The 137609-nt window shown below is 39.5% G+C and overlaps 1 protein-coding gene across 1 annotated transcript; it reads left to right on the top strand.

Moving 5' to 3' along the window:
• The first annotated feature begins 48933 nt into the window (after positions 1–48933).
• Positions 48934–76747, top strand: LOC120865393 (zinc finger protein 248-like). The gene is made up of 5 exons (XM_040242666.1): positions 48934–49523; positions 51373–51414; positions 64308–64434; positions 64714–64809; positions 70108–76747. Exons 2-5 carry the CDS (start codon positions 51400–51402, stop codon positions 71595–71597), a joined length of 1728 nt encoding a protein of 575 aa, XP_040098600.1. The 5' UTR covers positions 48934–49523; positions 51373–51399; the 3' UTR covers positions 71598–76747.
• The last annotated feature ends 60862 nt before the right edge of the window (positions 76748–137609 follow it).

The raw sequence follows: 137609 nt of genomic DNA, 5'->3' as shown, positions 1-137609 counted from the left end.
TCCCCTTCCTAATAAAATGGACTTTTATGATGCTCAGCTTCCATGTTGATTCATCTGATGCTTAATATTAATGAACACCTAGTATATTTAGTGATTGCTTACATCTTATGTATACTTCGTGCTTATATAACTTCTGAATACTCAATGGTAAACTACTGTTACTTGTATTCCATTCAGCTCTTACATGAGCATACCATCTTGATATATGTTTAAGAGGAAACAATCTCTTTAGTGTTCTTTATTTCAATGTGAAAACAAATACATTGTATAACTTCCTTGGGCCTCTCAATCAAAAATTAAATAAAAATTAGTACTTTCTGGGGACAGTCCAATAACTGACGCAAATGTGCTTTCAGAATAAAGCCTATACTAATAAAAATACTTTTAAAAACTAATACTCTGGTAAGAGTAAAATGTCGCTAGTCTCCAAGTTGAAGAAAACCTGAGACACTGTTTGTTGGCCATAAGCCCCAAGACATGAACTAGTAACCACCAAAATTGATAATCAGAGACAAGCGATCAGACACTAATAGCAATTAACTGGAGAATTTTCTCACTAGTGCACATGCTTATGAAAATCAGCTAGTTGTGACAACTCATTTCTGAAAGCCAAGCAACAGCTTTCACCCCGACACACTCTGGAAATTCAGCAAGTCAGCTGTGGCCTACTCCAGTGACTACTACACTTTTTGAAAGAGCCAGTCAGTCCCTTAACATACCTGCTTTGGAAAGTCTACAAATCCCTGAATCCCCCATTTCCCCAAACCTTGTATCATTTCTTTCTCAGACTGATTTACAAATATAGGCCTCTTTTGGTTAGTTTGATGGTCAAAGATGGACAGTATCAATTCCTTCCCTCATGCTAGTCTATGCATAAGAGACAGATTCATTTCCCCATCTTCTTGAATCTGGATTTGTCTTATGACTTGTTTTGGCTTATTAGCATATTACAGAAGTGTCAGGCCTCCCCTTTAGGAAGTGTGGCAGCTTCCACTTTACTTCTTAAAGCTAATAACATGGAAAAAGTACAACTAGTCTGAGATTGCCAATTTGTGAAGAAACTCAAGCTACTGGGGGTGAAACCCCACAGTGCTGGACATACAAGTGAAAAGTTTTTCAGACCTTCCATCCTAGCCCCATCACTGGCTAAATGCTAGCTGAATGAGAGGCTGCAGATATTAACTAGTGGAGAAGAAAAATCACCCACTCTTATCTATAGAGAAATAATAAGTTGTTATTTTAAGCCTTTTAGGTGTTTTTGTTACACAGGAATAGATGGCTGAAACAGAAAAGCAGTAAGTCAAGCTTTTGGTTTCAAATGTTGGTTAGACTCGTCTTTCACAGTAATACTTATGCAGTATAATTATCCCTTAGAAGTTTACCACCATTAATACTATGACAGTTATTTAGTTTCTAAAAAGGACTTACCTCCCAAACACCACCCTGTTTCCATGAAAGAGAAGCAATCTTGGCTAAATTAGACTATTTGATACTGCATAGTGTCATCCCAACTATATCCAGACCTTGAAACTTATATAGCAAAGAATAAACCCCAATGGAAGGGGGGAATTATCCATACTTTTTTTTTTTTTTTAACAATACTCTACTCAAGAAATTCAACAGGTGATAAGATCTTGCCTTATCTGTAAAGTTCAGATGCAGAACACTGACACTCCTTGGACACTCCTTCATAGAGTATTATAGCCATGGGCTATAACATTGTGTGTAGTTGACTGGTACATGGTCTCATGATAATTTAGGGCAGAGAAAATACTGGGTTGGTGTGAGAGATTGGTTATTTTGTATAGGAAAGATATGCTCCAGGCCTGGCTCTATCCCTTTGCTATCTCTAAGAAATGGCTAGCCCTAGGAGGCAAAGTCTCTCCCTGGTCAGAAAGCTGCGTAAGATGTCAAAACATCATAAGATACATAAAATTTAAAAATATGCTTAATACACTATGCTTTGAAAAAGCTTAATATTTCTCAGAGCTAAAGTTCTACAGCTTTTATGATAAAGACAATGTGATTATATCTTAAAATCTCTATAAATTCTCATGAAATTGTTATTGAATGATCTGAAACTTGGATTGAATTTTCTCCCCACAGATTCCAAATTGAGATTATCGAATATCTAATAACACATACACAGTCATATGCCCAACAGGTGAAAACTGCATTTCCAAAAGTGGTCACCAGAAACATTTATGCTTATATAATGAATAGATTAAATATGTGAAAAGAGACACCAACCAATGTAAGCCTTAAAATCACACTGAAAAGGACCATTTTCTGTATTTACATTCTTAATCACAAATAAATGCTACAAGAATAAAACCATGACTATTACCAGAATGTGTGATCCATTATTTATGTCTGACTTAGGGACAAATAATAAAGCAGCTTAAACTGTACAGGTCTTACAGACTAAAAATTCACTTGCTAGAGAATGAATGCTAAGAATACTAAGAAATAAAATTGATGTTGATTATTACACAGAAAGTGATGTGTCTGATTTAAGTTGGCTTAAAACTCAACATTCAGAAAACTAAGATCATGGCATCCAATCCCATCACTTCATGGCAAATAGATGGGGAAACAATGGAAACAGTGACAGACTTTATTTTGGGGGGCTCCAAAATCACTTCAGGTGGTGACTACAGCCATGAAATTAAAAGACACTTGCTCCTTGGAAGAAAATATATGACCAACCTAGATAGTATATTCAAAAGCAGAGACATTACTTTGCCAACAAAGGTCCATCTAGTCAGAGCTGTGGTTTTTCCAGTAGTCATGTATGGATGTGAAAGTTGGACTATAAAGAAAGCTGAGAATTGAAGAATTGATGCTTTTGAATTGTGGTGTTAGAGAAAACTCTTGAGAGTCCCTTAAACTGCAAGAAGATCCAAACAGTCAATCCTAAAAAAAATCAGTCCTGAATATTCATTGGAAGGACTAATGCTGAAGCTGAAACTCCAATACTTTGGCCACCTGATGTGAAGAACTGACTCACTGGAAAAGACCCTGATGCTAGGAAAGATTGAAGGTAAGAGGAGAAGGGAGCGACAGAGGATGAGATGGTTGGATGGCATCACCAATGTGATGGACATAAGTTTGAGTAGGCTCTGGGAGTTGGTGATGGACAGGGAAGCCTGGTGTGCTGCAGTCCATGGGGGTCGCAAAGAGTCAGACACGACTGAGTGACTGATCTGAACTGACTGATCTGCAACTAAGATAAGTTTTCAGTTTGAGTCTAACCAAGTTAAATTGCCTACTAAAACAAAGTCATCCAGAGGAATTTAACAGAATCTAGAGTCTCCACAAATAACATTTTAAATGTTCAGGATACACTATAAAATTACTCAATATATGAAGAACCAAAAAAAATGTAACTCATTCTGAAGGAAAAATATGACCAACATAGACCAGTATCAAGATTACTCAGTGTTGGAACTGTCTGATAAAAACTTTAAAGTATCCATTATAACTAAGTCAATGACATAAAGGACAATATACTCATGGTGAGTGAAAATAAGAAATTCTAGCATGTAAATAGAAATGATGAAAAAGTACAAATTGGAAAATTTAGAACCAAAAAACACAAAATCAGAAATAAAAAATTCATTGGATGGATTTAATAGCAGGAACAAAATGGAAAAGCAAAGCATCAGTGATTTTGGAGAGGAAAAAAATAAAAGAAAATGAAGTATTTAAAGAAGAGGTAGGAAAAAAAACACTGAAAAAAATAAATAGAATACTAGACCTATGTGACATCCAAAAGTCTAACATGCAAAATTTGAATCTAAAAATAGAGAAATGTACAAAACCAATATTTAATTCCATATGGGATAAATATGAAGAAAATCAAGTCTAGATATTTGAGAGTCAAACTTCCAAAAACATGAATAAAAAGAAAATATTTAAAATATCCAAGACATATTACACTCAGGGGAGCAATAATCTGAATAACCAAAGAACTCTCACCAGAAACCACAGGCAGAAAACAGGGAAGCAACATCTTTTAAGGAAAAAAAAGTCAATCCAGCAGAAGTATCCTTAAACAATGAAAACTAAAAGCAGACATTTTCAGATAATGGAAAACAAAGAGAACTCCTATATACCAGGCTTAAAGTGTAAGAAATGCTAAATGAAGTTCATACAGATGAAAGAAAATGATACCTTAAAAAAAAAAAAAAACACTCAGATTTTTTAAAAACAAATGAAGAGCACCAGAAATGTAAATAATTGGATAAGTATTAGAGAACAGTTTTTCTCTTAATTTCTTGAAGATACAAATAACTGTTTAAAGCAAAAAACATGACACTGTACTGGGTTTATCCTATAAATTTTGATAGGTCATATTTTCATTTAGTTAAAAATATTTAAAAATTTCTTATGAGATTTATTCCATGTATTACTCACAAGTGTATTTAATCACAAACTACTTTAGAATTTTATAGCTATCTTTGTGTTATTGATATCATTTTATTCCATATTCTGAGAGCATACTTTGATATCTATTCCTTTAAATTTGTTAAGGTACATTTTAACGGCCCAGAATGTGATCTATACAAGCTTGAGAAGAATGTGTATTCTGCTGCTGTTAGATGAAGTATTCTACAAATGTCAATTAGGTAGTTACATTAACTATAGCCTTACTGATTTTCTGACTATTGGAACTATTAACTACTAATAGAGGAGTGTTGATGTCTACAACAATTAATATAGCTACTTTAGCTTTCTTATGATTAGTGTTAGCATGGTATATCTTTCTCCACTGCTTAAAAGTGGGCTTTCTGTAGAAAACACTTAGTTGGGTCTTGCTTTCATTATCCATTCTGATAATTCTTTTTCATTGGTGTATTTAGGTCACCCACATTTAAATTTATTGTTGATATAGTTGAAGTAATAGTCACCACATTTTTGACTGTTTTCCATTTTTTACCCTATTCTTTCTCTTGTCTTCCACTCTTTTATGTTTTCTCTGGTTTTTAGTGTTTTATATTATTCCATAGTCTCTCCTCTCTTTGCATATCAGTTACACCTATATTTTTATTGATTTCATAACTTTTTTTATAATTTATAGACTTTTTAAGAGCACATTTAGGTAAACAGCACAATTGAATATGAAGATTTCCAATATACTACCTGCCTCTATGTATATACCGCCTCCCTCACCATCAACATTCCCAGCTTCCATCTGCACAGAGTGGTGTAATTGTTACAGTTCATACAGACATCATTATTAACCAAAGTCCAGTTTATATTAGAGTTCACTACTGGTGGTGTACCTTCTGTGGGTTTTGACAAATGTATAATGAAATGTATCCACCATTACATTATATAGAATAGTTTAACTTCCCTAAACATCCTCTGTACTCCACGTATTCAGCCCTCTGCTTCAATCTGTGGCAACCACTCATTCTTCTATGGTTTCCACAGTTTTGCATTTTCCAGAATTTTATATAATTGGAATCACACAATATTTAGTCTATTGGGTTCTTTCACTTAGTAGTATGCATTTAGGGTCCCTCCATGTCTTTTTATGACTTGGCACCCTCCCCCCCGCCCCCCCTTTTTAAGCAGTGAACGAAATCCATTGTCTGGATATACCAGAGTTTGGATATTCAGTTTTTCTTGTTGAAGGACATTTTGGTTGCTTCCAAGTTTTGGAAATTATGAATAAAAACATCTGTGTTCTAGTTTTTGAGTAAGCATATGTTTTTCAGCACCATTGGGGAAATACTAAGCACCACAATGGCTGGATTATATAGTAAAAGAAGTATATTTAGCTTTGTAATAAACTACCAAAGTATCTTCCAAAGTTGTACCACGTTGGATTCCCACTAGTAAGGAGAGGGTTAACTTAGGCACTTTATAAGGTATCCAAGCCTAAGGCCCCTTTTAGGAGGAGGTGAACATCTTTCTTTCTCACATTCTTTTGCCTTAGACACATAGGCCTTGTAGGCAGCAGTAAGTCTTGTTCAAGGACATACCTTTTTTGAGCTCAGAATGTGTGTTATGGGAGAAGGTCTGGGTCCACAGCCTTGAGCTCTGGGTTAACACTTCCTTCTGGCTAGTCGTGCTGATGTCATCCCAGGATGTATGTTATGGGAAATGGTCTGGGCAAAATTTTAAAAGCCTTGAGATATTCTTTTCTATTCTCAGCAGCTGGCAGAAAAGTATATAATTTCCTGCTTAAAACTAGCAAGGCAGATCATCTTTCTACCCCCATCTGATGTCTATGTAAGAAGCTTTTTTCTGCCATTATCACTTTAACAACATTTATAATACACAAAGCTCTGAGTGACTGAGACTGTCTTTGGTCCCAGAGTTAAATCTTCTCCTTCGGAGGCAACAAATGTGGTGGAACACTGTAAGTTTTTATCTATCGTCTTGGAGCTCACTCGGGATCCCAAGACAAGGTGTAAGCTATCATCATGGGGGCTAAGCATAAAGCTTCCATCCTGGGGGCTCATCCGGGATCCCAAGATAAGCTAAAGCTTTCAGTAATGAAGAAGAGTTCTTGTTGCTTGACATCCTTGCCAGAGTTTGTTGTCAATGTTTTGAATTATGGCCATTCTAATAGATGTCCAGTGTAGTTTGAGAATAGTTTGAATTTACAATTCCCTTATGATACATTTGTTGAGTGTCTTTCCATATGGCTATCTGCCATCTTTATGTCTCCTTTAGTGAGGTATCTATACAGGTCTTTTGCCCATTTTTAAATAGGGTTTCTTGATTTCTTATTCTTGAGTTTTAAGAGTTCTTTGTATATTTTGGATAACAGTCCTTTATCAGACATGCCTTTTGCAAATATATTCTCCCACTTTGTGACTTGTGTTCTCTATCTCTTGAGATACTTCTTGAAAATTTTTATACTCCTTGTCCTGGAATTTGAAATATACATGTACAACTAATTCAAGTCCACTTTCAGACAACACTATATCACTTCACAGGTCGTGCAGGTACCTTATAACAGAGTATTCCCAATTCATCTCTCCAACCCTTTATAATGTTGCAGCCATTCACTTCATTTACACAAATCTATAATTACTGAGACTACTGGTACTAGTATTAAGTTGAACAAATTGTTATTTGTTAGATTAATTAAGAATAAGAAACATGGAAGACATTATTTTGCCTTTAATAATTCCTGTTTATATCTTCCTTTCCTTACACAGGTAGAGCTTTCTAATATCATTTTCCTTCTCTCTTAAGAATCCTAATAACATGTTTTACAAGGTTTACTGGTGGAAAATGCCTTCAATTTTGTTTACTTGAGAAAGTTTTTATTTCTTATTTACTTTTGAAGGACAGTTTCACTGGATATAGAAATCTAGATTTTTTTAATATTTAAATCTTTAAATATTTTGCTCCACTCTCACATGCATAGTTTTTGAAGAGAAGAACAATGTAATTTTTATCCCTACTCCTCTATAGCTATGATATATTTTTCTCTAGCTTTGTTCAAGATTTCTTCTTTACTTTTTATTTTTCTGTAGTTTGAATATAAGATACCTATGTGTAGATTCCGCCCCCCGCCCCCCGCCCCATATTTATCCTGCTTGGTGTTCCCTGAGCTTCCTGGATCTGTGGTTTTATATTTCTTCTGCTTCTTTCTCTCATTCTTCTCCTTCTGATATTCCCATTAAAATGTGTTAACCTTTGTAAGTGTTCCACAGTTCTTCAAAATTGTGTTCCTTTATTCTTTTTATTATCCTTTTTCTAATTTTCAGCGTGGCAAGTTTCTATTGACATCACTGAGATCACAGATTCTTTCCCTGTTATGCTCAGCATACTGCCTTCATTCTTACTGAGTGATTCTGATTTCTAGCATTTCCCTTTATTCTTTATTATCATTTCCATTCCTTTGCTTACATTAACCTTCTGTTATTACATGCTGTCCACTTTTTCCAGCAGAGCTCTTAATATATTAATCATAATTATTTTAAATTTCTGTCCAAAATCTTTTCCATATCTGAACCACGTTCTGAAACATGCTTTGCCTTTTGAGCCTTTTTTCTTTCCTTTTAGCATACTTTGTAATTTTTTGCTTAAAAGCAAGAAATTATGTATTCAATTAAAGGAACTGATGTAATAAGCTTTTAATGTGAGGTTTGATTTTATGTGGTTACAAGGTAGGCTCTGTTTACTGTTTGTTATGGCTGTGCATCAGAGGCTAAAATTCCCTCTAATGTCTTTTTGTCTCTCTCTTCTGTTGTCCTTATGTTTCCTTAGAGACTCCTTCTTAAATAAGATCTTAGGCTTGCAGTTCTTTCAGCTGTTGGTATTTTAGCTTCTTTTAGCTTTTAGTTCTTTCAGTTTCTTGGTATTCTATAGGAAGTTAATTGATATGTTGATAAGGTATGAGAGGAAGGAGGTGTTTATAATCACTTAATCACTTCTGTGATTAAGTCTCAGTCTTTTAGTGAGCATGTGTGCCTATGATGTCACCTTAATAAGTGTTGCTCAATTTTGTTCTCCCCTGCCACACTTAGACGAGACAGTAAGTTTAGAGGAGTCTGGGATGAGTCTCTTCTCTCAGGTTAGGCTCTGGTTTAACAGTTTATCTTGAGGTCAGGCCTTGTTAAGGAGAAAATGGTTTGCCCTAATTAAAGGCATATTTTAAGCGGTTACTTTTCCCTTCTCCCTGCCAGAAGCACAGAGGGATTTTTCCATGATTTTCACAGTGAGAATTTGGTCATGTTCTTGGAGGACAAACTGACCAAAGACTGCCTCTCCTCGGAATTTTTAACTCTCAACTTAGCCTACAATTCATTAATTACAGGAATGCTGCTGTAAAGTACTGGCTCCAGTTGTGGGCTTCTCCTCCTGGGCTTCTGTCACGTGGCTTCAATGTTCTAACTGACCTAAAAAAAACTGTTGATTTTTCGATGCTTGTTCAGTTTTTTTGCTTGTTGTGAACAATGCTGCTGCTTCTAAGTCACTTCAGTCGTGTCTGACTCTGTGCGACCCCATAGATGGCAGCCCACCAAGCTCCTCTGCCCTTGGAATTCTCCAGGCAAGACCACTGGAGTGGGTTGTCATTTCCTTCTCCAATGCATGCATGCGTGCTAAGTCGCTTCAGTCGTGTCCGACTCTGTGTGACGCTATGGACAGCAGCCCACCAGGCTCTTCTGTCCACAGGATTCTCTAGGCATGAATACTGGAGTGGGCTGCCATTTCCTTCTCCAGTTGTGAACATGAGAAAGGTACCATATATGGGGTATTATATACTAGGAATAATGTAGTGAGTTGTATCATATCCTGGGGAGCTTATAAGCAGCAGAAACTTATTTCTCAAAGCTCCAGAGACTGGAAGGTTGAGATTAGGGTGCCAGCATAGTAGAGTTATGAAGAGAGCCTACTTCTGGGATAAAAACTACACACTTTTCATTATATCCTCATGTAGCAGAGACCAGAGAAGAGAGCAAGCTCTCTGGTGACTCTTAAAAGGTACTAATCCCATTGTACCTAGGAGGTACTATAGGAGGCTCCATCCTCATGAACTCATCTAATGCTGATTAATTCCCAAAGGTCCCACTTGCTAACACCATCACACTTGGGGTAGGGTTTCAACAAATGAATTTGGGAGTGGGGACAAACATTCAGTCCATAACAACCAGAACTAAAAGAAACTCACCTCTCATTTTGAGCTTATAATGTAGGTATGACAACAATAACAAAACAAACAGTGCCAGGTAGCTGGAAATGGACTTTTATATTTGCAAGGTTTCTATATTTTATGAGAAATGGTACATTATTAACTCTAAATAGATGGTGAAAAGTTGATGTATATTGTAACTGATAGAGAAATTACTATATACATAATGCAAAAGAGATACATGGAACAACAGACTGGTTCCAAATAGGAAAAGGAGTACATCAAGGCTGTATATTGTCACCCTGCTTATTTAACTTATATGCAGAGTACATCATGAGAAACACTGGGATGGAGGAAGCACAAGCTGGAATCAAGATTGCCAGGAGAAATCAATAACCTCAGATATGCAGATGACACCACCCTTATGGCAGAAAGTGAAGAAGAACTAAAGAGCCTCTTGATGAAAGTGAAAGAGGAGAGTGAAAAAGTTGGCTTAAAGCTCAACAGTCAGAAAATGAAGATCATGGCATCCAGTCCCATCATTTCATGGCAAATAGATGGGAAAACAGTGGAAACAGTGGCTGACTTTATATTTCTGGGCTCAAAAATCACTGCAGATGGTGATTGTGGCCATGAAATTAAAAGACGCTTACTCCTTGGAAGGAAAGTTATGACTAACCTAGACAGCATATTAAAAAGCAGAGACATCACTTTGCTGACAAAGGTCTGTATACTCAAAGCTATGGCTTTTCCAGTAGTCATGTATGAATGTGAGAGACCATAAATAAGGCTGAGCACCAAAGAATTGATGTTTTTGAACTGTGGTGTTGGAGAAGACTCTTGAGAGTCCCTTGGACTGCAGGGATATCCAACCAGTCCATCCTAAAGGAGATCAGTCCTGGGTGTTCATTGGAAGGACTGATGTTGAAGCTGAAAACTCCAATATTTTCGTCACCTGACGCGAAGAGCTGACTCATTTGAAAAGACCCTGATGCTGGGAAAGATTGAGGGCATGAGAAGGGGACGACAGAGGATAAGATGGTTGGATGGCATCACTGACTCAATGGACATGGATCTGGGTGGACTCTGGGAGTTGGTGATGGACTGGGAGGCCTGGCATGCTGCGGTTCATGGGGTCACAAAGAGTCAGACATGACTGAGCGACTGAACTGAACTGAACTGAAAAGAGATATACATAAACAGTCAATAGATAAAGTGGAATTTTAAAATATTCAAATTTAACAGGGAAAGAAAACATGAGCAAAATGAAAAGACAACCTAAAGAATGGGAAAAAAATATTTGCAAATGATGTGACCAACAAGGGCTTAATTTCTAAAATATATTAATACAAACATCTCATAAAACTTAACGACAACAACAACAAAAACAAACCCAACTGAAAAATGGGCAGAAAATCCAAAGAGACATTTGTCCAAAGAAGACATACAGATGGCCGATAGCCATATGAGAAGATGTTCAACATCATTAATTATTCAGTTCAGTTCAGTTCAGTTCAGTCGCTCAGTCATGTCCGACTCTGCGACCCCATGAATTGCAGCATGCCAGGCTTCCCTGTCCATCACCAACTCCCAGATTTCACTCAGACTCACGTCCATCGAGTTGGTGATGCCATCCAGCCATCTCATCCTCTGTCATCACCTTCTCCTCCTGCCCCCAATCCCTCCCAGCATCAGAGTCTTTTCCAATGAGTTAACTCTTCTCATGAGGTGGCCAAAGTATTGCAGTTTCAGCTTTAGCATCATTCCTTCCAAAGAACACCCAGGACTGATCTCCTTTAGAATGAACTGGTTGGATCTCCTTGCAGTCCAAGGGACTCTCAAGAGTCTTCTCCAACACCACAGTTCAAAAGCATCAATTCTTCAGTGCTCAGCTTTCTTAACAGTCCAACTCTCACATCCATACATGACCACTGGAAAAACCAGAGCCTTGACTAGACAGACATTTGTTGGCAAAGTAATGTCTCTGCTTTTTAATATGCTATCTAGGTTGGTCATGACTTTCCTTCCAAGGAGTAAGTGTCTTTTAATTTCATGGCTGCAGTCACCATCTGCAGTGATTTTGGAGACCCCCAAAATAAAGTCTGACACTGTTTCCCCATCTATTTCCTGGAGATATGCAAGTAAAAACTAGAATGAGGTATCAGCAGTCAGAATGGTCATCATTAAGAAATCTACAAATAACAAATACTGGAGAGGGTGTAGAGAAAAGGGAACCTTACTAAACTGTTGGTGGGAATGTAAGCTGGTGTAGCCACTGTGGAGAATGGCATGGAGGTTCCTCAGAAAAGTAAAAATAGAATTACCATATGATACAGCAATCCCACTCCTGGGCATATGTCTAGAAAAAATTCAAACAGAAAAATGCACCCCTATATTCACCCTATGTTCATAGCAGCACTATTCACAATAGCCAAGACATGGAAATGACCTAAGTGTCCATCGACAAGTGAGTGGATAAAGAAAATGTGGTACATATCAGTTCAGTTTACTTCAGTTAAGTCACTCAGTCGTGTCCAACTCTTTGCAACCCCATGGACTGCAGCATGCCAGGCCTCCCTGTCCATCACCAATTCCAAGAGCTTGCTCAAGCTCATGTCCATTGCATCGGTGATGCCATCCAACCATCTCATCTTCTGTCATCCCTTTCTCCTCCCACCTTCAATCTTTCCCAGCATCAGGGTCTTTTCCAATGAATCAGTTCTTCACATCAGGTGGCCAAAGTATTGGAGTTTCAGTTTCAGCATCAGTCCTTCCAATGAATATTCAGGACTGATTTGCTTTAGGATGGACTGGTTTCATCTCCTTGCAGTCCAAGAGACTCTCAAGGGTTTTTTCCAACACCACAGTTCAAAAGCAGCAATTCTTCGATGCTCAGCTTTCTTTATAGTCCAACTCTCACATCCATACATGACTAATGGAAAGACCACATCATTGACTAGATGGATGTTTGTTGGCAAAGATGCTGTCTAGGTTGGTCATAACTTTTCTTCCAAGGAGCAAGCATCTTTTAATATCATGCCTGCAGTCACCACCTGCAGTGATTTTGGAGCCCAAGAAAATAAAGTCTGTCACTGTTTCCATTGTTTCTCTATCTATTTGTCAAGAAGCGATGGGACCATTGCCATGATCTTAGATTTCTGAATGTTAAACCAACTTTTTCACTCTCCTCTTTCATTTTCATCAAGAGGCTCTTTAGTTCTTCACTTTCTGCCATAAGGGTGATGTCATCTACGTATCTGAGGTTATTGATATTTCTCCCAGCAACCTTGATTCCACCTCTGCTTCATCCAGGCCAGCATTTCGCATGATGTACTCTGCATAGAAGTTAAATAAGCAGTGGTACATAGAGACAATACATAGAAGTTTGTGCTTCATCCAGCCCAGCATTTCGGATGATGTACTCTGCATAGAAGTTAAATAAGCAGTGGTACATAGAGACAATACATAGAAGTTTGTGCTTCATCCAGCCTAGCATTTCGGATGATGTACTCTGCACAGAAGTTAAATTAGCAGTGGTATATATAGACAAGGAATACGACTCAGCCATAAAAAAGAATGAAATAATGCCATTTTCAGCAATATGGATGCAAATAGAGATTATCATACTAAGTAAAGTAAGTGAGAAAGAGAAATAGAAGTACCACGTGATATCACTTAATTGGGAAAGCAGTACATCCAAGCATATATTGTCACCCTGCTTATTTAACTTATACGCAGAGTACACCATGTAAAATGCTGGCCTGGATGAAGCACAAGCTGGAAACAAGATTGCTGGGGGAAATATCAATAATCTCAGATATGCAGATGACACCACCCTAATGGCAGAAAGTGAAGAGGAACTAAAGAGCCTCTTGATGAAGGTGAAAGAGGAGAGTGAAAAAGTTGGCTTAAAACTCAACATTCAGAAAACTAAGATCATGGCATCCAGTCCCATCACTTCATGGCAAATAAATGGGGGGGAAAGGAAACAGTGAGAGACTTTATTTTGGGGGACTCCAAAATCACTCAGATGGTGACTGCAGCCATGAAATTAAAAGATGCTTGTTCCTTGGAAAAAAAGCTATGAAGAACTTAGTATATTAAAAAGCAGAGACATCACTTTGCTGACAAAGGTCTGTATACTCAAAGCTATGGTTTTTCCAGTGGTCATGTTTGGATGTGAGATTTGGACCATAAATAAGGCTGAGTGCCGAACAATTGATGCTTTTGAACTGTGGTGTTGGAGGAGACTTTTGAGAGTCCCTTGGACTGCAAGGAGATCAAACCAGTCAGTCCTAAAGGAAATCAACCCTGAATATTCAATAGAAGAACTTATGCTAAAGCTGAAGCACCAATACTTTGGCCACCTGATGTGAAGAACCGACTCATTGGAAAAGACCCTGATGCTGGGAAAGACTGAAGGCAAAAAGAGAAGAGGCCAGCAGAGGATGAGATGGTTAGATAGCATCATGGACTCAATGGACATGAGTTTGAGCAAACTCAGGGGAATAGTGAAGGACTAGTAATCCTGGCATGCTGCAGTCCATGGGGTCAGAGTCAGACACATTGAGTGACTGAACAAAAAAAAAGTTAGGATCTGAATTATGACACAATTGAACCTATCTATGAAACACAAACAGAACCAGGGACATAGAGAACAGACTGTGGGTACCAACAGGGAGAGGCATGGGGAAGGGATGGAGTGGGAGGTTGAGGTTAGCAGATGTAAGCTTTTATATATAGAATGGATAAACAAGGTCCTACAGTATATCACAGAAAACTATTTAATATCCTATGATAAACCATAATGGGAAAGAATATTAAAAAAAGAATATGTGTGTGTGTGTATATGTGTGTGTAACTGAATCACTTTGAAATTAACACAACTCTGTGATTCAGCTATAGTTGTTTTTTTTTTTTTTAATTTGTAGCAAATTCAACAGGAAAAAGAAGGCAAGAGGTCAGAGAACAACAACAACAACAAAAATACAGACAGGTCAAACAGAAACAAATAAAATTATGGACCAAATTCATCATATCAATAATTACATTAAACATTAATAGAGGCAATAAGTAGAGTAGATTTTGAGAAGGCCAAGAATCATCTTGAAAGGGATTTGTGTCATGTTCAGTATCTGCAGAGTCTCTAAGGAAATAGTACAGTGTTCCTCCCTTTCAAAGAGAAATCACTTCTGCCAGCCTAAAGAGTTTAAAGAAACCTATGGGTTCGAGTCTCAAGTGTATTGCTACAAATTTCCCCATTCTAGGTCTCAATTTTCCACTCCTTTATGAGACTTCTGAATTTTCTACAAGAAATCTACCAGACCTACACCACTGTAACTATCTTTGCAATACTGCTATCCTGCAGAATATCAATTATACACCAGGCATGATTTACAGGACTTGGCTTGTATCTCAGGATAAATGGATATTTTGAATGCTTTTACAGAGGTCTATTATCCTTCACTGTGTGTCTTGTATAGATAATTAGCTAACTTGAACCTGTCTTCAAGGCTTCTAAGGCAGAAAAGTCAGCACCTCCATAACTCATAAATTTACCATTGCCCCATCTTGTTTAAGAGATAGAGCTACTGCAGAAAACATCTACCCTTACTCATCCTAATCTACCACATGTAAGAATAAATGTGGTATGAGATATTAAATGTGATATTATAATATCAATGTGATATTATAGAATAACAAGGATCATCCTCATACCACCTACCATTAGCAATGTGACCTTGAATGTTATTTTATTAATAAGTGACGTACTGTATGGATGTGAGAGTTGGACCATAAAGAAGGCTGAGCACCAAAGAACTGATACCTTCAAATTGTGGTGCTGAAGAAGACTCTTAAGAGTCCCTTGGACTGCAAGGAGATCAAAGCAGTCAATCCTAAAGGAAATCAATCCTGAATATCCATTGGAAGGACTGATGCTAAAGCTGAAGGTCCAATATTTTGGCCATCTGACGTGAAGAGCTGACTCATTGGAAAAGGCCCTAATGCTGGGAAACATTGAAAGCAAAAAGAGAAGAGGCCAGCAGAGGATGAGATGATTAGATAGCATCACCAACTCAATGGACATGAATCTTAGCAAACTTTGGGAGACAGTGAAGGAGAGGAAAGTCTGGTGTCCTGAAGTTTATGGGTTGTGAAGAGTTGAACATGACTGAGTTGACTGAACAACAAGTTCTAGATTCGAAAAGTGAAGATCTCATTTCTAGAGTCACTTTTGGAATCAATGGTACTGCTCTGTGCTGTGCTTAGTTGCTCAATTGTGTCCAACTCTTTGCAACCCCAGGGACTGTAGCCCACCAGGCCCTTCTGTCCAAGGGGAACTCCAGGCAAGAATACGGGAATGGGTTGCCATTCCCTCCTCCAGGGGATCTTCCCAACCCAGGGATCAAACCCAGGTCTCCCACATTGCTGGATTCCCCATAAACCACAGGTTGAGGCCAGCAGTTAGGTGTAGTTTATTTTGGAGGTCATCTTGGGGAAATCGAGGGGATGAAGAGAATGTGACAGGAAAGGAGGGAAAGTTAATAGTGTCACTGGGGACAACAGTGTTTAAAACCTCTGAGAACTCTCAGAATAATTATACACTTGACCTTAGCCAAAAGGCCGAGAAGCGATTCAGAATAATTCTAAAGGATGCACCTCAGAATAGATCGTGTTGAAAAGTGACCTATGGCAAAAACAAAAAACAAAAAAAACACAGTGTCTATTTTTTGTACCATTTTCTTAGTGTTTGCTCATAATTTATTGGTAATGGTTTCAATCAAGTATAGAAAATTACAGTTGGCCCACCATATCCCTGGGTTTCAATCCAGGGATTCAGCCAACACTCAGGGCTTCAGTTCAGTTCAGTTCAGTCGTGCGACCCCATGAATCACAGCACGCCAGGCCTCCCGTTCCATTATCAACTCCCAGAGTTCACTTAGACTCACGTCCATCAAGTCAGTGATGCCATCTAGCCATCTCATCCTCTGTTGTCCCCTTCTTCTCCTGCCCCCAATCCCTCCCAGCATCAAAGTCTTTTCCAATGAGTCAACTCTTCGCATGAGGTGGCCAAAGTACTGGAGTTTCAGCTTTAGCATCATTCCTTCCAAAGGAATCCCAAGGTTGATCTCATTCAGAATGGACTGGTTGGATCTCCTTGCAGTCCAAGGGACTCTCAAGAGTCTTCTCCAACACCACAGCTCAAAAGCATCAATTCTTCGCTGCTCTGCCTTCTTCACAGTCCAAATCTTACATCCATACATGACTACTGGAAAAACCATAGCCTTGACTAGACGGACCTTAGTCGGCAAAGTAATGTCTCTGCTTTTGAATATACTATCTAGGTTGGTCATAACTTTTCTTCCAAGGAGTAAGCGTCTTTTAATTTCATGGCTGCAGTCACCATCTGCAGTGATTTTGGAGCCCCCAAAAATAAAGTCTGACACTGTTTCCACTGTTTCCCCATCTATTTCCCTTGAAGTGATGGGACCGGATGCCATGATCTTCGTTTTCTGAATGTTGAGCTTTAAGCCAACTTTTTCGCTCTCCTCTTTTACTTTCATCAAGAGGCTCTTTAGTTCCTCTTCACTTTCTGCCATAAGGGTGGTGTCATCTGCATATCTGAGGTTACTGATTTTTCTCCCGGCAATCTTGATTCCAGCTTGTGTTTCTTCCCGTCCAGCGTTTCTCATGATGTATTCTGCAGAGAAGTTAAATAAGCAGGGTGACAATATACAACCTTGACGTACTCCTTTTCCTATTTGGAACCAGTCTGTTGTTCCACGTCCAGTTCTAACTGTTGCTTCCTGACCTGCATACAGATTTCTCAAGAGGCAAGTCAGGTGGTCTGGTATTCCCATCTCTTCCAGAATTTTCCACAGTTTATTGTGATCCACACAGTCAAAGGCTTTGGCATAGTCAATAAAACAGAAATAGATGTTTTTCTGGAACTCTCTTGCTTTTTCCATGATCCAGTGGATGTTGTCAATTTGATCTCTGATTCCTCTGCCTTTTCTAAAACCAGCTTGAACATCAGGAAGTTCATGGTTCACATATTGCTGAAGTCTGGCTTGGAGAATTTTGAGCATTACTTTACTAGCGTGTGAGATGAGTGCAATTGTGTGGTAGTTTGAGCATTCTAAGGCATTGCCTTTCTTTGGGATTGGAATGAAAACTGACCTTTTCCAGTCCTGTGGCCACTGCTGAGTTTTCCAAATTTGCTGGCATGTTGAGTGCAGCACTTTCACAGCATCATCTTTCAGGATTTGAAACAGCTCCACTGGAATTCCATCACCTCCACTAGCTTTGTTTGTAGTGATGCTTTCTAAGGCCCACTTGACTTCACATTCCAAGATGTCTGGCTCTAGATTAGTGATCACACCATCATGATTATCTGGGTCATGAAGATCTTTTTTGTACAGTTCTGTGTATTCTTGCCACCTCTTCTTAATATCTTCTGCTTCTGTTAGGTCCATACCATTTCTGTCCTTTATCGAGCCCATGTTTGCATGAAATGTTCGCTTTGTATCTCTAATTTTCTTGAAGAGATCTCTAGTCTTTCCCATTCTGTTCTTTTCCTCTATTTCTTTGCATTGATTGCTGAAGAAGGCTTTCTTATTGCTTCTTGCTATTCTTTGGAACTCTGCATTCAGATGCTTATATCTTTCCTTTTCTCCTTTGCTTTTCACCTCTCTTCTTGTCACAGCTATTTGTAAGGCCTCCCCAGTCAGCCATTTTGCTTTTTTGCATTTCTTTTCCATGGGGATGGTCTTGATCCCTGTCTCCTGTACAATGTCATGAACCTCCACCCATAGTTCATCAGGCACTCTATCTATCAGATCTAGGCCCTTAAATCTATTTCTCACTTTGATTTAGGCCATACCTGAATGGTCTAGCGGTTTTCCCTACTTTCTTCAATTTGAGTCTGAATTTGGTAATAACGAGTTCATGATCTGAGCCACAGTCAGCTCCTGGTCTTGTTTTTGTTGACTGTATAGAGCTTCTCCATCTTTGGCTGCAGAGAATATAATCAGTCTGATTTTGGTGTTGGCTATCTGGTGATGTCCATGTGTAGAGTCGTCTCTTGTGTTGTTGGAAGAGGGTGTTTGCTATGACCAGAGCATTTTCTTGGCAAAACTCTATTAGTCTTTGCCCTGCTTCATTCCACGTTCCAACACTCAGGGCTACAAGGAATCAAAGCCCCAAGGACACCAAAGGACACCAAGGGTTAGGGTTAGGGATAGGGTTAGTTATTTAGTCTTACATGTAACATTAGATTTTAGCATTTTAACCATATTTAATCATACAATTCAGTGATTTTCAGTACAGAGTGTTGTGCAACCATCACAAATATCAACTTTCAGAACTTTTCACCATCAAAATATTAACTCTGTACCCATTAAACAATAACTCCAATTCCCTTATGCCCCCAACTCCTAAGAACATTTATTCTATTCTCTCTATGAATTTTCTTACTTTAGGTATTTCATATAGATAGAATCATACAATTTTGGTCATTTTGTGCCTGGTTTATCTCACTTAGCAAAATGTTTTCAAGATTTATCAATGTTGTGGCATGTGTCAGATTTTCATCCTTTGAAAGTCTGAATAACATTCCACTGTATGTATATACCCTATTTTGTTTATTCATTTATCTGTCAATGGGTTGCAACCATTTGGTTGCTGTCAATAACATGGTTATGAACAGTGATGTGCAAGTGTCTGAGTCCCTGCTTTTAGTTCTTTTGGGTATATACCTAGAAGTGTAACAGATGCATAATATGGTAGCAGTCATTTCATTTTTTGAGGAAATAGCATATTGATTTCCAAAACACCTGTACCATTTTACAATTCTATCAGCAATGCACCAGCATTCCAATTCTCTTCTTCCCCCAACTTACTACTTTCACAGTTCGTATTTTTCAAATAGTCATTTTCTCCTCTGAAACATTGGTAGAATTCAACAGTGAAGACATCTAATCTTGGGTTTTCTTTATTGGAAGGCTTTTGATTATTGACTTAATTTGTTTTAGTAGCTACAGATCCGTTCAGACTTTCTATTTATTCTTTAGTCAGTTTTGGTTTTGCATGTATCCATCAGTTTGCCCATCAGTTTTTTAAAAAATCATTTTATTTCTCCAATCTTTATTTTAAAAAGTCCTTCAATTTGGAATTTTATCTAACTTGCCGTTAAACCATGCACTGATTTGTGAAAGATTTTTAAGCATAACCTATCCTGTATCCAGATCTGTAACAACCCTGACTGTGGGCAAAAGACAGGCTTTTATTGGGGGGAGGAGGAGATCATGATGATACTCAAGAGATAATGTCCTTCAGAGGTAATAGCACTTCTTTTCTTGAACAAGACCAAGATAGGATAATCATGACATAAAGGAAGATAGACACACTAGGAAAGGGGAGGCCAAGTCCAGGGTAGAAAATGTATGTCACTGGAGCATGGGGAAAACAACTCTTAACTAATCTTATCATGAACTGAGAGTACAAATAGAAAAACCATATTCAAATGCAGGAACATTATGATGATACAATCCTACTAGTAGGTATACAAACTATATAAATAACTTGAAAAGTGCATACCACCTACTCATGAGCTGTGAAGTCAACTTAGTCAGTTAGGTTTCTGTGATGATTAATTTGAAGTGTTAACTTGACTGGGCCATGAGATGCCAAGATATTTGGTCAAACATTTTCTTGGTGTATCTATTTTGGATGAGACCAACATTTAAATCAAAAGACTGAGTAAAGCAAATTGCTCTCCATAATGTGGAAAGCCCTCTTCCAATCCGTTGAAGGCATGACTAGGACAAAAAGGCTGACTTTTGTGTAAGAGGGAATTCCTTATGCCTAGCCACATTCAAACTAAGACTATTGGCTTTTCCTGCCTTCAGACTTGACCTAAAAAATTAGCTCTCTCTGGGCCTTGAGCCTGCTGACTTTGAGAGCAGAATATACACCATCATCTCCCCTGGATCATCAGCTTCCTCATTCACCTTGCAGATCCCAAGACTGGTCAGTATCCAAAGTTGTGAGCCTTCTATTTAAAAATAAATCTCCACCCTAGCAATTAGCTATACTTATTTTCTCTGCTTGACAACATTTATCACCATCTAACTCACCATATAGTTTAATTATCTTCTTATTGTCAGTTGCCTCTATGGTACATCCACACCCCCACCACCCTGAATCAAAGCACCATGAGGGCAGAACTTCTGTTTTGTTCACAGCTATATTCTTTGATCTTAGAATTCTACCAAGCAGAAAGAAGGTACTTAATAAAATGTACTTAATAAATATATACAACAAATTGTCTGTAATTTATATTGTTGAGAAGTAAAATGTATTCCTATAGTGTATTAAGGATAAACAAGTCTGAAAACCTTGGCTTGCTCTACAGAATTACACATCTACATGAGGCACACATAAAAATGTCTAAAAAAAGGATTTCCGCTTCTAATTATGATGAAGTTAAAGATTTGAAACTCACCACACTGTGGTAAGCAAACAGACAAGAAAATATATGAAACAACTGATTTCAGACACTGACCAGAGGAGAAGGAAAAAACTGAGGCAATCCCTGATCACTCCGGCTTTCTGCCTGGAGCCATATTACAGAACATGATGAGGTAAGGAGACCTGAAACTGAACACAAGAACACAGAGATCTTGTTTAGTTGAAGAGGCAGAGGACCACAAATACCAAGTCAAAGCAGAGATTCATGAGGCAGAGCTCTAGAGAAGTGGGACCTACAAAGAACAGACGCTCTAAGTAATTTATGATTTAAAAAAAAACAACTCTCCAGAAAGTGGGCATAGAGGGAACATGCATGCATGTAGGCTTAGTCACTCAGTCGTGTCCGACTCTTTGCAACCCTCCAGACTGTAGTCCACCATGATACTCTGTCCCTGGGATTTTTCAGGCAAGAATAATGGAGTGGGCTGCCATTTCCTCTTCTAGGAGATCTTCCTGACCCAGGGATTGAACATATGTCTTCTGCAGCTCCTGCATTGCAGGTGAATTCTTTACCTGCTGAGCCATCAGGGCTTCCCAAAGGGAACATACGTCAACATAATAAAGGCCATATATGACAAACCTACTGCTAGCATCATACTCAATGGTGAAAAACTGAAAGCATCTCCTCTGAGATCAGGAACAAGACAAGGATGTCCACTCTTGCCACTTTTATTCAACATAGTTTTTGAAATTCTAGCTAGTAGCAATCAGACAAGAAAATGAACTAAAGGGAATCCAAATTGGAAAAAGAAGAAGTTAAACTGTCACTGTTTGCAGATGACATGATACTATACATAGAAGATCCTAAAGATGCTCCCAGAAAACTACTAGAACTCATACACAGAAATCTGTTGCATTTCTATACACTAACAATGATAGAACAGAATGGGAAAGACTAGAGATCTCTTTAAGAAAATTAGAGATACCAAGGGAATATTTCATGCAAAGATGGGCTCGATAAAGGACAGAAATGGTATGGACCTAACAGAAGCAGAAGATATTAAGAAGAGGTGGCAAGAATACATGGAAGAACTGTACAAAAAAGATCTTCACGACCCAGATAATCATGATGATATGATCACTAATCTAGAGCCAGACATCTTGGAATGTGAAGTCAAGTGGGCCTTAGAAAGCATCACTATGAATAAAGCTAGTGGAGGTGATGGAATTCCAGTGGAGCTGTTTCAAATCCTGAAAGATGATGCTGTGGAAGTGCTGCACTCAATATGCCAGCAAATTTGGAAAACTCAGCAGTGTCCACAGGGCTGGAAAAGGTCAGTTTTCATTCCAATCCCAAAGAAAGGCAATGCCAAAGAATGCTCAAACTACCAAACAATTGCACTCATCTCACATGCTAGTAAACTAATGCTCAAAATTCTCCAAGTCAGGCTTCAGCAATACGTGAACTGTGAACTCCCTGATGTTCAAGCTGGTTTTAGAAAAGGCAGAGAAACCAGAGATCAAACTGCCAACATCCGTTGGATCATGGAAAAAGCAAGAGAGTTCCAGAAAAACATCTATTTCTGCTTTATTGACTATGCTAAAGCCTTTGACTGTGTGGATCACAATAAACTGTGGAAAATTCTGGAAGAGATGGGAATATCAGACCACCTAACCTGCCTCTTGAGAAATCGGTATGCAGGTCAGGAAGCAACAGTTAGAACTGGACATGGAACAACAGACTGGTTCCAAATAGGAAAAGGAGTACGTCAAGGCTGCATATTGTCACCCTGCTTATTTAACTTCTCTGCAGAATACATCATGAGAAACGCTGGATGGGAAGAAACACAAGCTGGAATCAAGATTGCCGGGAGAAATATCAATAACCTCAGATATGCAGATGACACCACCCTTATGGCAGAAAGTGAAGAGGAACTAAAGAGCCTCTTGATGAAAGTAAAAGAGGAGAGCGAAAAAGTTGGCTTAAAGCTCAACATTCAGAAAACGAAGATCATGGCATCTGGTCCCATCACTCCATGGGAAATAGATGGGGAAACAGTAGAAACAGTGTCAGACTTTATTTTGGGGGGCTCCAAAATCACTGCAGATGGTGACTACAGCCATGAAATTAAAAGACGCTTACTCCTTGGAAGAAAAGTTATGACCAACCTAGACAGTATATTCAAAAGCAGAGACATTATTTTGCCAACTATGGTCCGTCTAGTCAAGGCTATGGTTTTTTCTGTGGTCATGTATGGATGTGAGACTGGACTGTGAAGAAGGCTGAGCACCGAAGAATTCATGCTTTTGAGTGTGGTGTTGGAGAACACTCTTGAGAGTCCCTTGGACTGCAAGGAGATCCAACCAGTCCATTCTGATGGAGATCAAGCCTGGGATTTCATTGGAAGGAATGATGCTAAAGCTGAAGCTCCAGTACTTTGGCCACCTCATGCGAAGAGTTGACTCATTGGAAAAGACTTTGATACTGGGAGGGATTGGGGGCAGGAGGAGAAGGGGACGACAGAGGATGAGATGGCTGGATGGCATCACGGACTCGATGGACGTGAGTCTGAGTGAACTCCGGGAGTTGGTGATTGACAGGGAGGCCTGGCGTGCTGCGATACATGGGGTCGCAAAGAGTCGGACACGAATGAGCGACTGAACTGAACTGATGATAGTGGAAAAGAGAATGTCCTTGAAAACTTTGTCAAATCATCCACAACAACTTGGATGCCCCCGTTTTCACTCCCAAAGTAGAATCCTCATATGGGGCTTTCCCAGGGTTGACAGGACTCTGAGGAATCCTCCAGTAAACTGTTAGCAATTATTTCCTTAAACTGCCAAGAGAAACTGAGACGGGAAAGAATGGGGGGACATGGCACAAATATTAGAAGGATGAGGAGGAGGACACAACCTTTAAGAAAAACAGGACATGACAAAAAACTTATTAGAACCAACTAGGTCTGAGATCCCATGGACAGAGAAGCCTGGCAGAGTCAGGCCTGAAATGGCAGAAGATTGAATGGGAAGGACTAGAGATCTCTTCAAGAAAATTAGAGATACCAAGGGAACACTTCATGCAAAGATGGGCTCGATAAAGGACAGAAATGGTATGGATCTAACAGAAGCAGAAGATATTAAGAAGAGGTGGCAAGAATACATGGAAGAACTGTACAAAAAAGATCTTCATGACCCAGATAATCATGATGATGTGATCACTAATCTAGAGCCAGACATCTTGGAATGTGAAGTCAAGTGAGCCTTAGGAAGCATCACTACGAACAAAGCTAGTGGAGGTGATGGAATTCCAGTTGAGCTGTTTCAAATATTGAAAGATGATGCTGTGAAAGTACTGCACTCAGTACGCCAGCAAATTTGGAAAACTCAGCAGTGGCCACAGGGCTGGAAAAGGTCAGTTTTCATTCCAATTCCAAAGAAAGGCAATGCCAAAGTATGCTCAAACTACCACACAATTGCACTCATCTCACATGCTAGGAAAGTACTGCTCAAAATTCTCCAAGCCAGGCTTCAGCAATATGTGAACCGTGAACTCCCTGATGTTCAAGCTGGTTTTAGAAAAGGCAGAGAAATCAGAGATCAGATTGCCAACATTGGCTGGATAGTGGAAAAAGCAAGAGAGTTCCAGAAAAACATCTATTTCTGTTTCACTGACTATGCCAAAGCCTTTGACTGTGTGGATCACAATAAACTGTGGAAAATTCTGAAAGAGATGGGAATATCAGACCACTTAACCTGCCTCTTGAGAAATCTGTATGCAGGTCAGGAAGCAACAGTTAGAACTGGACATGGAACAACAGACTGGTTCCAAATAGGAAAAGGAGTACGTCAAGGTTGTATATTGTCACCCTGCTTATTTAACTTCTCTGCAGAGTACATCATGAGAAACGCTGGACGGGAAGAAACACAAGCTGGAATCAAGATTGCCGGGAGAAATATCAATAACCTCAGATATGCAGATGACACCACCCTTATGGCAGAAAGTGAAGAGGATCTCAAAAGCCTCTTGATGAAAGTGAAAGAGGAGAGTGAAAAAGTTGGCTTAAAGCTCAACATTCAGAAAACGAAGATCATGGTATCTGGTCCCATCACTTCAAGGGAAATAGATGGGGAAACAGTAGAAACAGTGTCAGACTTTATTTTGGGGGGCTCCAAAATCACTGCAGATGGTGATTGCAGCCATGAAATTAAAAGACGCTTACTCCTTGGAAGAAAAGTTATGACCAACCTAGACAGTATATTCAAAAGCAGAGACATTACTTTGCCGACTAAGGTCCGTCTAGTCAAGGCTATGGTTTTTCCAGTGGTCATGTATGGACGTGAGAGTTGGACTGTGAAGAAGACTGAGCACCGAAGAATTGATGCTTTTGAACTGTGGTGTTGGAGAAGACTCTTGAGAGTCCCTTGGACTGCAAGGAGATCCAACCAGTCCATTCTGAATGAGATCAACCCTGGGATTCCTTTGGAAGGAATGATGCTAAAGCTGAAGCTCCAGTACTTTGGCCACCTCATGCGAAGAGTTGACTCATTGGAAAAGACTCTGATGCTGGGAGGGATTGGGGGCAGGAGGAGAAGGGGACGACAGAGGATGAGATGGCTGGATGGCATCACGGACTCGATGGACATGAGTTTGAGTGAACTCCGGGAGATGGTGACGGACAGGGAGGCTTGGCATGCTGCGATTCATGGGGTCACAAAGAGTGGGACACGACTGAGCGACTGAACTGAACTGAACTGATACCTTAAGCTTCATTTTATGCTCACTGTAAAACATAGGCATATGCTAAACGACACAGCCACAGGCACCACAACAGCTCCAAGGCTCTTCATAAAAGGCCAAAAAGCAGGCATTGTCCCAATTCCTGGAAACTCCCACCCTTCCCCAAAATAGTTAGAACATTCCTCCCACTCATTAGCATTTTAAATTACCCATCCCATAAAAACCAACAACCCTATATCCAAGAGCCAGTCTCTGAGCTAGTCCACATTCTGCTTGTGGAATATGTATCTCTCTAAATAAACGTGCTTTCCCTTTATTTTGTCTCACTCTTGAACTCTTTCCTGCTTGAACCCAAGAACCTTCACTTGATGGTGTGTTCCAAGGACTCACCCATGTGTCCCAGGATGTGACATTTCTCTCTCTTGTAACAAAACTAAAATTAGTGGAAAACTCTGTCAAACAATGGTAGATTTGGGGGCAACACTTTTCATTTTAAACCCCACTCGCTCCAGAACCTAGAGACGGGACCTAGGAAAACTGGCAGAAGCCAGCAAAGAATTGCTACCAGAGTCAACTGTCCTGGATCTATACAGTGCCTGTTTAAGGGAGGAAGGTAAAATTTCACACTGTCCCTTTCTTTCCAAATTCAGATTTTCGTGGATTTAGTTTTGAGATACCTACTGGACTGCAAGCGGATCAACCAGTCCATCCTAAAGGAAATCAATCCTGAATATTCATTGGAAGGACTGATGTTGAAGCTGAAGCTCCAATACTATGGCCACCTGATGCAAAGAACTGACTCACTTGAAAAGATGCTGGTGATGGGAAAGATTGAAGGTAGGAGGAGAAGGAGACAACAGAGGATGAGATGGTTGACATCACCAACTCAGTGGAAATGAGTTTGAGTAAACTCCAGGAGTTGGTGATGGACAGGGAGGCCTGGCATGCTGCAGTCCATGGGGTCACAAAGAGCTGGACACACTGAGTGACTGATTGACTGGTTGTCATCCTTTCTCTCCCAAGGACAACTATTGCCTTCTTGTTTGTCTTGTTTTGTGTCCTCAGAACCTAGCTTGGTTTTCTGCCTGCCTGCTGAGTCAATTCCTAGTCAGGCTGACAAGAAGTCCGGGGTCCCCAAGGAGGAGAGAGGGGTCTGGAATTCTCAAGGAGGAGGAAAGGTCAGTTTTTCTACATTCCTTAGTCTTAGTAAGGATTATGTAACAACAATGTATCCTGCTTGAGGACAGCTTCTCCTTCCTGAAAACCTTCTGACTATCTTATCAGATAACCTTCTGTTATCTTAAAATGTATATTATGGGAATGGGTCTGGTAAAATCTTTCTGTTGTTAGTTCTAATCCTGTCATCTTAAAATATAAATTGTGGGAGTGGGCCTAGTAAGATCTTTACAACCTTGAGACATTCTTTTGATTTATTGTAATAACCAATTTTAAAAGTATATAATTCCCTTCCTAAGACTAGTAAGCAGGGCACTCTCCATCCCCCTTCTGGTGTCTATGTCAGGAGCTTTCTCTGTCCCTGTTTCACTCTAATAAAACTCTGCTACACAAAAGCCTTGAGTGATCAAGCCTGGTCCCTGGTCTGGAAGCTAAATCTTCTTCGGAGATTATGAATCCAACATCTTTCACCATAAGCTATCATTTTATGGGCTTGTCCAGGATCTTCAGGACAAGGTAAGAACACTCAGAGCTCTAGCCTCTCTGCTTTCTCAGTATACACGTTTTCTGCTTTACTTTACTAACTCTACCATGTGCCTGTCTGTGTCAATATAGAATGAGAGAGACGTACCAAAATAAGTACAAAATGAGTGATGAGCCCTGCTCTGCAGTGCCTCATAATGACTGAAGGCAGCCCCCAAAACAGGAGCCTTGCTAGGGGTTTATACTCACCTGCCAATGCCAAGAGATACTCAACGTTCCTATGAGGGGAACAGCCAGAAATAAGCAAAGTGTGTGGACTGAACTTTCCTTTCTCACTCAACTTTTCCTGTTCTCTTTGACCATTTCATAATTGCTTGGGGAATTAGAACTACTAACCTAATCTGCCGGATCATACACTTTCAAGGGGCTTGTGATCCGTGCCATTACTGTGTACTTTTACTTAGATTCCAAGCTTGGCAGTCATGGGAACCCAGACTTGCTAGGAGCACGTTTAAGAACTAAGTGGAACTTGTGAGTCCTTGTCATAGTTGTGCTTCCAAACTATATGGATGAAAGCACTGCTGGTGACCATGAAGTTTTGAGGATGTAGATCAGGAACTGCAGGATCTGTTCAGATTGGACGTGCAATGGGCTTCTTCCTTTGGTAGTATTAGCTCTTAGCAGACCACAGGAGGCACTCTGATGGCTTCTGCCTCAACTCCCTAGATATTCTTTCTGTGGAATCTATGGAAATGAACTTGAAGGACTGGCCTTAGTAGCTTGAGGACAAAAATCACTTTTTCCTCACTGGCCGACCCTTTCACTATCACATATGCTGATGTGGCAATGACTCACTGCTTCTACTGTGGTCAAGACTGTACTCAGGAATGTGCAAAGGCACACGAAAGATGAATGCTTCCCCTAATAGTCCTAGCTTGGGAAACATTCCAGGAAAGCTATTCTGTTACATTCTGGGTGGCACCAGAGAAAAGGACAAATCAAACAAAGTCTTGGTGATAAGGAACTAAAAATCAACCTGGGATGCCATCAGGTCTACCCCTGGTGCATCTCCACCCCACCTTGGTGGTAGAACCGGGAGGGATGACTAAGGTGCCTGCATCTGTAAGGGACAGAGTAGTCTGACCAGGGAAGGAAAGCTTCAGTGGAAAGTCTGTCTACACCCCCATCTAGAGCAGGGAGGGACGCCTCCAGTGGAAAGAAGCTACCACTGTGGATACTGCTTTTTTCTCTCTTACAGATGGGAGCTAGCAGTTCCAGAACCACTCCTTTACAATGTATTTTTTAAAAACTGGGACAAGTTTGATTCCCAGAGTTTAAAAAGACATGCCTGATCTTCCTCTGTGTTACTGAATGGCCACGGTATCCTTTGGAAGACAGGGAACACTGGCCAGTTGAAGGATCTTACTTACAATACTGTTTTACAACTAGATCAGTTCTGTAGAAAACAAGAGAAATGGGTAGAAGTGACATATGTATTGCTCTTCATCTCTCTATAAGACATGCTAGAACTTATGTCCTAAGGGTGCAGATTTGGGTGTGAAGGCTTCAGCTGCCTCCTGTCCTCTTTCTTTGCCCCTATATCTGGGACTCCCAACTGAACAGGCTGAGAATACGGGCGCCCTTCCAGGAGGGGTTGCCTCAGTCTAGATAGAAATTCAAACAGTCCCAATTGTGTTAAAGACTATTTAGAAGATCCCAAAAGTACATAGAAGACTTTACAGGACTAACTTTACTTTGTGACCTTACTTGGAGAGATATACGTCTTGGGACAGACACTGACTCCTGACTTGAGAGCTCAAGTTTAGGGGAAGCTACTACTTTGGAGATGAATAGCTTGAACATGAGATAAGGGGAAAGAGGGAACATGAAATAGCCCTCCTCCCTACTGGAAGCCAAGCAGTTCCCCTATCAGAACCACTTTGTTAGAAGTAATCTTGAAGGACTCAAGCGAGTGCACGCTGTGACGTTAGACTATGCTAAGTTGGCTGACATAGAACAGGGAGAGAAGAAAACTCCTGGTAAATTCCTAGATAGACTATGGGAGGCTCTCTGCAAGTTTACTGACATTGATCCTGAAAGTGCAGAGGAGGAATGACCTTAAAGGATAGATTTCTCACTCATTCAGCTCCAGATATCTGCTGCAAGTCACGAAAACTAGCGTTTGGACCAAACCAGTCTTTAGAAAAACTGTTGCAGCTAGCTCAGATGGTGTATTATGGTAAAGAATATGAGGAGGAAAAAAGGAGGCAAAACAGAACCAGACAAAAGACTAAAGCCCCAACAATGGCTGTTAGATCCACTCTGAAACAGCCTGAGGAAAAATGCACAGAATTACTGTGGAAAGGAGTGGCATCTCAAGTGGGATTGCCCTCAGGCTTCTAAGCTACCTGAGGCCGCATATCCAGTCTGCAAAGGACCATACTGGAAAAGAGACTGCTCTCTGAGGTTTAAGCCCCAGGGGTTGGACTCTCAAGACAATTGGGACCGAAGGTGCCCAGGGGTCCCCATCCTAATTACACCTGAGGAACCCTGCGTATTAATAACTGTGAGGGGCCAATCAGTCAATTTTCTTTTGGACACTGGGGCAACTTTGCGCTCATTGAAGCCCCTGGTCCGCTTTCATCCTGATCCACTACTGCAATGGGACTATCAGGACAAGCCAAACGCTATTATTTCAGTCATCCTTTAAGCTGCAACTGGGACTCTGTGCTGTTTTCTCACGAGTTTCTAATCATGCCAGAGTCTCCCTTACCCCATCTGGGGAGGGATATACTGAGCAAGGTCCAGGCTTCTGTCTTCGTGAATATGGAACCCACTCTTCTTAATTGAACAAAATGTAAATCCTAAAGTGTGGGCTGATGGAAAAACAGTAGGTTCAGCACAAAATGCTATCCCTGTTCTTATCAAGCTCAATGACCCTCACCTATTTCCACATCAAAAGCAGTACCCACTAAAGCCTGAGGTTAAGGAAGAGTTAAAACCCATAATTGAAAATTTAAAGGAACACGGGCTATTAATTCTCTGTAATAGTCCATGCAACACTCCTATTTTGTGTGTAAAAAAGTCAAACAATAAATGGAGACTTGTTCAAGATATATGAATAATAAGTACCTAATCCTTATACTTTATTATCTGAAATTCCTAAAGCAGCCAAATATTTTTCAGTCACTGATTTGAAGGATACTTTCTAGACTTAAACCTATACTAAATCATCCTGAACCTATGACTTTAACACAATTGAGAGTATTATTGGGCATTACTGGCTACTGCCACATGTGGATTCCAGGTTATAGGGAACTTGCCCAGCCTTTATATAAACTTATAACTGAGACTCAGCAGACACAAACCAACAAGCTGATTTGGTCCCCAGAGACTCAAAAGGCTTTTGAAGCTCTTCAAACTGCTCTCCTGTAGGCTCCAACTTTGAGCTTGCCCAAAGGATCAGAGTTTAGTTTGTTACTGAAAAAAGACTATGGCCATGTCCCTTGAGGGTAATTGCTACCATGGTTTTGCTAATGCCCAAAAACTCAGCAGTGGCCACAGGACTGGAAAAGGTCAGTTTTCATTCCAATCCCAAAGAAAGGCAATGCCAAAGAATGCTCAAACTACCGCACAATTGCACTCATCTCACATGCTAGGAAAGTACTGCTCAAAATTCTCCAAGCCAGGCTTCAGCAGTACGTGAACTGTGAACTTCCTGATGTTCAAGCTGGTTTTAAAAAGGCAGAGGAACCAGAGATCAAATTGACAATATCCGCTGGATCATGGAAAAAGCAAGAGAGTTCTAGAAAAACATCTATTTCTGCTTTATTGACTATGCCAAAGCCTTTGACTGTGTGGATCACAATAAACTGTGGAAAATTCTGAAAGATGGGAATACCAGACCACCTAACCTGCCTCTTGAGAAATCTGTATGCAGGTCAGGAAGCAACAGTTACAACTGGACATGGAACAACAGACTGGTTCCAAATAGGAAAAGGAGTATGTCAAGGCTGTATATTGTCACCCTGCTTATTTAACTTCTCTGCAGAGTACATCATGAGAAACGCTGGACGGGAAGAAACACAAGCTGGAATCAAGATTGCCGGGAGAAATATCAATAACCTCAGATATGCAGATGACACCACCCTTATGGCAGAAAGTGAAGAGGAACTAAAGAGCCTCTTGATGAAAGTGAAAGAGGAGAGTGAAAAAGTTGGCCTAAAGCTCAACATTCAGAAAACGAAGATCATGGTATCTGGTCCCATCACTCCATGGGAAATAGATGGGGAAACAGTGGAAACAGTGTCAGACTTTATTTTGGGGGGCTCCAAAATCACTGCAGATGGTGATTGCAGCCATGAAATTAAAAGACACTCCTTGGAAGAAAAGTTATGACCAACTTAGATAGTATATTCAAAAGCAGAGACATTACTTTGCCGACTAAGGTCCGTCTAGTCAAGGCTATGGTTTTTCCTGTGGTCATGTATGGATGTGAGAGTTGGACCATAAATACAGCTGAGAGCCGAAGAATTGATGCTTTTGAACTGTGGTGTTGGAGAAGACTCTTGAGAGTCCATTGGACTGCAAGGAGATCCAATCAGTCCATTCTGAAGGAGATCAGCCCTGGGTGTTCTTTGGAAGGAATGATGCTAAAGCTGAAACTCCAGTACTTTGGCCACCTCATGCAAAGAGTTGACTCATTGGAAAAGACTCTGATGCTGGGAGGGATTGGGGGCAGGAGGAGAAGGGGACGACAGAGGATGAGATGGCTGGATGGCATCACTGACTCAATGGACGTGAGTCTGAGTGAACTCCGGGAGTTGGTGATGGACAGGGAGGCCTGGCGTGCTGCGATTCATGGGGTCGCAAAGAGTTGGACACGACTGAGCGACTGAACTGAACTGAACTGAAAGCTCATAAGTTTACTAACGGGCAAAATCTTACTGTACTGATTTTTCATGATTTAAGAGGGATCTTAAACTCTAAAGTTCAGAGCAACAATGCTCCATCTTTAAATCTACTGTAACTCCAGGGGTGTCAAAAGTTCTGGAATAGAATATCATTTACACTGTTCCTAGAGATCCCAATCTTCAGGAAGTATTGAAAAGGCTAATGATGTTATTAAAAGATACCCATGTAAACTAACTCAGGAAACACAAGACAGTTGGTTTAAAGTTTTACCCATAGCTTTAATGAAAGCTTGAACTGTAAAGGGACTGTCTCTATGGCAGACTGTTTTTCTGCACAGATAATACTTTGGCCACCTGATGTGAAGAACTGACTCATTGGAAAAGACCCTGATGCTGGGAAAGATTGAAGGTGGGAGGAGAAGGGGACGACAGAGGATGAGATGGTTGGATGGCATCACTCACTCAATGGACATGAGTTTGAGTAAGCTCTGGGAGTTGGTGATGGACAGGGAGGCCTGGCATATTGCAGTCCATGTGGTCGCAAAGAGTCAGACATGACTGAGTGACTGAACTGACTGACTGATTGTCATAGATCCTGAAGCCTTAAAATTAACTATGTGACTCAGCTTTCAGCTTTTCAACCTCCTCATCAATTGAAGGCTTTCCATGGTGTGTTTCTCTGCTTCAAGGAAAGGACTTTCTTCAGTTCTGCAAATACCTTCACCAACAATAATCATGTGTGATGCCTCTTCTTGATCTGATGACATCTAGCAATCCTAAGATGGTTTGGTATAACAGACTGTACCTTAACTATGGACATAACGTGACTTAATTTTGATTATGTTTTAAGTTGGTTTAATGACTATTTTGCCTTACATCTGTAACTGTACAACTGGGTTTGTTTGTAACCATCTGAAAGCTTTTAAGTTACAAATGGTTGTCCAGGCTCCTATGAGTGCCACAGTCTCTTCCAACTATTACTTGGGGCCCCTGGATCAGAGACCCTCAATATGAGAGTTAGGAAAATATGTTGCCTCTACAAGTTAGGGACAGTGCCCCATCACAGCAGGAAGTAGTTACAGAATGAGAGAGATGCCCTCTTTCCCTTGGTAGCCATATTCTCCTGAAAGAAAAGGGGGGAATGAGAGTCAATTCCTAGGCAGGTTGATGAGAAGTCCAGGGTCACCAAGGAGGAGAAAGGGGTTTGGAGTTCTCAAGGAGGAAATGACAAATGATTTTTTTTTCTTCTCTACATTCCTTAGTCTTAGTCACATAAAACGTTTTTTTCTTTAAGCCTGGAACTGATGATTACACAACAAACAACTCAGTTCAAACTCTGTACTAAGGATTATATAACAACAATGTATCCTGCTTGAGGGCAGTTTCTCCTTCCTGAAAACTTTCTGACTAATCTTCTTATCTTATAATGTATATTATAGGAGCGGGTCTAGTAAAATCTCACATGCTAGTAAAGTAATGCTCAAAATTCTCCAAGCCAGGCTTCAGCAGTACATGAACCGTGAACTTCCACATGTTCAAGCTGGTTTTAGAAAAGGCAGAGGAACCAGAGATCAAACTGACAACAACTGCTGGATCATCGAAAAAGCAAGAGAGTTCCAGAAAAACATCTATTTCTGCTTTATTGACTATGCCAAAGCTTTTGACTGTGTGGATCACAATAAACTGTGGAAAATTCTGAAAGAGATGGGAATACCAGACCACCTGACCTGCCTCTTGAGAAACCTGTATGCAGGTCAGGAAGCAGCAGTTAGAAATGGACATGGAACAACAGACTGGTTCCAAATAGGAAAAGGAGTATGTCAAGGCTGTATATTGTCCCCCTGCTTATTTAACTTCTCTGCAGAGTACATCATGAGAAACGCTGCACTGGAAGAAACACAAGCTGGAATCAAGATTGCCAGGAGAAATATCAATACCCTCAGATATGCAGATGACACCACCCTTATGGCAGAAAGTGAAGAGGAACTAAAGAGCCTCTTGATGAAAGTGAAAGAGGAGAGTGAAAAAGTTGGCCTAAAGCTCAACATTCAGAAAACGAAGATCATGGCATCTGGTCCCATCACTCCATGGGAAATAGATGGGGAAACAGTAGAAACAGTGTCAGAATTTATTTTGGGGGGCTCCAAAATCACTGCAGATGGTGATTGCAGCCATGAAATTAAAAGACGCTTACTCCTTGGAAGAAAAGTTATGACCAACCTAGATAGCATGTTGAAAAGCAGAGACATTACTTTGCCGACTAAGGTCCATCTAGTCAAGGCTATGGTTTTTCCTGTGGTCATGTATGGATGTGAGAGTTAGACCATAAATACAGCTGAGAGCCAAAGAATTGATGCTTTTGAACTGTGGTGTTGGAGAAGACTCTTGAGTGTCCCTTGGACTGCAAGGAGATCCAACCAGTCCATTCTGAAGATCAGCCCTGGGTGTTCTTTGGAAGGAATGATGCTAAAGCTGAAACTCCAGTACTTTGGCCACCTCATGCAAAGAATTGACTCATTGGAAAAGACTCTGATGCTGGGAGGGATTGGGGGCAGGAGGAGAAGGGGACGACAGAGGATGAGATGGCTGGATGGCATCACGGACTCAATGGACATGAGTCTGAGTGAACTCCGGGAGTTGGTGATGGACAGGGAGGCCTGGCGTGCTGCGATTCATGGGGTCGCAAAGAGTCAGACACGACTGAGTGACTGAACTGAACTGAGGAAAATCTTTCGTTAGTTCTAATCCTGTCATCTTAAAATGTAAATTTTGGAAGTGGGTCTAGTAATATATTTACAACCTTGAGACATTCTTTTGATTTATTGTAATAACCAATTTTAAAAGTATATAATTCCTTTCCTAAGACTAGTAAGCAGGGCACTCTCCATCCCCCTTCTGATGTCTATGTCAGGAGCTTTCTCTGTCCCTTTTTCTCTTTAATAAAACTCTGCTACAGAAAAGCTCTTGAGTGATCAAGACTAGTCCCTGGTCTGGAAGCTAAATCTTCTTTGGAGATCACGAATCCGACATCGTTTACCATAAGTTATCACTGGGACATGCAAACTATAGATTCTTACATATGTAGGCAGCTCAATTGTCAGTCTAGGGCCAAAAAACATGGCCGGACAGAAAAGGTGGGTTGCACCTCATCTGTGGCTAGGGTCCTATCAACCACTGCTAGCTTTCAGGAACTGTCTTAACTTTCTTGGCATGTTTGGAGTGGTTCTGGATCTTGAGAGTGTAGTATCTTTTGCACACTCTTTGACAAGGCCTCTTATGACCAAGAGGTTGTTCAATACTGCCAGAAATAGTTGCTGTTTGTCTCTGCTGAAACCTGGCAAGCTATTTGAAAAATAACTTTTTTTTTGTTTTAAGTAGCTCTATTGTCAGCAGTTGGCCAAACTGGAAGGTGATATTCAGAGCCTCACAGGAACTTTTTTAAGGCCTTCTCCCCTAAGCTAAAATGAAACTGTGTAACCAGAAGGAAAGTAAAGCATTATATCCAAAGTGAAATAGCTGTAAATCTAGACCAATGGAATTTTCTGATGTCCATCTTGGTTGAGGATCTTCTCTCTAATATAAAGATAATGTAGTCTGATGGATGAGTTTGCTTCTTGATGTGATTCAAGTTGCAAACCAATTTCTTGAGGAATTAAAAAAAATAACTGGTATTGTTTTATAAATTTAGTCTTCAAAGAACAAAAATGCAGCTGCAAAAGCAATTCAAATCTCACTTATCCTTTTTACCAATCTCAAAATCTTCCCTATTCATCTCAAAAGCCTTATAGAGACTGTAAAAGATCTGGACTTAGGAAACAAAAGTTCTGCTTGGTGGAACTTATATTCTTTCTCTGTACCTTTAGAGAGTCATCTCTAGGAACCCAGGTCATTCTTATCAGAATTCAACAGGAAAAGGGTAGTCTTTTCAACAAATGGGTGTGAACAACTAGAAATCCACATCCAAAAAAAAAAAAAAAAAAGAACAAACACAGACCTACATGTTTAATAAAAATTAATGCAAAATAGATCATAGTGCTTTCAGCAAAAATGGTGGAATAAGGAATTCAAAATTATGCAACTCCATAAAAACAACAAAAATATGGGTAAAAACTGTCAGAGTCAACTTTATGAAATCTAATTAAATTAAAACCCTGTAACCAAGTCAGAGAGTGCTAATTCAAGGAACATGGCTGATTTTGGGTAAGAACAGTGAAACTTTGGTTCATTCTAAACTGCCCCCAATACAGTCTCCACTCTCCAGCTCAGGAATAAAGTGTCAAAATGACATCCCACATTTCCAGTATTAGAATAATCACAGCAGACCCCACTCACAAATACTTATAATTTATTTATCTGACCTGTCTGATAGCACAGCTCAAAAGCTTTGAGTTTATTTCAGCTAATTCAAAACTGGTCCAGTATTAAAGCTGCTTCCTAGGGAGAATCTGTCAAAAATATTTACAGACTGATGCTGCCTGAAGAGATGAGTGGTATATGAGGTGAAGCTACAATTAGGAAATCCCAATAAATTCACACAAAGGGGATTAAAACAAACAAACAAAAAAAAAGTTCAGCAAGTGGCATTATATAAGATAACCCACAAAAATCAATTATTTCTATACACAATGAAAATCTAAAAAGGAAATGAATTTTATCCCAATTTCACCAAAGATAATAAATACCAAGAATTAATTTACTCAAGGAGGTACAAAACTTTTAACACTGAAACTACAAAATATCACAGGAAGAATTAAAAAACCTAAATAAGTGAAATGACATCTCATGTTTCTGAATTGGAAGTCCTTAATACTGTTCATATCACAATACCCAAGACAATCTACAGATTTATAATCCCTATCAAAATACAAAGCTTTTTTTTTTTTACAGAAATGAAAAAGGTGATTCTCAAATTTATAAGTAACTTGCAAGGGATCCCGAACAGACAAAACAATAAAGAAAAAGAACAAAGTTGCATGATTCACACAATCTGGTTTTAAACTGATTACAAAGCTACAGTTATCAAAATGGTGTGGTGCTAACAGAAGGACAGACATATAGACCAATAAAACAGAACTGAGAGTCAAGAAATAAACCCATACATCTGTGCTTAATTAATTTTCAACAGGAGTAAGGGGTAATACCAAATCATTCAACAGGAAAATGGTAGTCTCTAGCAAATGATTCTGGAACAACTGGTTCTTCACATGCAAAAGAATGAAGTTAGATATTTACCTGAGAATACATATAAAAATTAACTCAAAATAGACAAAGCCCTAAGTGTGAAAGCTAAAAAATATGAAACTATCAGAAGGAAACAGGCAAAAATAATCATGTTCTTGAATTAGACAATTTCTTATATATATATGAATCCAAACACACAAAAAACAGAAATTGGAGTTCACTGAAACTGAAAACACTTCTGCATCAAAGAACTGACATTATCAAGAGTAAAACAACAACATACAGTATGAGAGAAAATATTTACATATTATATATCCAATAAAGGTATACAATCCAGAATATATACAGAACTTTTATACCTCAAGACAAAAACAAAAAACAGTTAAAAATGAGAAAATACTCTATTGAATAGACATTTCACCAAAGAAGATATGCTAGTGGCCAAGAAGTTCATGAAAAGAGGCTCAATACTATAAGTTATTAAGGAAATGGAAATCAAAACCACAGTAAGATACCAAGACCCAAGAGGATGAGTAAATGTTTTATATACACAGTATCAAGTGCAGTGAAGTATTAGAAAAATTGGAGCCCTCATACATTCTGGTGGGAATGTAAAATGGTGAAGCCACTGTAGAAAAGTGTGGCAGTTCCTAGCAATTCCACTTCTAATTATAAACAAGTATTCACCCAAAATACGTAATATCATAGCAGCATTATTTATAGTAGGCAAAAAGTAGAAACAATCCAAATGTCTACCAACTGAGGGATGGATAAACAAAATACAGTAACTACACAATGGAATATTATTCAGTCATAAAGAGGAATGAAGTATTCTTATATGTTATTAAAAAGATGGCCCTTGAAAGCCTCATGCTAAGTCAAAAAAAAACAGAGAAAAAAAGGCCAAATAGCATATGACTCCATTTACATATAAAAAGTTCAGAATAGGCAACTCCATAGAGACAGGATATTTAGTAGCTTGTTAGGGATGAGGATGAGGGAATAAGTGGGATTCTGGAAAAGAAAAAGGATATTAGGGAAAACTTAAGGAAATCTAAATATTAAAGTATGAGCTTTAGTTAACAATAACGTCTCAATATTGGTTCACTAATTGTAACAAATGTTCTGTCAGTCAGTCAGTCAGTTCAGTTGCTCAGTCATGGTCGACTCTTTGCGACTCCATGAATTGCAGCACACCAGGCCTCTCTGTCTATCACTAACTCCCAGAGTTCACCCAAACTCATGTCCATCGAGTCCGTGATGCCATCCAGCCATCTCATCCTCTGTCGTTCCCTGCTCCTCCTGCCCCCAATCCCTCCCAGCATCAGAGTCTTTTCCAATGAGTCAACTCTTTGCAGGAGGTGGCCAAAGTACTGGAGCTTCAGCTTTAGCATCAGTCCTTCCAAAGAAATCCCAGGGCTGATCTCCTTCAGAGTGGACTGGTTGGATCTCCTTGCAGTCCAAGGGACTCTCAAGGGTCTTCTCCAACACCACAGTTCAAAAGCATCAATTCTTCGGCGCTCAGCCTTCTTCACAGTCCAACTCTCACATCCATACATGACCACAGGAAAAACCATAGCCTTGACTAGATGGACCTTAGTCGGCAAAGTAATGTCTCTGCTTTTGAATATACTATCTAGGTTGCTCATAACTTTTCTTCCAAGGAGTAAACATCTTTTAATTTCATGGCTGCAATCACCATCTGCAGTGATATTGGAGCCTAAAAAAAAAAGTCTGACACCGTTTCCACTATTTCCCCAACTATTTCCCATGAAGTGATGGGACTGGATGCCATGAACTTCGTTTTCTGAATGTTGAGCTTTAAGCCAACTTTTTCACTCTCCTCTTTTACTTTCATCAAGAGGTTTTTTAGTTTCTCTTCACTTCCTGCCATAAGGGTGGTGTCATCTGCATATCTGAGGTTATTGATATTTCTCCCGGCAATCTTGATTCCAGCTTGTGTTTCTTCCCGTCCAGTGTTTCTCATGATGTACTCTGCAGAGAAGTTAAATAAGCAGGGGGACAATATACAGCCTTGACATACTCCTTTTCCTATTTGGAACCAGTCTGTTGTTCCATGTCCATTTCTAACTGTTGCTTCCTGACCTGCATACAGATTTCTCAAGAGGCAGGTCAGGTGGTCTGGTATTCCCATCTCTTTCAGAATTTTCCACAGTTTATTGTGACCCACACAGTCAAAGGCTTTGGCATAGTCAATAAAGCAGAAATAGATGTTTTTCTGGAACTCTCTTGCTCGACTCTTTAAGATGATCCAAAAGCTAACCTATGATAGCTCTCAATGCCCGAACATAGAACACTTTGAACAACATAATAATATAGCAGTACTGAATGAAGTGAAAAGAGTGGGAGCAAAGGATCTGACCTAAAAAAGTGGGGAGCGACAACATAAATGAATCTTACATGAATTTTGCTAAGCCAAACCCAGGAAATACACATAATTCCATGTGACATTCTGAAAAGGGTAAAATTACAGAAAGAAAACATATCAGAGGGTGTACCGGAGCAGGCTGAGCACAGCCCTTAGTAGGCAGCCACTGCTGTGCCTCATTACTCTGCACTCTGTTACCAGGCCATAGGTCTTGCTCAGCCATTGTTTGATGCCTCGGGGGGGGCCCTCCCACAAGCAACCATCAGTAAGTCACCGTTAGTTGTCCTGCTCAGCTAGTGTTCAATGCTGCAATGGGCCCTGCCTACAAGTAACTGTTAATAAGGGACTGTTAAGGAAGTGATTCAGCGAAGGCTCAGTGGTGTGGTGGTCATCAGGTGGTGAGTGAGGTAAGAGTCAGACTCAGGTCTTCTCCTTGAGGCCCTCCAGCTCATCCAGCCTTGGGCTGAAAGGCCCAGGGAACAGAGTGGGAACTATGTTCTGTAGGGCCCCAGAGCCCTTGCTAAGGCCCTTCACTAGATATTGGCCCAGGTACTGAGGTAGCAGTGAACCTCTCCCCAATCCCTGTCTCTGAGACCTAATAGCAGTGGCCATCTGTTTTGGTCACAGTCTCTGAGACATGATTTTCCCATTTAGGCACCCTGAATAGACTGAGGGCCAGTTGGGCTGGGTGCCTCACTCCCTCAGGGATGACAACTGGGTAGGGTGTGGGAATCTGGCCTGAAGGAAATACCAACTGAGATCTGCCTCCTCTTAGCCAGGACTGGGACCTTGGAGGGTGAAAGCTACGCCTCGGGATTTTACCCTTTATTTCAGGACAGAGAATAACATTCATTTGGTAGAGATTTACAGGAACATCTGCCATGACCTGACCTCAAGAAGATCCTACAGCAAGAAATTTGCAACAACCACACCCATCCCTCACCTTTTGCTTTTAAAGGGGCTTGCCAAAAGCTTTCAGTAACTTTGGGATTCTGAGGGCATCAGTCACCCATCTCCTTGTATGAATCTGTAATAAGCCTTTCTCTTTACTAAACTCTGTTTTAGTATTGATGGGCCTCACTGTGTGTCAGGCAGAGACTTGTGATTCATTAACAGGTTGAATAGCCATGGTTGTGTTAGGCAGTTAGAATAGGAAAAAGGAGTCCAAAATGGTGGTGGCTAAAAGACAAAGAAAGGAAAAAGCCCATGAAGATGGAACAAAAGAAAATCTGCAGATGGAGTGAGAATCTCAGGTGAAACAAACAGCCCTCCTGGCTAGCCCAGTTTACATAGGGAAGGCTCAGGGGGAGGAGGAAAAACATCTAAAAAGAGGAGCCAAGATTGAGCCTCTCTCCTTTTTGGGTCAGCCCACCCTCACGCCTCGAGGATGTACTATTTTTTGCTTGCCAAATAAAACTGAGCTGTAACACAGGTCTGCCATTTCAAATCTTTGCTGTGGCGAAACAGAACCAAGGAAATTACACACTCCCCCCAACATATCTGGTGCCTTAAATCCGACATGTCTCAGATTTAACCTGGCTGAAACAACCCCAGCTCAGCCCCAGCAAGCAGAGACCAAGCATAGCAGAAGCCCAACTTGGTGAAAACTCACATGGTGGAAGCTGAATGTAAAGGAAACCCAGTGCAGTGGAAGTGACAAGAAGCCTAGCGTGCTGGCAACTGGGACAAGAACAAAGAGCAGAAAGCTCATGTGGCTCAGTGTCAGATTCCAGAAGACCTCCAGTTAAGGTAGGAGGTTCTCGCCCCTATGTCTGGAAGGACATATGGCTAACAAAATCTTAATTCCTTTACAATCTCTCATTTCTTGTTTCCTCAAACCCCCTGCGAACAGACAAGCAGCAGTGAGTGCAATTGAGGGACTCTGGCAGGGGATTCTCCCCAGTGTGTCCCAAAGGCTCTGCTCTCTGGTGCACCCTAGTAGCTGTTGCCCAAGCGGGTGAGGGTTCTTCTGTCCTTAACCTCCTTTGTGCCAAGGATCAGGCCAATGAAAATTGTGTGCACAGGTCAAGTATATAGCAGATTTTCCAGCGAGTTTTGAAAGGGATTCTTTGGCACGTTTTTCCCACTGCTTTTTCCTCCCATCCTTCAGTTTCTCTCTCCATCTATGCCACTGTTTACAAAGTACAGAGTAGGTCATCATCTTTCCATTTCTGAAAGTTGTGTTTGAAACTGTTTACCTAAAACTGGGACTCAAACCCATGTGGCAGGTACTATGTGCTATGCTCAGTCACTCAGTTGGGTTCTACCAGGACTTGAGCAAGGCCAAAGCCCACGGTGCCTGGTTTCAGGACCTAATGAAGCTCAGGTTCTTGATATCTCATTGCAAACAGAATTCAGTGAGAGACACAGCAATAGGTAAAAGGTAGATTTGTTTGGATTCAGAGAGAAGCACAGTCCACAGAGTGTGTGCCATCAGAGAGGGTGAGTGTGGCAGCCATGAAATATGTGGTTAGTTTTCGTGAGCTGGGTGATTTCATATGCTAATGAGTGGGAGGATCATTCCAACAATTGGGGAACCACTCAGTCTTTGGTCTTTTGATAGTGCCTTGAAACTGTTCTGGTGCCTCTGGGTATGTTATTTAGCTTGCAGATTGAGGATCAAGGTTTAGTTAAATTTGACTTGTCTGCTATCTTGGACCCATTTGATTTTAATCATTTTATGCTATGCCCTTGGGCTATGTTATTCTTTCAAAAGTTGTGCCCTGCCCCCTTCAGTCCTATTTTATGCTCTTTTCATGAGGCCCATCTGGGCCCACAATATTGCATCTATAATCTTCTGGCAGAAAAACCAGAAAACAGCTGGCCCTTGGGAGGGAAATACTGTATAGTATCCAATCCCTCTAGAGAGTCAGGCCTTCATCTTCCATGTTTCCTACACGTGTGACAACAGCGCCTCTCAGTGGACATCCCAGGGTGGGTGACAGGCACACAATACCTGCCAGAAGTCCATCTGTTGGTGGCATCCCTTCAAGGGCAATTGGGCTTCCAGGGACAATGTTTATCACTTTGGGAGTTAGCCCTGCAGGCTGTTTGGGGCCAAACCCTTATCATCCTTCTCCTAAAGTTACAAACATACCCTCAGATCAAAACTCCACTCCACTTTTATGGATCATCTGGTCTGTTGCCTATTATCAATTTGTCCTTAAGCCACTTACTAACTCCTACAACCAGGACCCTGCCCCCTTGTAGGCAACATCACTCCACCAAGCTTATTATTAAAATATTCTTAACGCCCCTAACAGGACCAGATAACCCACTCAACTGCTCTTATTGAGGACTAGAGGAGGAAATCAGTGAGGAAATTATACTATCTCAGAGCAATAAGAGGACACGGCTTACGGCTCTTTTGCCAGGTTCAGTCACAGGCCACAGGCTTGGGTTGCTTTACATCATGGTACCTACTACCGTCTGTGCTGGAGAAACTGGCAATGAGTTAAGATTACAATGCCTTGATCCTACCCAGCACTAGTCATGCTGGAGACCTTGGGGATGCCCAACTCCAGCCTGGGATCCCAGGAGGTCGACCTGCCTCAACCTGCCTAGGGATCTGGTCCCTGGGAGGTTGCCACGCCTCAACCTGCTCAGGAATCTGCCAGTCCAAGGGTCCCAGGAAGTCGACATGCCTCGACCTGCCCAGGGACCCAATTCTCAGGAGGCTGACTTGCCTCAACCTGCCCAGGGATTTGATCTCCAGGAGGCTGTTATGCCTCAATCTGCCTGGGGATCTGCATCTGACCCAGGGATGCCCAGCTCTCAGGTTGCATCAGTACTAGGTAGGATAAGCTTCAGAAAAACTCACCCCTAAGGAAGTCCACCCATGGAAATAGAAGGAAGCCTATTAGTTGTGGGAATGTGCCTGGTCTCAGCAGTAACTCAGGAGTCCAACAAGAACATCATTGCCTTTCTGGAAAGTCTAAAAGAGGCCCTCCAAAAGTTTACCAATCTGGACTTAAAGACTCTTATGAGGGACAGGTGATTTTAAAGGACAAATTCCTTTCCCAAGAAGCATCAGACATCAGGATAAAGTTACAACAGCTCGAGAAGTAGGACCCTGCTGCCTCTTTAGATGAGATGGTCCAGACAGCCACCAATACCTTTTAAAACAGAACAGGAGAGGGAAGCCAAGGCCCAGGAAAGGGAGAAAAGGAAAGAGACAAGGCATGCCCAGACGCTGGCCGCCCTCCAGGGAAGCCCTATGGCAAACCCCGAGTACTTGAAGGACAAGGCATGAGGTAAATGCCTAATCTGTATACAGGCAGGACCTTGGGCCAAAGAGTGTCCAAACCGTGGCAAGTCTTCTAAAATGGCTTGCTACAAATGCCATCAATTGGGACACTGGACAGTACACTGTCCTTGGGACCCAAGAACCTCAAGGTTAAGCACCGAGCTTTCCCTCACGATGGTTGTTTGACAGCACTGAAGTGGCTCACTCCAGCCAGCCCATCTGTCACAGATAACCATCATGGGGCTGGAGCCAAGGGTGCAGCAAGATGTGGCAGATAGGTCCGAGAATTTCTTGGTTGACACAAGGGCTACCTACTCTGTCCTGACCTCCTACTCTGGAGCCTTCTCCTCCCAAACCTGTACCATTTTGGGTGCTACAGGAAAAACAATTACAATTCACCCAGCACTTCTTTGTTGCTTGGATGGACAAATATTTTCCCACCAGTTTCTGGTGGTCCCTGAGTGTCCTACTCCCTTATTGGGAAGAGATCTTTCTCTGCTTTCGAAATCTTGCAGCTATTGCAGTCCTGATAGAAGATGCTTTAAAACTCTCTCATGGGGGCAAACTATTTTTACCAGCTACCAAATGAAATAATTCCTGAATGGGAGAAGCCATTTATAGATGTCTTATCAAAAGATCTGCAGATATCAAGTAGTGCTGATGGAAAATCCAGGCCTCACTATATCCCCTTGTGAGGTTCTTAACCCAGCCATCCTCCTGTCTACCCCCAAGGGCTCTCTCCCTTCACTCTTGCCTAGAACCTTTGGACCATTGTTCAAAACCCTGAGAGAGATTGTCAGAAGATTTTCTGACCAATTCTGAGCAAATCTGGCACACTCATGGAAGCATCTTTGTCTTGGATGGAAAAAGAAGAGCCAGATATGCAGTAGTCTCCAATTTTGAGACCATAGAGGCTAAACCTTTGCCACCGGTACTTCAGCCCAATTGGCTGAGCTCATAGCCCTGACTCGAGCTTTAGAGCTGGGAAAAAGAAAGAGTAGTCATTTACACTGACTCCAAGTATGCCTTTCTGGTGCTACATGCACATGCTGCTATTTGGAAAGAAAGAGGCTACTTGACCACCCCAGGGTTCCAAGTCAAGTATGGTGATCAAATCCTTAGGTTCTTGGAGGCAGTCATTCTGCCCACTGAGATTTCAGTCTCCCACTGCAGAGGACACCAAAAAGGGAGCATGGAAGTGGCACAAGGGACCAAACAGCCAATCAGCCAGCTAAGAGAGCAGCATTACAGAACAATGACCTAATAGGGGTTGCCACCTTAGTTCCACAGACTAATTTGCCAGAAACTCCTTCATATATTGAAAGTGAGACTCTTAAAGCTAAGAGTGAGGGCTTTCAAGAAGATCATATGGGGTGGTTCCAAAAGGAGGGACTCCTTGACTCTTTTTTCTGCCTGGGAACCTCCAGTGGAAGTTGGTTAACTCCTTACATGCCACCACTCATTTAGGGGAGGAGGCCCTCCAAAGATTACTAGAAAGGTCCTTCAGAGGAACAGGCCTCCAAAATGACTATAAGTCAAGTGGTCTCCTCTTGTCCCACTTGCCAATTAAACAACTCCAAGGAGCTAGAAGACTCCAGTTGGCCCAGCCTGTCCAACAGCGTGGGACATATCCAGGAGAGGACCGGCAGATGGACTTCACCCAGATGCCAGTTTCTCAAGAGTATAAATACCTACTAGTCATGATAGACACATTCACAGGGTGGATTGAAGATTTTTCCACCTGGACTGAGAAGGCTGAGGAGGTAGTAAAAAAAAAAAAAAAAAAAACTGCTCCATGAAATCATTCCAAGATTTGGTCTGCCCAGGTTATTACAAAGTGACAATAGGACATCATTTACTTCTAAGGTCACCCAAGGGGTCTCTAAAGCATTGCGCATTACTTATTACCTCCATTGTGCCTGGAGGCCTCAGTCTTCAGGAAAAGTAGAAAGAGCCAACTAATTCTTAAAATCACCAATAACAAAGATAACCCAGGAGGCTTTACCCATAGCTCTCCTCCACACCCATATTGCCCCTAAAGGAAAAGGTTGGTCTTAGCCCTTATGAGATGCTATATTGGAGACATTTTGTTTTATATCAATGACCTCTTCCTAGATCCAGAGGCTCAGACCCTCTGGTCTTACACCATGGCCACTGGGCAATTCCAACAAGAAATACCCTTGTGGGGTGTCAATCAGGACCCAAAAGATTCTAAAGAGCCACCACTATATGCTCCAAGGACTCAAGTCCTAATTAAAGTCTGGAAAGATAGGTCCCCAAAGGCTCAACTCCAGCCCACATGGCAGAGCCCCTACCTGTAATACTTTCTACCCCCACAGCAGACAAGGTACCAGGGCATAACTCTTGGATTCACTACTCACGAGTCAAGCCATGGAAGAAAACAGAAGACAGCACTCAGTACAACTGTGAGCCCCTGGGAGATCTCAGATACCTATCCAGGACTACAAATGAGTGTCATTCTAATGAACATTCTCAATTTTAAGTTTCCAGGAATAAGGTTTCTCAGGATAGCTCTAAAGAGCCAACACAGCTTGACAGAAGTTGTACTCCAAAATAGATAGAAGATAGATTTCCTGATTCCTGAACAAGGAGGGACTTGAGCCATCTTGAATGAGACATGTTGTTGCTGGGTAAATACCTCCAGCCAAGTTAAAGAAAGTCTCACAGTCCTCAAGAAAAACTTTCAGATCCTATGAGATCTCAAAGAACAAGCTGGAGAGTCCTCAAGGTGGCTATAATCTCTCTTTGGGGGATCCTTCTCCTGGCGAAGGGGAATTTGGAGTTGGCTGATGCATCTACTAACCCATGTTATCACCATATTAATGCTGCTTATGATTGCTCCATGTAGTAACAATTGTCTAACCCATTTTGTCTGCCCAGGTCAACAAGCTACAACATGCAATGCCAGTTCAACAAGGATATAGAAAACTACACCCAACCACAGAAAATATCACTCACCCTTAGATGGACACTGCTATAAGGACTCTGAAGCTTGAGACTAGCAAGAGAGGGAGGCCCAATGCCCCTAGTCATCCCAGCTCAGCAGGAAGTAGCCAGAGAGACCTCAACACCCCTATTCCCAAAGAACTGGGCCGCCCATCTCTTGAGGGGGGAATGTTAGGTAGTTAGAATAGGAAAAAAGAGTCCAAAATGGCAGTGGCTAAAAGACAAAGAAACGAAAAAGCTCGTGAAAATGGAACAAAAGAAAATCTGAGGACCAGAGTGAGTACCACAGGTGAAACAAACAGACCTCTAGCCCAATTTACATAGGACAGGCTGAGCGGAAGGAGACAAAACATTTTTATAAAAAGAGGAGCCAAGATTGAGCCTCTGTCCTTTTTGGGTCAGCCTGTCTTCACACTTCCAGGATGTACTATCCTTTGCTCACCAAAGAAAACTGGGCTGTAACAAAGCTGTAACACTGATCTGCCATTTCAAATCTTTGCACTGAGACAGAACCAAGGAAATTACACACTCCTCTGACAGTTGGGAATAAAACAAATATCCATACTGATATAAATAAATGATGTTATAAATAAATTTGGGGAATGAAAATCTTCCCTTACAGATTTCCAATTAATAAAGAAGAAAGAGGTGAAATATTAAATCACCAATTGGAAAACCACATTAATAACTGTTGCATGCAAGATCCACCAATGAAAGGTAAAATTAGCGGCCAAAACTCTAAGTAGGAAGAGTATATCTGCGTAACCTCAAAGGTTCTCAACCCAAATTTACTACTAAATGTGGCAGTTTAAAAATATCACCCTAAATTTGAGATGCAGCTTATTTCTGCCCCCACTGAGTGCACTGGACTTTGTAACCAGTGTATACACTGGATTTCTAACCATAGATTGGAAAGGGAAAAATCCTAAAGATAGTGGAGAAACTTGTCAGACACGACCTTAATGAAGTAACCAAGACTAATACAAGTTATGTTGATAATCATGTGTCCCCTCATATACAGGAAGGACACATCCTCTCTGAGATATTTCTAAAATTTTTAAACTTTAGTCCAATCAGGAGAAAATATGACAAACTTAAATTCAGGGACAATCTTCAAAATATGTGACCACTATTCTTCAAACATCTGAAGGTAATAAAAGACAAAGACCAAGAAACTATTATAGATTGGATGAGACCAAACAGATGTGATGACTAAACATACTGTTGTATCCTGGATTGAATCCTAGATCAGTAAAAAGGGCATTAATGGAAAAACGAATAAAACTCTGTAGTTTCATTAGAATTGTACCCATATCACTTTCTTAGTTTTGCTAAATGTACCACGGTTTTGCAAAATGTTAACAATTAAGGGAAACTGGGTGAAGAGTACAGGGGACCAATCTGAGCAAGTTAAAGTTATTAAAAAATTTTAAACGACGTTGAACAGAAAGAGTTAACTACATATTCTTTTATGAAAAGTTCATCATAAACTAACAGGCTCATATGATTATACTGTGTTAAAAATGTCATGAGAATGCCCACATAAAAGAATATATATTTGGTTCCAGGGAAAACATAGTTGGTTTGGAAAGATGAGAAAGTGCTTTCTTCCTTAAGTTTAATGTATGAACAGTTTCGCATATATGAACAATTTCTATTAATACTGAACTGCTAAGTCGCTTTTTTCCTCATTCCAGAGAACAACTCTGCTGCTCACAGATATCATTTTAGTTTACATAAATTTGCTGTCTAAACTGCTAGAAGATAAGTTTATCAAAACTAAAATAACATCTGTTCACTTTCATAAATAAAATTCAGGTACCACTTGATGTGTCTAGTCAAAAATGCACACTACTCTGACATACGTCTATGGGACACGGACAGAATCCAGGGTTCAGGTAGCAGGAGTGAGTATAACAGATAGTAATCTCTCAGTTCAGTCAATAAGGCAGAAACTCTCCAGCTGATTTCTAGAGTGGGCATAGTGTATATTTGGAAAGATAATCTTAAGAAACATACTGAACAATTTATGTGCCGGAACTCATCCTAAGTGCTTTTACAAGACAAACATCCGGGATCTTCATAAAAACCGTTAATTAGGTACTGTACTACTATTAGCTTACTTTTACAATTTAGGAGTGAGGCATGCTTCTATAGGTAGAGCCACTTTTCCAAAGCAAACTACCAGGAGCTAAATTCCAGCTCTCTGCTACCACACCGCGCCGCGCCGCGCCGCTCGCTCCCTCTGCGCATGTGCATCCCCGCCTTCTCCGCCTGGCTCGTCCTTCCGCGGCCTCCAGCCCCTCGTGGGAAACAATCCCTGGCCTCCAGGTCCACGGGCGAGGGAGCTGCGGGTGAGCCCGGAGGGTGGGGGCGAGGGCCGAGCGGGCTCCACGCGGCTCGAAGAGCCGGCCGAGGCAGCGGTGCCGGGTGGTGGGTTGGAGCCCCGCGAACATTGCGCGACCCCGGGAGTCTGCAGCGTCTGCAGAACTGAAGGGGACGGCAGGCGGGGGCGCTTCTGCCTTAAGGGGCCAGAGGCCCGTGTGGGAACGCGGCCTCTCAGGCTCACTCGGTCTGCAGGTGTTCCGCCCCTCAGCGGAGCGGGCGGCGCTGTCCTGTGGCCGCGGGTGGGGAGTGCGCGTGCGTGAAGTGTGCGCTGGGCCCACGGGGTGGGGGTGGGGGCGGGGGCGGTAGGAGGTAGGGGAAGAGCGATTGCGCCTGTGTGACGTGTTTGTGCGCACTTCACGTAGTGACGTATGCGTTTCTCCTGCGCCCGCTCACGGGGAGCCGGGAGGCTATAGAACACCATTGTCTCCCGCAGGGCCCAGAAATAAATGAATTTCCAGGACCAAACTGCCGCCTAGAGACTTGGTTTTCTTATCTGTAAAATGCAGACCTCTATAGTGCTTGCCGCCTTGGGTTGTTTTGAGCGCCCACGTCTTGTCAGCTGCTGTTGTGTTTGTTCTGTATAGGCGGCTGGAGCTTGGGCCCCTCAGTTAAGTCGTTTGTGAAATGGATTGGAAGGGGCTGGACCACCTAGCCACCAAAGCCTTTTCCTGGCTCTGTTAACATTACTCGGATCCTAAGTTATTATTTGTTATATCTTCATTTGTTATTTGTTGTGTATAATCATGACACGGTGTCCTGAAGCCATCGAAGGCTGTGTGATGGTGGAAGGTCTGGGACAAATTTAAGAAGAGAGAGGTGAGCTGGAGATGAGCGGGGTGGACACACAGGCTACACAGGAAGTGTCACCGCTTTAGAAATTTGTGAAGCCAGGGTTGGGGTTGAAAGGCTCACCAGCCATAGTTAAAATTCTGTCATTATCCGTCCCTCACACCTCTTCCTCTCCTAACTCTCCATTCATTCTTTGCTGAGGTTAGCTGCACTCGAGCAGTGTTCTATTGTTGATGGCATCTAGAGAAACGCTAAGGTTCCTGCTCCCCCAAGCCTCAGACACACAGGATGGTAGTGCAGACAGGTCCTTTTTGGGTTATCAGTTTCTTATTGAAAGATGCAAAAAGAAGATGACTGGCTCTGATCATGCAGTTTGTTAGTGACAGAATCACAGTTGAAAGTCAGGTCTGCAGATTCTTGGGCCACAGCCCATTTTGTCATTTTGTTAGGTCAGAGTTAGTTTTTTATTAAAAGATCGTTTTGAAAATTGTAAGTGGCTTGGAACAAACTTTTTTAAAAAATAAATCTTGCCTTAAACACCCCCATCCCGTTTTTCAGAGGTTTCTTTGATTATCTGATCTCATAGGATTAATGGTGTCAGCAGATGAGAGTCAGACAGGACTTGGTGACTAAACAACAACAGTAAGAAGGTGTTTTTACCCCTTAGAACCTCAGTTTTGACAAACCCCTAGTGTATCTTTTAGGTTACTGTTCTGTGTTAAGCATCCTCTCATGTTTTTAATTTTTCTGTGTCACAAAACCTAAATTGGTAATAAATCTTCCCAACCTAGGGATCGAACCCAGGTCTCCAGCATTCTTTATGGACTGAGCCACCAGGGAAACCCGGTAATAAATCAGTAAGAAGCAAAAGTTTACATTCACTCAGTGAAAAGTATCAGGTCTAAGGTCAGCATAAATGGGAGCCACATATGAGCAGGTAAGTGTCTTGTGTGTGGAGCTGTGTAAGCTGGTGAATCCAGAAACTACAGGACAAGCCAAGTTCTTACTTCCTTCTTTCTCCCTCAGCTCTCCCTCCTCCACTAAGAGTGAAAAATGAACAAATCCCAGGTGAGTTGTTTTTTTTTCCCCCACTTTATCTAAAATGAGTTTTCTAAAGTTTTTAAAGGTTTATTAAACCGTGTGTCAGCTCATTTGTGTTTTTAGCTTCAGTAGCAGATAGTCCTGGCTTTTGTTTCTGCATTTCCACTTAAATTTCAACCTAATACATGCAGTCTTGCTCCTTCAGTACCTCTCCACCTGAATCATTTCTTGAAAAAGCCACCAAATTGTAGTCAAATCCAGTTTCTGTCTTTGTCTTAGTCTTAGTGGACCCTTTTGCAGCATTTGACACTATTACGTGTAGTCTGTTTTGAAAGGCTCCTCTGTTGTCTATGATGCTATGCTCCTGGTTCTCCCTTTCCTAACTTCTGTGCCTCATGAAGTTGTCTTTGCCTTTTGCCTCAACATTGCTTATCCCTGGGTTTATTGCTTATCCATTGTTTCTCTGTTCTTAGACAACTGCCATTGTCGGATACCTATTTTTCCTGACAACTTTTGTCTTTAAAAATTAAAATACTTTAAAATTGTTAGTATATTGACATGGTTTTTAAAAAATGTAAGTGATACAGAGAAAATAAAAATTCACATCCCTTCCTCTCTGTACCTTAGGCTTCCTTCACGTAGGATTTGTTTAGCATCTGAACTGTGTCTCTTTCACTGAGAGTGAGAGAGGTTTTATTAACAATTATGCTGGCACAACTGGCATAGATTGGGAAAGTCCCGGATGAACTGCAGTGTATTGTCACTCAGCTATAGGTATACATTATTTCTGATTTCTTGTTTGTCCTTCCAGTGTTTCTTCATTCAGTTGAAAGAAAGTGTGTGCCCTCTTTTATTTAAATGGGAATCTATTATGCTTAGGGCTTTTTAAGTTTAGAGTACCTGTACATACCTGGAGCTGATTCTGCTGCTCAAAGAACCACACTAAGTAGTGAGTCTAAACACTGTTTCCCATTCTTTCTTTTTTTGGTTGCTTTTTTTCACTTCTTTTTTCAGCTTGTCTCAGGGAATCTTTCTGTAACAGAACATAGATTTCTTCTTTCTTTGTTATAATCACATGGAAATTCAATTCTGAATGTTCCACAGTTTATTAAACTAGTAATTAACTATTTCCAACCTTTTGCTACTACAAACTATGTTTTAATGAATAACTTTGTACATTAGGTTTATTCTGTCATATACATTCCCAGAAATGAGATTAATTCTGTCAGGTAAATTCCCAGAAGTGATATTTGGGAATATATAAGTTCCCAAAGGGTTGACTACAATTGATAAACTTGATCTGTTTGGTGGGATTATAGATACTTTGTATTTACATTGGCATTGCCTGAGAGTGCTTTTTCTCCACAGCTTCTGTATAAAAATAATGTGGTTCACTTTTGGATTTTGACATCTGATAGGTAAAAATTAGTATTTTATGTAGTTTACATCTGTAATTATCCTAATGCTCAGTGAGGTTGAAGATTTTTTTCACATATCTAAAAGATGTCTTGTTTTTATGTTTCTGTGATCTGTTCATATCTTGTACCCATCTTGCTCTTAGGTTTCTGGCTTTTTTTTCTTTTTTTCAATGTCTGGTTAGCTCTTTGCATGTTAGTGATACTAATGCTTGTCTTTCATATAAGTTACAGAATATTATTTTCTTGTATATCATTTGTCTTTTGATAAGTGTTCCTGGTTTCCCTCCCCTCCCCATGCAGATGTTCTGCTTCAGGATACCACATTTCACTTAGTCATCATGTCTCCTTAGGCTCCCCTTGGCTGTGACAAGTCCTCAGATTTTCCTTGTTGTTGATGACTTTGTCAGTTTTGAGGAGTATAAATCAGGTGTTTTGTAGAATGTCCTTCACATGGGAATTGTCTACTGTTTTTCCTGTGATTATATTTGGGTAATTGTTTTCTTGGAGAAAGACCACAGAGGTAAAATGTAATTTGGTCATGTCTTATCAGGGGTAAATTCTCTCACATGACTTTTCACTTTTCAAAAAATGAGGTACCACTGTTGATCATCAGCCTGAAGCTGTGTGGTATTAACTTTCTCCACTGTAAAGTCACTCTTTTTTCCCCTCTGTTTTCATAATACACTATTTGGAAGGAAGTGGGGGGGTTATGCCACACCTCCTTCTCAGTGGAGTATCCACATAAACTATTAGGCATTCTGCACAGGAGATTTTAATATTTATTAACTCAGTCAGCGGAGAAGGCGACGGCACCCCACTCCTGTACTCTTGCCTGGAAAATCCCATGGACGGAGGAACCTGGTGGGCTGCAGTCCATGGGGTCTCGAAGAGTCAGACACGACTAAGCGACTTCACTTTCACTTTTCACTTTCATGCATTGGAGAAGGAAATGACAATCCACTCCAGTGTTCTTGCCTGGAGAATACCAGGGACGAGGGAGCCTGGTGGGCTGCTGTCTGTGGGGTCGCACAGAGTTGGACACGACTGAAGAGACTCAGCGAGCAAGCAAACTCAGTCAGTGTTTAATATCAATATGAACTCATGGCTAGTTATTTTTTTACTTATTATAGTCCAGTACTACCTTCTTCACTTTGTTGCTCAAATTGTTTGTTCAGCTTGGTTATTAAATAGAGCACTTTCAACAAACCCCATTGTTGTGTTCCTGTTTGAGTACTTCTATACTTTCTGATGCTACAAGATAGTCCAGGCTCATATTTCCTGCCCTAGAATAAGCCATTTTCCCCTGAAGAGCTCTGCTTCCTTTTACTGGAGCTTGGTGTTAGAAACCAAGATTGGGGGTGCTGAGTATGCTATTGGTTTGTAATTCCTTATAGATCCTGTCAGCTGACTGAACAAGAAAATATATATGTATACTAACACATATCTATGAATATTTCAGTGTGTAACCATCTGCATTTATATTAAGCTAAGTATTAGTTCACACTAATGTCTCCTGCTGTAATCACTATCACCTGAAACATTCTGACCTTGTCCCCTTGTTTGTCTATAACTCCCATTCCAGCATTTTGGCCACCACCATCCTCATTTCATTTACTTAATTGTTCAATTCCAGCATACATATATAAGTTATTTCAAAGTTACTTACCTATGGACTCTTGGTTCCTTCTAGTTCTTGGTCATTATGGATTAAGCTGCTACAAACATATGTAGGTTTTTACATAGATACATGTTTTCAAATAGCTAGAGTGTGAAATTAAAAATACTTGATCATATGTTAAGACTTCAGCTTTGTACAAAGTTGAAACCGCCCAATTATTTTATAAAAGTGCTGTATCATTTTATATTTCTAATTATGAATGAGAATTCCTCTTGTTCTGCATCTGGACCTGAAATTGACATTGTCATTGTTTTAGATTTAATGGTTCTAAAAAATTTGTTATGGTGTCTCACTTTTGTTTTAATTTACATTTCCCTAATACACATAATGGGCTTTCCTGGTGACTCAGTGATAAAGAATCCGCCTGCCAATGCAGCAGATGTGGGTTTGATCCTTAGGTAAGAAATATCCCCTGGAGAAGGAGATGGCAATCCACTGTAGTATTCTTGCCTGGGAAATCCCATGCACAAAGGAGGCTGATGGGCTACAGTCTATGGGGTCACAAAGAGTTAGACACAACTTAGTGACTAAAGAACAACAATGACAAATGACACTGAGCATTTGTTCATAAATTTATGAACTATCTGTATGTCTTGACCTGTTTATTCACATTTTTTATCCATTTTTTAATTAGGCAATTTATTTTCTTACTATTAAGTTTTCAGAATTCTTTTGTATATTTTAAATGCAACTTCTAGATATATATGTTGCAAATATTTTCTCCCAGTCTATGGCTTGTCCTTTCATTTTCTTAGAAATGACTTTTGCAGGGTAAACTATTTTTAATGAAAGCCAATCCATGTATTTTTTAAAAAATGGAATGCGATTTTTCTGTTGTATTCAAAAACTTTTCATGAAACCCAAGATCACATAGATTTCCTATCTTCTTTATTCTAGAAATTTAATAGTTTTGCATTTTATATCTAGGTGATTCATTTTGGTAACATTTGTATAAAGTGTAAGGTCTGTGTCTAGGTTCCTTTTTTTTTTTTGCATAGATGTAGAGTTGTTGAAGCATCATTTGTCAAAAGACTGTCTTTTTTCAATTTAAATGCCTTTGGGGCTTTGTCAAATCAGTTGACTAAAACAAACTGATGAATACGACAGCAAAGAAACAGACTCACAGATACAGAGAACAAGCTAGTGGTTATCAGTAGAGAGAGGAAAGTGGGGAGGAGCATGGTAGTAGGGGGTTAAAAGGTACAGACTGCTATGTATAAAATAAAAAAGCTATAAAGATATACTGTATAACACAGGACTATAGTCAATATTATATAACCATTATAAGTGGAATATAGTCTTTACAACTTGTGAATCACTATGTTGTACACCTAAAACTTACATAGTATTATACATCATCTATACTTTTTTTTATTTCATCAGGTGACTATATTTCAGTAGATCTGTACCTGGACACTCTATTCTGTTCCATTAAGCTATGGGCTTCTTTCACCAATAACGCACTGTCTTGGATATTTGTTGTTGTTGTTTGGTCACTCAAAGTGCTCAACTCTTTGCGACCCCATGGGCTGCAGCACCATCTCCCAGAGCTTGCTCAAACTCAGGTCCATTGAGTCTGTGATGCCATCCAACCACCTCATCCTCTGTTGTCCCCTTCTCCTCCTGCCTTCAATCTTTCTCAGCATCAGCATCTTTTCCAGTGAATCGGTTCTTAGCATCAGGTGGTGAAAGTATTGGAGCTTCAGCTTTAGCATCAATCCTTCCAATGAATATTCAGGGTTGATTTCCTTTAGGATTGACTGATCTCCTTGCAGTCCAGGGGACTCTCAAGAGTCTTCTCCAGCACCACAGTTTGAAGGCATCAGTTCTTCAGAGCTCAGCCTTTTTTATTGTCAAACTCTCACATCTGTACATGGCTACTGGAAAAGCCATAGCTTCGACTATATGGACCTTCATAGGCTAAATAATGTCTCTGTTTTTTAATATGCTGTCTAGGTTTGTCATCGCTTTTCTTCCAAGGAGCAAGTGTCTTTTAATTTCATGGCTGCAGTCACCACCCACAGTGATTTTGGAGCCCAAGAAAATAAAGTCTGTCACTGTTTCCATTGTTTCTCCATCTATTTGCCATAAAGTGATGGGACCGGAAGCCATGATCTTCATTTTTTGAGTGTTGAGTTTTAAGCCAGCTTTTTTATTCTCCTCTTTCACTTTCATCAAGAGGCTTAATTTCTCTTTGCTTTCTGCCATAAGGGTAGTATCATCTGCATATCTGGGTTACTGATATTTCTCCCAGTAATCTTGATTTCAGCTTGTGCTTCATCCAGCCCAGCATTTTGCATGATGTACTCTGCATGTAAGTTAAATAAGCAGGGTGACAATATACAGCCTTGACATACTCCTTTCCCAGTTTTGAACCAGTCTGTTGTTCCATGTCCATTCTAACTGTTGCTTCCTAACCTATATACAGGTTTCTCAGGAGGCAGGTGAGATGGTCTGGTATTCCCATCTCTTTAAGAATTTTCCACAGTTTGTTGTGCTCTAAACAGTCAAAGGCTTTAGCATAGTCAATAAAGCAGAAGTAGATGTTTTTCTGTAATTCTCTTGCTTTTTTGATGATCCAACAGATGTTGGCAATTTGATCACTGGTTCCTCTGGCCTTTCTAAATCCAGCTTGAACATCTGGTTATTTCTACATGTTATTTGGTAGCTTTGTATAAGTCTTGAAGTCAGGTAATGTGTAAATCCTCCTTTTCCTTCTTCCGTATTCTATTGGCTATTCTAGTTGCTTTACCTTTCTATATAAACTTTAGAATCATTTTGTCAGCATCTCCAAAATAGCTGCGATTTTTATTTGAATTGCATTGAATTTGTAGATTAAATTGGAAGGAACTGACATCTTAACAATACTGTATTGTCTTGAGTGATGAATATGGACTGTCTTTCCCGTTATTTAGATCTTTGATTTCTTCCATCAGTTTTTATTTTTCTGTATATCCCTGTAATATATTGTATTATTTTTATATTTGAGTCCTTTTTTTGGTGGTGGTGTAAATGGTTTTTTTTCATTCAAAATATGAAATTCCAGTAGTTTATTCTGATACGGGAAAACAGTTGGCTTTTTTATATTGACTTTATATCCTTTGATGTTGCTATATTTGCTTATTACTTCCACGATTTTTATTCTTTTCCTTTTTTCAGAGTCTTTGGGATTTTCTACATAGACAATCATGTTGACTTCAGATAAAGACAGTTTTATTTTTTCTTCCTAATCATCTACCTTTTATTTCAGGTTTTTCTGTTTGTTTTGTTTTAGGTCTTTTTGTACTAGCTAGGACTTGAATAATAGTCTTGAAACAGGGCATCCTTGCTGTTTTCCTGCACTTCAGGGAAAAGTGTCATCTCCTAACAGCAAGTATTGAGAGGGTAACAGGCAGGAAGGCCAGGGTCTCCAAATGGAGGAAATAGCCTGCAAGTATCAGACATTTTTTTAAAATTTCTCTCTTAAGCAGCAAGAGGAAACAAACCAGTGATATATTTTTTCCCCTTCTCTACACAAATTTAAAAAGAGGTTTCTCTCAAAATACTGTGTTGCCATAATGACACCTGGTTCCACCTGAACTTTTCTCAAATTTTGAGCTAACAAATACATTTTTCTTATGGAAATGTTTGTCTTAAGCTATGTTAATGTACTGTACATGTACCCCAGACTCTGTCTTCAAGTCGGTTCCACCTAAAGGCTTAGAACTGACTTGACAAACCACTATGCTATCCTCATACATTGTTCTCCTAATCCGTGTAAATGAAACTATTTGTATGGTAATCTGCCTTTATACAAGATTCAAGTCAATCATTTTATGGCCCTGATGAGCCCCCTGGTGCCAAGATTATCTCTAAATGCATCCTGTGGGTGAGGGGCCTGGTGCCACTCTGAGTTTTGAGACATTGCTTTCTTTCATTAACAGACTGCTAGTAGCTATATAACATCCAGCTAAAGATTAACAGGTGGGTATCTTTCTGCTCCCTTCTGATGTCTATGACAAAAGCTTTCTCTATCCCTTTTATACTTTAATAAAACTTTATTACACAAAAGCTCTGAGCGATCAAGCCTCATTTCTGGCCCCGGATTGAATTCTTCTCCTCTAGAGGCCAAGAATCCTGGCATCTTTCATGGTTCAGCAACAGCCTTTCAGTATGATGTTCTCTTCTTCATCAAGGTGGGAAAGTTCCCCTCTATTCCTAGTTTACTGAGAGGTTGAGAGGTTGGTTTTTGTTTTTGTTTTTCGTTATCATGCTGCTGCTGCTAAGTCACTTCAGTCGTGTCTGACTCTGTGCGACCCCAGAGATGGCAGCCTACCAGGCTCTTCTGTCCCTGGGATTCTCCAGGCCAGAACACCGGAGTGGGTTGCCATTTCCTTCTCCAAGGCATGAGAGTGAAAAGTGAAAGTGAAGTTGCTCAGTTGTGTCCAACTTCGCGATCCCATGGACTGCAGCCCACCAGGCTCTTCCATCCATGGGATTTTCCAAGCAAGAATACTGGAGTGGGGTGCCATTGTATCATAAATGACTGTTTTTTCTTCATGAGTTGCTATTATTATGTTATTTTGCTTCTTTGACTTCCTGATATGTTGGATCATGTCGTTCTTGTCTTTTTTTTTTTTAAATGTTGACCCAGCCTTTCATACCTGCAATAAATTCCACTTGGCTGTGTTTATATTTCTTTTTATACATTGTCAGATTTGATTTACCCATGTTTGAGGATTTTCGTGTCTCTGTTATTGAAAGATAATCTGATCTTTATTTTTCTCATAATATTCTTATCTAGTTTGGTATTAGGGTAATGTTGGCCTCATATAATGAGTTTGGAAGTGTTATTTCCTGGAGGAGATTATGGAGAATTGTATTAGTTTTTCCTTAAATGTTTATTAGAATTCACTAGTGATACTGTGTGGGTTGGTGCTTTCTATTTTGGAAGTATTTTAATTATTGATATAATTTTTTTAGCAGAAATGAATCTTTTCACATTATCTGTATCTCCTTTGTGTGAATTTCATAGCTGTGTCTTTTAATTTCATCTCTGTTACCAATCTTTCAGGGACAGAATTGTTTGTAGTATTCTCTTATTATTTTTTAATGTCATTAGGATTAGTAGCATCAATCTGTCTTTCATTTCTGAGATTCACAGTTTGCTTCTTTTTTTCTTGGTTAGATTGGAGGCTTTTAAAAATTTTTATTGGTCTTTTCAAAGAAGAAACTTTCAGTTTCACTGACTTTTTCTATTTTTTTTCACATTTTCAATTTGACTGATTTATTTTAATAAAAATTCCTTTATTTTGCTTGCTTGGTCTCAGTTTGCCTTTTTTTCCCTTTAGTTTACTAAGAAGGTTAGATTATTGATTTAAAATCTTTTCTAATATGTACATTTGATGCTATAAATTTCCCTCTGTGTACTGCTTTCACTGCATCCCACAAATTTTGATACATCGTATTTTCATTTTTATTCCATTTCATTTAAAGTAGTTTAAAATTTTCTTTGAGACTTCTTTTTTGACCTATATGCTATTTAATTTTCAAGTATTTGGGGGATTTTTCATCTATCTTTTGCTTATTGATTTCTCTTTAATTCCACTGTGGTCTGAGAATATATTTTTTATGATAGCTATTGTTTTAAATTTGTTACGGTGTGTTTTGTGTCCTAGGCTATAACCTATGTAGGTGAATGTTCCATAAGAGGTAGAATAGAATGATAGAATGTGTGGTTTATTCTTTTGGATGGAATATTCTGGAAATTTCAGATCATGTTGATTGACAGTACTGGTCAGGTCATCTATATACTTACTGCTTTTCTGCCTGCTTGATTTCTCAGAACAATTGGAGGGGTATTGAAGTCTCCAGCTGTGGTTATAGATTTGTCTGTTTCTCCTTTCAGTTCTGTCACTTTTTGCTGTATGTATTTTGATACTTTTGTTGGATACATAGGAAGCCATCCAATGAGTTCTTAATTTCAGATATTATAATTTTCTACTTTGGAATGCCCATTTTATGCATTTATGTATGTACATGTACATGTTTGCATACACATTTATCAGAGGTCCCCAAGACTATCACTAGGTGCAGTGATTTTCTGGGATGACGCAGCATGTAGTTGTACTTAGGGCTGTGACTTATTAAAGTGGAAGGATACAAAGCACAGTCAGCAAAGGGAAAAGATACTTGGGGTTTAGTCCCAAGTAGAGGATGCCAGGCACAAGCTCCTAAGACTTTTCCCAGGACAGGCTTAAGTCCTATAGCAATGAGATGTGATGACAAATGTGAAATGTCTGCCACGGAAGCTCATTAGACACTCAGCGTTCAAAATGTTTCTTAGGGGCTAGTCACGTAGGTATTGTTTGCTTAACATATAACAAAATCTCAGACTCCAGAAGGAATGTACATGAGCAGAAAAAACCATATAGTTCACACAAACAGTTCAGGCTCAGTGAACCATTCTTACCAAGAACTGGTAAGAACCATCATGAACTCCAAATTCCCGGATACCAGCCATGAGACACCCTTGTAGCAGATCTTTCAGAAGATAGCAGTCTCAGGCCTGCTCTATTAATTCTTTATCTACAACAGACATACCATGTATCTGTTGACTTCTCCCATACTTTCATTTATTTTGTTCGTATTTTCCTCTTTTATATTAATTATAATTCATTCTGAAGTTCTTTTGTGTTACAATAGCTGAGTCTCTATGTTGTTATTCACTCAGTCATGTCTGATTCTTTGTGACCCCATGGACTGCAGCATGCCAGGCTTCCTTGTCCTTTACCATCTTCCGGAGCTTGCTCAAACTCATGTCCATTGAGTCTGTGATGCCATCTAACCATCTCATCTGTTGTCCCCTTCTCCCCCTGCCTTCAGTGTTTCCCAGCATTAGGGTCTTTTCTAATGAGTCAGCTCTTTGCATCAGATGGCCAAAGTATTGGAACTTCAGCTTCAGCATCTGTCCAGTGAATATTCAGGGTTGATTTCCTTTAGGATTGACTGCTTTGATCTCCTTGAAGTCCAAGGGACTCTTAAAGAGTCTTCTCCAAAACCATAATTTGAAAGCATCAGTTTTTCAATGCTTAACCTTCTTCACGGTCCAGCTCTCACATCCATACATGACTACTGGAAAAAACCATAGCTTTAACTATACAGACCTTTTGTAGGCTAAGTAATATGTCTGCTTTTTAATATGCTGTCTAGGTTTGTCATAGCTTTTCTTCCAAGAAGCAAGTATCTTTTAATTTCATGGCTGCAGTCACCATCTGCAGTGATTTTGAAGCCCAAGAAAATAGTCTGTCACTGTTTCCATTGTTTCTCCATCTATTTGTCATAAAGTGATGGGACCAAATGCCATAATCTTCATTTTTTTATTGTTGAGTTTTAATCCAGCTTTTTCACTCTCCTCTTTCACTTTCATCAAGAGGCTCTTTAGTTCCTGTTTGTTTTCTGCCATAAGGGTGGTATCATCTGCATATCTAAGGTTATTGATATTTCTCCCAGCAATCTTGATTCCAGCTTGTGCTTCATCCAGCCTGGCATTTCTCATGATGTACTCTGCATATAAATTAAATAAGCAGGGTGACAATATACAGCCTTGACATACTCCTTTCCCAATTTTGAACCAGTCCATTATTCCATGTCCAGTTCTAATTATTGCTTATCGACCTGCATACAGGTTTCTCAAGAGGCAGATAAGGTAGTCTGGTATTCCCATCTCTTTAAGAATTTTTCACAGTTTATTGTGATCCACACAGTCCAAAGCTTTGGCATAGTGAAGCAGAAGTAGATGTTTTTCTGGAATTCCTTTGCTTTTTCTATGATCCAACAGATGTTGGCAATTTGATCTCTGGTTCCTCTGCCTTTTCTAAATCCAGCTTTAATTCTGGAAGTTCATGGTTCATGTACTGTTGAAGCCTTGCTTGGAGAATTTTGAGCATTACTTTACTAGCATGTGAGATGAGTGCAATTGTGTGGTAGTTTGAGCATTCTTTGGCATTGCCTTTCTTTGGGATTGGAATGAAAACTGACCTTTGCCAGTCCTGTGGCCATTGCTGAGTTTTCCAAATTTGCTGGCATATTGAGTGCAGCACTTTCACAGCATCATCTTTCAGGATTTGAAATAGCTCAGCTGGAATTCCATCACCTCCACTAGCTTTGTTCATAATGATGCTTCCTAAGGCCCACTTGACTGGCTCTAGGTGAGTGGTCACACCACTGTGGTTATCTGGGTCACTTAGATATTTTTGTATAGTTCTTCTGTGTATTGTGGCCACCTCTTCTTAATATCTTCTGTTTCTGTTAGATCCATACCATTTCTGTCCTTTATTGTGCCCATCTTTGCATGAAATGTTCCCTTGGTTTCTCTTAATTTTTTTGAAGAGATCTCTAATCTTTCCCATTCTGTTGTTTTCCTCTATTTCTTTGCATTGTTCACTTAGGGAGGCTTTCTTATCTCTCCTTGCTTTTCTTTGAAACTCTGCATTCAGTGGGTATATCTCTCCTTTTTTCCTTTGCCTTTTGCTTCTATTCTTTTCTCAGCTTGTTGTAAGGCCTCCTCAAACAACCATTGTGGTTATGCTTTTATTGTCCTTTTCCTTTGGCCTTGTCTCTTCATATAACATGAAATTTTCTGTTGGATGGTGAGCATTATATCTAACAACACAGATATTAGGAGAGGCTCCAAAAGTTATCTCAAGTAGAGAGGATTCATCCTTTTCTCTGCTGGGCAGGTAGAATACAGAACCTGTCACTTTAATCAGACATGAGTGAGCTTGGTTAGGGCCCATAACATATTAGTTTTAATCCTTCTTTTCATTTTAACAACTGAAAGTTTTACTTCCTTAGTGAAAGTTAACTTTATAATACAAAAGATAATATGAAATAACTTTTTTTGGTCATCCCATTCTACTTTTTGTATAGTGCTAGCTCCTACAGTTTCCAGTTTAATACATGTTAATGTATATGTCTCCTCATTAAGAATAATATTTGTAGTAACTAGGACCACCCTTCCACCCTCTCATGGAAACTCAATTTATACAGGATACTACTTTTGTCCTACATAGTATAGCATTAAAGAAAAGCAAAAGCAAAAGTCGCTCAGTCGTGTCCAACTCCTTGCAAGTCCATGGAATTCTCTAGGCCAGAATGTTGGAGTTGGTAGCCGTTCCCTTTTCCAGGGGATCTTCCCAACCCAGAATTGAACCCAGGTCTCCCACATTTCAGACAGTTTCTTTACCAGCTGAGCCACCAGGGAAGCCAGCATTAAAGAAAGCAGTCCTAAATCTAAAGAGATTCATTTCAGTTCAGTTGCTCAGTCATGTCCAACTCTGTGACCCTATGGACTGCAGCATGCCAGGCTTCCCTGTCCATCTCTGACTCCCGGAATTTGCTCAAACTCATGTCCATTGCATCCATGATGCCATCCAACCATCTCATCCTCTGTCATCCCCTTCTCCTCCCGCCTTCAATCTTTCCCAGCATCAGGGTGTTTTTTAATGTCAGTTCTTCACATCTGGTGGCCAGCTTATTGGAGCTTCAGCCTCAGCATCAGTCCTTGCAATGAGTATTCAGGATTAATTTCCTTTCAGATTTTATCTGATTTTATCTGCTTGCAGTCCAAGGGACTCAAGAGTCTTCTCCAACACCACAATTCAAAAGCATCAATTCTTCAGTGCTCAGCTTTCTTTATAGTCCAACTCTCTCATCCATACCTGACTACTAGAAAAACTATAGCTTTGACTAGACAGACTTTTGTTGGCAAAGTCATTCTTTTAAATATTTTCCACTCATATAGCTCTGACAATTTCTTATAGAAAAGGAATGTACTGTTACAGGAGCAAGTGTCCTTCAAAGATGTATGTGTGGACTTCACCCAGGAAGAGTGGTACCTGCTGGATCCTGCCCAGAAGATATTATACAGGGAGGTCATCCTAGAAAATTATAGCCACCTTGTCTCAGTAGGTAAGAATTCTTTTCGACATGATTACCAGTAGCATGCATTTCTTAGCTGATGAAATGTAAAAACTCCCTGTGAAATTTTCTGATGGAGATTCAGGGCCTTTGATGACTGGTCCCTTTTGGCCACTATAAAGTATGCTGTAGTCTTACCTCCTTGGGAATTGGTTTATTTAGGCACCTCTTTTAGATAGCTCCCAAAGCTGTACCTTTCTTCCCCATCATTTTTTTAGAGTTCCTGAAGCCAGACTGTTAAGCCATAGTCCTGTGTTACTCTCTTTACAGGGAATTGCATTACTAAGCCAGAAGTGATCTTCAAGATCGAGCAAGGAGAAGAGCCTTGGATACTAGAGGAAAGATTCCCAAAACAGTGCCGCTCAGGTGAGTTAGTGAGTTCACAGGCAGATGGAAGCCAGAGGAAATGAGATCTTAGGCCATTGGTATATGGTTCCAACCCCTGACCTTTGAAAGTGATTGACAGTTGGCCCACATACTTATGTTTCCTTAATCACATTCTTCTGTATGTCACTTTCACTCATAAATGCTACCCTTTGTTCTTTGACATTTTAGAGTCATCTACCTATATCCATAATCCAAACTCATTTGGCTCCGTCTGAGATAATTTTTCTTGATTATTTTAAAATTGTCCACCTTACATCTATTGTCTTTGGACATCTTTTGTTAGATGGTATGATTCATGTAATACTTTCATATATTCATTTAACAAATATATGGTGAGCATTCAATATGACCCCATTATGTTTATACATAATTAAAAGAATGTCCCTATTATCAGAGTGTGTATTACAGTGAGAGACAAAAAGCATACATGTGTATGTATGAAGATGTATGTGCATGTATACACACACATGGTGTTGGGTGGTGGTAAGTACTGTGAAGAGCTGAAGCAGTGGAAAGGGAGTTAGAGAATGATAACATGCTATTTGGTACAGAATTCAAGAGAAAATGGGCTTCCCTCGTGGCTCAGCTGGTAAAGAAACAAAGCGGGAGACCTGGGTTCCATCCCTGGGTTGGGATGAGCCCCTGCAGAGGGGAACAGCTACCCACGCCAGTCTTCTGGCCTGGAGAATTCCATGCACTGTATAGTCCATGGGGTTGCAAAGAGTTGGACACGACTGAGCGACTTTCACTTCACTTCAAGAGAAAATATATTTTATGAGGTACATAATAGATATGAGTCTCTAATAAATTAAAGTGTGAGCTCTGTGGATTCTGAATACTCCAGGCAGAGGGAACATCAGGTGCTGGTGTTAAACTTGTCAGACTAGTGTGCTTTTAGAGTATCTGAGGAATGATAAGGATGTCATGGTAGATGGAAGTGAGTGGGCATGGGGGAGATTGGTAGGAGATGATGTCATAAGTAACTGCATGGACTGTGGTAGATATATTTTATTTTGAGTGATGTGGGAAATCTTCAGGCTTTTTTCAGTATATATAAACCAAATTAAGCTAGCAGATTGGATTTACAGTTTAAAAGAATCTCTCTGACTTCTCTGTTGTGACCATGTGATGGGTGGATGGTGCTTAGGCACAAGCAAGGAAAGAATACCAGTTAGGATACTATTTTATACCCAGAGGAGAGAAGCTAGTTGCTCAGGCTATGTTGGAAATGCTGAAAAACAGTGGATTTGTACATACATCTTGAACATGAGGCCAAGAGGATTTGTTACTGGGTTAGATATGGAGTGTGAGAGAAGGAGGAGTTGAGCATGAATTCCAATGATTTGTTTCCAGTACCTGATAACTTAGAGTACCATTTACTGAGAGGAAAAAATTTGGAGGAGAGATTGGAGGAGAGTTAGTACAGTTGGTCACAAGAAGCTTGGGATAACTGCTAGATTCTGGGAGACACATACATAGAATTTCTTTGTAAAAGACCACACAGTAAATATTTTAGGCTTTGTGGGCCACACATGGTCTCAGTTGCTGCTGCTGCTCTTCCTCCTCTTACATCTTTCTCTTCTTTCTTTTCCTCCTCGCTCCTCTCTGCTGCCTTTTCTGTATATTTCCCTCTAAAAACTTAAAAACATCCTTAGTTCTAGGCCCACAACCTTGCAGTCAGAGTTTGCTGACCTTTCTAGAGAGTGGCTGTTTGTAGATGAGAGAGGTAGTCGTGGTGCAGTACTGCTTTTACAAGGTGTGTAAATCCACGAAATCTTGTCATTAGAGGAGATTGAGGGGAACAGTCGGAGTCACTTGAAAATTAGAGAGCCTGGTTTCCCAGGGGTCAAATAAGGAATATTCAGCCATCCATTACTACCTTAAATGGCAACCATGGGTTCAGTGTCCTAAACCTTTTATCCCCTGTTACTAGTTTTTTCAAATTCCTAATGTTATTTTCTTTTCCATCTTCTTCTTCTCTTCATTTTCTCACTTGTCACTGATACCTGACTTGATCTTCCTAGTTGTTGTTTTCTTCTACCTAAAGCATCCAATTAATCTTTCACTAGCCTAACAAAGTTGATCCTTATTAATAAATGAAATCAAAGTCTCCTTTCAGTGACTGTCACAGTCTAGCACTGTTTTACATATCTGTATCTTTTTTACTGTTCTTCAGAGTTCATTTTAAACTTCATGCTATCTTATGTATTAAATTTCACTTTTAAATATTTTCTCTTTTTTCTATAATTTTCACTTTGGTTTATTTTGCCTTTTAAGTAACTTAATTAAAATTGGGTATGCAAAGTGTTTAAACATTGCATGATCTATAATAATGTCTTGTTGTTATTATTTTGGGCTTCTCTGGTGGCTCAGAGGGTAAAGCATTATTATTATTTCACTTATTTTAAGTTAGTGATCAATTTTTTTGCTGTAACTTAAATAGTCTGTGTTTTATAACCCTAACCCACTAGCATCTGTAGCCCCAAAACTCATACCTGATGATATGATTGTTGCTTAGGGTTTCTATCATTGCTGAGATTTTGTTTTCCTAAAGAGAAGCTTGAGATAATTATTAGAATCTGAGATGGAACAGGAGGTTTCATATATATATTACTCCAGGATTCTTGGGCTTCCCTCATGGCTCAGCTGGTAAAGAATCTATCTGCCTGCAGTGTGGGAGACCTGGGTTCAATCCCTGGGTTGGGAAGATCCCCTGGAGAAGGGAACAGCTACCCACTCCACTATTCTGGCCTGGAGAATTTCATAGACTGTATAGCCCATGAGGTCACAAAGAGTCGGACACAACTGAGCGACTTTCACTTTCAGTATATATATATATATGTGTGTGTGTAATATATGTATATATGTGTGTGTGTCTATATACACACACACATATATACATATACATCTATATCTAAACATACACACACATACATATATATACATACACACCATATATGGTATAAAGTACATAGTTGAGGCCAGAACTAGAAGTATCCGTACTTTCCTTTCGTACTTTTCCTGATTCTGATGTTTTAATAATTACTTTATTGAACCAAGTTTAGAAGAGATCACTCTTTTTCATCCATTCAGAAAGCATTCTATAGTATTTTTACTAGATGCACATTCCCTTATTTTATCCTGAAGTACAGGTTGAAAATAATTCATATGCACATCAGTTTTTAAGAATCATAAATGTCTTGTCTCCTCAGTGAAGTTAGAATAAATAGAATTTTGCTAACACCTGCCTAGACTGGTCATGACACAGGGTGTTTCATTGAGCAATGGACTTGTTTCATCTTACAGTGAATTAAACAGGTAGTAACTTCTAAAGGCAGCAGGTAGAGACTGAAAATGATAGGGATGTTGTAGAGTTTGTTGGCTTTGTTAGTTTATTATTACTTTTGTGATTTGTTGTTTTAAATTAAAGTATCATTTCCTGGAGGGTGTTCAGGTCCCAAGGAGAGCCAAGGCTGGAGTGTAACTAATTACATAAAAGGTGTGTTGTTCAGATGAGTAATTTGTTAAATATCCAGCTAGAACTGCACAAATATTTTTTAATGGACTTACAGAATTGTGACTTGAACTCATAATATGAATTCAGTTTTTGTTTTAATTTGTGTTTGTCAAGATAGTAACTATTATCAGTTAGTCTTTGGAGCCATGGGCTCAGGACTGTTTTTGATTTTTTTTAACATCTGATTAATATTGTTTCACCTAGTTAGTCACTCAGTCATGTCCAACTCTTTGTGACCCCATGGACTGTAGCCCACCAGACCTCTGTCCATGAAATTCTCTAGGCAAGAATACTGGAGTGGGTAGCCATTTCCTTCTCCAGGGGATCTTCCCGACTCAGCAGTTGAACCTGGGTCTCCTCCTTTTCAGGCAGATTCTTTACCATCTGAGCCACCTGGGAAGCCAGTTTCATTGAGTAGTGACAGTAAAGAACAGCCAAGAATTTTTACAATAAAGTTTGTTGAAGGCCTCAGAACCATATATTAATAGAAAAATATGATCGTTACAGGTCTCATCTGTAAGTAAAAGCCACAGATGAGTCTAGATATGAAAGCAGAAAACCCTGACGTAAATGATAAACTTAGATATGAAAGCAGACTTAAAGATCAGTATTGGTTCAGGAACAAAATTGTTTTGGGGGAAAGTAAGGCAGCAGATTGAAATAAAGAAGCATGTGTCTTGATGGTTGGGACAACTTCATTAACAGCTGTGAGCAAACAGAATAAGCCTGGTCCTTTTGCAGAGATGGTCTGTCCATCATCTGTTTTGTATTTCCTGTTGGGCATTTGTGTTGTTGTGAATCACAGCTTGATAGAGAGTCAGAGTCTGGATTAAATCCTTTAGAGCATGAGGAAGTAGGTACCTTCAGAAATTTGTTTTGATGTTCATATATCAAATGGGAAAAAGGAATAGCAACATGCACATTAGTGAGGATCCTACCACAGTAATCGAGCTGTGGGAAGGTAAGGACAAGAAAGCATGATCTGCCTCTGTCAAACTGAGTTCATCCTCTGATATATTTCTTAAACAGTCTATTTTTCTTTAAAAACAAGTGAACAAAACAAAAAACCTGTCTTGTTAAACTCATCCAGTTCTTGGAGTTTCCTGTTCCCTAAATGAATAACTCTTACAAAATCTCCATCCCTTGCTTACCATGTCTTATTATAATTATTCCATGTGAATTAAAGGAATCCTGGGCTATCAGACTGTTCTTCTGAACCTGAGGCAGTTGGTGTTTTCAGAATTTTAGTCTGGTGTTGATGTGTAGAGTAGAAGCTAGTACTCTAGTAGGAATCACACCAGGTAATCAGTGTCTGAGGGGGTTAGGACTGTTTTGTTTCTACCAAACATAGTTCATTTTCTGAAAGCCCTTGTCTACTAATCTTCAGTGTAATGATATTCAGTGTTCAATGTCTCTGTTGGAACCACTCCATTCTCTTGAGTTTCCTGATTTCTGAATCAGCCACTCTCTGGTTCCCTGTGTTTTGAATGTATTTCACCTTTTTCTGTCTAGATTTAAAGTGTGTATTAATAAAGTATTAAATGTTATTGCCAGTTTCCTTCCCCTATTTTTACTGAAGCATGTTTTTATTTTCCACTCAAACCAGAAAAGTAAAGAAAATGTATGCTGGATTTTAGTTCACACCAGAAAACTGAGCCTAAAGCAAAAGAACTGACTGTGTAATAGGGCATTTGTGTAAGTTGAATTCCATTAGAAGTGTACTAGGATTCATAAGATGTGGTTATTTTTCTCATTTCTAGAAGACTGGAAAGTTGATGACCTAATAGAGAGCACCCAGGAAAATCAAGATGAACATTTTTGGCAACTTGCTTTCACCAGCAACAAAACATTAAGTACAGATAGTGGTGACAGAGTAAGGAAAACTTTAAATCTAGGTACAGACTCCATTCCTTCAAGCAATTTTCTATATAAAATATGTGATTCATGTGAAGTGAGTTTGAAAAATATTTCAGGCTTAATTATTAACAGAAAGAACTATTCTAGAAAGAAGCCTGATGAGTTTAATGTATATGAGAAATTGCTCCTTGATATTGGGCATGACAAAACTCCTCCTGGAGGGAAATCTTATAATCAAAAAAAGAATGTCCTCAATCATGGACAGGATCTCACTCAGTCAATTTTTGACCAGCCTTTTGAGTATGATGAAAATGGAAGAGGCAAACATGGAGAGGCAGCCTTTTTCACAAATAAGAAAGTTCAGATAGGAGAGACACACTGTAAATATAATGAATGTGGAAGAACCTTCATCCAAAGTTTGAAGTTCAGTTTATCTCAGAGAACTCATTTTGAAATGGAGCCATGTGAATGCAGCATTTGTGGTAAGTCCTTCTATACGGATTTAAGATTGGGACATCAGAGAGCTCTTATGGGGGACAATCCTTATGAATATAATGAATATGGGCAAATTTTCTGTGACAGTTCAGCTTTTGTTATCCATCAGGGAACTTACACAAGAAAGATTCCCCATGAATATAAAGTCAGTCACAAAACATGGGAAAAGTCAGCTCTCTTTAAACATCAGATAGTACACATGGGAAAACCTTATGAGCACAATGAAAACGGAAATACTTTCAACAAGAAGTCACATCTCACCCAACTTCGAAGAGCTCACTCAGGAGAAAAAACTTTTGAGTGCGGTGAATGTGGGAAAACATTCTGGGAGAAGTCAAACCTCACTCAGCATCAGAGAACACACACAGGAGAGAAACCCTATGAATGTACTGAATGTGGGAAATCCTTTTGTCAGAAACCACATCTTACCAACCATCAGCGAACACATACAGGAGAAAAACCCTATGAATGTAAGCAGTGTGGGAAGACATTCTGTGTGAAGTCAAACCTCACCGAACATCAGAGAACACACACAGGGGAGAAACCCTATGAATGTAATGCGTGTGGAAAATCCTTCTGCCACAGGTCAGCCCTAACTGTACATCAGAGAACACACACAGGAGAGAAACCCTTTATATGTAATGAATGTGGTAAATCCTTCTGTGTGAAATCAAACCTTATTGTACATCAAAGAACTCACACAGGAGAGAAACCCTACAAATGTAATGAGTGTGGGAAAACCTTCTGTGAGAAATCAGCTCTCACTAAACATCAGAGGACTCACACAGGGGAGAAACCCTATGAGTGTAATGGATGTGGGAAAACCTTTAGTCAAAGGTCAGTACTCACTAAACATCAGAGAATTCACACAAGGGTGAAAGCTCTTTCAGCATCCTGAACGTTAAGAAGCCTTCATCCACACTTTCAAATATGTTATACAGGTTTTTTTAAATGAGATGAATGAAACCCAAAGAATATCACAAATTTCTCTGAGAGTGAGGTTTTGTTGTAATTCAGATAATTAGTACTAGAATAAAACCTTATTCATGTTTTGAATATGTAAAAGTTTTCCAAAAAAAGTAAAACTTTTCATCAGAAAATTTATATTGAAGGGAGATTCAATTATATAATATGGTGGGAAAAAAACACCTTTGTCTAGAATTTATGTTGTGTAGTGCCATATTCTGGATGTGATACAAAAATTTTGTTGTTGTTAATATAATAGATGATACTCATTTGCAGTCATATTCACAGTGGAATCTGAAGTTTAAAGACGTTAAATGACAACAGCATTAAACATTTATGTGAAGAGTCCTTGATATTTGCAGGCCTTTTGTGGGTATGCTAATATCATAGAAATTTGAGGTATTCTTAATTGGTATATTAGAGCCTAACATGCTTATGAAGAGAAAATCTAAACTCAATTAACTGTTATAGTCTATATTAACATTTCCTACACTAGGTACCATCAATGTCTTTTTAGGTTGTAATAATTATGTATATATGTATATGTACATGTATTTATATACACTTACCAATACACAGTGATGTGCTGCAGTAAGTTTATACTAACTTGCAAGCACTGCTGATATATTTTCAGGAATTTTATGAGCCAGTTGTTAAACACAGTCATTATTTTAAAGTTAAAGTATTAATTTACAGTTAAATAATATTAAAAAAACAAAGGTAATACATATTCAACACGCATCATTTCCTAATTATTTCACAGCGTTTTGCTATTATCTTTTTCTTTAGGTTATCTGTATTGTTAAATCAGCATGGTGAATATTATATAATGATGTAGTACTATACATCTGTGACCAGCCCTACGTTCAGTGCCATCGTGTTGGTAGTGTGGCATTAGTGGGAGTATTTACAGTGGTACATCACTGTGTATATATGAAAATACGTTTGGCAAATTTAAAATACTAGCCACATACCCCTTCCCCCATTTCCATAGATAAATGGCTCTGTCCATTACTGCTGAATGGCCTCTTCAAAAAAGAAGCCAAAATATGTTTTTGGGGAGGTTTTTAACTACCTATGCATCAATCCTATTTTCAGTACTACCAGAGACTCTCTGTAATGTCGCCAGTGTATGCTGTTTTACTGCCTGTTGCTTATCTTTCTTCTAATTTTGCTGGCATATGTGAATGAGTATGGCCATTATTACTGAGCTTCCACTTCGATAAAAAGGCCAAACAATATTTTCCTGAGGTTATTCAGCTGCCTTGGGTCAGTCAATAATGTGAATGCTGTTAATAACAATGATAATTACATAAATTTTGCAAACGTTAACATCAGTTATGAACAGTAATGCTCACGGTATTCAGCAAATAAAACGTAGTGTTGTATAATGAAATGCTTCTGTCCTACTCTTGGTGCTTTATTGCTGTATCTATTTGGGCATGATATGTGTAACCCAAGTTGTATGTAACTCAGGAACTATGTATTTAATTTAATAGAATGTAATATACTCTCTCTCTTTCCTTTGTCCTACTGTTTTCTTTGCTTCTTTGGAAAACACTGATAAGCAGTTCCAAGAAACACTGCCCACCAAATAGCCATTCCCTGCTTCCTCCTTGTTGGGCCATGTTTTGTCTTTTTGTCCATCCTTTCCCCAGATGATTTAGGGGTAAATCCACATTAGTCTAAGTTAATCATGAATATTCTGTTCTAGTGATTTTGTTGGGATGGGCAGGTGAATAATGAGATACTTGGAAAATATTCTCAGTGCTTTGGGGAAAGACATGGAAGAGATTGTCTCTCATCTGCTGAACTTTTTCATGGCTGTATGTTATACTAGATTATAGTTGTGGCCTGGTAGGGCAATAGCCTGAAGAGAACAGTACCCAAGATGGGAAAAACCTGACTCAGAGGTACTGTCACTGAACTGCACAACTCTTTCTGGACCTGCTATCTGCTAGGAGTTTGTATTACTGGGACAAAAGAGGCTTCTTGTTTATTGTTGGAGATGTCTGTTATTTAGCACTGAAGGCATTCACCTGATTCAAACGAATTCTTTTCTAATAGAAGTGTTAATGTTCTATACAGCAGTTTTAGAGATGAATTATTTTCTTTGACAAATTAATATAGGGAGGGATGTTTGTATCAGCCATGGTTCTAGTGAAAAACAATTCTGATCCAACTAAGAAGACTTTCATGGGAGACTTACTACAGTGGTTTGCCAGAAACAAGGGATATTGAAGCACCTAGAGATTAGTGTCCCCAGGAGGCCATTACCCTTCTAAGTCCATAAGGGCAAAGGATGAAAGCAGGTGTTAACCAGAGCCCAGTAAGAGCTGCTACTCTCGTGGAGGAGGGGCCGTCTCATGGGAGATATTGTCATCTCCAAAATTACGGACCACATTCCTGGAACCCAATCAGATGCCATCTGCAAGTGAGCCCATGTGGGCACAGAGAACGTAGAGGGGAATGTCTGGGTGGCGCCACTGGAGAATAAGCAGCGCAGTGTTTTTATTCCTGTAAACTCCTACATAATGGCTCAGTACTAGAAATAAAATTATTATTCTAGTTGAAAGTTAAGTATTTCTGCTTCGTTGTGCTTTTATGCTGTCATACGTAAATTCCTTTTGGAACTGAGCACTGTGGCAGGTATGTCTCTCGTTTGATATATGTGAAGCAGACATGTTAACTTGATTATTCATATAACCCCACATGATATTTCTTGTCATATGTGGTGTGAGGTTAGCAGCTCTGTGTTCTTCCAAATAAATAGCAAGTCCTCTCTGCACTGTTTGATTAATTCATTCTTTTTCTTGTTGGCTTGATATGACCACTGGGGTAACTGGTTACCTCTCTAGGTAGCATAATAGTAGATGTTTAACTCACATATTATAATAAATACATTTTGTGTGATTTTTAATTGAAATATAATATTTTGACAGTACTTCTGATTGGTAAAATTCAAATGCCCATAAAATAAGACTCTGGGGTGTTATAAATTCTCTATAGGTAGATATATAAGGTTAAGAAAGTGAAAGTGTTAGTTGCTCAGTGTGTCTGACTCTTTGTGACCCTATGGACTATAGCCCACCAGGCTCCTCTGTCCATGGAATTCTGCAGGCAAGAATACTAGCATGGGTAGCCTCTCCCTTCTCCAGGGAATCTTCCCAACCCAGAGACTGAACCCGAGTCTCCTGCATTGCAGGCATATTCTTTACTATCTGAGCCACTAGGGGCGCCCATATATGTGTTAAATTACATGGCAAAAGACCCAGGATACATGCTGATCTAAAAGCCAATTGTTATTTTAAGGGCGGTAACTATTGTGTGTAGAGATTGAAGAACACTCTTCTGTTATACTCCAAAGAGTATGTATGCCCTCTTCTCACAGTATGGGCCCTGGCATAATCAGCATAGTCCTAGGAAAGCTTAGGAAATTCCACTACCCAATGGGCACAAATCAGCGCTGCCATACTTCACCAAGCTCTTCCATTTTAAGACTGACAAGAGCAGAGCTAGTCATCACTAGGGCCTTCAAGGAATTCTGAAAACCCTCTTTATTCTCTAAGAACTTGAGCCTCTTTTGAGGGGTTTGACAACTGAGAACGTTTGGCCTGTGTTATTGGACGTAAATTCAGGATAAGATCACCTCTTTTACATAGGGATAACCTCCCCTATTTTGTGGATGAGGATTCTGAACCCAGAGAGGATGAACCATCCCATACTCTAGACTCCAAACATGTTCAGGATGGCATGAAAAATATTAAGCCTCACTTCTCCACCTCCCCAAGTATCTGAGGGGAACCTGCTCTCAAACAGTGTGTATTTAAGAGTCGACACCAGTTTCTCATTGTCTGGAAGACAAGCCTGAGTGTGAAAGGAGGGGCAGGCTGGGAAAGGGGAGACTTAGTTCCTCAGACAAAAGGAAGGAATTTGAGATTATGTACTTAAAAAGATTATGTAGTGGCTACTGCAACTCTTATACATTCTTCTAGTAATATAACCTATTTTTGTGTACATGGAGTTGGCATTTACTTCAGATGATACTATCTCTTCTGGCCCCATGTCTGTATTCATCCAGGAATAATCCTGTTAAAAATAAGCCAATGAGAACCCATTCTAGAGTATTTTTATTGAAAAGTCATCATGACCAGATAGCTTGTGTCCTTCTTGCTATCAGCAGCCATATCAAGAAAATACATCTCCATGGGAGAATATGATGATAAGTATAAAATTTTCCCACTTATACAATGGGAAAAGTTGTCAGAAAAAGTGATTTTATGTAGTGTGGAAAGGGAAAGGCCTCAATGGGGAGGCCAGCATGGAGGGAAGGAACCATTTGAATATCTGGAGGAAGCTGTGTGTATGTAATGCATATATATGTATAACCTGTTTTGTTTTGGCATTGGGCCCATTTTCTATCTTGAATTGACCTCCTCTTGCCTGATATGACCTATCATTTCATATCCAGTCTATACTTGGCAGGGAAGGTATACTTGGCAGAGCCATAGACTCTGGGAGGGTTCAACTCATGGGTAAACTATATGTCTTCAGCCACTACCCCTGTTTATTGCTTCCAGTTGGAGACTGCATCTTCCAGTTGATAGGTTGCCCTGAACCTACCCCTTTGTCTGAGTTTTTTGGGGAAGGCTTATCCTGTTGAATCCCTGTTATTTTCACACTATCTTATTCTGCCATCCCAACACCACTAATTAAATAGGCCCATTTCTCTCCACTTCTTTGAAACACTATCATAGACTAAATTCTTATCACAATCTTAGGACTTAACATGTATATTTCCCCACTCAAAGCTAAAATATTTAGATGATTATAGTCATTAAAGATACATTTTCAGATAAGCACTAGTCTCCATTTTCACAAAATGTTTGGCTCTTCCCAATATTACACATAAAATTTACATTTGTTCTAGCAATGAAACCAAAAGAAATAAGTAACTTGAGATTTTGTTGGGAATGTTGTGCCATAATATACTTCATTTTTTATTCAGAAAAATGATTTGTACCTCTAATTACTCAAATCTTTTAAACTGTTGTTTAATAAAGTTCATTTCCTTCATATAGATTCTTCATATTTGTTATTTATGTCTACATATTTTTCGTTGAACTTGTAAATCTCTTGACTGTATTATTATGAACATAAGAGGGACACTTTATATATTAAAATTTATTTACCAATAAAGATTTTTACTGTATGCTCAATGAAAAGATAGTCACAAAGCATTTGTTAAAAAAAAAAAAAAGCTGGTACTTAAAGGTAACTTTGAGAGAAGGGGGTTTCTTTTGGGTAATATTTGTTTTTTTTGTATGTTTTCATTTTTGTTTCATAATTGTGTAATTTTTCCAATTTAACATAATTTGCAACTCAGGAGAAACCCTGATTACCATGGATATGACACTTTAATTGTTGGGCTCTGTTTTCAGCTTTATTTAAATGTTGTACCTGTATTCATAAATGAAGTGGATATATTGGTGACATACATCTGTGGTAGTTTTATGTTAGTATAGAGTCAAGGTATGATTATAGCCCATTTCTGAATCATCCTCTTGGGATTATAAAAGAGGAGCATCTCCTGAGAGAAGAGGTTATTTATTTAGGAAGCACTGAAGGGAGGGACCATAGAGGCTAATGTCCACTGAATCCAGAAAAGTGATGAACTGGGCCTCTGACACTGGGAAGGCAAAGTGCAGCCTTCTGCTCTGCACATGTGCAGTTCACTGCCTCCAGCTTCCTAAGGCTCCAGTGTCTCACCTTCAGAGACCTGGTTGGGGCAGAGAGCTGGAAAGGAAGTTTGTGCACTTTGGGGTTCTGTGGAGTTTGACAATCAGAAAAGAGGATTATTTTACAGTGGATAGATTCCAAAATTTCTTCAGATGCTTCTCAGTTGGGTCCATTTACATTTTAATTTATGCCCATAATATTTTTGTGCCTGCCCTGGACTTACCTTCAGATAAAGGCCTCTGAAGACAGGCTATGCTCCAGGGTCTGTGTTTCAGCATAATGGGGACAATGCAGGGAGAGAGGATGAAGACTGGAATTAAGCAGGGGATGGGCTGTAGTTACATTTGTTACTTTCCTTGAGGAAATCTCCCTATGTCAGCAGCCAGATGTGTGCAGTAAAATGTATACATCTTAATTTCAGAAAATCTTTCTAGAGCTGTACATGCCAGGGCGTGAGGTCTATGACTGTTATTGAGGAGAGTTGTTAAAGGCTGTCTGGTAAAAGCTGAGGCTGTGGGGTGTTAGTGGTGTGTAGTAAAGCACACTGTTCACAAGCATGGACTTTGGAGTTATGTCTGCATACATGTCCAGATTCTACTACTTAATAATACATCTGTAATTCTACATAGGCATTCTACATTGAGCCACTGAAAACCTTAGTTTATCCTTCTCTAAAATGTGAATGACAGCAGTACCTACTTTATAGAGTTATAGGACTTAAATAAGCAAGTAAATTTTAAATTTATTCATTCAATCAATAGATAGGAGTCAGACAATTTTACAGTTGATTAGGAGTTACTTGAAAATCAAACAAAAAAGTCTTTGGAGACTTATGTCACCAAGATGGTGAAGTAGGAGACCCCAGCATCCCCCAACAAAGATCAAAAAATAATTATACAGGAACAAAAACAGCTCTGGGAGACTCTCAGGAGTCCAGTTAAGCCTGGGTTACAGAGCAAAACAAGAAACCTGAGAAGAACTCAAAAAGGAAAGGAAGTACCGCTTCATTTTGCCTGCATCATCCCACTCACCCTGGCCAGCAAGGCTCAGTGCCAGACGGGACAACCCAGCTAGAAAGTTTTCTTGGAAAAGGAGGAGCAGGCAAGCAGCCAGCCTCCCCAGCCTTTCAGGGCATCACACGAAGGACTCACTGAGGTTTCACTCCACCCAGAAACTGGCACAGCTGAGGTGAACAGAGGTAGCTAGGAACAAGGAAGAGCAGGGGCCACCAGTATCAAGTCACACAGTGGGAATAACCACAGTTCTGAGTCACCTGTTCTGCAGAGGATCTCAGCAGCTTTCCCACTGAAGAAACCAACAGCCAGCACAGCCACAGAGTCCCTGCAGATTTCACCAGTTTTTGACCAACAGATACTTGCATTTACAGACACCAGCTGCCTGAGTGCTTTTAACTCCTTTCAGCTCCACCCCCTCCTCCAGAGCCTGGGATCCACAAGAGCACATAGTCAAGACCTCTGCAGCTGGGAAAGTGTAAGACACCAGCCTAGAACCCACACTAACCTCTACCACCATAGGCACCCTTGAGGTTAGCTCCTTTAGCTGTGTATTTGCATACTGCCAGCCTTTTTTTTTTTTTTTTCAGTCTTTATTGAATGTGTTACAGTATTGTTTCTGTTTATATGTTTTGGTTTTTTAGCCACAAAGCACTGGGATCTTAGCTCGCCAACTAGGGGTCAAACCCACACTCCCTTCACTGAAAGGCAAAGTCAACTACTGAACTGCCACAGAAGTCCTTGCCAGCCTGACTCTTGTCACCAATTTCTTTTGCCATGTTCATACCTGTTGTGCTGTCCTGTGGCCATGGAAGTGCATGCTGTCAGCCAAGTTCCCCATAAATGCCTGGGCCTGGATTCAGCCATATCTCAAGTCACTGGATTGTATTTCTCAACTCACTGGCAGCTAACACACTGCCAGCTGTGCACTGCATTCCTCTGGCCTGAACTATGTCACCAACATCTACTGCTGTGTGCCTGTGGCTATACCTTACAGCCATAGGAGTGCATGGCAATCAGTTCAGTTCAGTCGCTCAGTCATATCCAACTGTGCAACCCCATGGTCTGCAGCACACCAGGCTTCCCTGTCCATCACCAACCTCCAGAGCCTACTCAAACTCATGTCCATCATGTCAGTGATGCCATCCAACCATCTCATCCTCTTTTGTCCCCTTCTCCTCCCACCTTCAATCTTTCCCAGCATCAGGGTCTTTTCCAATGAGTTGGTTCTTCACATCAGGTGGCCAAAGTATTGGAGTTTCAGCTTCAGCATCAGTCCTTCCAATGAACATTCAGGACTGATTTCCTTCGGGATTGACTGGTTGGATCTCCTTGCAGTCCAAGGGACTCTCAAGAGTCTTCTCTAACACCACAGTTCAAAAGAATCAATTCTTTGGTGCTCAGCTTTCTTTATAGTCCAATTCTCACATACATGCATGACTACTGGAAAAACCATAGCTTTGACTAGATGGATCATTTTTGGCAATAGGGCCCCATTAACTGCATCTAGACCCAGATTCAGCCCTGTCTCTTGTCACTGGTCTGCACCACTGCACTCACCTGCAACTACCCTTGCAGCTGTGCACCTGCATGTTCCTAACCTGACTCCCTTCACTGGCTTCACTGTCATGAAAGTAAGTGCCTGTGGAGACACCCTGTAGCCACAGGGGTACACACCAACAGCCAGGGCCCCCACAGCAGCCAATGTGCCCACAGCTGGTGCAGGGCCTTGTTGCTGGCCCTGGTCCTCACCACTGTGTGTCTGCAACCAACCCCCGTATGAACACCTATGCAAGGATACAGGGATTATGAAAAATTAGGGAAATATGACAATAGCAAAGAAACAGTAAACTTATGGTGAAAGTGAAAGTCACTCAGTAGTGTCTGACTCTTTGCAATCCCATGGACTGTATAGTCCATGGAATTTTCCAGGCCAAAATACTGGATTGGGTTGCCTTTCCCTTAACTGACCACAAAGAAATAGAGATTCATGAATTGCTTGATAATTCAAAATGCTTGTTCTAAATATGCTCAGAGAGCTACAAGAGAACACAGATTAAGAATTTCATGAAATCAGGAAAACACAAAAACAAAATAAGTTCAATGAGGAGAAAGCATTAAAAACAAAAAAAAACACAAGATTTTAGCTGAACAACACAGTGAAAAATAACTCACCAGCAGACTACCTTAAAGAAGAAAGAATGAGTGAACCCCACAAAAAGATCACTTATAATTTATCCAGACAGGAGGAGAAAAAAGGAATGAAGAAAGACTATGGGACTAATGTGACACCATTAAGTGAAACAATGTATGTATCATGTAGACCCAGAAAAAGAGGGAGAAAGACAGAAAACTTATTTAAATAAATAATGGCTGGAAACTTACCAAACCAAGAGAGAGATTTGGACAGCCAGGTACATGAAACCAATAAATCACCCAATCATTTCAATCTAAAATAATATTTTCCAAGACACATTTTAATAAAACTATCTGAAATCAAAGACAGATAAAAAGCAGCAAGAGAAAAAAATTTTCTCTCATACAAGGAAACCCTCATGAAGCTATCAGTGGATCTTTCAACAGCAATCTTGCAAGCCAGGTTACATTTGAAGTGCTGAAAGAAAAGAACTGCTAATCAAGAATACTTTACCTAGCAAAGTCGTCCTTCACTTTCCCAAACAAAAGCTGAAGGAATTCATCACCACTAGATTGGCCTTCGTCTAAATTATTTCATCTGATTAATGATTGTCACTTATAACTTTATTGCTACTTCTGTCTTGGGTATTCCTTTGGAAAAGATGTATGGATTCATTACATATTCTAATATATTGTCTATAGATTATAAGATAAAGTCAAGTATATATCTGCTGATACTTTTTGAGTTGCCCTGTCTTTATACTTAGAAAAGTCTCTTTATAGTGGGCTTCCCTGATGACTTAGATGGTAAGGAATCTGCCTGCAATGCAGGAGACCAAGGTTCAATCCCTGGGTCAGGAAAATACCCTGGAGAAGGAAATGGCAACCCACTCCAGTATTCTTGCCTGAAGAATTCCATGGACAGAGGAGCCAGGCAGGCTCTAGTCCATGGGGTCACAAAGAGTTGGACACGACTGAGTGACTATCACTCACTCACAGATCAGCCTTACAAGAAATGCTGGAAGGAATTATTCAAGTAGAAACAAAAAGATGCTAATTAATAACATGAAAATATGCAACACACTGGTAAATATAGGTATTCTAAGTCGGACTTGGAATACTCTAATAGTATAATATGTGGTGTATCAGTATATACCACATATTATTCTAGTATTTAATAGATACTAGATTTAATAGATAGTATTTAATAGATACTAGATACTACATTTAATTCTAGTATCATAAACCTAAAAGGACAAAAGCATTAAAATAACTATAGCTATAATAGTAAATGGATATACAATACAAAAATATGTAAATCAGCAGCATAAAATGGGGGGATTTAAAAAAGCACAGATTTTGTATGTGATGGAAGCTGTTTTGAGCTTAAACTGTTTTGTCAGTAAAATGTTTCAAATAAGCCTCATGGTAACCAGAAAACAAAAACCTATAGTAGATTCACTCAAGAAAGGGGAATCAAAGTATACTTTATGTAAAAGAATGAAATTGGACTGTTTATATGCAAAAGAATGAAACTAGACCTCTATGTTACATCACTCACAAAAATTAAAATGGAATAAAGTCTTAAACATAAGACCTGAAATGATAAAACTCCCAGGTGAATCCATAAAGAGCTCCTTGACATTGGCAATTATTTTTGGATGACACCTGAATCACCAGCAACAAAGGCAAAAATCACAAGTAGGACTGCATCAAGCTAAAAAGCTGCACAAAAAAAGAAGCAAACTATGGAGTGGGGGAAAATATTTACAAATAATATAAGTGGTAAGGGGTTGATATCCAAAATATATTAGGAATTCACACAACACAAAGGCAAAAAAATAATAAACCTGAAATAATTCTGTTTTAAAATGAGCAGAGGAACTGAACAGACATACCTTCAAAAAAGACATAAATGATGTTGAAACAACATCACTAATCATCAAGGAAAATTAAGTCAAAATAACAATGGCATATCAGCTCACACTAATAACTCTTATCAAAAAGACAGTTCAGGGCCCTCCCTGGTAGTCCAATGGTTAAGAATCCATGCTTTCACTGCAAGGGGTATGGGTTCCAAAAGACAGTTAACAAGTGCTGGTGAGGAAAAGAGTACTCTGGTGCACTGTAGGAATATAAATTGGTAAGGCTACCAAGGAAAACAGTACAGAAATTCCTCAAAATGTTAAAAACAGCACTACCATATGATCCAGGAATCCCACTCAGTGTATATCCAGAAGAAATAAAATCACAATCTCAATACCTGCACCCATGTTCATTGCAGCATTATTCATAGTAGCCAAAATATAAAAACAACCTAGGTGTCTACTGACAAAGGGAAAAAATAGAAATAATATATACATATTTTATATATATACAATGAAGTATTATCCAGCCATCAAAAAAAGAGAAAATCCTGCCATATGAGATAACACAATGTCTATCAGACCTTGAGGGCATTAGGTTAAATGGAATAAGTCACACAGTGAAGGACAAACACAGTATAATCTCATCTATGTATGGAATCTAAAAACTCATAAAAATAGTGTAGAATGCTGACGGGCTGAAAGGTGGGGGAAATGAAAAGATGTGGGGCAAAGGGTACAAAATCATTCATCAGATGAATAAATTCGTGGATCTAAAAAAGCTTGGAGACTGTAGAGTCAATACTATTGTATTATATAATTGAAAGTTGGTATGAGAGCACAGCTTCATTGTTCTCACCATAACAACAAAAAAGTAATTAATGTGAAGTGAAGAATATGTTAACTAACCTTACGGTGGTAACCATTTTGCCATCTACAAGTGTATCAAATCATCACATTTTACACTTTAATCTTACACAATATTATATGTCAATTATATCTCAATAAAACTGAGGAAAATCTCTGTCTTCTTATAGAGCTTATTTTCTAACAGGGACAACAAACATAAAAACCATTACTTATTACTCCCAGAATGGCAGCAAATGTAAAAACAGTTACTTTTGACTCCACAGACCCACTCCCATGTGAGGCAAGCAGATGCTTCACATGATGTGTAATGAAGGTTTTTTTTAAGCAAAGTCTCTGGAAATTGTCCTAAAGGCATATGGCAAAGAGGAAACATTCAAGAAAATCTACTCACGCTCATTAAGAACAGCAGGAGTTTGTGGTATTTGAACCTCAGCTCCTCACCCCTGCCTCCCTAGCTCAAGTCACATGCTATGGCATCTGTCTGGGAAAGGCAGGCTTCCAGTTATTTCTTACATTTTTCCTGCAGCCTCTTTTACAGCCTGCATGTAGACAAGTGCAGCTGAAGAAAAGCCAAGAGCTTCTATTCCCCAACACACAGAATACTGATGCCCCAATCACCGCCAATTTGACTATGTTGGGTAGAGGTTCCAAACCAAAAGGGAAAATGAGAAGACCAGAGGCTACTATGTCCACACAGCATTACCCTTCTAAACTATGGGTGTCACAGAAGAATGCCACCGTCTCCACTTCTACATCTGGGGCATGGCTCAGAGATTTTTGCAAAGGGGAAAAGACAGATCATAGAATCAAGAGGTCCTATGCTCTCTCCAAGGAGACTGAAAGCATCATGAGAGATCTAGGCTAAATCATGGAACATGTAGTTTACTAGAAAGAAGCAAAGAAAAGACAAATAAGTGTCTACCTGAGCTCAAAATGCGTCTCAAATATTGACCTCAGAAACTTTTCACAGAAAGGCTGTCCAAAGCCTGTCACAAAAAGAGAACCTTGAAAGCAGCAAGAGAAGCAACTTATCACATATGAGGAATCACCAAGAAGATTATCACTAGATTTTTCACCAGAAACCTTAGATGCCAAAAGGCAGTGGGTGGTATATTCAAAGTTCTAAAGGAAAAACAAAAACACAACAATCTGTCAAGTCAAGAATCCTATATCCTACAAAACTGTCCTTCAAAAATGAGAAGCTAAGACATCGGAAGATAAACAAAGGCTGAGGAAGTTTGTTACCACTAGACCCATCCTTAATAAAATGTTAAAAGGAGTCCTTAAGGTAGAAATGAAAAGACACTAGACAGAAACTCAAAACTGTTAAATAAATATCTATGCTAAAGTTAAATACATAAATAATTATAAAAACTAGTGTTACTATAACTTTTTTGTAACTCCACTTTTTTTTCTATGTTAATATATAGATGCACTGAAAATTATTAGTGTATGTTTTGGGATACATAATGCACAAAGATGTAATTTTATGACATCAGTAACTGAAAGGGGTTGGAATAGAGCTGTAAAGAAACAGAATTTTCATATCATTATTAAAGTTAAGGAACAAATTGAAATTAGAATGTTATTAACTGTAAAGTGTTAAATGTAATCCTGATAATAAAGGCAAATAAAAGTAGCTATAGAAAATACACAAAAGGAAATTAGGAGAAAATTAAAAACACCAAATACTTTGGCCACCTGATGCAAAGAACTGACTCATTAGAAAAGACCCTGATGCTGGAAAACATTGAAGGCAGGAGGAGAAGGGGACGACAGAGGATGAGATGGTTGGATGGCATCACCAACTTGATGGACATGAGTTTGAGTAAGCTCTGGGAGATGGTGATGAACAAGGAAGCCTGGCGTGCTACAGTCCATGAGGTCGCAAAGAGTCGGACACGACTGAGTGACTGAACTGAACTGAACACTTCACTACAAAAAGACTAAATGGAAGACAGTGATGTAGAAAATAAGGGGGGAAAGTTATTAGGCATATAGAGAATAAATAGCAAAATGACAGAAATAAATCCTTTCTTATAAGTGATTAAATGGATAAAACTCAAATCAAAAGACAAAGATTGGCAGAAGGATTTTTTATAATGAGCCAATGGTATGCTGTCCTACAACATATTCACTTTTCATCTGAAGACAAAAATGGATTAAAAGTGGAAGGATTGAAAAAGATATTATGTGCAAATAATAGCCAAGAGAGAGCAAAGGTCTCTATACTATCAGTTTTTTTTAAAGGCTTTAAAATTTTAAGAGATAAAGCATTATATTTTATGTTAATAAAAATTGAAAAATACAGATGTACCCCAGTGTTCATTGCAGCACTATTTACAAAAGCTAGGATATGGAAGCAATCTGGATGTCTATCAGTGGATGAATGGATAAAGAAGCTGTGGTACATATATAAAACAGAATATTACTGAGCCATAAAAAGGAACGCATTTGAGTCAGTTCTAATGAGATGGATGAACCTAGAGCCTATTGTACAGAGTGAAGTAAGTCAGAAAGAGAAAAATAAATATATATTAACACACATATATATGGAATCTAGAAAAACGGTACGGCAGCAGTGGAGACACATAGAGAACAGACTTGTGGACATGGGGGTGGGGAGAGGATGAGAGGATGGGATGAATGGAGAGAGTAACACGGATGCATATACACTACCATATGTAAAATAGATAGCCAATGGGAGTTTGCTGTATGTCTCGAGGAACTCAAACCAGGGCTCTATGACAACCTAGAGGGGTGGAATGAGGTGGGAGGTAGGAGAGGTTCAAGAGGGAGGGGACATATGTATCCTATGGCTAATTCATGTTGATGTTAGCAGAAACCAAGGCAATATTGTAAAGCACTTATGCTTCAATTAAAAATAAATTTTGTAAAGAAGTATAGTGAAGTTGAAAGTGTTAGTTGCTCAGTCATGTTTGACTCTGCGACCACGTGAACTTGTGGCGCACCAGGCTCCTCTGTCCATGAAATTCTCCAGGCCAGAATACTGGAGTGGGTAGCCATTCGCTTCCCCAGGGGATCTTCCAAACCCAGGAATCAAACCCAATAAAAGGTTCAACCCAATAAAAGTTTCAAAAATAATCATTTATGCACCTAATACAAACCATCAAAATAGATGAGGCAAAAATGAACAGAAAAGAAGAGAAATATAAAGTTCTGCAATACTGCTTGGAGACTTTAACACTCTATTCTCAATAGGGGATAGAAGAACTAGATAGAAGTAGAGAAATAAAGGATTTAAAAAACACAGTAAATCAACTAGAAATAACAAATGTATACAGAAAACTACCAAACAACAGGAGAATACACATTCTTCTCAAGTGCACATGGGACATTCTCCAGAATAGGCTATGCTAGTCCACAAGTTAACTCTCAATAGATTTAAAAGATAGATATCATAAGAAGTATCTTCTCTGACAACAACAGGATGAAGTTAGAAATCATAAATAGAAGAAAAGCTAGAAAATACACAAATTTGTGGAAATTACAAGACACACTTAAAAAACCAATGGGTCAAAGAAGAAATTACAAGGGAAATTGTAAAATACTTAGAGACAAATGAAAGCAAAAACAGTATATCAAAACTTATGGATTCCATGAAAGCAATACCTATCAGTAGTTACATTTAAAAATAAAAAGGAGCTCAAAACAATCAAACTAGGAACTAGGAAAAGAAGAACTAGCTAAATTCAAACATAACAGAAAGAAGGAAATAATAACAGAGTAGAAGAAAATAGACAATAGAGAAACAAAAAAAAAAATCAGCAAGCTGAAGAATTGATTTTGAAAAGATGAATGAATTTGACAAAACTTTAGCTTGACCTAAAAAAAAAAGAAGGCTCAAATTACTAAAATCAGAAATGAAAGTGGGGACATAGCTGCTCATCCTACCAAAATAAAAAGAATTAAAATAAAGTACTGAGTAATTTATTCCAACAAATTGCATAACATAGATGAAACAGAAGACCTACAAAGACTGACTCATGAAGAAATAGGATCTACGAAGATTGACTCATGAAGAAATAGAGAACATGAGCAAGATAAAGATGACAAATAGGAGGATGCCAAGCCCACCTTCCTTCACAAATACATCAAAACTACAACATATAGAACGACTTTCCCTCAAATCAACTTGGAGACTAGCAGAACAGCTCTTCTACAACCAAGGCTGTAACGAAAGATCCTCACAGGGTCTGGCAGGAAGAGAGGAGTGACCTGGTTGGGACCCACATCCCTAGTGGTGGACACAGAGGAGGAGCTACATCCCTGAGGAGTGAGAGGTTTGAACTACACATTAGGCACCTCAGCTATGGGAGTCTGATACCAGAAAATATGAGCCTTCTTAGCTTGTTAGGAGCTTCTTAGCTCCTTCTTAGTTTGAGGAGTATGTGCACAGTTTTGCTTTACTCCTGGTCACAGCACAGAGGCAGTAGATTGAAAACTGCCTGGGACTCTGGCAGGCATGCCATGACCATCCCAGGGTACCTCCCAGCCTACATCAGGCTCCTGCTCCAGCCCCTCTTGCAGCGATGCTATTTCCCAACCTAAGGTAGAGACGACTGTGGCTAATGATAGTGTGCACACAGGGAGGGAACAGTTGGGTAATGCCAATTTATCAATATTAGAAATAGTAGACAGAAAAATCATCAAGGACATAGAAAACTTGCATAACACCATCAACCAACTATGATTTACAGGACACTAAACTCAATAATTAAATAAACATTTTTCCAAGTCTGCACAGAATAGTCTCCAATATAAAACTAAATATTATATTTAAAAGAACTGAAATCACACAAAGTATGTTCTCAGAGCATTATAGAATTAAACTAGAAATCAATAATAAAAAGATAGGCAAATCTCCAAGCACTTGGGAATTAAATACTTCTTAATAATCCACAGGTCAAAGAGAACTATCAAAGGAAATCAAAACATTTTGAATAGAACAAATGAAAATATAACATGTCAACATTTGTGGCATATAAGTAACAGCACTTAGGAGGAATTTTACAGTGGTAAATATTCATATTAGAAAATGAAGTTTCCATCTTAAACTGGAAAAAGAATAGCAAAATCAAATCTAAGCATGTAGAAAAAATAATGATAAGAGCATAAATGAAAGCAGAAAACCCTTAACTTAGGAACAAAAGCCTGATGTTATAACAAAATATTAATGCTACCACCATCATGGAATGTGCAGTGAATCTGAAATATCCAAATTAATGCCAGAAGCAAAAAATCAGCATTAAAGAATAAATTTGCTACAATGGTTGTAGATTTATGTTAATAATACATCCAGCCAAATGTGTAATCCTTATGGAAAAAGCTAGTTCTAAAATATGTGGTTATTCACACACATACACTGGTTGTAGGTACTACCCAGTTTTATTGTTGATCTGTTTTTTGTTAAAGTAGTAAGAATAATAAAAATGAATATCTATATTCATTACCTAGATTAAACGCTGAGAATTTTTGCTACATTTGCCTTTTATAACTTTTTACACACAGTATTTTAATTAAATACTCCAGTATTGCATTTCTAAAAATTAGCATTTCTTACAACGCTTACTACTATCACATTAAAAATAATAATTCCTAATATCACTAACAGTTCAATTTTAATAAGTAAAAAGTAACCCTTACTTGTTCCCCAAATGTCTTTGGCAGCTGATTTAAGCCAGATCCAGTCAAAAATTAGGCATTACACCTAGGTGTTATGTCAGTAATGTTCGTGTGTGCTCAAGTCGGCTGGTTTTGTCTGAGGCTTTGCAACCAGCCAAGCTTCTCTATCCATGCGACAGTCTCTGTCCATGGAGACAGTCCATGGGATTCTCCAGGCAAGAATACTAGAGTGGGTTGCCATGCCTTCCTCCAGGGGATCTTCCTGAGCCAGGGATGGAGCCTGCGTCTCGGGCTTCTCTTGCATTGCAGGCAGATTTTTTATCCCCAAGCCACCGGGGAAGCCCTATGTCAGTAAAGTCGGGTTCTATTCTACAACCTGGCGAAGTTTACAAATCTTGGGCGCCAGGTAACAGGAGCATTTAACAGAGAAACTCGAGATTATCCATAGCAAGGATTTACGGGAAATGCAGTTTTCACCAGGGTATTGGACGACGCTGCTCCGCTGGCACAGGCGTACTTCCGCTTGTAGCTGTAAGATGTCTTTCCCTAGGCTACCGCCTTTTTCGGGAAGCGGTTCCTGGGCTGCCGAGTCTCTGCGCTCCTCAGGAGCCAGTGCAACCCAACGAGGGAGCAGAGGGTGAGCCCGGGAGGGTTAGGGGAGGGAAGACGGGTACGGCGCAGCTCGGGGGCGGGCGGAGGCGGGACTGGGGAGGAGCTCAGCTGACCTCTCTGCAGGACGCCGCTGCACTTGAGCTCGAGGGGCCGAGAGTAGGCCGCCTTGTCTTGCTGAAGGCACCGCTGGGTGGAGGCGCCTCTGTCAGTGGAAGGGGCCGGCCTCCACAATGGGGACCCGGGGGCGCGAGCTCCGTGGCGGCTGCACAGTTCGTGCGTGTTCGTCTAGCCCAGGAAAGGGAGCGCTGGCTGGAGCGGTCGGAGCAGGATTCCAGTTCCAGCGCTTTCACTGAGCAGCCCTGGGAATGACAGTTAACTGCAGGGGGTACAATTTCGTCTTCTGCAAAACGAGAATATTAGCAATACCCTACTCATGCAGTTCTGCGCTGTATATATAATGTAATATTAGCAGTAGTACTGGTGTATGGATGCTCAGTTGTGTCCAACCCTTTGCGACATCTTGGCTCCTCTGACCCTGTCTGCTCCCGCCAGGCTCCTGTGTCCATGGGATTATCCTGACAAGAATCCTGAAATGAAGTGGGTCGCCATTTCCTTTCTAGGGGATCTTTCCCACTCAGGGATCCAACCCAAATCTGCAGCTTCTGCATTGGCAGGTGGATTCTTTTACCATTGAACCACCTGGGAAGCCCAATAGATATATTATGAATATACAAATACACACACACACTTTTTTTTTTTCCATCAGAGATCTTCATTTCTCACAACTATCTCTGAGGTGGGTTTAACTGTCTTCATGTTAAGAAAAGGGACCACTTGAGGCTCAGAGAGGTGAAGTGATCCAAGATCAGAGTCAGCAGCGGTGGGAATCTAATTTTCAACTTTCAATGTTCTTTTTCCTTTTTTGCAAATTTCTTGTTCTTTCTACTAAACCACCCTGCTTAAAACCCAGCATCGTTATTCATAGCATTAGGCCCTGATATGTCTTTCTTGATCCCAAGGAAATAATTGTGAAATACATATGGACTGAATCATTGCTTGGCCCTTGTGTCTTGGGGATTCTTGATGACCCTTCTAAGCCCTTGGAACAGGCAGCCCAACTGAGATTTCTAAGCCTGGTCTGCCTTGTTCTGTCTTCGTTCTTGGAAGCCTTTATTTGAGTTTGAACATGACCCAGCCCATGAACCTTAGAGAAAGTATGTTCTGTGAGGGTCAGATTGGGGGCCCTGTTTGAAAGTTCCAACTAAGTTTAATTCATCCCTCTGGCCCTGGTCCCAGCTTTCTTGTAACGAAACAGCTCTTGAGATGAGAAGGGGCAATCCATAGAAACCCTCCCTGGAAGATTACCAGAGCTCAGAATGGAGGCAAAAGAGGCCCAAGAAAGAACTTCCTGGGCGTAATTATTGGTTCTCCTACTGAGAGTGAGCAAGGCTTGGGTGATGTCATTACATCCAGAAGCCATTGTATACTGTCCAATGAGCAGCTTTCAGAACTGAGATGACGCTCAGCATGAGCAAGGGGCCAGCAGCACAGCTGAGGGCAGTTAGGAGACAGCTTTGTGAGGACACAGTTCAGCAAAAGGAATTACTGCCTATAGAAGGGGAAATTGCCCCTCTCGCTGGCCCTAATCAGTCCACTCCCTTCACCCTGCATTTACTCTTTACACAGTCTACAGAGAGGCACCGCTGCTCCTTTAATTCTGATTGTTAAAGAAATCAATATGTAAAGAGACTCTGAAGATTGTTTTTTCTGTTTTGCCTTTATTTGAGAGGTGAAAAAAAATGGCCCTAGAAAATGAATGACTTGTGTAGAGTCACATAATTTATTAGTGGCAGGCCCAGAGAACTCACTACTGTCCACTCTTAATAATTAAGTGACATCAAGTTGTTTTATTAAAAGATCCTTCTGAGAAACTAAGAGTACATAAAGTACTCTATCCCTTTCCAGGAGATGCTGGTGAGGATTTTCTAACTTAAGGTCCAAACACTGTCACTAAGAATGCAGAGATACAGTACAGCCAGGGCTTGCTTGCTTGCTTCCCTGATATTATGTAGTTATTTTTGCAGTGTTGGTTCTAATGAAGGCAGTCTTCTTTGTACTGTACTTTGTTTAATTAGTCCTCTGTTGTTCATTTTTATTTCAGTCAGTGGGAGGGAAAGATGAATTCTTTATAAAGTAGTAAGAAATGTGTGCCTTCGTGCATGCCAAGTTGCTTCAGTCATGTCCTATGGACTGTAGCCTGCCAGGCTCCTCTGTCCATAGGATTCTCCAGGCAAGAATACTGGAATGGATTGCCATGCCATCCTCAAGAAATATGTACCTTCATTCAATGAAAAATCACATTCCAAACTCTCTCTGACCTATCAGAGTCAACGTGGACACATGGGTGCTCTTCCACAGGATCTGTCCTGCCCTTCTTAGGGCTAAAGGGATGTTGTCTCACAGGGGCCTGTAGACAGCTGCTGTTTGAAGCTTAATAGGCAGCTGACTCTGGGAGCTGCATAGCAGGCTCAGTTGCACAAGACCTCATTCTCTCTCCATCCCCAGCTCTACCTTTAAGGTTCTTTTCTGGTTTCCAAGAGAATCAAGAAATGAACAGATCACAGGTGAGTTGTTTGTTCCCACTTTGTTTTACAATGAACTTTGTGCAATTTGTAAGGGAACAAGTATTAAAAAGGTACAAATACATGAAAATCAATGTCAAAAAACTGTACAGAGTATCAGGTCACTAGCTGAGCTGAGTCGTAGTATAGATATCTGCAGGTTCTATAATGTGCTGGAGTCATCAAAATCAAGCTGCGGATTGGCTTCTAATCTTCCTGACAGCAAAAGAGAACCCACAGAGGAGTCTTCTAGAGTACTAAAACATTGACACTGCTATAGCAAATTATCCTAGACTGGTGGATTAAACAACAAAGACTTATTTCTCAGAGTTCTGGGGTCTAGAAAGTCCAAGGTCAAGGTGCCGACAGATTTGGTTCTTGATGTGAAGTCAAGTGGGCCTTAGGAAGCATCACTATGAACAAAGCTAGTGCAAATGATGGAATTCCAGTTGAGCTATTTCAAATCCTGAAGGATGATACTGTGAAAGTGCTGCACTCAATATGCCAGCAAATTTGGAAAACTCAGCAGTGGCCACAGGACTGGAAAATGTCAGTTTTCATGCCAATCCCAAAGAAAGGCCATGCCAAAGAATGCTCAAACTCCCACACAATTGCACTCATCTCACACACTAGTAAAGTAATGCTCAAAATTCTCCAAACCAGGCTTCAGCAATACATGAACTGTGAACTTCCAGATGTTCAAGCTGGTTTTAGAAAAGGCAGAGGAACCAGACATCAAATTGCCAACATCCGCTGGATCATGGAAAAAGCAAGAGAGTTCCAGAAAAACATCTATTTCTGCTTTACTGTCTATGCCAAAGCCTTTGACTGTGTGGAAAATTCTAAAAGAGATGGGAATACCAGACCACCTGACCTGCCTCTTGAGAAACCTATATGCAGGTCAGGAAGCAACAGTTAGAACTGGACGTGGAACAATAGACTGGTTCCAGATAGGAAAAGAGTATGTCAAGGCTGTATATTGTCACCCTGCTTATTTAACTTATATGCAGAGTACATCATGAGAAACGCTGGGCTGGAAGAAGCACAAGCTGGAATCAAGATTGCTGGGAGAAATATCAATAACCTCAGATATGCAGATGACACCACCCTTATGGCAGAAAGTGAAAAGGAACTCAAAAGCCTCTTGACGAAAGTGAAAGAGGAGAGCGAAAAAGTTCGCTTAAAGCTCAACATTCAGAAAACGAAGATCATGGCTTCTGGTCCCATCATTTCATGGGAAATAGATGGGAAACAGTGGAAACACTGTCAGACTTTATTTTGGGGGGGCTCCAAAATCACTGCAGATGGTGACTGCAGCCATGAAATTAAAAGATGCTTACCTCTTGGAAGGAAAGTTATGACCAACCTAGATAGCATATTCAAAAGCAGAGATATTACTTTGCCAACAAAGGTCCGTCTAGTCAAGGCTATGGTTTTACCAGTGGTCATGTATGGACGTAAGAGTTGAACTGTGAAGAAAGCTGAGTGCCAAGTAATTGATGCTTTTGAACTGTGGTGTTGGAGAAGACTCTTGAGAGTTCCTTGGACTGCAAGGAGATCCAACCAGTCCATCCTAAAGGAGATTGGTCCTGGGTGTTCATTGGAAGGACTGATGCTGAAGCTGAAACTGGAATACTTTGGCCACCTCATACAAAGAGTTGACTCATTGGAAAAGACCCTGATTCTGGGAGGGATTCAGGGCAGGAAGAGAAGAGAAGGGGATGACAGAGGATGAGATGGCTGGATGGCATCACCAACTCAATGGACATGAGTTTGAGTGAACTCCGGGAGTTGGTGATGGACAGAGAGGCCTGGTGTGCTGTGATTCATGGGGTCGCAAAGAGTCGGACATGACTGAGTGACTGAACTGAACTGAGGGCCCTCTTTTAGTTTGCAGATGGCCACCTTCTCTTTGTATCCTCACTTAGTTGAGAAAGAGAGCTGGTGGCGGGGGGAGCGGGGGGCAGGCAGGCTCTCTTGTGTCTTTTCTTCTAAAGGAACTAAATTTATCATGAGGCCTCCATGCTGACGAGCCAACTACCTCCCAAAGGCCCCATCTCCAAATACCATCACATTGGGGATGAGGGCTTCAACATACAATTGGGACAGTGAAGAGGGGACACAAATGTTCAATCGATTACAGGGTTTGAATAGACAATTTTCCAATGGTCTTGCTTGGTCCAGCAGTAAGATCTAGAATATCAGAAGAAGGTTGAATGGTCTGCATGCCCTTAAAATAGCTCTGCATGAGTATTTCCCTTAGCTAGATGGTAGAGCTGTGCATAAGACTGCCACTTACCCTGCTTTCTTGCCAACAATCAGCAATTGGTATTGTCAGACTCTAGATGTATTGCCAATCTCATTTCTTTCTTTTTTTTTTTTTAAAGAAATTTGACTATGACTATTTTATTTATTTATGGCTGCACTGGGTCTTCATTGCAGTATGCAGGCTTCTCTTATTGTGGAGCATGGGCTCTAGGCTTGCAGACTTCAGTAGTTGTGGCACCTGGGCTTATTGCTCCTTGGCACTTGGAATCTTCCCAGAGCAGGGATCAAACCCATGTCCTCTGCATTGGCAGGCAGATTCTTAACCACTGGACCACAGGGGAAGTCTGCCAATCACATTTCTGAAAAAAGCTCATAATTTTAATTTGCATTTCTGAGATTACTTCTAGAAATGATTTCCCATGTAGCTCAACTGGTAAAGAATCTGCCTGCAATGCAAGAGACTCCAGTTCAATTCCTGAGTCAGGAAGATCCGCTGGAGAAGGGATAGGTTACCCATCCCAGTATTCTTGGGCTTCTCTGGTAGCTCAGCTGGTATAGAATCCACCTGCAGTGTGGGAGACCTGGGTTCAGTCCGTGAGTTGGGAAGATCCTCTGGAGAAGGGAATGGCTCCCCATTCTAGCAATCTGGCATGGAGAATTCTATTGACTGTATAGTCCATGGGGTCACAGAGTCGGATATAACTGAGTGACTTTCACTCTGAGATTACTAATGAGCTTGTACATCACATATATTGGCCTTTCATTGCTTTTGTGAATGACTTTATTTTTAAATTATATTTTTCTATATTAATTTAAATAATATTTTATATATTTTAAACAGTAATTCTTTTTCTATTATATTTTTTGTGTATGTTTTCTCTAACTCTCCCAAACTCCCTCTGCAGTGCCTTTGGCCTTATGAGAGTTTTGTATTTTTGTGTAGGCTGATCTTTTGATCTTTCCCATTTGATTTTTTTTCTTTTGAATTTTATTTTAAAATTCTTCTCTAACCCAAGATCATAGTATTTTATTTAATTAATATTAATACTATTTAAAAATATATAAGTAAAATATTTAACCCTTGAATCAATATGGAATTCACTATTGTAGATAGTTTGAGGAAGGAATCCAATTTTACCCTTTAACACATAAAGCCAGTTGCACCAACTCATTATTATTGTTTGTAATTGTAATGTAATTGCAATTGTAATGCCACAGTGTATTACCATGTCTCCACACATCTATTTCTGGGTATTCTAATTTATTTGATTAGTTATTAATTCAGCTTAGAGTGTGGAATCCTGGATTCGATCTTGGAACAAAAAAAGGATATTAATGGAAAAATTGATGAAATCTAAATAAAGAGTATAGTTTGGTTAATAGCATACCAATGTTAATTTCCTTTTTTTTTTCTTTTTGGCCTGTGGAATTTTAGTTCCCTGACCAGGAATTGAATGCAGGCCCTTGGCATTGACAGTAAGTAATCCTAACCACTGGACCATCAGGGAATTCCTATGCTATTAATTTCTTGATTTTGATAATTGTACTTTGATAATTGTACTGTTTGCAGATGGGACATGGAAAGTATAAAGTAATTCTGGAAAATGATTTTATGCTATAAATAAAAATGTACTGAAATACCTGATTAAAAGACCTCAGAAGGCCACCATTGACCAAACTGAGACAGCTTAGCTTCAAAAAGAATAACTGGTAATGGACTATTACACAACAACCAAAAAATGTCATGAGTTCCTAGTAATACAGAAGAGAGATGTAGAAGAAAGAAAGAAAGCTCTTCCTCATGGAAAAAAAAAGCCAACTAGCAAATACAGAAGAAATTAGAGTAAGAAAATCATCATTTTATAAGCCCCACAGTATTAACTGACTTTACAACAATCATCCATTGGTACTAAAACCATTGACTGAAATGTTGAAGGTGAACAGGTTAATTATTAAATAATTATAAGGCCTTAAAACATTGCTTCCTCTCTCTCCCCAGAGTATTTATCAATTCCAGGAGAAAGTGTACCTTTACAATGGAGATTGCTGGTGATCATCACTTTAACCAAATACTCATACTCATTTTCACCAATAGAGGCATAATCTGGTGTTTAGTTCCCCTTTCTGTTGCAATAAGAGGTGTGCAAAGCACCTGTGTTGTGTTCTTTTCCAAAATATAAAAAGCTGATCTGCATTGATCCATAAGGAAACAATCTGACAAATCCAGGATATGGGATATTTTACAAGACAGCTGGTCTGGATTTTTTTTTTAATTAATTTATTTTATTTTTGGCTGCTTCTGCATGTAACCCACTCCCCCTGTGCTGGGAGCATAGAGTCTCAACCACTGGACCACCAGAGAAGTCCTGGATATTTAAAAAAATCAAAACAAAAAGATAAACTTTGTTCTTAGACTAGAGAAGATAGAAGAGGCACAACAACCAAGTGTAATATGTGAGACTGGATTGGGGAACTATTTTGAAAAATTGCATAAATAAGAGTTGTGTTAGATTATATTATTGAATTATACTCCTCAGGTATGAGTGTGATGTATGGAATGTGACTTTATTCTAAGGATATACATGCTGAAATATAGTAGAGTGAAATGTCATGATCACCGCAAATTTCAAGTAATTCAGCAAAACTTATATATAGAAAGAAATACCAAAAATATTACAAAAAGGAATTTAGGTGATGATTATTTAAGTGTTCATTTTAGTTTTTTCAGCTTTTATTTAAGTTTGAAAATAAAATGAAAAAGTTAGGGGTAAAAAACAGCATTGTGCTTAAAACTTCCCTGGTGGTCCAATGGCTAAGACTCCATGCTCACAATGCAGGGAGCCCAGGTTCGATCCTTGGTCAGGGAACCAAATCCCCACATGCTGCAACTGAAAAAAAAGAAGATTCCCCATGCCACAACTAAAGGTCCCACATGCTGCCCTAAGGCCTGGCTCAGCCAAATAAATTAAAAACAAAAAAACACACACAAAAAAACAGCATTTTGGCATACACCTCGCATCTGGAGCTTGATGTCTAATACCACTCCCCACTGAAAGGAACCAGGACTCATTGGAGAACTGACTGTTCCAGGGCTGGAGCAGGATGAGTGTAAGATGAATTTGGGACATCGTGTTATGCCCTAAAGGAAAGAAGTATTCAAAATAACCACAGGGCATGTCAGGTTGAAGGGGCTTCTACCAGTCAAATTTGAGATAGTTGAACACCAATATAATTAGGTACAATAATGAATTGTAAACCACCGGGGAAAATAGGAATTTGTGAGTCTATATGTATAATAAATTGGCAGAAAGGAGATTTCTTGCTTATGGTAGATTAAGAGCAAATTGGTAAATATGGAAGGAGTACAGAACTGAAAAACATTTTGCATTTATCATAGTGAAGATTGTATCAGGCAAGAATCATGAATTGGGGCTTCCCTGGTGGTACAGGGGTTAAGACTGTGCTTTCACTGCAAGGAGCACTGGCTTGACCCCTGGTCGGAGAAGTTCTGCATGCCATGAGGTGTGGCCAAAGGAAAAAAGAAAATTTGCAAATTTCAAAAAGAATCATCATTTGACGCTAAATCTAATGAGGATTGAGGGCTTTTCATGGTCTTAAAGTCTCCCCAGAGATCACTTATTAGTTCCAAGGGAATTAAAAAAGACAGTAATTATGTGGTAGAGAAATTCGACAACCCTTTGCCGAAGTGGTCAGAATTAGCATTTTCACTGAGGGAGAGTGGCAGCATATGCTATGGATGGGATGCCTATGGAGGGAACGACATCACCTATGCACTTTCCAGCCTAGTTCACATAACCTGAACCTAACCACGAGGAAACAGCAGACACACCGAAAGTGAGCATTCTAATTTTTTGAAAGGCTGTGCTCAGTCACTTAAGTTGTGTCCAACTCTTTGTGACCCTATGGACTATAGCCTGCTAGTCTCCTCTGTCCATGATGTTCTCCAGGCAAGAATGCTGGAGTGGGTTGCCATGCCCTCCTCCAAAGGATCTTCCCCACCCAGGGACTGAACCTGTATCTCCTTTATCTCCTGCATTACAGGTGGATTCTTTATCTCTGAGCCACCAGGGAAGCCCATTTAGAAAGGGTTGGGAACCATATTTTCCAAAGATGCCAGTGTCATAAAAGACAAAAACTGTGGAAATGTCCTAGAACAAGAGAGCCTAAAGAGACATGGCAACTAAATGCAATACTTGACCCCAGACTGAATCTGCTTGGAAGAGGAAAGTTCTGTAAAAGAGGTTATTGTGTCCATTAACAAAACTGACATAAGAGAGAGAACAGATAAAAGTACCATGTCAATGGAAGCAACCTAGATGTCCATCTGCAGACAAATGGATAAGAAAGCGGTGGTACATATATACAATGGAATATTACTCAGCTATTAAAAAGAAAGCATTTGAATCAGTTCTAATGAGGTGGATGAAACTGGAGCCGATTATACAGAGTAAAGTAAGTCAGAAAAAAAAAACACACACCAATACAGTATACTAACGCATATATATGGAATTTAGAAAGATGGTAACGATGACCCTATATGCGAGACAGCAAAAGAGATACAGATATAAAGAACAGACTTTGGACTCTGGGAGAAGGCAAGGGTGGGATGATTTGAGAGAATAGCATTGAAACATGTATATTACCATACGTGAAATGGATCGCTAGTTGAGGTTCGATGCATGAGACGGGGTGCTCAGGCCAGGGCACTGGGATGACCTTGATGAATGGGATGGGGAAGGAGGTGGAAGGGAGGGTCAGGATGGCGAACACATGTACACCCATGGCTGATTCATGTGAATGTATGGCAAAAACCACTACAACATTGTAAAGTAATTAGCCCCCAATTAAAATTAATTAATTAATTAAAAAAAGAAAAAGCACAACTTATATCTGAGCAACTCAAGCAAGACATATTCGTACAATTACTTGACTTTAAAAAAGGGGGGGGGAAAGGAGCAGTAACTAGATGAAAAGTTCAAGTGACTTACAAAGGAAAGAAAATTAGATCATTATCAGATTTTTGCCAGCAATGCTTTATGCCAGACCTCCCCCCAAAAACCCATTATTTACATTGAATGAATAACAAGTTAAACTCCAACTGCTCAAACAATATATGTAATGTAAGACAGATGCAGACTTCTCAATAAAGTTAAGAAACTTAAAAAAAAGTATCATGTTGATGTGATATGTACTGAATTTGATAACTATACCATGGTATATAGGAGAATATCCCTATTCTTAACAATACACACTGAAATATTTATGGCCATGATATATGTAACTTAGCTTCAAATAGTACAGGAAAAAGTGTGAGTGTATGTTAGCAGATATGTGTTTATAGGTAAAGAAGAAGAGGGAACACCTACAAATGACAAAATGGGTTGAATGTTAACAAAAAGTGAATCTAGGTATGTGAGTATTCCTTGTACACATTTTATTTTTGCAGTATTTCTGTGGGTTTGACCACTTTTGAACATTTTTTTAAAATATAACATTATAGAGTCTGGTTATATACTTTCTAAGGTGACTCAGATGTGCAGACAGAATTAGGAACCACCATTCCAGAATGTTAAATCTGAAATTATGTAAGTCCAGGGCTTATTCACATCTTTTTACTGATTCCACATTTTCTGGAGTGGGGGCTTTCAGAATGGGAGATGGGCATTCCAGGAGATGTGCGAGACTGTCCATCAGAATCTCTGAATAAGATATTACAATTTGTATTAAATTTTTATCTAAAATTGAGAAAGTGATTTTCATTAAATAATGCTTGGGTTGTAATTACATGTACTTATATACAATATATACAAATAGTATATCAAAGGATGGAGTGATGATCAAAGGATGTTTGGAGAGCACTGATTTATAGAAACTGGTTCTGAATTATTCCATGTCCGGCCTAGTTTAGTTCTTTATCTTACCTTATTCCTTTACTCTGTTGATCTAACACATACCCTAGTTGCTCTCCTCTGAACTTAACTTCTAAAATACATTGTAAATGCCTACAAAATGCATTTGACCATGTGGAGGCTAATGCATATTTTTATGTAATACAACTACTCAAAGATTTTCAGCCTCATAACAGCCACATAATAATAGAATGGAACTAATTTTTCCTTCCTTATGTCTACACTATATACCTTGTACAGGCTTCCCTGATGGCTCAGCTATAAAGAATCTGCCTGCCAGTGCAGGAAATGTGGGTTTGATCCCTGGGTTAGGAAGATCCCCTGGAGAAGTAAATGGCAACCCACTCCAGTATGCTTGTTTGGGAAACCCCATGGACAGAGGAGCCTGGCAAGCTACAGTCCATGGGGTTGCAAAGAGTTGGACATGAGTAAGTGACTAAACAACAATCTTGTAAGCATTTCTACATAGTTCCTATAATATCTTATTGTAAATAGATGCTTGTATATCTATTGTGCTACTAGAATTTAAGCTTATTGATCTTGATTTTTCTGAGCAATTAGAATGTTTCCATGTACAGAGTAGTGAGCTCAATAGAAGCTTTTCTAAAGCTTCTTTTCTTCATTATTTATTTATTTTATTTTCGGCAGCACTGAGTCTTCATTGCTGGGCGCAGTCTTTCTCAAGTTGCAGCAAGTGGGAGCTACTCCCTAGTTGCACTGCATGGGCTTCTCATCGCGGAGGCTTCTCTTATTGTGTGGCACAGGTTCAGTAGTTGCAGCTCTTGGGCTCTAGAGCACAAAGCTTAATAGTTGCAGTGCACAGGCTTAGTTGCCCTGTGGTATGTGGAACCTTCCTGGACCAGAGATCGAACCCATGTCACCTGCATTGGCAAGTGAATTCTTCACCACCACACCACCAGAGAAATCCAATAGAAAGATTTTTTTAGTTCAGTAATTAATCACTAAGCTTGCTGACAAACTATTCCTAATACTTATTTCTCCCATAAAAATGAAAACATCATATACTATATGCATCAAAACAAATTTTTATAACTTGTATCAGTGCATGCGATAAGGTCCATTTCTTATACATATTTTTCACATTCTCCAATTGTTAACAATTCAGATTAAATAAAATGTACTGTTACAGGGACTAGTATCATTCAAGGATGTGTCAACCAACTTCATCCAGGCAGAGTGGCAGTGGTTGGACTCAACTCAGAAGATCTTGGATAACAATGTGATGCTGGAAAACTATAGCAACCTGGTCTCAGTGAGTAAGCCGAGCTTCCCATGTTACTTCTGGAACCTGATTTCCACTTTCAGTTGATGAAATATCAGACCTCTGAAGAGTTGAATTGTTTTTAGTGTTAAAGTTTGGGGTTCAAAAATTCTTTTCATAAAACATTTATTTTATGGCGGCACTGGCTTTCTCTAGTTGGAGTGAGCGGGGGCTACTCTTCGTTGCTTCTCACTGTGATGGCCTTTCTTGTTTCAGAGTACAGGCTCTAGGCAAAGTTGCAGCACATGGGCTCAGTAGTTGCGACTTGCAGGCTCTAGAGTGGGGGCTTAGTAATTGTGGTGCACAGGCTTAGTTGTTACACAGCATGTGGGATCTTCCCAGACCAGTAATCAAACCTGTGTCCCCTGCGTTGGCAGGAGGATTCATAATCACTGGACCACCATTGCTGTGTACTCAGTAACTTGGATGCCACTCTTTGGACTGTAGCCCGCCAGGCTATTCTGTCTATGGGATTTTTTCAGGCAAGAATACTGGAATGGGTTGTCATTTTCCTCCTCCAGGGGATCTTCCCACCTAGGGATCAAATCAGTGTCTTCTATGTCTCCTGCATTCCAGGTGGATTGTTTTTACCCACTGAGCCACCAAAGAAGTCCTCAGAATTAACTTAATTACTTTGAGGTTCTAGGAAGGATGTCAGTGTCTTTGCCCCTGGTGAGAAGTCCTACTCTGCTGAGGTTGATACAAGCACTGTAATCATGCATGACAGTCTTTAGGTGCCATGAGGCACAAGTGTCTGGATATGAGCCCTGTGTCACTTCCCATTGACAGGGTATCTCATAACCAAACCTGATGTATCTCCCAGTTAAGCTGGGAATAGAGCCATGGATAACAGAGGTAGAGTTCTCAAGCCAAAGCCTTTCAGGTGAGTCATTGTGTACCAAAGGAGTGGAAGCTAATGGAAATTAGATCTCAAGTGGACAATGCGTTGCTTGACACTTACACAGTTTCTTTGGCTGCTGTAACAAACTAACACATCCTGGGAGGCTTAAAACAACAGAAAATTTATTCTCTCACAGTCCTGGAAGCTACAAGTGAAAAATCAAAGTGTCAGCAGGACCACACTCCCTCCAAAAACTCTAAGAGGGAGTCCTTTCTGCTTCTTCCTAAATTTTGGTGGTTTCGACAGCGCTTGTCCCTCCTTGACATACAGCTGTATTACTCCAGTCCCTGCTTCCATTGTCACATGACCTTCTCTGTGTGTCATCTTCTTGTAGCAGTCCTATTGAGTTTAGGGCCCACCCTAATCCATTATGACGTCATCCTAATTCATTACTTCTGCAAAAACCCTCATTTCAAATAAGGTCACATTCTAAGATCGTGGGTGGACATGAATTTGGAGTAGACATTAGTCAATCCAGTATAAGATCTTTGAAACCTTTTTGGAAATCTCTTTTTAGAGACCTCATACCTTTTCAAAGTTTGAGGATTATCCAACCACCATTCCTCAAATACTTAAATTAACACCTTGAAATGTCACCTCCTCACAGGAAGTGCTCCTTCTATGCTTAGTGTTTATAGAGAAACTTCGTGCTCTGACATTACCCAAATCTAATTCTTGGTTACTGCTTCTTGAATATTTACTTCTTCATAATTCCTCTTTCAGTAGCACTTTCAGTGGCCAAATTTCCTCTTATTTTCACATAGTCCTTTGACTGTCATCATTTTTAGATATCTTCTTTAGAAATTATTATAAACATCTGTGATTCTTGTGTGCCTTCAAGTTTCTCTGCTCATTCCTTCTTTCCTTTTGTGGTAAAATGCCTCATATTTTTTTCTGTATCCTGACTCACTTTCGCTGTTATCCCTGCTGTTAAATATTTCATTACCATTTTTTTGCCCAAATTGATAATTACCTTCTTTACCTTTGTGATTTATTTTTGTTTTTATATATTTATTATTTTAAAATTTATTTTTATCTTTGGCTGCACTGGATCTTTGATGCTGTACTGGGGCTTTCTCTAGTTGTGGAGCACGAGCTTCCAATCACACAGGCTTAGTAGTTGTAGGCAAAGATTTAGTTGCCTCGAGGCATGTGGGATCTTCCTGGGTCAGAGATAGAACCCATGTCCCTTGCATTGGCAGGAGGATTCTTCACCACTGGATCACCAGGGAAGTCCCTGTACTTTATTTGATAGCACTCAAAATCCTTTCTAAAATACACTTAAATTTGCCTTTAGCAAGTAGAACTAATTCGATCACACTCACCTTTCCTAAATATTTATCCTTCTGTTGTCTGTCTACTTTACCAACCAGCACCAGTCAATTAAATCAATAAATTTTAATTTTATGTAGTCATTTGTTCAATTTGAGATGTCTGTAAAGGCTCTGTTTTTACCTTCTGCTCTTCTCAGATGTTTTGAAGTGATTATTAACCCATATTCAGGGCTTAAGCTTTCTTCATGTTTATGACTTCGAAATTGGTGGCAATCTCATAATCACCATAATCAACACTTGCATTATAGCCTACGGTGTACTGGGCACCATTCTAAGCAGGTTATGTATATTAATTCATCTACTTCCCACAATTACCCCATGATATAACAGTATAGATAGGGTTACTATTTTACTGGATTAAGAAACAGAAGTCCAAAGAGACTAAGTGACATGCCCAAGGTCCTCCTTTTTCTCCTGTTAGCACGTATGGAATCATCTTAAACTGCCATCTCTATCATTCTTTCTTATAAATTTTATCTCAGTATCGGTTATCTGTTATTATTATGCCTAAGTTCCTTTAGTGTGCTCAGTTGTCATGAATTTTAACTAGAACCAGAACCATATTATCACATATCTGGATTCTTATTGCATTTGACAGATTTGGTTACCAAAATTGTAAAATATATGTTGATACTAGCCTAAGAAGATAAATCTATATGTACCATAATTTCCAAATTTATAATTCTGTTTTTTATAAGGACTATCATTATGGCCCTGTGTTTCCTAATCAAATTTTACTTTTCTCTATTTGTCCTAAAGTTAGGCTTAATTTCATCTAGATCCATATCCTGAAACATATATAGATCTTTTATTAAAGTTTATTTTGCCTCATAAGAAACCTTAAATCTTTAACTTTAAAAAATGTTATTGGATTTTTTTGTGAAGAGGTGAAGGCTGAGCAATTGCCACTGCGTTGCTGACCTTGAGCAGCAGTCAGCTTCTCCACGTAGAACCCAGGGGTAGGAGATTCGGAATCGAATCTCTTCTCCCGTCCCCATCCTGGGAGATTTTTTTAATCTTCAGCTACATTTTTCAGCCTCGTGAGGCACCTTATCATCAAAGACAATGGCCAGCAATGTTACCAACAAGACAGATCCTCACTCCATGAACTCTCATGTATCCACTGGGAATCTCAATATCTTTGTGGTCAAGAAATCTGGCGTGGAGGCAATCTTCTCAAAATACAGCAAAATCGTGGGTTGCTCTGTTCATAAGGGCTTTGCCTTCGTTCAGTGTGTTAATGAGAGAAATGCCCAGGATGCTGGGGCAGGAGAGAATGGCAGAATGATTGCTGGCCAGGTTTTTAGATACTAATCTAAAAGTGAACCAAGGAAAAGCAGGTGTGAAATGGTCTACAGCAGAGATATCAGGCTCATCTTTTGACTTGGACTACGACTTTGAACGGGACTATTAGGACAGGATGTACAGTTACCCAGCACATGTTATCATAATATACGTACACCCTTTTTCATATTCTTTTCCATTATAGTTTATCACAGGATTTTGATTATAGTTCCCTGTGATATATACTTGTCATTCATCCATTCTATACACAATAGAATCCATCTGATAATCCCAAACTCCCAATCCATCCCTCCACTACCTCCTCTCTACTGTGGTAACCACAAGTCTGTTCTCTGTGTCTATGAGTCTGTTTCTTTTTTGTAGATAAGTTAATTTGTGTCATATTTTAGATTCCACCTATAAGTAATATCATATGGTATTTGTTTTTCTCTGTCTGACTTACTTCACTTAGTATGATGATCTCTAGGTCCATTCATGTTGCTGCAAATAGCATTATTTCATTCATTTTTATGGCTGTATACATTTGTATACATCTTCTTTTTCCATTCATATGTTGATGGACAATTGGGTTGTTTCCTGGTCTTGACTTTGTGAATAGTGCTGGTATAAATATAGGGGTGCATGCATCTCTTTGAATTATAGTTTTGTCTGGTGATATGCCCAGGAGTGGGTTTGCTGGATCATATGGCAACTCTATTTTTTAGTTTTTTGAGGAACTTCCATACTGTTTTCCATAGTGGCTGCCCCAGTTTACATTCCCACCAACAGTGTAGGAGGGTTCCCTTTTCTTCATACCCTCTCCAGCATTGGTTATTTGTAGACATTTTAATGATGGCCATTCTGACCAATGTAAGTGTAACTTCATTATAGTTTTGTTAAATCTTTAATTGTAAGCTCATTTAATTGCTTTCAAGAAACTATTCTTTACTACTCTAGCTATATGACTTTAGATGAGTTCTTAATCTTCATATGCCTTAGTGTCCCCTTTGTAAAATGGGGATGAAATAGAACCAATCTCAAAGGTTGTGAGGATTAAATCAATTAAGCATTAATTCATATTAAATGTTATTGTTGTTTTCTCCCTTCTTGTTTTCCATTTGCTCCTAGGAGCTCTACTAACAATTACATATGTTGATTTGTGAGTTTCTTTTTCTCCCTTGTTTATAATCCTATTAGATAAGTGCCTCAATTTTTCCCTTCCTAATATTCATGTGTAAAAGAACAATATATTCAGTGATTAACTGATTGATAGAAGAGTTACTTGAGAAATAAACCTTTTTCTGTGATCCTAAAATTAATAAAAATCAGAGATGTGTTAACCAGGATGTAAAATTGAGTTAAGAAGTATGACTATTGCAAGAGTAAGACTTCCTTGCAAAAAGAGGTAAGTTTAGAATATTGATTTGGGAAAAACTAGGAATTCATTATTAGCATAGATGTAGTATTAAACAACTCTGATAGACCAAAATGACTGTATCAGTGTTCAAAATGAAGCTCTAAATATTTGATCTTGATGCAAGGATCACCACCTGGTCTACTTATTTCTTACCTAGCATTAAAGATCACATTTGGAGAAACCAAAGACATGTATCAAACTGCCCGTTTTCTCCCCCTTTCTTTTTTTTTATTTTTTTAAATATAAATTTATTTATTTTAATTGGAGGTTAATTACTTTACAATATTGTATTGGTTTTGCCATACATCAACATGAATCTGCCACGGTATACACATGTTCCCCATCCTGAACCCCCCCTCCCACCTCCCTCCCCGTACCATCCCTCTGGGTCATCCCAGTGCACCAGCCCAAAGCATCCTGTATCATGCATCAAACCTGGACTGGCAATTCATTTCATATATGATATTATACATGTTTCAATGCCATTCTCCCAAATCATCCCAGCCTCTCCCTCTCCCACAGAGTCCAAAAGACTGTTCTATACATCTGTGTCTCTTTTGGTGTCTCGCATACAGGGTTATCGTTACCATCCATCTTTCTAAATTCCATATATATGCGTTAGTATACTGTATTGGTGTTTTTCTTTCTGGCTTACTTCATTCTGTATAATAGGGTCCAGTTTCATTCACCTCATTAGAACTGATTCAAATGTATTCTTTTTAATGGCTGATTAATACTCCATTGTGTATATGTACCACAACTTTCTTATCCATTCATCTGCTGATGGACATCTAGGTTCCTTCCATGTCCTGGCTATTATAAACAGTGCTGCAATGAACACTGGGGTACACGTGTCTCTTTCAGTTCTGGTTTCCTCCGTGTGTATGCCCAGCAGTGGGATTGCTGGGTCATAAGGCAGTTCTATTTGCAGTTTTTTAAGGAATCTCCACAATTTTCTCCATAGTGGCTGTACTAGTTTGCATCCCCACCAACAGTGTAAGAGGGTTCCCTTTTCTCCACACCCTCTCCAGCATTTATTGCTTGTAGACTTTTGTTTTTTTTTTTTAATTAAATTTATTTATTTATTTATTTTTAATTTTTACTTTACAATTCTGTATTGGTTTTGGCATAGATTGACATGAATCCACCACAGGTGTTCATGCGTTCCCAAACATGAGCCCCCCTCCCACTGCTTGTAGACTTTTGGATCACAGCCATTCTGACTGGCATGAAATGGTACCTCATTGTGATTTTGATTTGCATTTCTCTGATAATGAGTGATGTTGAGCATCTTTTCTTGTGTTTGTTAGCCATCTATATGTCTTCTTTTGAGAAATGTCTGTTTAGTTCTTTGACCCATTTTTTGATTGGGTCATTTGTTTTTCTGGAATTGAGCTGCAGGAGTTGCTTGTATATTTTTGAGATTAGTCTTTTGTCAGTTGCTTCATTTGCTATTATTTTCTCCCATTCTGAAGGCTGTGTTTTCACCTTGCTTATAGTTTCCTTTGTTGTGCAGAAGCTTTTAATTTTAATTAAGTCCCATTTGTTTATTTTTGCTTTTATTTCCAATATTCTGGGAGATGGGTCATAGAGGATCCTGCTGTGATTTATTTTGGAGAGTGTTTTGCCTATGTTCTCCTCTAGGATTTTTATAGTTTCTGGTCTTACGTTTAAATCTTTAATCCATTTTGAGTTTATTTTTGTGTATGGTGTTAGAAAGTGTTCTAGTTTCATTCTTTTACAAGTGGTTGACCAGTTTTCCCAGAACCACTTGTTAAAGAGATTGTCTTTTCTCCATTGTATATTCTTGCCTCCTTTGTCAAAGATAAGGTGTCCATAGGTGCATGGATTTATCTCTGGGCTTTCTATTTTGTTCCATTGGTCTATATTTCTGTCTTTGTGCCAGTACCATACTGACAAACCATTAGCCAGACTCATCAAGAAACAAAGGGAGAAAAATCAAATCAATAAAATTAGAAATGAAAATAGAGAGATCACAACAGACAACACAGAAATACAAAGCATCATAGGAGACTACTATCAGCAATTATACACCAATAAAATGGACAACTTGGAAGAAATGGACAAATTCTTAGAAAAGTACAACTTTCCAAAACTGAACCAGGAAGAAATAGAAAATCTTAACAGACCCATCACAAGCACAGAAATTGAAACTGTAATCAGAAATCTTCCAGCAAACAAAAGCCCAGGTCCAGATGGCTTCACAACTGAATTCTACCAAAAATTTAGAGAAGAGCTAACACCTATCCTACTCAAACTCTTTCAGAAAATTGCAGAGGAAGGTAAACTTCCAAACTCATTCTATGAGGCCACCATCACCCTAACACCAAAACCTGACAAAGATGCCACACAAAAAGAAAACTACAGGCCAATCTCCCCCTTTTTAAGACTACAAAAGGGTCTTTGACATAGAGAGAAAGATTAATCAATAATTAAATAGAACACAACTAATTAAGAGGAATATACAGTTTCCTCCTGGACAACCATGTCTGAAGCCAAAAGTTAACCACATTTAAATACAATTAGAAAGCCAATTCAAAACCAATGTAAGATTCATCAGATGTTGTCAATCTTCCTCTGTTCTAGAAAAAGTGTGGAGAGGCCAGAACATTCACAATCAACAATCCAGGCAGCTTATATTCATCAAAAACAAAATACTGATTAAAGAGAGAAATACTTCATGTGAAAAAACACTTACTATGGGTATAAATCCTGTAGGTTCAAGAAAAGGACACTATAAATGTGATTCATTTGAGAAAATTTGAAATATGTTTCAGAATTAATGATCAGTAATAGAAACTGTTTAAGAAATGATTGATTAAGGTATTGTATGTGGGAAGTCACTTTTCAATACTAAGCTTAGAGAATTGTCTGCTGAACTTAATGAATATAATAAAAATGGGAAGGATATCAGTCATTATGAATACCTTCCTCAGCTTTAAACTTTGGAGCCAGACTCTGGATTTAATGAATCTCGAACAGATTTTTACAAGACAGGCTCTGATAGCCAAAAGAAATCCCATGCTGGAAAAGTAATGAATATGAAAGAACTTTCATCCAAAAGTCAGTCATCATATATGAGAAAACTCATAGACAAAAGCCCTTTGGAAGCAGTGAACCTGAGCAATCCTGCAGAGTATCAAAAAATTTAAATCAGAGGGAGGGAGGTTTAGGATTGGGAACACGTGTACACCCTTGGTGGATTCATGTTGATGTATGGCAAAACCAATACAATAATGTAAAGTAAAAAATAAATAAATAAAAAATTTAAAAAAAAGAACACATATAGGAGAGAATCCCTTTGAGTGTGATTCATTCAGTTACTCATCAACCATTATAGTACATCACATAAATCAAACAAAGGAGACAAAATATGGAGCAAAATATGGACAAAACAAAGGAGCCTCAAAATACAAGTGCCATAATCCAGACAGCATAGCCTACTGAACATCAGAGAGCTCACACAGGACAGGAACCCAGTGAATGTAATGAATGTGAAGAAGCATTTAAGATTTCAAACTTTAAATATAAGAACAATGACACGGTGGAGAATTGTTATGAGTTCACTGAGTGTAGGATGCCTTACACAACAAGACTCACCTCATGCATACTCAGAGAATGCACATAGGAGAGAAGTTCTATGAAGGTAATCGATGTTTCAGACTCTTCAACAAAAAACATACACACTTCACAACACATCAGAGGATACACACAGGGAAAAATCCCTATGAATGTTACAAATGTGAAAAACTTTCTGTGTGAAGTCAGCACTTACTGTGCATCAGAGAACACACACAGGAGAGAAATTTTATGAATGTACTGAATGTGGGATAACTCAGTGACAAGTTAACACTGACCGAACATCAGAGATCCCACACAGGAGAGACCCTTTGTGTGTTCTGAATGTGGGAAAACCCTCTGTGGAAAGTCAAAACTGATTATACATCAGAGAACACACACTGAAGAGAAACATTCTGAATGTACAGAATGTGGGAAAACCTTAGTGGTAACTCACACCTCATTGGATGTCAGAGAAAACACACAGGAGAGAAGCCCTATGAATATATAGCATGTGGGGAAACATTCAGTCAAAGTCTTCTCTTGTTGAGCATCAGAGAACACACACTGGGGTGAAACTCTCTGAATGTAGCAAGTGTGGGAGAACCTTCAGTAGCAATTCAAATCTCAAATTGCATCAGAGTACACACACAAGAGAGAAGCCCTATGAATGTACTGACTGTGGGAAAGCCTACAGTCACAAAGTCTTAATTATCATTGTGGAACACACACAAGGCAGAAGCCCTGTGAATATGATAAATGGGACACATCATTCTGCCAGTTTGCTCCTAACTAAATACCAGGGAATTCCAAAAGGAAAGAAGAACTCTAAGTATAATCTATGTAAGAAATTGTTTTTGGTAGAAGGCAAATCCCATGGTACATCAGATAGCACACCTGGGAGAAAAATGAATAAAAATCAAATTCATAAATCAAACTCATTGTATGTCAAAGAATGGATGAGATGAAACACTGAGCATCAAAGAATCAGAATAATGCAATACATTCTTCAAAATCCACTTCCATAAGTAGGTATAACTAATTTTACATCAGAATGTTAGTCTATGATTAAAACTTTGTAGACAGTTTGAATGTTTTAGCCTTTGATAAGATTTCAAAAAAGTTCACATCAGAGAATCATTTAGAGGACTCTTAACATGGAAAAGTATATTACAAAGAAATAGTATATCATCACAGTTTTAACATAAGATGTAATATGAAATACTTTATAGTATTTATAAATACTTTATAGTATTTATATATATATAAGCCAATATTGTGATATGTATATAAAAATGTTGAGAAAAAGGAAGTTATATTTTGTATTTTCCTCTTTTAATGCTCTAGTGCAAGAAATAAATAGCCTAATAAATTACCTGGTGTTCATATATGTAACTATCTTTACATCTTAGTTGACAGAGAGAAATCTTCACTGTCCTGTCCCTTGCAAGGAAGGACACCTACTAAGAAGCTGATATCAAAAAAAGACATGCTTCTAAGTGGTGTGTCTTTTTGTTTTACCATAAAGTGTCATCTTAACTGATAACAGCATTTAGTAGACACCTTATATTTGAATCCTCTTTGAAATGTTTGCTCTCTCCACCTAATAGTAAGCTTATAGAGCCTGGAAAACTAATCTTTAGAGAAAATATTGTTCCTAGAAGCTTCCATTGGCCTTTTTCCTTTTTTGGCTGCACCTGGTCTTAGTTGTGGCACCCGGGATCTTTTTTTTTTTTTTTCGTTTTGGCAAGCAGGAACTTTAGTTGAGTCATGCTAACTCTTAGTTGTGGCAAATGGGATCTAATTCCCAAGGGATCAAACCCAGGCCCCCTGCATTGGGAGCTCATGGTTTTAGCTGATGGACTGCCAGGCAAGTCCCTCCACTGGCTTTTTAAACAGCTTTATTGAGGTATAATTTGCATACCATAACATTCACTCACTAAGTGTACAATTAGTGATTTTCAGTAAATTTTCAGTTGTGCAAATATCACTGTAATCCAAATTAGGGACATTTCTATCACCCAGAAATATTCCTTTGAGTAAATATGCTCTCAGTCTCCACCCACAGCCAACCATTGATTTGCTTTTTGTCTCTGTAAATAGATGACTTTTCTGAATGTTTCAAACAAATATATGACCCTTTACATCCAATTTCTTTTATTAGACAAAAATTTTCTAATTTAGATTTGTCTAATTCTTAGGTTTTTTTCATCTTATGGAGATCCAATTTCTCTATCTCCTGACTACCATTTAGTATTGTCTTTTTATAATAGTCATTCTAGTGAGTGTGAAATGGTATCTCATAGTTTTAATTTGAATTTCCCCAGTGACTAATGATGGTTAGCCATACAAATGACTAACCATTTGTATATCTTCTCTGGTGAAATGTCTCATGCAAGTCTTTTGCACCTTTTCGAACTGATTTGTTTTTCTTGCTTTGAGATATATGCCTACATTTTCTAGTTACAGGTCTTTTATCAGAAATCTGATTTGCAAATATTTTCTCCTCATCTGTGATTTGTCTTTTCATTGTCTTAATGCCATCTTTTGAAGTGCAGTAGGTTTTAATTTTAACAAAATCCATTTTATCAATTTTTTTCTTGTGTAGATTGAGCCATTGGTGCTTGGTCTAAGAACTCTTTGCAAAGATCACAAAGATTTTTCTCCTTTATGTTTTATACTTTAAGCTCTTATAGTTATGTCTTTGATCTATTTGCTTTCATTTTTGTTTATTGTGTCAGGTAAGAGTCTAAGGTCTCTTTTTTGTTATGTGAGTATATGATATTCGCAGCATTCATTGTGGACATCCAGTTTGTTTTAGAACAAAACAATTTCCCCCTGAATTGTGTTGGGACCTTTGTCAAAAATCTGTTGACCTTGGGACTTCTCTGGTGGTCCAGTGGTTAATAATTTGCCTGCCAATGCTGGAGACATGGGTTTGCTCCCTGATCTGGGAAGATTCCACATGCTGCAAGGCAACTAAGCCCATGTGCCACCACTGCTGAGCCCACACTCTCTGAGCCCATGCTCTGCAACAAGAGAATCCATCACAATGAGAAGCCTGAGCACTACAACTAGAGAGTAGCCCAGATCGCCACAATTAGAGAAAGTCCACACACCACAATGAAGACCTAGTGCAGACAAAAGTAAATAAATAAATAATAATTGAAAAAAAATCAGTTGACCACTGATACAGAGCATCTTGTGCAATTAGTGTTTGTGGACTCTTAATTAAGTCGCATTTATCAATTTGCCTGTATTTATGCCAGTACCATTGTGTATTGATTACTCCAGCTTTATAGTATATTTTGAAATCAGGTAATGTATATCTTCCAAATTTATTCTTTTTCAAGATTGTTTTGGCTATTCTAGTTCATTTGTATTTGCATATAAGTTTAGAATCAGCTTTCAATTTCCACAAGAAACCTGCGGCAGTTTTGATGGGATTGTGTTTAACCTTTAGGTCAATTGGGGGAGAATTATCTTTGTAACAGTATTCAATCTTTTAATCTGTGAATGTGGAATGTCTGTTCATTTACTTACTTCATGTAAATATGAATTTACATAAAATATACAAAGGTACAGTACAGTTGTTAACACTATAAAATCATGTTTGTGAAAGAAGCAGTTGTAACCTGTATTATACCTTGAAATCTATAAAATAAAAAGTAGTATTTTTAAACAACTAAACTGATCTTTCATATTACTCTTATTTTTCAGTAGGATGGCTTCTTATGTATAACATGCATAGCATTAAAACTAGACAAACCCCAAATCATGTGCATCTTTATTTTATATAATAGTTATATAATGCATATATTTTCTTTTGTTTTCCAAAATTTTTTTGGCCACACTACATGGCAAGTGGGATCTTAGTTCCCCCAACCAAAGATTGAACCTACATGCCACCTCCCCCACAGGCCCCTGCACCAGAAGTTCAAAGTCTCAACCACTGGACTGCCAGGGAAGGGAAGTCCCTTTGTTTTCCTAATTTTTACTGGATTGCCCTGACATTATACTAGGACATTGGAAAGGACAATAATGGTTGCCTACAAATCATTCCCCATTCTTTCCCTACTGTCAGCCTTTGGGAATGGCATTAAAACACAAGCACGTAAGACATGAAAAACAAACCTATAATCAGAATACGTTTGAATCCCAAATAGGGCAATGCATTGCCTTTTCAGGATGGAAGGACTTCAGTGAAATCAACCTGCCTAATGAATCTAGCTGATCTCCAGCAAAAAAGAAAAAAAAATCACTATGTTGAGTATTCTGCTTTGATCTCTACTTTTGAAAGGTCAGCTATTTAGCAGTAGTTTGCTCAACCTTGGTGAGAGAGAACCAGTGCTGTTAGGCCCATGAATAGTTTTCATCTCAACCACAATGGCTACTCCATTCTTTGGCTTTGGGGGCCAAGGCTGTTATACACTGGATGAATAGTTCTGTCCACCTGAATGCCATGTCTCTTCTGTAGTAGCTACTCTTCGAGGAACCCTGGCAGAAGACTCAGAGATCTGTACAATTTGTGCCTGCTACTGTGTACCCAACCATGTGCCTCCTTCCCAGACCTCCTCAACTCCAGTCTTACAGTTTTGCCTTAACCATTCAAACTTTTTGCCAGTCTTCCAGAATATGGGTATATCCATATCTTAACTCACTTTTCCTGCCACAAAGATGATGAACGAGTGTACAATTTAAAGTCCTACCTGGATTTCCTTGCTGGTACAGTGGATAAGAGTCTGCCTGCCAACGCAGGGGACACAGGTTCAATCCCCAGTCCAGGAAGATTCCACGTGCCTCGAACAACTAAGCCACTGTGCCACAACTATTGAGTTCAAGCCCTAAAGCCCACATGCTGCAAATACTGAGCCCAAGTACTGCAACTACTGAAGCCCACCCATCCTAAAGCCTGTGCTCTACAACAAGAAAAACCACTGCAAGGAGAAGCCTGCACACCACAATGAAGAGTAGGCCCCACTCACAGCATCAAAGACCCAGTGCAGTAAAAAAATAAAATAAAATAAAATAATAAAGCCTTACTCACTGGGAGGATTTCTCCCTCACAGATATCTTTTAGGGATACTCCAGAGTGGAGTTGTAGTGTCCATGAAAAACACTGGGTGAGAGATTGTGATTATTTTTCAATTACACCAGCTGATACTAGCTCATTCATCCTTGATCTGTTTTTGATTATGTAAGCTGAGTACTTGGGAAAGTCAACTGTGGGTTCTCTTTTTACATTCTTGATAATATCATTTGATGTACAAAAGTTTTTAAGTTTGATAAAGTTCAAGTTAAATATTTTTCCTTGGCTGATAGGGCTTTTGGTGTCATATATAAGAATGCATTGCCCTATCCAAATTCATGATGATTCATCCCTACATTTTCTTCTGAAAGTTTTATGGTTTTAGCTCATGCTTAGGTCATGGATCCATCTTGAGTTTATTTTATAAGCATTGTGATGGTGTGGACCAGCGTGGGTTTATTTCTGGACTCTCAATTCTATTCCATTGGTCTGTCCTTATGCTATAACCACACTGTTTTTGATTACTGCAGTTTTGTAGTAAGTTTTGAAATCAAAGAAGTGTGAGTCTCCAAATTTGCTCTTCTGTTTCCAGATTGCATTTCTATATGAATTTGAGGGTTGGCTTGTCCTTTTCTGGAGAAAAAAAAAAATTGGAATTTTTACAGAAATTCCATTAAATCTATAAATTGCTTGAAGGAAGTATTGATATCTTAATAATATTAAATCTCCAGTTCATGAACATAGGCTGTCTTTACATTTATTTAAGTCTTCTTAAATTTCTTTTGGCAAAGCTGTCTAGTTTTCATTGTAGAAGACTTTAACTTCTTTGGTTAAATTTATTCTTAGATATTTTATTCTTGAAAGATGAGAAGATGGGAAGGTGGAAATTCCTGCACTCAACTGAGATTAAGGAGATAGATGAGAAATTGACTTGTACCAGTATCCTACAAGACAGGCATGCAAAACTGTTTCATGGCAGCTCCTTACCAGGCTCGTCTCCTTTTGTTTGTTTGTTTGTTTTGTCTTTATTACAATATTGTTTCTGTTTCTGTTTTGGATTTTTGGCCACAAGGCATGTGGGATCTTAGCTCCCCAACCAGGGATTGAACCCACACCCTGTGCATTGGAAGTGTGTAGTCTTAACTACTAGATCACCAGGGATGTCCCTCTCCTTTTGTTTTAAAAGGAATTGCATCCCACCAGGTCTCAGTAGATGTACCAGCCTACCTGTGTGTCATGGAAGAGATATTTTCTTACAATCCTACTCTCAACCTTTCATGTAAACAGTTAAAAATTTTTTGAAGCATCATATTCCATCCATTCCAATACCATCATATTCCCTAAATAATTATACCCATCCTTTCTATTGTCTTAAACAGGATTAGATGAGGATGATCACAGCTATGAGCACCAGCAGAATAATCAATTCCACTTAGAGGGAAGACTTCGACCAGGATGACTGCATCCAGAGCCAAGACAGGTATATATGTTGCAGGTATCACTGAAGTTAAAAAGCCATTCTCTCTAAGGACTTCGCTTGTGGCTCATCTGGCAAAGAATCTGCCTGCAATGTGGGAGACCTGGGTTCAATCCCTGTGTTGGGAAGATCCCCTGGAGAAGGGAACGGCTACCCACTCCGGAATTCTGGCCTGGAGAATTCCATGGACTATATAGTCCCTGGGGTCTCAAAGAGTTGCACACAACTGAGCAACTTTCACTTTCTCTCCAAGGTGAAAGATTGGTTTGTTCCCTTTCCGTGGATCAGTAATCCAACTGAAGCAAGAGGTTATGGTAATTACACATACTCTGCTTTGTCTAGCTGGCTGGAAATTCTTGGGATCAGGATCCAATTCTTACAAGTCTAAATGGTGGGCTTATGTGAGGGATCTTAAATGACAGAAAGTACCTGTAGGAGGGACACTACCTTCTGAAATGTACAAAGGAACAACCATTAAATTTTTATTAGACAGACAGGATGACCATCCATCAATCAATTTCAGAGCTGTATCTATGGTCTAGGGAAACTGTACAGGGTTTTTTTTTCCCCCACCCCTTCAGGCAGTACAGGATGGCAGGGTTGTTCAATGCCTGGCAGCAGGATCAAGTCCTAGCCCCTGTCGGGTGAACATTATAAAGCCAATTATGCAGCATTCCTTATCCCTGTTGTCACCCATGTAGACTCCCATAGAAAAGGACCTCTCAGCAATGAACATCAGTGGACCAAGAGATCAGATTTGAGACATCCAGATAAAGAATATAGACATCTGGCTATTATTCCATCACACAGAATATCCATCTATATTCCGGGATTGAGACCAAATCTAGGTTTAGTGATTCAGCCCATAAGGCCAGGAAAGCCTGAAAAATCTGCCAAAATTTCCAACTGTCAGGTGAGTATATGCTTCTTGGTTCTTGTCTTGTCACAACAATGATTTGGAGCAACGGACATTAAAGCCCTTGGCGAGTCACAGCTCTCAGGTCTTGAACAAACCGTGTCATAGCTCTTCAAAAAATCAGTGTTACAGCTCTATTTTATTTAGAAGATAGCAGGAGAATCCATCCTGGAAGTAGAGAAGAGAGTGGAGGAGCGTGCCAGCCCACGGGCAGGGTGATGGGGGGGTGGGGGTTAGAGAAAGAGAAAGAGCGTCCACATGCCGAGGGGGGAGAGAGAGAGTGCGCGCTTGGCTCCTCCTTTTATATGTTTTCTTCCCCCTGGGCCTGCCCTATGCAAATTGGGCTCAACCAGGAGTGCTGCTCTACCTGAAGTCCTCCCTCCGGTCCTCGAACCTTTCTTTGATCTTCCTTTGTTTTATTTTCGCGGGCTTTTCCCTTCCTTGTCTTTTAGCCACCGCCATTTTGGACTCCTTTTCCCTATTCTAACTACCTAACACAACCATACTATTGAATGATGTTATTAGTTTCCTAGGACTGTCATAATAAAATACCACAAACTGTTTGGCTTAAAACAACAAGCATCAGGAGTGTATTCTCTCACAGTCCTGGACACTAGATGTCTGAAATTAGGGTGTCAGCAGGATTGGTTCCTACTGCAGGTTCTAAGGGAGAATATATTCCATGCTTTTCTCCTTGCTCCTGGTGGCTTCTGGCAATCTAGACACATCACTCTAATCTCCATATTCATATGGCATTTTCCTGTGTTTGACTCCTCTGTTTTCTTTTACAAGGACACCAGTCTTGGGATTAGGGCCCACCCTAATCCAATATGACATCATTTGAACCTAGTTACATCTAGGAAGACTCTTCAAAAATGGTCACCTTCAGATATTGCAGATGGATACGAACTCTGGAGGTGAGGGTACACTGTCCTCAACACAAAGGACAAAATTAGCCATCTTATTAACTGTGTAGTGTCACATCTCCCAAAAGGTTCCTAAAATTCCTTTACAGATTATTCTCCCCACCCCACCCCACCCCCGCTGAGTGTGCCACGTGCCACGTGGGATCTTAGTTCCCCACCAGGAATGGAACCTGCTCCTCCGACAGTGAAAGCAGGGACTCTTAACCACTGGACCGCCAGGGAAGTCCCTACTGGTTATTCTTTTAAACAGATTCACTCAATAACCCCCGCATCCCATTACGATGTTTTGCAATTGCTCACAGTACTGAAAGAAGCATGCTCAGGGAACTCCAAGACCAAGCCAGGAGGGAGAGAAGACTCGCCCTTCATGCAGAGCTCCTTTAAACCCGCCGGGAGGGCATGGCAGGAGGGCTGTAGTCCTACGTTCCCCTGGCTCTCACCCTGCAGGGTTCCCGAATCCGGCTTCCCCGGCTCCCCCGGCTCGTTCTGCGTATGTGCACTTGAGTCTCCCAGGTGTCTCGATTTTCCAGGTCTGTCGGGGAAAATCCTGGAGCCTCCATTCCAGGTCTGCGGGTGCTCAAGAAGCAGGTGCTGCTGGAGCCAGAACTGCGGGTGAATCCCCCATAGTTGGACGAGGCCAAGGGGTGCCGGTGCCGCTTGAGGACCGGTGAGAGGTGGCAAGGGGGAGGAGCCCTGCGGCTGGAGTTCGGTAAGTGAGCACGCGAGGGAGGGTGGGGGTGGCCTCGGCTGCGAGAAGGGACCGCGGGGTGGGGACGCCTCTGTAGGGGGAAGGGGCAGTCTGGGTCGTGGGGTTGCGGGTGTATGGAGCCCCCAGGAGGCTGCTGAGTATGCGCGACTGCGGGGAGCTGGCGGGGGGCTGGCAGCGGGGCGGGGAGGCAGCTGAGCTTTGTATCCAGGAGGTTGTTGTTGTTTAGTGGCTAAATCGTGTGGGACTCTTTATGACCCCAGCAATCTTGATTCCATCTTGTGATTCATCCAGCCCAGCATTTCGCATTATGTACTCTGCTTATAAGTTAAATAAGCAGAGTGACAGTATACAGCCTTGTCATACCCCTTTCCCAGTCCTGAATCAGTCCATTATTCCATGTCTGATTCCAACTGTTGCTTCTTGACCTGCGTACAGGTTTCTCAGGAGACAGGTAAGGTGGTCTGGTATTCCCATCTCTTTCAGAATTTTCCACAGTTTGTTGTGATCCACACAAAGGCTTTCTCATAGTCAATGAAGCAGATGTTTTTCTGGAATTCCCTTGTAAATTAATTACTATTGGCAAGACGATTGATCTACCTGAGGCTAGATTTCTTCACCTGTGAAACAAATATATTAATATGTATCAGATGGGATTGTTCTGAAGATTAAGTTTTTACATATGTTTTTAAAATACATACATCAAGTTTTTACATATAGCACAGAACTTAATAGTTGATATTAGCTGATAACATGTTTAGAAGATACTTTGTTCATTAGCTAAATTTTGTTTAATCTAATCTTTACAACAGCCTTTATGTAACTCTTTTCTTTAAAAAAATTTTTTTATTGAAGTATAATTGATTTACAATGTTATGTTAGTTTCAGGTATATATAGCAAAGTGAATCATTTATACATATATCCACTCTTTTTTAGATTCTATTCCCATATAGATCATTAGAGTATTGAGTAGAGCGCCCTGTGCTATACATTAGGTTCTTATTTTGTTATCTATTTTATACACTGTTATCTATTTTATATATATTTTATATACTGGGTATTTTATACACAGTATTTTGTATACATCAGTTTCAATTTCCAATTTATCCCTTCCCCCTTACCCCCTGGTAACCATAAGTTTGTTTTCTACATCTGTAACTCTTATTTCTGTTTTCATAAATAAGCATGTAACTGCTTTCTGTTTTGACAAAATAGGAAACTGAGGCTTCAAGAATTCAAGTGAAATACACAAGGTCACACTGCAGTAGTAGGTGGTGGTGGTGGTGGTTTAGTCGCTAAGTTGTGTCTGACTCTTGAAACCACATGGACTATAGCCTGCTACCCATGGGATTCTCCAACCAACTCCAGTATTCTTGCCTGGAGAATCCCAGTAGTAGACATCTTGCCTCAAACCAGCATTGTGTTTCTCGCAGCACCTCCCTCAGGGCACAGGAAAACAATCCTAAAATGTGCTGTCGAATCTCACATAATCACATATTCTGGTATTTCTTTGCATCTCAGAACCCTGGGGGTAGACTGCATAATGAGTTGCTTGGACTGCTGCACTGTCCAAACTTCAGTATCCTCAGTGGCCGTGAAGTTTAGACAAATAAGTCTGTGACATGTGGAGCCCTGGATGAAACTTCTAAAGAAAATGATTTTTGCCATCTTTCTAAATTCCATATATATGTGTTAGTATACTGTATTGGTGTTTTTCTTTCTGGCTTACTTCACTCTGTATAATCGGCTCCAAGTAAAAATAAAAATTAGAAAAAAAAAGTTATTCAACCATTAAAAAATAAATAAATAAATAAATAAAATGATTTTGTCCTTTAAGCCTAGGTTCCAGCTCCTTTGCAAGTAGCAGTCTTCGTCTTGCTCAGAATGAGCGCAACACTTCACTACTTTACTAATATCACCACATCCAGAAGGCCTCACCATGAGAGTGAAAGGTCTAAACCAAGCTTCAGAAAAGATAGGTGAGTGGGTCCCTGAGAGCGGTGGACAGGAAAGTATTAATTCTTTGGAGGGTTCGCATGGGCGTTGTCTTCAGAGAGAGATCGTTAGGCACAGCTTTTGAGAAGTAAACCATGCCTTCAGCCTCTTTGCACTTTCTCCAAATCCTGAGCTGCTCTCCTATGATGTCCCTCTAGAGAGAAGCTATTGTTTCATCCGCCCTGACTTTATGTACGTGAAAGTCGGTCAGTCATGTACAACTCTTTGTGACCCCATGGACTACACAGTCCATGGAATTTTCTAGGCCAGAATACTGGAGTGGGTAGCCTTTCCCTTCTCCAAGGGATCTTCCCAACCCAGGGATCGAACTCAGGTCTCCTGCATTGCAGGCAGATTCTTTACCAGCTGAGCCACGAGGGGAGTCATAGAACAGAGTCATCTGGGTCTGCTTCATTTGAAAGCTGATGAACCTTGACTATGAGCGCACAAGTAACCTGGCCAGAGACACCCAGTTTGTTAGTGGTAGAACCAGAAGTAGAAAAAGTCTGTTCCTGTTATAACTGTTATCCACCAGGTTCTATTACAACTTAGTTAGAAACAAGATTTTTTTTTTAATGTATTTATGTATTTGACTGTGCTAGGTCTTAGTTGTGGCATGTGGGATCTAGTTTCCTGACCAGGGATTGAACCCATGTCCCCTGCAGAGTCTTAGCCAATGGACAACCAGGGTAGTCCCACAAGTTTTTTTTTTTAATTAATTAATTTATTTTAATTGGAGGCTAATTACTTTATAATACACAAGTTTTTAAGTAGAACTTTTCCTCAAGGAACCTCCAGTCCCTTTTTGCAGGGTGATTTCTCTGTGGCTCAGAAGGTAAAGTGTCTGCCTGCAATGTGGAAGACCCAGGTTCAAGTCCTGGGTCGGAAAGATCCCCTGGAGAAGGAAACGGCAATCCACTCCAGCACTCTTGCCTGGAAAATCCCATGGACAGAGGAGCCTGATAGGCTACAGTCCATGGGGTCACACAGAGTCGGACACGACTGAAGTGACTCAGCAGCAGCAAGGATAGGCAACTCAGAAATATAAGTAAACAAATATCTAGAGTATTTTTCCTACAACATTGATATGCAAAATAATGGTTTGTCTTCTGTATAATATTATTTATTCAATTAGTTCTAAATTGGTTTGAAAAGAAAAGTCAAATTAATAAATCATTAGGGAGTAAACCCAGGGTTAAATTTCTCAGCCAAACTCTATAAATTATCTGTCAGAATTGCACATGTTAATTCTTTCTCCACATGGTTCTTGCTGACTCCTCAGGGGCCAGAGAAACTTTTTCCCAGAGGGGCTTTCAACAAGCTGGTAGGCAGAAATTTTTAGGAAGCTAAGTCTCAAAGATTCATAAAAGCCATATCTCACATGATCCACTCCTGTTTTCTTCTCTCATAGATGTGCATTCAGCCTTTTCTGTATTTTCCCGAAAGGGACAGAAAAAGAATAAGTTTGTTCTAGGTGAGTTGTTTGTTTATTCATTTCTCACATTGTCTTCCATTGCAAAAATAATTAAAGATTAAAATGGTAAAAATTTTTAAGGAATATATATAGAGAGTTAACAGATCTAAAACAAGGAAAAGTCAACCTTTATTTATATAGAGATAATCATAATTGCTTTGTTCGTATGTATATTATACATATAAGTATCATTTTTATAATAATAATTATATGTGGCTTTATCTCTGATACTTTATACAAAAGGAAAACCCTTTTCTTTGACTATAAGAATAAACAAAAATAATTCTTCATGGAACATAAAGATTCCTTGGCTTGAAGTTTGAAAAAAATTTCTCTGCTTAATGAAAGTGAGGTGGTTGACAACCTCACTTAACAAGCCTAAAATGAATGCTGCCTCTCTTTTTCTTTTCTGATTGTTCTTTAGCAAGCACAAAGGGAGGAGAGCCAAAGCATGACTCAGTGGATTTAAGCTGATGATCTCTTCTGTCTGCTTCTTGGTATTCTTCCTGTTGCCTTTTAGCAAAGCTTATCCCCAAGCATTCATCCTTGGTCCATTATAACTCTTATCTTAACTATTCTTGACTAATGAAATTTCATATATGGTATGAAATTAACCATATCAGAGATTGAGACATGCACTCCACATTTGAAATTCAGAAGCTGAATTTTATAAGTGAGACCTATTACTGGCCAGATATATTCTCAACGCAAACTGTTGATTTTCTATAGAGTTTTTTGCAAAAAGTTAGTATATTAATTTCCTGTGGCTGCTGTAACAAGTTACTACAAATTAGCCTAGAAAAACAAATTTATTGTCTTGCAGTTCTGGATGCTAGAAGTCTAAAGTCAAGGTGTTGTCAGGGCTGCACTCCTGCTAAGGTTCTAGAAGAAACTCTATTCACCATCCTTTTTGGCTTTTGGTGGCTGTTGGGAGAGAGAGAGGAGATGGAATGGAAAGAAAAACCAAGATAAAAAATATATATATCCTTAAACCTGTATCAGTCAGGATTTTCCAAAGAAACAGGAACTATAGTGTCTGTGTGTGTGTGCACCTGTGTGCTTAGTCGCGTCCAACTCTTTGCAACCCCATGGGCTGTAGACTGCCAGACTCCTCTGTCCATGGAATTTTCCAGACAAGAATACTGGAATGGGTTGCCTTTTCCTTCTCCAGGGGAACTTCCCTAACCAAGGATCGAACCCATGTTTCTTGTGTCCCCTGCATTGGCAGGCGGAATCTTTACCACTCTGCCACCTGGGGAGCTGTTTGTATATATGTATACATATAATACACTAAAAAGCCTCTTGATGAAAGTGAAAGAGGTGAGTGAAAAAGTTGGCTTAAAGCTCAACTTCAGAAAATGAAGATCATGCCATCTGGTCCCATCACTTCATGGCAAATAGATGGGGAAAACAGTAGAAACAGTGTCAGACTTTATTTTGGGGGGCTCCAAAATCACTGCAGATGGTGATTGAAGCCATGAAATTAAAAGATGTTTACTCCTTGGAAGGAAAGTTATGACCAACCTAGACAGCACATTGAAAAGCAGAGACATTACTTTGCCAACAAAGGTCCATCTAGTCAAGGCTGTGATTTTTCCAGTGGTCATGTATGGATGTGAGAGTTGGACTGTGAAGAAAGCTGAGCACTGAAGAATTGATGCTTTTGAACTGTGGTGTTGGAGAAGACTCTTGAGAGTCCCTTGGACTGCAAGGAGATCCAACCAGTCCATTCTGAAGATCAGCCCTGGGATTTCTTTGGAAGGAATGATGCTAAAGCTGAAACTCCAGTACTTTGGCCAACTCATGTGAAGAGTTGACTCATTGGAAAAGACCTTGATGCTGGGAGGGATTGGGGGCAGGAGGAGAAGGGGACAACAGAGGATGAGATGGCTGGATGGCATCACGGACTCGATGGACATGAGTCTGAGTGAACTCCGGGAGTTGGTGATGGACAGGGAGGCCTGGCGTGCTGCGATTCATGGGGTCGCAGAGAGTTGGACACGACTGAGCGACTGGACTGAACTGAACTGGTAATACACATGCACGCAACCATATGTATTTGTACAGGCATATACTTACTCATTTTAAGGAATTGGTTCATGTGATTGTGGAGGCTGGCAAGTCTAAAATTTGTAGGGCAGAGAATTTGCTGGTGATCCAGTGGTTAAGACTCCACATTCCCAGTTCAGGGGCCCAGGTTCAACCTGGTCAGGGGACTAGATCCCTCATGCTGCAACTAAGAGTCTGCATGTCAGAACTAAAGATCCTGCATGCTGCAACTAAAGATCCTGCACAGCCAAATAAATAAATACTAAAAAAAAAAATTGTAGGGCGGATTGTCAAGCTGGAAACTATAAATGTATGTGTGTGTGCTCAGTCAGTTCAGTTGTGTCCAACTCTTTTTGGCCCCATGGACTGTAGCCCGTCAGACTCTTGTCCATGGAATTTTTCAGGCAAGAATACTAGAGTGGATTGCCATTTTCTCCCTTGAGGGGATCTTTCCAACCCAGGGATTGAACCCAAATCTCTTGAATCCGCTACATTGGCAAAAAAATTCTTTACTGCTAGTGCCACCTGGGAAACCAAAAAATATAAGTTTATGTGTGCTTAGTTGCTCAGTCATGTCTGACTCTTGTGGATATGGAAGTTTAAAAATAGTAGAGCTCACCAAGTTCCCCTTCACTAAGTTCCTCTGGCTACAGATCTCAAATGTCTCCAGGGGCAGCAAGTATCAACATTCCCACAGTCAGCTATTTCTTCTCAAACTCCATTTATATTCAATTTGAATTTCACATCTAATATAATCACTTTACATTTCTTTACTGCTCTTTCATCTTTGTTGGCCTTGTTGCAGTTAACTGTTCTTGCAAATGTCTTATTGCTGAGAGATAAGGAGGCAATACAACTACGCACTTTGCTATCTGTATGATGAATGCATGGCAACCAGTGACTGGCAGACAGAGTCTTGAAGATGACATGACTGATCATTGTTCATGATGTATGTCTGTTATTTTGTAGTGATTTATGAACTGAAAAACAAGCAGTGAAGTTTGTACTTTATATAAGTACAGTTATCATAATAACTAAAAATCTGACCTGTGTTGTTTGGCTGGTGTTACTCAACTAAACAGTGGTGACTGAAATTCATGCATATCAAAGCCATGCAAAGTTGGAAGATCTGTGTAGACATAGATTTTCATACACACCTATTAACACAAATTCATAGATGCTTAAAAGTTTTTCCTGGCAGAGTGGGTCTTCAGATGCTTAGGAGAACTCTTGTGTAAAGGAGTGTTCCCAAGATTACACATTATCTATGCCCTGAACAGACCAGGGCATTCTATATCATTAAAGACCCAAATTCAGTTCTCTCCTGATTTTATGCTATTTGTTAATCCAGTTTGCATCCATACCAGATTCTAAGCTTCCTGAGAGTAGAAACAGTGTTTTATGTATTTTATATATCCACAGAAACTAGGATGCTTTTATGCCTACAATGCATTTTATGTTTGTGTGTACTTATATATATATGGATATAGTGTACGGGAGCAAAATTTGCAACCACAAAATGTGTCCTTTGGTATGAGGATTAACTTAAGCTGATTATTTATAAGAAACAGAAGACTCAGGAAGTCTATCTTTTTACATAAAGAATTTAGATATAGGGCCAGTTCCTGGAGTAGAGCTGTCACCAGAGAATCTGCAAAGAATGAAGGTTGGGCATGGTGGGGGAAACCGCAGTCTAGAGATCCCAGCCTACTCTGTGTTCCATTGTCTCTGCAGAGCCCAGCAAACATTTGTTCAACAAACGTTTGCTTTTCCATCTCCAGGTAAATTGCCTTTCTCCCCTTTGGAATCCCAAATCACTGCCACCAACATCCCCTTTTGTCTTTTGCTGAAGATGATGTTTAAAGTGAGAGTTTTGAGCCATTTTGGCAAGTTACTTAGTTTTCCTGGGTCTCACCTCTGTATACATTTTATTAAATTTTTGTTTGATTTTCTATTATTAATCTGTTCCATGTTAATTTATTTTATTTTTATTTAAGTGTAATTGATTCACAATATTGTGTTAGTTTCAGGTGTACAGAATAGTGATTCAGTATTTTTGCAGATTATACTCCGTTATCAGTTATTACAAGATAATGGCTATAAGTCTTTGTACTATTCAATATATCCTTGTTACTTATCTGTTTTATGCATAGTACCTTGTATATGATAATCCCATACCCTAATTTGTCTCTCTCCTTTTCCCTCTCCCCTTAGAGGGGAGAATTGTAAATTGGTGCACCCATCATGTAAAACAGTATGGAGTTTCTTCAAAAACCTAAAAATAGAACTACCATACTATCCAGCAATTCTGCACCTGGCTCTAACCCAGAAAAAAATGAAAACACTAATTCAAAAAAGGTATATACAGCCAGTGTTTATAGCAGCATTATTTTTAATAGCCAAGACATTGAAGCAACCCATGAGCCCAACAGAAGACTGAATTAGGATGTGTGTTACGCAGTCATAGAAAAGAATGAAACTTTGCCATTTGCTACAGTGCAGATGGACCTAGAAAATATTTGCTTAGTGAAATAAGTCAGGCAGAGAAAGACAAAACTATATGATATCATTTATATGTGGAATCTAAAAAATAATAAAATGATGCATATGCAAAACTGAAACAGACTAACAGATACAGAAAACAAGCTTGACGTAGAGAATATTATCTTTTGTTAATGTGGTGTATCACATTGATTGATTTGCAAATGTTGAACCATTCTTGTGACCCTAGAATAAATCCAACTTGGTCACACTGTATGATCCTTTTTATATATTGTTGGATTTGGTTTGCTAATATTTTGTAGAGGATTTTTACATTTGTATTCATCAAACATACTGGCCTATAATTTTATGTTTTTGTAGTGTCTTTGTCTGGTTTTGCTATCAAGGTAATGGTAGCCTCATAGAATGAATTTAGAAGTGTCTGTCAAAAAAAAAAAAGTGTCATCTTCAGTTTATTTATTTTTGATCCTCAAGTTTCTTTTTTTTTTTAATTTTTTTTTAGAATTTATTTTTAATTGGAAGATAATTGTTTAACAATGTTGTGTTGGTTTCTGTCATACAGCAGCATATCATCAACATGAATAATAGATATCATGCAAGTATACATATGTTGTCTCCCTCTTGAACCTTCCTCCCATCCCCCTCCCCAGCCATCCCTCTAGGCTGTCACAGATTACCAGCTTGAACTCCCTGTGTTATACAGCAACTTCCCACTAGCTGTCAGTTTTGCATACGTAATCTCTTCAGTTTTTTGAAATAGTTTGAGATAGGTGTATGGTAGAATACCCCTGTGAAGCCTCTTGGTCCTGAACTTTTTGTCCAGGGTGTTTTAAAATTACATATTCAACTTCACTTCTAGTGATTGGTCTGTTCAAATTGTCTGTTTCTTCTTGACTCAGTCTTGGCAGGCTATATGTTTCTAGAAATGTGTCCATTTCTTCTAGATTTTCCAATTTGTTGGCATATAACTGTTTCATAGTATTCTCTTATAATTTTTTTATATCTTTGTGATTTCCAAATTGGAAAGGAAGAGGTAAAACTCTCATGTCAATTTAATTCTTAGACCAGTCAGAAGAATCTAGAATGAAAGAGGAAAATTTCTTCCTCCTTGACAACATTAATGCATGAATTAATAAATTAATTGGGAATTTTCACTATGTTTTTCTTTCTCTCACCACAAATAACACAAAACGGCTAGTGTAGTAAACATCTTGTGTAGACTTTTTCTAATTAACTCAACAGTGAACTTGGTGAAGAATTAGTTCCTAAATGTCTTTTCTCTATCTTACAATTGTGATTATTTCAGATTAATCAGATATTTCCTGTTATAGGGATCAATTTCATTTGAGGATGCAACTGTGAACTTCGCCTGCTCAGAGAGTCTTGTACAGGGACATAATGCTAGAGAACTACAGCGTCCTCATCTCCCTGGGTAAGCAGAGGAACAGCATCAGGCCTATCCTCTCTTTGTTACCAGAACATATGAATCCTTTGTAGAATTTAATGATATTTGATTTTGGATACCAGGAATATAAAGTGGCCCAATGGTAAAGAATTTGCCTGCCGATGCAGGAGATGCGATTTTGATCCCTGAGTCAGGAAGATCCCCTGGAGGAGGAAATGGCAGTCGACTCCAGTATTCTTGCCTGGAAAATCCCATGGACAAAGGAGCCCCCTGGGCTACTGTCAAAAGTGTCGTGAAGAGTCAGACACATCTTAGTGACTGCATGGACCAGGAATATTGTTTGTGTTTTCACCTCCCCATTGAAAGATTTCATTGTGCAGCTCCTGAAGCTGGATCTCGGTTTTTCTTCTAAATTCCTGAAGCCAGACAGCTTTCTCTATGTCCTATATCACTTTCCACTGTCAGGGATTGCATTACCAAACCAGAGGAGATCAAGTTAGAGCAAGAAGCACCATGGATATCAGAGGAAGAATTTACAAGTCAGTGTTACCCAGGTGAGTAATCCAGGGGAAACTAGATCCTTGGTGGTTGTTTTAGGTACAGGCATCTTTGGAGCTTCAACAACAAAAATCTTTGGAGCATTTTCAACAAATCCCTTTAGAAGCTTAATCTATTTGGAAATGACTAAGGATATTTAGCTTACTTGCCTCAGATACCTGAATTCACCGCAAGATATAGTGTCACACATAAATGTTTTCTTTTTGGCTTGGCTTTTTTAGGAGTTGAATCCCTATTACCTGTACCTTGAGTTTCATTTCTGTCTCGTAAAAAGTATTTTATCTTCATTAGTTCTCTTTCCTCTAGCATTCTCAGTTGCCCACATTCCCTCCTTTCAAGGACTTCTTTTGTTTTCAGGAGTTAATTAATTAACCAATACTAAATTGAGTATTTGATCCATCCCAATCATGTTCTAAGTGAAAGAGATACCACAGTGGATGAACTAAGTCTTTTGCTATTAGGGAATTTACATATTTGCAGGAAACAGACACAGGAAGGTGACTGCAAAAAATGGTTTAGAAGAATGGCAAGAGTAGAAACAAGGAGATCAGTCAAGAAAAGTGATAGTGCCATGGATCAGGCTTAGGAGGACAGAGTACATATAGTGATGGAGTTCTAGGTATATGGTGACAGTGAGGTTAACAAAATTAGCATGCAGACTCTAATATACCTCCTCTGATAATTTCTTGGAACACTTTCATTCCTCTGATAAATTCTTGAAACAACACCCTTGTCTGCTTGTGCTCCAAGTCACATTTACTGCATAATTCTCTGATTGAGCATGTTTTATGGTGAATTCCATTCTTTGTAATTCATCCATTCTTATTCAACCTTTTATTCTCTATTCCTGATGTTTCTTTCACCTCTTCTATCCATTTTGAAAGGTATGTATGTGAAAGGCCACATAAATATATGTACATTCATTGCCAACTTTCCTCTCCCCTTTTCCACCCCAAAGTAGCTTTGATTAGTTGGTTCATTGTCACCCCTTCCCTTCAACTCCTCAGAAAAGTGGAGGAAATGGGAAATTTTATTTGGGAATTTTATCTCAAAAAGATGGTTCTGAAACCAAAGAGATAAATAAAGTGTATTTGTGTTTTAGCCCAATTTAAGAATTATTTTCATTCATAACATATGTTTAATTTTTCTTGTCTTTAGAAGAGCTGAAAGTTGATGGCATGATAAAGAGCAAAGAAAACCAAGATAAACATATATGGCAAGGTGCATTTATTATTAACAAAAAAGTAATTACAGAGAAAGAGAATATATTAAGAAAGTCATTTAATTTTTACATAGACTATTCCTTCCAGGAAAATGTGGAATAAATATAACCTAGAAGAAATCAGTTTAGAAAATAAGTCAGAGTTAACCACTAATAATAGAAACTATTCAAGAAAGAAATCTGGTGATACCAATGGACATGAGAAATTACTGCCTGAAATTAATCATGAGAAAACTCATCCTGGGGAGAAACATAATGAATTTAATAAAAATGGGAGCACTTTCATCTTAATGAGGATTTTATTCAACAAGAGAGAGGCACAGTGTGGAGCAACTATTTGAATATAATTAGTGCATTAAAGCCTTCCAAAGTAATGCTCTTTTCATTACTCAAGAGGGAACTCACACTAGAGAGAAACTCTGTGATTATGATGATTGTGAGAAAACCATCAGGGATGAGTCAAATCGTATGTTACCTCAGATAATTTACTCAAGGAAGATCACTATGAACAATGCATCTAAGGAAACCTGTGATAAGTCAGTCTTCTAGAAGAAATGTCATGCACTTTAGATGGGTGAGAAATACCACGAGTGTAACATATGTGGAAAAAGTCTTCTTCCAGAAGCCAAACCTCACAGTACACCAGAGGGCACACACAGGAGAAAAACCCTGTCAATGTAATGAAGTGGGAAATCTTTTTACCATAAGCCAGCCCTCACTGTACATCAAAGAATTCATACAGGAGAGAGACCCTAAGAATGTACTAAGTGTGGGAAAACCTTCTATCAGAACTCTGCCGTCCATCAACATCGAAGAACACACATGGGAGAGGCCTTATAAATATAGTGAGTGTGGAAAATCTTTCTCCCAAAAGTCAAATTTGACTGTGCCTCAGAGGTCTCACATGAGAGAAAAATCTTATAAATGTGATGAGTGTGAGAAATCCTTCAGTATACGGTCAAAACTCACAGTACACGAGAGAATACACTCAGGGGAGAAGCCTACAAATATAGTTAATGTGGGAAAATTTATTATATGAAGTCAACCCTTGGTAAACATCAAAGACTTCACACAGGGGAGAAAATAGATGAATGCGCTGAATGTAGGAAGACCTTCTGTGGGAAGTCAGTTCTTCTTAAACATCAGAGACCTCATACAGGAGAGAAACTTTGTGAATGTGTTGCATGTAGAAAAATCTTTTCTGAGAAGTCAACCCTTACCAAACATCAGAGGATTCATTTTGGGGAGAAACCCTATGAATTTAACAAGTGTGGCAAAGCTTTCTGCCAAAAGTCACAACTCTTTCAACATCAGAGGATTCATGCAGGGGAGAAACCCTATGAATGTCAAGAATGTGGGAGAACATTTTGCCAGAAGGCATCCCTCTATGTACATCAGAGAACACACACAGGAGAGAAGCCCTTTGATTGTGAAGAGTGTGGAGAATCATTCTATGACAGTTCAACCCACCTTAAACATAAGAAAATTCACTCAGTGGAGAAACCTTATAATGATAATGAGTGTGGGAAGACCTGCAGGTACAAACCAACTCTTGTCAGACATCAGAGAATACATGCAGAAGAGATATGATGTAACAAAACATTCCTCCCATAATTCAGAGCCTTTGGTATCATAGAAACTATATCTGGGAAAGAAACTCTATGTGTGTAATGAATGTGGGAAGTCCTTGTACCAGAAGTCAGCGTTCAGTTTATATCAGAGAACCACATGGAAGGAAGCCTGGCAGTGGTTTTATATGCAAAAATGCATTTCCCTTTGCTGCTGGACACATTGCTCATCTATATTTCTCAGCCTCTCTCACATCCACATGGGACAATGTGAATGAGATCTGGCGAATGGGATGTGAACATAACGATGTCATTCACTTCCAGGTCTGAGACATAATGGGCTCCATGGCACTCCTTCATGTTCTCTGTTCTCTGTGGGGTAGGAATGTAGCTGACTTCCATTGAGAGGTCTGTACACATTGTATACTGGTGAACTGACACAAGAGTAGAGACTTCTGTCAAAATCCTGAATGTTTAGAAGGCTCATCCATAAATCACGCAAATTTTCATTGGAAAGACCAGAGTCAAAAAATCTATTGGTTACAAACAAATATAGAAAGACTTTACCAAAGGTGATATTTTACTGAACCTCAGGTAAATCAGTAGAATAAAATTTTATAAACATTTGGCTTTCTGAAAGTTTTCAGTAAAACATACGTTATCGTATTTCAGAGAATTCTTATTGAGGGAAGCAATTTAGAAAAAATAGAGAAATTTTTAAAATGTTTTGGTAACAAAATTCTATAATAAAATATTTCCTATGAATGTAGCCACTGTAGTACATGTGGTTCTGTAAATCATCAAAAACATTTTGAATTAATCAGATATATAGTATTATGAAAAGCTCTTGAACTGTGGTGGACTTTTAAAGTATATATTATTTTCTGTGTTTAAAATTTTCACTGGCACTCAAGAAAAACTAAAACATCAAGATCCTGAACTTAATGCCCACTATAACTCTGGGCTGGAAGAAGCACAAGCTGGAATCAAGATTGCCAGGAGAAATATCAATAACTTCAGATATGCAGATGACACCACCCTAAGGGAGAAAGTGAAGAAGAACTAAAAAGCCTCTTGATGAAAGTGAAAGAGGTGAGTGAAAAAGTTGGCTTAAAGCTCAACACTCAGAAAACTAAGATCATGTCATTTGGCCCCATCACTTCATGGGAAATAGATGGGGAAACAGTGGAAACAGTGTCAGACTTTATTTTTTTGGGTGCCAAAATCACTGCAGATAGTGACTGCAGCCATGAAATTAAAAGACGCTTACTCCTTGGAAGGAGAGTTATGACCAACCTAGATAGTATATTCAAAAGCAGAGACATTACTTTGCCAACAAAGGTCCGTCTAGTCAAGGCTATGGTTTTTCCTGTGGTCATGTGTGGATGTGAGAGTTGGACTATGAAGAAAGCTGAGCACCAAAGAATTGATGCGTTTGAACTATGGTGTTGGAGAAGACTCTCGAGAGTCCCTTGGACTGCAAGGAGATCCAACATATCCATTCTAAAGAAGATCGGTCCTGGATGTTCTTTGGAAGGAATGATGCTAAAGCTGAAACTCCAGTACTTTGGCCACCTCATGCAAAGAGTTGACTCATTGGAAAAGACTCTGATGCTGGGAGGGATTGGGGGCAGGAGGAGAAGGGGACGACCGAGGATGAGATGGCTGGATGGCATCACTAACTCGATGGACGTGAGTCTGAGTGAACTCCAGGAGTTGGTGATGGACAGGGAGACCTGGCGTGCTGAGATTCATGGGGTCGCAAAGAGTCGGACACGACTGAGTGACTGAACTGACTGAACTGATGACATGTTTATCATTGTAAATGTCACTGTAGTCTTTTATATTTTACCACAATATATATTTTATGTGAAATAATGCTTGACACATTTACATTTGACCCTTGAATGATGGAGGGGTTAGGGACACTGAACCTCTGTGCACTTGAAAATAAGAATATAAATTATTGGCCTCCATATCTTCAGTTCCACAATCACAGATTAAACCAACCATTTATTATATAGTCCTGTAGTATTTACTACTGAAAAAAAATCACGTGTGAATGGACCCACACAGCTCAAACTTGTATTGTTCAAGGGTCAACTGTACACACATTTTCTCTATTATTTTATGGCATACATTAATAAGTATGAGCATTGTTACTGAACTACCTCTTCAGTAAAGAAATCAATGGTATTTTTGCCAGCCACATGTTTCTCAAATGATTATTTACATATGAAGTAGAGGCTAAGTTAACAATTTTTATCTCTAGCATAAGCCTGATATTAAGAAAGCATCTGTGAACAGTAATGCTCTTTTTGCTTATCACCATAAAATATGCTCAGTGAGAAAATAACCTCCTCTTTCAATATCCTGAAATGTTTAAATGGGGGAAAAGACTCTGATGCTGGGAGGGATTGGGGGCAAGAGGAGAAGGGGATGACAGAGGATGAGATGGCTGGATGGCATCACCGACTCGATGGACATGAGTCTGAGTGAACTCCGGGAGTTGGTGATGGAGGGAGGCCTGGCGTGCTGCAATTCATGGGGTCGCAAAGAGTCGGACACGACTGAGCGACTGAACTGAAGTAGGTTTGAATGTGCCAGCCTAAGTTAGATGTACTTAGGAATCATTTGTACAGTAACATGCTACATACTGTTGTCTTTATTTCCCAGTGTTAGCAGCCATGGATAGTGTGGTGCAGATGTTGACAGACATGTTCTGTAAAACGTCATATAATAAATATTTTAAACTTGTAGGCCACTTTGCTTTCTGTCACTTTTTCTTTTTAACAACCTGTAAAAACCATTCTTAGCTCAAGGATCATTGAAAAACAGGCTGTTGGCCAGATCTGGCCTTTGGGCCAGTATACTGATCTCTGGGTAAAACAGTTAAGAGCATGGACTCTGGAACCACAGTTACTAGACTCAAATCCCAGTTCTACTACATATTAGCTGTGTTAACTGGGCCAAATCCCTTAACATTTGGTCTGCAATTTCCTTATCTGCAAAATGATGATAATGATATTACCTACCCCAGTGGAGAGTAGGTAAGTTAGTAAATGTAAACTACTTAGATCCTTGTTTAGAGTATAAGTGTTAGCTTTTCTGTGAGTAGTGTAATTTCCTCACAAAAGATTTGTAGGAGCTTTTATAGACTTTAGATATTCCACAGCTATCTCTTATTTGTTCTATGACAGCAGAATGTTGTGTTTGTTTCATTGTCCATCTTTCCTTCATATGATACAGAAGATAATGTTCTAACCTCATTTATTTTCAGTTTTTGACATATAATTGACAAAAGTATAAGATACAGTTGGCTCTCCATATCCAAGTGTTCCACGTCTATGCATTCAACCAACCATGAATTGAAAATATTTGAAAAATAGATTCTGGAAAGTTCCCCAAAGCAAAACTTGAATTTGCTGCATGCCAGTACTATTTACAGACCATTTACATTGTATTTCTAGCTATTTACAGAGTATTTTCACTGTAGTAGGTAGTATTTAATCTAGAGTTGGTTTAAAGTATATGGGAAGGTGTCCATAAGTTATATGCAAGTAATACCCTATTTTATATAAAGGATTTCAGTATCTGACATGGATCCTAGAACCCTTTCAGGACATTTGGTCCTGTCCAAAACATCCATTGAGCCATTTGGTCCATGATTCATTAAATAATGCAAACATTTAACTTCATCAAAAATTTGTTGTTTTTGTTGTAATTCATAATGAATTTTGGATTTCACATTTATTCTTCCTTGTCATAAAGTCTGGCAGGGTTACTCTTCAGTGAATGTTCAATTGCTCTTGAATATGTATTGAAGTGATTATTGGTTTCGTATTCATTATACCTACTAACAATTTTGGTTACATGAATTTGATTTTGTTAATTTCATTGTGAAGTTGGGGTGGCCATCTTTGAATGTGACCACCAAGAACTGGGTGATAACTTGTTCACTGCTTTGCTATTCATCCTTTAACACTTCAGCAGATCTCCAAATTGAAAGATGATGCACTACCATCCGCTTTTGAAATTTGTTATGCCAACCTTTCACTATGTTGCTTGTCCTCTGATCACCATTTAGTACTGAGTTATAAACATTCCAAGTTTCTGGTGGAAATCTTGCAGCTTCTGGTGTTCTGCTTCTGCCCTTCTTTCCATGGACATACACTCTCTCAACCTAATCCATTAGGTACCTAATAATTTTCTTTTGCATTCTCCCCAGGAAATGCAAAAGTGTCCTTTACAACATGGATGTACACTTATCGCTAAGTCATGTCCAACTCTTGCGACCCCATGGACTGTAGCCTGCCAGGCTCCTCTGTCCATGGGATTTTCCAGGCAAGAATACTTGAGTGGATTGCCATTTCCTTCTCCAGGGGACCATCCCAACCCAGGAATCAAACCTGGGTCTCCTGCACTGCAGGCAGATTTCACCAACTGATCATGAGGGAAGCCCATACACTTATACATGTTACTTTCCATTGTCATATATTGTAGCATTAGATCCAAGGAAGATACTTTTCACCACAGTGGTTGTGAAACAAGCATCATTTCACTTGTGCATTTGATAGGGTTAGTTGAATCTTACTGATATTTTCAGTCTTGAAATTCGTTTTGTATAAAGAACAGTTAACACTGAGGTTTCTTTCCCATGCAAAAGCAGTATCTTCTCATATATGTATATCTTTAAGTGCCTTCTCACCATTTCATTGTCAGGGCATAAATCAATGGCATAGTATAACCCAGTACTAGACTGTACACAGTAAATAAGTGAATAATTGAGTAAAAACTGATGATGCTGGGTATAGAGTGGAGTAGCATCCTGGAGTAGGAAGGGATCCTGCACTCAAGTACAGAATTCCTTCAGGTGGACATGGTGGTAATTAATCTACAGTAACAGGCGGGCAGCAGAGAGCTGCATGGGTGGATGTGGTAGTGGAAATCTTTGGGGGTGGGAGTCTCCACTTCCATTTTCTTGGTGAAGTAGGAAGCAAGAAGGGGGAGGTGGTGGGAAGGATCAAAAAGAGAAGATGAGGTGTGAAATACTCATTTAGAATAATGGCATAGATCAGGCAAAGTTAGAATTATTAAAGTGAGGGCAGTCAGCATGGCTCTGGGTTTTCCTCCAGTTATGTTTATTTGCATTGCTGTAGGATGGAATAGCGGAGAAGGCAATGGCACCCCGCTCCAGTACTCTTGCCTGGAAAATCCATGGACAGAGGAGCCTGGTAGGCTGCAGTCCATGGAGTCGCTAAGACTCGGGCACGACTGAGCAACTCCACTTTGACTTTTCACTTTCATGCATTGAAGAAGGAAATGGCAACCCACTCCAGTGTTCTTGCCTGGAGAATCCCATGGGTGGGGAAGTCTGGTGGACTGCTGTCTATGGGGTCGCACAGAGTCGGACACGACTGAAGCAACTTAGCAGCAGCAGAAGCAGCATGGAATAGATAGGCAATTGGGTTTATCCAGGGCTTTCAATTTACCAAGCAGAAATGCAAGGCTATGGTTTTTCCAGTGGTCACGTATGGATATGAGAGTTGGACTGTGAAGAAAGCTGAGCGCTGAAGAATTGATGCTTTTGAACTGTGGTGCTGGAGAAGACTCTTGCAA

The sequence above is a fragment of the Oryx dammah genome, unplaced genomic scaffold (assembly GCF_014754425.2).
Source record: "Oryx dammah isolate SB20612 unplaced genomic scaffold, SCBI_Odam_1.1 HiC_scaffold_6, whole genome shotgun sequence".
Classification (NCBI taxonomy): Eukaryota; Metazoa; Chordata; class Mammalia; order Artiodactyla; family Bovidae; genus Oryx; species Oryx dammah.
This window is presented reverse-complemented; position numbering and strand designations above follow the sequence as displayed.

Excerpts from the sequence above, each read along its gene's own strand:
- LOC120865393 (XM_040242666.1), top strand. Across the intron at positions 64,435-64,713 it reads TAGCCACCTTGTCTCAGTAG|GGAATTGCATTACTAAGCCA; the intron begins GTAAGAATTCTT and ends CTCTCTTTACAG. Across the intron at positions 64,810-70,107 it reads CCCAAAACAGTGCCGCTCAG|AAGACTGGAAAGTTGATGAC; the intron begins GTGAGTTAGTGA and ends TCTCATTTCTAG.